General features: G+C 43.7%; 3 protein-coding genes and 3 pseudogenes across 4 annotated transcripts; 5 read left to right on the plus strand and 1 right to left on the minus strand.

The window, feature by feature from the left end:
• Nucleotides 1-6,651: 6,651 nt before the first annotated feature.
• Nucleotides 6,652-15,677, plus strand: AZGP1 (alpha-2-glycoprotein 1, zinc-binding). Its single transcript, XM_008982819.5, has 4 exons — nt 6,652-6,738; nt 10,256-10,516; nt 13,934-14,209; nt 15,121-15,677. The coding sequence occupies exons 1-4, from the start codon at nt 6,672-6,674 to the stop codon at nt 15,402-15,404; spliced, it is 888 nt and encodes a 295-aa protein (XP_008981067.1). The 5' UTR covers nt 6,652-6,671; the 3' UTR covers nt 15,405-15,677.
• A 24,046-nt stretch (nt 15,678-39,723) lies between these two features.
• LOC100403977 (gap junction gamma-3 protein) lies at nt 39,724-48,491 on the plus strand. Its single transcript, XM_008982826.5, is given in 4 exon segments — nt 39,724-39,812; nt 41,913-42,577; nt 42,580-42,690; nt 48,235-48,491. Coding segments are annotated over 3 exon segments (834 nt in total). The 5' UTR covers nt 39,724-39,812; nt 41,913; the 3' UTR covers nt 48,294-48,491.
• A 4,287-nt stretch (nt 48,492-52,778) lies between these two features.
• On the plus strand, nt 52,779-82,540 carry TRIM4 (tripartite motif containing 4). The gene is made up of 6 exons (XM_008982830.4): nt 52,779-53,318; nt 62,380-62,475; nt 63,257-63,487; nt 68,986-69,008; nt 69,269-69,366; nt 79,247-82,540. The coding sequence occupies exons 1-6, from the start codon at nt 52,926-52,928 to the stop codon at nt 79,828-79,830; spliced, it is 1,425 nt and encodes a 474-aa protein (XP_008981078.1). The 5' UTR covers nt 52,779-52,925; the 3' UTR covers nt 79,831-82,540.
• A 19,536-nt stretch (nt 82,541-102,076) lies between these two features.
• LOC144580417 (ropporin-1 pseudogene) lies at nt 102,077-103,015 on the plus strand (annotated as a pseudogene).
• Nucleotides 103,016-103,165: 150 nt separating this feature from the next.
• LOC108589137 (RNA-binding protein 12-like) lies at nt 103,166-104,580 on the plus strand (annotated as a pseudogene).
• Nucleotides 104,581-111,189: 6,609 nt separating this feature from the next.
• LOC144580393 (cell division cycle protein 16 homolog pseudogene) lies at nt 111,190-112,977 on the minus strand (annotated as a pseudogene). The gene has a single exon (XR_013529845.1). The product of XR_013529845.1 is annotated as a cell division cycle protein 16 homolog pseudogene (transcript).
• Nucleotides 112,978-115,374: the final 2,397 nt, after the last annotated feature.

The raw sequence follows: 115,374 nt of genomic DNA on the forward strand, positions 1-115,374 counted from the left end.
GAGGGAATTAAGCAGCAGACATCCAGATAGAACAGCAAAGTGGGATTATCTGGGTGTCAATAGCCTTCTGAGCTGAGGGCCTTAGGGAGCTGACAGCATTCTGGGGTAAGGGCATTGAACAGACTCTGACCCACATGTTTATTCTCTCTGAATAGGTGATTGTTAACACACAGGTGTTCTGTGTTTTCTCATAGAACAAAAATAAACTAGGTAGGCAGCTGGTACCTGCTTACCACTGATCAAAGGCAAACTAGAAAGCATTCTCCACGAGGGAGCCACGGGGGCAGGCTCATATAACCAGTGCTTAACGAACTAGTTTAACTGGTGTGTGATATACACATAATGTTTACTATTTTAGAACTCCCTGAGCAGTTTTCTGCTTGGGGGTGCTGGCTCAGTTTTCCTTGCCATCGCTCTCCTGGACAACATAGTGAAACCTTGTCTTTACTAAAAATACAAAAATTAGCCAGGCATGGTGATGTGTGCCTGTAGTCCCAGCTAACTCGGGAGGCTGAGGCAGGGGAGTTGCTTAAACCTGGGAGGTGGAGGTTGGAGTGAGCCTAGATTATGCCACTGCACTCCAGCCTGGGTTACATGGGGAGTGAGACTCCATCTCAAAACAAAACAAAAACAAACAAAAAACCCAAAACCCTTAATGCCTAATTATTTTATTTTTGTTTAAATATTTTTGTATTTTTAACAGACAGGGTTTCAGCCTGTTGGCCAGGCTGGTCTCAAACTCCTGACCTCAGGTGATCCACCCCTCTCTGCCTCCCAAAGTGTTGGGATTACAGGTGTGAGCCACCGCACCTGGCTAATAATGCCTAATTATTAAACCTAACAACAACTACAAAGACCAGCTTGGCCGTAGAGACCCTCACCCAGACGGCGCTGAAGGCATTAAGAAGCAGACACCCAGATAGAACAGCAAAATGGGACTGTCTGGGGGGCCAACAGCCTTCCAAGCTGAGAGTGGATGTCAGCTGGCTGACGGAATTCCAGGCTGAGGGCCTCGAGCAGACTCTGACCCACGTAGTCTCTCTGAACAGGTGATTATTAACAAACAGGTCTTTGGTATTTTCTCATAGGACAAAAATAAACTAGTTAGGCAGCTGGTGCCTGCTTACCAGTGACCACAGACAAATTTTAAAGTATTCTCCACGAGGGAACCATGGGGGCAGGGTCACATATCCCACACTTAAAGAATTGTTTTAACTGGTGTATGATATTCATATACTGTCTTGCCACTTGAGAATGCCCCAAGCAGTTTTCAACTTGCCAGGAGGTGGCTGGGTTTTCTTTGCCATCATTCTTCTTAGCAAACAACATGTTTTTTCATACACTCAGCATTTCTCAACAAACAACAAGAAATAGGTTTTGTAACCTAATTACCAAATCATAAATCGAATAACAAATTGGGATTCCGTTGCTACTGATGGCCGGTGTTACCAAGAGCTTTGTTGGAGAAAGAAAGACAGCCTGAAATGGCGTTGGGAAGGGCTTTGTCGGAGGAGTTGTGGATGAGCAGGACGTAGATCAGGGATAGAATTTCTGGGGGCAGATGGGGACACGTTTGATAAGGACAGGGATGGGGTTTGTCCTGGTCCTTTCTCTCTTCCTAGGGCTTAGCCCAATGCATGGTAGGAAGAAGACAATCAACAAACACTTCCAAAAAGAGATCTCTGGGTGAATGAGTAAAGATAAGAAGAAACAGCGCCAGACATATTTGAGGGTTACTGAAGCCAGTCTGGTGGAAACAGACTTCCTGAAGACAACTGAGGGGTGGGGTAGGTGAGGGCGATCAATGCAATGTAGGGAGGTTGGCATCAGCTTCTGGGAGCTTCAGTCCAAATGATGTGTCCGGTTGAGATAAGAATAGCACTGGGTGGTTGCAGGATGGAAAACCCAAACAACAGCTGAAACAAGAACTAGGCAAAGAAACCACAGGATAACAGAACATCCCAAATAATGAAGAGAAAATGGGCAACACCCTGGGCAGGGTGACATGTCCATGACTCTTCCGGGCAAAGCCAAATAAGGGAAAAAGGGGACAGTAACGGATGTGGTGGGTAGTGTCCCGGTAATCCCCTCCTTTCCCACAATACCTAATGATTATTTCTTTTTGAGGCAGGGTCTCACTCTGTCACCCAGGCTAGAGTGCAGTGTGCAATCATGGCTCACTGCAGCCTTGAACTCCTGGGTTCAAGCAATCCTCCTGCCTCAACCTCCCTAGTAGCTATGACTATAGGCAGTCTCCATGACATGTGCCTAATTGTTCATTTTTTTTATGGAGATGGGATCTCACTATGTTGCCCAGGCTGGTCTCAAACTCCTGGGCTCCAGTGATCCACCCACCTCAGCCTCCCAAAGTGCTGGGATTGCAGGTGTGAGGCACCGTGCTCAGCCAGAATACCTAGTGATTACTCCACTTCCTGACTAAAGATACACCTGTAAAATTAGAAACTCAAACTCTGCTGTGACTATCCTCACGAGTATGCCTGTGTGCCCTTCCGCTTTGCAAAAAAAGCTTCTGGCCTTTTGCTTCATTCTGATTCGTCCCTGAATTCTTTCTCCAGATGGTGTCAAGAACCTGGAAACTGGCTGCGGCCGGGGTCTCACTGGCATCCGGAGACCCTCCTGAGCCGTCCGACAATGCAATGCCATGCAATGAATGGGGCACGACCATGAGTGTGTCCTTTCTGTCACAGCCTGTGTGCTCCAACTGCCCCATTCTTCTAGGTCAGGGATTCTCCATCTTTCTGTGCCATCTGCTCTTTTGCCAATTTTTCTCAAGGTAATTTTTAATGCATACAATAAGACTCCGTGTACACAGAGGAAGCCAGTTATTTGGAAATTAGGCCTTTTCCAGCACTCTCAGGGTTGATGGGCTAGTTGCAGAGAGGCCCTCTGCATACAAAGCAACATGCTATTCTAAAGTGACTGGGGGCCCAGCTGGGTGACTCATGCCTGTAATCCCAGCACTTTGGAAGGTGGAGGCAGTTGGATCACTTGAGGTCAGGAGTTTGAGACCAGCCTGGGCAACATGGTGAAACCCTGTTTTTACCATTAGCTGGGTGTGGTGACATATGCCTGTAATCCCAGCTACTTTGAAAACTGAGGCAGGAGAATCATTTGAATCTGGGAGGCAGAGATTGTAGTGAGCTGAGATCTCACACTACACTCCAACCTGGGTGACAGAGCTAGACTTTGTCAAAATAAAATAAAATAAAATGTGACTGGGAATTTTTTTTTAATCATAGTTTCACTCTTGTTGCTCAGGCTGGAGTGCAATGGAGCTATCTCGGCCCACTGCAACCTGCACCTCCTGGGTTTAAGCAATTCTACTGCCTCAGCCTCTTGAGTAGCTGGGCTTACAGGCATGCACCACCATGCCAGGCTAATTTTGTATTTTTAGTAGAGATGGGGTTTCTCCATGTTGGTCAGACTGGTCTTGAACTCCCGACCTCAGGTGATCTGCTTGCCTCAGCCTCCCAAAGTGCTGGGATTAAAGGCATGAGCCACCGGACTAGCGTGACTGGGAAATTATTAAAGAAGAAGATAATTTGTGGCAATGAGACTCTTTAGGTTGGCGCTTCCTACGTTTGCATTTGAAGTCTGTCCTGGCTGTAGGAGAACCTGTGGGTGGTCCTCTGTTGGGGAGACAGGAAGTGACCATGGAAGGACCCACCTGTGGTTCGCTGGATGCCTTTATTGTCCCTGATGTGCCCAGCAGATGCCCCTGGCACAGCCTCAACCCCCAGGTCACCTCCCTTGTGGGGCCTTTGTGACCGTCCCCTCTCAGCTGTCCCATGCCCACCTGGTTAGGAACAGGCTTTCAGCCTCTTCTTAACAAACTGCCTTAGGCCTTCCCATCGCCTCTGAAATCTGACTCCTAGCAGGAAGTTTTCTCCAAGTGCCTTGTGGCTCTGAGCCCCTCTCCTCCTGTCCCACACCTGGCCTGGACTGGGTTTCCTCTACCTTGTCCACTCCAGTCCCGCTCTCTTGTTACAGACGAGGCCACATCCGACATTCAAATCTTTGTTAGCCTGGCTGGGCTCACAAGGATTTTGATTTCCTCGTTGATCTGGAGTATTTATCTTTTATTTCTGCAAGCTGTCATCATATTTCAAAATAATGTTTCTATACTTCCTTCTCTTGACTATTTGTTTTCTTCCCTGGGGCCCTCTGTATTCAGATAGAGATTTTTACCCCGAAAGAAGGAAATGTGAATTTCACATAGCCTAAAGGAGTCTAATTTTCAAATAGAGTTTAATTTTCAAACAGAAGCCAAAGCATCAGGAAAAAAAAAAAAAAGGTAAGTCTGGGCGAGGTGGCTCATGCCTGTAATCCCAGCCCTTTGGGAGGCCGAGGTAGGGGGTTCATTTAAGGTCAGGAGTTCGAGACCAGCTTGACTAATGTGGTGAAACCTCATTTCTACTAAAATACAAAACATTAGCCGGGTGTCGCGGTGAGCACCTGTAATCGCAGCTATTTGGGAGGCTGAGGCAGGAGAATTGCTTGAACCCAGGAGGCTCAGGTTGCAGTGGGCTGAGATCACGCCACTGCACTCCAGCCTGGATGACAGAGCAAAACTCTGGCTCAAAAAAAAAAAAAAAAAGATATAGCCTTCAAATTCGGGCTTTCAAGAAAGATGAGATGGTTGGCTCAGAATTCTGAAGAGTGAAATGATTTTCTTCAGGAACCTGGCTTGAAAGGTGGATTTTGGAGTAATATAGAATGAATGGCTGAGCTTTGGATGTAAAGGAAGTTCTTGTCCCACAGGAAGAAAAAGCAGGGGCACAGGCAGGTGGTGCTTCATGAGAAGGTCAAGGTGAGAGTTCTGCCGTGTCTTTTGGGGATGAAACCTGTGCATGGCAGTTGGTGACTCAATTGAATCTGGCTCTGGTACCTCCCAATCAGAGGGGCCAAGCCACACCTATGTACATGTACAGGGGATGCCTGAACAACTCCAAGGGACAGGGATCCAGGTCATACTTGGGATCACCCAGGTCAGAGTGTCCAGGAACCATGGCCTCCAGGGGAAACCCAGAGTTTCAGATGAATCCAGTGCTTGGGAGCAGAACAAATGAGAAAATCGAATTACATTTTAAAGCATTCAACAGTTAAAGATACCATCCTCTGCTGCGCTAGAGAAGAAGGTTACTGTTTGTTAGGCTCGGCAGTTTAGACATTAGGAATGTTTCCGAGGCGATGCAATTTTGGGGTGTGAGTCAGCTCAGAGCAGGCATTCCAGTCTTCTGTCTCGAAATCCACCACTGTCTGTCTCTGTGCACTGCTTCCCCAGCCTTTCTGATGCCATTGAGGGTAAGTTCTTTCTTTCTTGTTTAGAGGTAGGGTCTGGGTCTGTTGGCCAGGCTGGAGCATACTGGTGTAATCCAACTCATCACAGCCTTGACCTCCTGGGCTCAAGCTATCCTCCTGCCCCAGCCTCCTGCTGGGAATACAGGTATGCACGACCATCCCTGGCAGTTAAAAATTTTTTTTTTTTTTTTTTTGTAGAGACTGGGTCTCCTTTTGTGGCCCAGGCTGGTCTTGAACTTGTGGCCTCAAGTGATCATTCTTCCTTGGCCGCCCAAAGTACTGGGATTACAGGTGTGAGCCATTGCGTCCAGCTTGGTGAGAGTGATTTCTGAGGTTCATCTGTCTCATGTCAGGCAGAAAGGATGGCTTCTGGGGCTGAGACCCCATGCTGCCTCCAGTCCTTGCTTCGCTATTGGGAACCCAGGCTCAGATTCTGCAGAAGCAGACTGGTTAAAATCACACTGAGACCCAGCCCTGTAAACACACAACAGCTGCCAGCAGGGGACACCAGAGGGCCGGGGTGGACCGAAGACACCATCAGAAACTGGAACCCAGGCACTCCCACAGCTACTGCAGCCCCACTGCCCTCAGGAGCTGGAGTTGTGACCACTTCCAAGACCACCAGAAAGCACTGACCACTGTGCCTGCCTCTTTGTTTCCCAGACACATGAGCCAACGTCCAGGGCGGTAGCTTCGGCTTACTGAGCATAAACTCCGTGTACACCTGCTCCTTATATTGCCAGGGAGGCTGTAAAAGGAGGATGCGGCTATTTCTGCTTCCATCGTGGAAGGCTGGGATTCCACAGGCACAGACAGGAAGGAGGGAGAGATGTGGATGTGAACGTCCTCCAGTCAGCTCTGGCAGAGTCAGGTGTGGGACAGTGAGGGTCCCACCCCAGCTGTGGTCTACCCAGGCCCATGACCTGGACACGTTGAGGGTTTTTCAGAAGGTAGGATGAAGTGTGGTCTGAAAACACACAAATGCCCCTACTGGCCCAGGGATCATCATAATAGACGGGAAGGGTGGTGCCTCCCTGGTGTCTGCCACCTGTCACACATACCTTCCACCCACTGACATCCTTCTGCCTCAGGCACACACATAGCCTCAGTCCAGAGATCAACTGTCTCAGCTCTAAATTTGCATATCCTGTGTGTAGACTCACTCATTTCAACCTCTGTCCAGCTGGCTTGTGTATCTTTTTTTTTTTTTTTGTCTGTGTGTCAGGTGGGGAGCCCGTCCTGGCACTCCCATTGGCCTGTAGATTCACCGCCCCTGGGCAGGGCCCCAGGATCCAGGATAATAGCTGTGCCTCCTGCCCAGAACCCTCCAGGTAGAAACAATTCTAAGAATGGTGCCTGTCCTGCTGTCTTTGCTGCTCCTTCTGGGTCCTGCTGTCCCCCAGGAGACCCAAGATGGTGAGTGGGGAAAGCAAGGGATGGGTACTGGAGAGGACTGGGAGGAGGTGAGGAACAGGACATGTGGCTGGGAGAAGGGCCGGATGCAGCTGGGATTCTCTGGCATCCAGCAGGAACAGGTGCCCCGGGCTGTCATCTCACCCAGCTCACACACTTCCAGGAGCATTCAGGGAGCCTCTGCCCTCACCCTAAATAAGACCTTCAGGAATCTGAACCTAAAACCCTTAGTTTACAGTGAAAACAAAGATTCCAAAGACCAAGTGACCTGCCTGGGGTCAGACAGCCAGGACGGAGCAGGAACCACACGCCTGGAGCTGCTTCTGCTCCCGATGGCTGGGTACACCTGCCTGATGCTGAGGGAAAGAGACAGCAGCCCCAAGGGGAAAGTGGGAAGGCAGGTCAGCTGGAGGGATGGTGCTAGAAGGAAACCCGTGCCCTCACCCCACACTCAGACACGGGAGCACTGGGTGTGGAAGGTGAGTAGCCTGAAGAGAAGACGGTGGGAGCTTGGGGAGATCAAGAGTCACTGCTAGGACAGGGACAGGAGGCGGTTTGTGGCATGGGAATGTGCAGAATAAATAAATAAAAAGGAATGGCTTCTCAGCTGTGTGAGTTTAAAATTCATGATATTTACAGATTGTCAGAAAAGGTGTTACATGTTCGTTGTAGAACAATCACTTTGGAACGTTAATCCTGTTCTGTACCAAAATCTGAATTATTCAGGGTTCTCCAGAGAAAAAGAACTAAAAGGTGGTACACATATACATATATATGTCCATACACATCCATACATACACTGCATATACACGCACACACACGCACGCACACACACGCAGCACACACACACACGAAGAGATTTATATACATGTATACAAAAGAGAGAGAGTAGAGATTTGTTTCAAGGAATTGACTCACATTATTGGGAGGAGAAGCAAGTCCTAAATCTTCAGAGCAGGCCAGCAGGCTGGAGACCCAGGGAAGAGTTTGTGTCTTAGTCTTGAGTTCAAGGGCAGACTGTAGGCAGAATTCTTTTTTCTTTAGGGGACCTCTGAGGCTTTTTCTCTTAAGGACTTCAACTGCTTGGATGAGGTCCGTCACTGTGGAGAATAATCTGCTTTGCTCAAGGTCTACTGATTTTTTCGTAAATTAAAAAAAGTAGGGGCTGGGAGTGGTGGATCAGGCTTGTAATCTCAGCACTTTGGGAGACCAAGGCGGGCAGATCACAAGGTCAGGAGATCGAGACCATCCTGGCCAACATAGTGAAACCCCATCTCTACTGAAATACAGAAAAGTAGCCAGGCATGGTGGTGCACACCTGTAGTCTCAGCTACTCAGGAGGTTAAGGCAGGGGAATTGCTCAAACCCAACCTGAGATCATGCCAGTGCACTCCAGCCTGGCAACAGAGAGAGACTGTCTCAAAAAAAAAAAGTTGTGGGTGCATAGTACATGTATATATTTATGGGGTACATGAGATGTTCTGATTCAGGCATGCAATGTGAAATAATCACATCATGGAGAATGAGGTATCCATCCCCTCAAGCGTTTATCCTTTGTGTTACAGACAATCCAATTACACTCTTCTGGTTATTTAAAAGTGTACGGTCAAATTATAATTATGATTGTTATTTTTATGAGATGGAGTCTTGGTCTGTCAGCCAAGCTAGAGTGCAGTAGTGTGATCTTGGCTCACTGCAACCTCCGCCTGTCAGGTTCAAGCAATTCTCCTGCCTCACCCTTTGGAGTAGCTGGGATTACAGGTGTGCACTGCCACACCTGGCTAACTTACGTATTTTTAGTAGAGATGGGGTTTCACCATGTTAGCCAGACTGGTCTTGAACTCCTGACCCCTAGTGATCCACCCCTCTCAGCCTCCCAGAGTTCTGGAATTACAGGCGTGAGCCACGGCACCGGGCTCCAATTAAATTATTATTGACCAGAGTCAGCCCAGACTGGAGTGTGGTGGTGCAGTTTTGGCTCACTACAACCTCTGCCTGGGGTTCAAGCAATTCTCCTGCCTCAACCTTTCGAGTTGCTGGGACTACAGGTGTGCACCACCATGCCTGGCTAATTTGTGTGTTTTTAGTACAGACGAGATTTTACCATGTTGGCCAGACTAGTCTCGAACTTCTGACTTCAAGTGATCCACCTGCCTCAACCTCCCAAAGTGCTGGAATTACAGGTGTGAGCCACCACACCCGGCCCCAGTTATTATTGACTAGAGTCACCTTGTTGTGCTATCAAATAGTAGGTCTTATTCATTCTTTCTATGTCTTTGTACCCATTAACCATCTTTCCAGTTCCCCCCACCACTGCCACTGTCATTCCCAGCCTTCGGTAACCACCCTACTCTCTGTGTTCATGAATTCAGTTCTAAGGTCCATGATTTAAATGCTAATTACGTTTAGAAACTCCTGAGCCACAATAATTTTAGTAAGTGAACTAGGAATCTGCCATATGACCTCCAACATTATTAGCACCTGTGTAAATTGTATCATAAAATAATTGTGGAACTATTATGGAAAGGTCCCCATCTCTCAGCTCCCACCTCGTACCAAAATGCAAGGTACAACCCTGGGAATTCTGAGCTCCATCCTAGTCTTAACGTTGTGCTAATCCAGTCTGGGTCATTTCTTAAATTTTCTAGTAAATTTTATTTTCTATCCTTTCTAACTGTATGTATTTGTCAGGTTGAACTACAAATGTTAACTTGTGTTTTTTTTTTTTCTTGAGACAAAGTCTCACTCTGTCATTCAGGCTGGAGTGCAATGGCATAATCTTGGCTCGCTGCAACCTCTGCCTCTCTGCTTCAAGTGATTTTCCTGCCTCAGCCTCCCATGCAACTGGGATTACAGCCTTGCACCACCACACCCAGCTAATTTTTGTATTTTTAGTAAAGTGGGGTTTCACAATGTTGTCCAGGCTGGTCTCCAACTCCTGATCTCAAGTAATCCGCCTGCCTTGGCCTTCCAAAGTGCTGGGATTACAGGCATGAGCCACCGAGCCCAGCATTTCTGATGTTAATTTCTTATTTATATCAGATTCCATGCACATTGGTCAAGGTTCTTTTCCTCCAGGAGGTGACTCAGGGATCCAGGCTAAAGGCATATTGGGACTCTTTCATAGTATCCTGTGACCTTCAAAGTTGTCACCTCAAGAGATGAGAAACAGAGGGGGCAAGCCAGCTGGTAGGGTCTTGGACAAGAAGAAAGACATCATTCTGCACATTCTTCTTTGACAAAACTCAGTCACATGGTCCCAATGTATCTTTGAGGAAGCTGAGGAATATGATCTTCTTACCTGTCAAGCAGAGGAAGCAATGTAGTGAAGACACAGGGGTCTGTGAAATAACATCTCCAGCATGAAACTACAGCATGAGTCTCCAGTGGTGTGAGGTTGATGGGAGGAGAAAGAGCTGGGAAGGAAGAGGCCAGTGGGCAGGTCTTCCCTCCTGGCCTCCGCAGCCCCAAGGTGGGACCCTTGCATGGATCTTAACCATCAGAGTCTTTTCTTTTGCAGGTCGTTACTCTCTGACCTATGTCTACACGGGGCTGTCCAAGCCTGTTGGAGACATCCCCAAGTTTCAGGCCTTTGGCTTCCTCAATGACCTTTCCTTCTTTGAGTACGACAGTGAAGACAGGAGGTCTCGGCCCCTAGGACCCTGGAGACAGGTGGAAGGAATGGAGGATTGGGAGCAGGACAGCCAACTTCAGAAAGCCAGGGAGGACATCTTTATGCAGACCCTGAACGACATCACGGAGTATTACAACGACAGTAACGGTTAGTGAACAACAGACCGTGGGGGTAGAAGGTCTAACCCAAGAGGCAGCCCCCAGGTGTGAGTGGCAAGGGGTCAGCAGGATGGAAACAGTCCCAATCCCAGAGGAGGAACCGGAGGCACAGCAGAAACGCAGACATGTCCACATTCCTTCCCCACATAGCACAGGTGCTCCCTGCTTCCCCATTGATTGCCCCATCCTCATACCAGGCCTCAGCTCACACAGGAAGTGATGGCAGAGTCACTTCTTAGCCAGGCACCTCTGACCTCTCACCACCACACCCCCACCCTTCCGAGGCTGATTCCCCACCCCCTACTCCGTGAGAAGGCATCAGACTCACCCCTGACCTGGGAGGTTGCCTGGAGACTGAGCCACTCTCGAAGTCACTCAGACCTGGGCTCATCTGGTGGCTCTGCCAGTCCCACTGTTGACAGTGAGATGTTCCCAAAATATCTGGTTGAAATCTGCAAACATTGGAGCATTGAGACCTACCTCCAAACAGTTTTGTAATATTTAACTATGTCTATTCCATGAAGGATGTCACAGTCTGTCCTGATCTCCCTTGCAGCTCCATTGCCTAGGACAGGGTGCAGCCAATATTTGCTCAATTGAAATGTGTGGAATGAACAGAGAAAAGCACCCAGCACACACTGTAGCCCATGCTGGGGGCTCAGGAAGTGCTGGATTCAAAAGCGCAGGTTGTTAGAGTTCCCTGGAGCCCTAAAGTTCCTCCTCTCCATAAGATGCAGACCCGGGAAGGGCCACCTGCACTGTGGTCGGAGGAGCTGGTGGCAGAGCCCACACAGAGATGGTCTCTGTGTCCCCAGCCCAGCACTCTTTCTCCTAGACCACACTGCCGGCCCCAAGGCAGCCAGCCTCAGGCCTGGTGAACTGCTGATGTTAAATTATCATAGAGTGGGTGTCAAAAGATGGGCTTCTAAGTACAAAAATGCCCAAGATGCTACATGGGATCTGAAGGTTTCCAAAAAGAGCAAGAAAGAGACAGGCAGACGTTTGAAGGGTGTGGGATGGGAGATCTTGGGAAGGAAAATGGCCTGCGCTGTGTCAGCAATAGGAGAGGTGGGGACACAGGTGATCAGGAAAGGCACTGGGAGAAGCTTTGATGGACAGAAATAGAATTGATAGGAGGAAGAAGAGAGATGGACACAGGGTATTAGAAAATAATCGTGGCCGGGCGCGGTGGCTCACGCCTGTAATCCCAGCACTTTGGGAGGCCAAGGAGGGCAGATCACAAGGTCAAGAGATCGAGACCATCCTGGCCAACATGGTGAAACCCCATCTCCACTAAAAATATAAAAATCAGCTGGGCATGGTGGCATGAGTCTGTAGTCCCAGCTACTCAGGAGGCTGAGGCAGGAGAATTGCTTGAACCCAGGAGGCGGAGGTTGCAGTGAGCCAAGATGGTGCCACTGTGCCCCAGCCTGGTGCCTGGCGATGGAGCGAGACTCTGTCTCAAAAGAAAAGAAAAGAATCTTAGGGCACATTGTAATCCCAGAACTTTCGGAGGCTTAGGTGGGTGGATCACCTGAGGTCAAGAGTTTGAGATCAGCCCGGCCAACATGGTGAAACCCTGTCTGTACTAATAATACAAAAAATAGCCTGGTGTGGTGGCATGCATCTGCGGTCCCAGCTACTCAGGAGGCTGAGGCAGGAGAATCACTTGAACCCGGGAGGCGGAGGTTGCAGTGGGCCGAGATCCTGCCATTGTACTCCAGCCTGGACAACAAGAACAAAACTCTGTTAAAAAAAAAAAAAGGAAATTAATAGTAGCCGACATTTACTGAGTACTTATTTTGTGCCAGGCCCATCTCTGAGCATATTTAATGCTCAGAATAACCCCCTAAAACAGCGCTCTTGGCATTGCTATTTCAGAGGTGAGGGAATAGAGGCACAGAGAGGTGAGTGGCTGCAGTTCAGGTAATACACCAGCTAGGAGCGGGAGACACCTGGGACTTGAGCCCAGACAAAGATGATCTTGAGAGCTGCCAGAGTCTACGCCAACAGCACCAATTAGTGCTGGGTCAACACCTCTTTTATCATCAGGATGAAGAGGCTGTGTCCCCCGCCCTAAGGACGTCCATTTCTGAGAGTTGTGGCTAAGGGGCAGGAAGGTTGGGACTTTAGAGATTTGGGATAAAGATAACAACACCAGAAAGGAAGAAAGAAGTGATCAGATGAACTTCAATCTAGAGCTGAGAGAAAAGGCAAGCCTTCCTTTACTCATATGAAATCCCAAATCATTTCTATCCAATTCAGAAGTACACTTTGGTGTAGTTGTGACAGCTTCCTCAGGACTCAGCATAAATTCAAACAAGTACTTGTCCTTAGAAGAGATGCTGTGGAAGAGATAGAAATCTATCCATATTCTGTAGCTCTTTTTTTGTGTGTGAGACAGAGTTTTCTCTTGTCACGTAGGCTGGAGTGCAATGATGTGATCTCAGCTCACTGCAATCTCTGCCTCCTGGGTTCAAGTGATTCTCCTGCCTCAGCTTCCCGAGTAGCTGGGACTATAGGTTGCAGGCATGTATCACTACGCTGGGTTATTTATTTATTTATCTGAGACAGAGTCTTGCTCTGTCGTACAGGCTGGAGTAGAATGGCATGATCTCGTCTCACTACAACTTCTGCCCCCAGGTTCAAGCGATTCTCCTGCCTCAGCCTCCCGAGTAGCTGGGATTACCGGTGTGTGACAGCATACTGAGCTAATTTTTGTATTTTTAGTAGAGACGGGGTCTTACCATGTTGGCCAGGCTGGTCTTGAACTCCTGGCCTCAGGTGATCCTCCTGCCTCAAAGTACTGCCTCAAAAGTGCTAGGATTACAGGCGTGAGCCACTGGGTTCATCTTTTTTTTTTTTTTTCTGAGATAGGTACTCACTCTGTCACCCAGGCTGAAGTTGAAGTGCAGTGGTATGATTTTGGCTCATTGCAGTCTTGACTTCCCGGGCTGAATTGATTCTCCCACCTCAGCCTCCTGAGTAGTTGGGACTACAGGCATGCACCACCATGTTGGGCTAATTTATATATTTTTTGTAGAGATGAAATTTTGCCATGTCACCCTGGCTGGTCTGGAACCCCTGGGCTCAAGCGATCCACTTGCTTCAGCTTCTCAAAGTGCTGGGATTATAGGCATGAGCCACAGCACCCGGCTTGTAGCTATCTTAAGGAGGAACACATCTCAACTGAGACAAGCCTGAAATGCCAAACAAAACTGAGTTAGCCTCTCTCTGTCTGCTGTGTGTTGGAGTAGTAACTTATTTGCCTTGATAAAAAGATTGCATGCTTGAATTGCAAGAACCTTTATTTCTTTTGGGTTGCCAAATGTCCAGGACTAAGAGTTATTTCGATGAATTTCTCACCAGGCTGACTGTCTCTCTGTGGGGTTGGGGGATTTTTCAGGGTCCCACACTTTGCAGGGACGGTTCGGTTGTGAGATCCAGAATAACAGAAGCACTGGAGCATTCTGGGAGTATACCTATGATGAAAGGGGCTACATTAAATTTGACAAAGAAATCCCAGCCTGGATCCCCTTGGACCCAGCAGCCCACATCACCAAGCAGAAGTGGGAGGCAGAACCAGACTATGTGCTGCGGGCCAAGGCTTACCTGGAGAAGGAGTGCCCTGCGACTCTGCGGAAATACCTGAACTACAGCAAAAGTATCCTGGACCGGCAAGGTACTCCCTGCTCCCTGCTCCCCAGTACTGAGCCCAGAACAAAAGACGATCTCAGGCTAGGAGCTCAGGCAACATCTGAGTCTGGTCTCATCTCTTCCTGGATGTTCCCTCAGACCCCCAGCTTTCATCTCATGGGATTCATTCCTTCCCTGGGATGACATGATTTGTGGTCTGAAAAGAACGTCTTCAAAATTTCAGGCAGAGTGTGCCAGGAAGTCCATTCTTTGTTGGTGGGTGTCCCCAGATCGTCTCCAGTTGACAGACAAGGAGCTTGAGGTCAGAGAGGTTAGGGTAACACTGACTGTGAGAGGCAGAGCTGGGACCCAAATTCCAGACTTCAGATTCCCAATCCTGTAGTTGTTTCTCTTCACAATGACGCCTCCCATCTGGGTGGTGGAGAGAAGGGAGGTGTGTAAAATGTCAGCTCCGGAACGATGAGACCGAGCCAGTGTGAGTGGAATTGATGGCTGCAAGCTGAGACTTGGATTGGAGACGTAGTGAGACTCAGGAGTGTACAGTGCTGCAGGGAAGAAGCTGCTGGATAGAGCCATGGGCTGAATCAAGCAGCTGGGCTGAGACTGGGGGAGAGGAGAACTCAAGAGTATCCCACTGAGATATGGGAAGACATGGGAAGTGCACGGAGCATTCGCAACTTGTTGCTGTCTGAGTCAATGCATGGGTGGGGTGGGGACTGGGCAAAAGGGGAGCCAGGACATCCACGATCCAACAGAGAACGATCTGGGAAAGCGTCAGCCTTCCCTGATCTTCTGGAAAGTGTTCTGTGTGGCAGGTGCAGAGCTTAGAGCTCAGAGCTCTGCTGATAGCTGACATCCCAGGGTGGGGGTGGGAAGAGACCTGGGCCCAGAGAAGTCGACCTCAAGCCTGTACTGTCATGCTCTATCCCTCCACAGATCCTCCCTCTGTGATGGTCACCAGCCACCAGGCCCAAGGAGAAGACAAGAAACTCAAGTGCCTGGCCTACAGCTTCTACCCACGGGAAATTGATATGCACTGGACTCGGGCCGGCGAGGTGCAGGAGCCTGACTCAGGGGGAGACGTGCTTTACAGTGGAAATGGCACTTACCAGGCCTGGGTGGTGGTGCAAGTGTCCCCGAAAGACACAGCGCCCTACTCCTGCTATGTGCAGCACAGCAGCCTGGCCCAGCCCCTGGTGGTGCCCGAGGATGCCAGTTAGGAAGCAAGGGCTGGAGGCCATGTGGGGGTCTCAGCCCCGGTAGCCACCCTTCCTGCCTGACGTGGGAGCTGAACCTTAGAAATCGCCTTCAATGGAACCTCAAGGCCAGAGGAGTAATGTGGGGGGACAGGCAGGAGGTGGATTTGGAGACTGAAGACTGGGATGCCTGCCCTGAGCTGCCTCGGATCCCAAAATCATCTCACCTTGAGCCCTCCCCCACCCCATTGTGTAGTCTGTAGAAGCTAATAAATAATCATCCCTCCTTGCCTAGCATAACAGAGAATGGTATTTTTAACGGTGATATGCTGTAGACATGTGACTAGATTTTCTCATTGGTTCTGCTGTCAAGCCCTGGATTCATCTGAAACTCTTGGTTTCCCCTGGAGGCCATGGTTCCTGGGCTCCTTGACCTGGGCAATCCCAAGTGGGCCTGAACCCCCTGTCCCTTGGTGATATTTCAGGTGTTCCATGCTGACGTGCATAGGTGTGGCCATGGCCTCTCTGGCTGTGAGGTGCTAGAACTCTTAAAGCTTTCACATAAACCCAAACCTCTTCTGTGCCTCAGTTTCCCCACACTCCTTGGCTTCCTGGGAGTCCCTGCCCTCCACTCCAGCTGCTGCCCATCTCCACACTATGTTGGCTTTGGCTCAAACAGCCAGAGCTTAGTTAAGAGCCCTCACCCCTCCAGGGCACAGCTCAGGGAAGCAGGAACTGGCCCTGAGGTTCTCAGAACCCCTCCGAGTTGGGTCCCTGGGGGTGAGTTTCCTCAACTGAGTCACCAATTGTCAAGAACAGGTTTCAACCCCAAAAGACACAGCAGAGCTCTCACCTTGACCTTCTCATGAAGCCTCACCTGCCTGTGTCTGTGCTTTTCCTTCCCGTGGGACAAGATCTTCCTTTGTGTCCTCTGCTCAGCCTCCCACTCTGTATCATTCCAAAACTCATCCTCCAAGATGAGGTCCTTAATAGAGTCATTCCCGGCCTGTAGAATTCTGGCTTAATCATCTTATCTTTCACGAAAGCCCAAATTTGAAGGCTACATTTATTTTTAAACGCTTTGTTCCAAAAGCCGAAGTTTTTTTTTGTTTGTTTAAATTAAATCCATGTTCTCTTCTTGGGCAAAAAAAAAAAAAAGGCTATCCAAACAGTAGAAGGGTCCAGTTGATTTTTTTTTTGAGACTGAGTCTTGCTCTGTTGCTCAGGCTGGAGTACAGTGATGCGATCTCAGCTCACTGCAACCTTCATTTCAAGCAATTATTCTGTCTCAGCCTCCCAAGTAGCTGCGATTACAGGCACACACTCCCTGTGACAATGTTCCTAATATCCAAGTGGAGAGACAATATTACTCCCAACATTGCAGGGAGTGCGCAAACCTTCTGTGACATAGTTTGCGACATCCAGGGCAGGAGAAGATAATATTACTCTTAATATCACAGGGGGTGTACACCCCGCTGTGATATTATTCCCAATATCCAGAGAAACAGAGGATGATGTTACTCCCAATATTGCAGGGATGTACAAGCCCCAGTGCTATTGTTTCTAATATCCAGGTGGGAAGCGATGATATTGCTCTGAATATCGCAGAGGGTGTACAACCCTTCTGTTATATTGTTCCTAATATACAAGGTTAGAGAGGATGACATGACTACCAATATCACCGGTGGGGTGTTGGAGATTGCTAATCATTTCCAAAGCGGGAGATGATATTACTCCCAATAATGTAAAGGGGCTGTGTATCCAGAGGGGAGAGAGGGGGGTGATATTACTCATCATATGGTGAGGGGGGTGGCCACTCCCATGCATATGGCTTGTATCCCAGGGGGGAGAGGTTATTGCTTTCAATATTACGGAAGGTGTTCTCCCCCCGTGATATTATTTCTAATATCCATGAAGGGAGAGAATGATATTACAACACAGGTGCGGTGTACGTCCCCTGCGATATTGGGAGTAATACTATTTTCTCCTTCATAGATGTTAAAAACAATATCACAAAGGGGGTGTACACTCCCTGTGATATTGGGAGCAATATCATCCTCTCCCCTTGTTAAAATTAGGAGCAATATTACAAAGGGGGGTGTACACCCCCTGTGACATTGGGAGTAATATCACCTCTTCCCTCCTGGATATTATGAACAATATCATGGGAGGGTGTACACCATCTGTGATATTGGGACTCATATCACCGTCTCCCTTTCTGGATATAACAACCAATATCACAGAGAAGTAACATCATCGTCCTTTTTCACCCTGGATGTTCTGAACAATATCACAGGGGTTGTCCCCCATCTGCGATATAAAGAGTAATGTCATCCTCTCACCCCCGGATATTACCAACAATATCACAGGCGGAGTGATATCATCCTCTCCCCCCTGGATATTACGAACAATGTCACAGAAGGATGTACTAATATGATATTACTCCTTATATTGCACCTTTTGCCATGTAAGGAGTAATATGATATTCCTTTCCCCTGGATATTACCAACAACATCACAGACAGTGTACACACAGAGTGTTTATGATCTGAAAAATAATATCATGTCCCCCCCTGAATATTATGAACAATATTACAGGAAAGGTCCATCCCCTATGATATTGGGGCAATATCATCTTCTCCTCCCCTAAATATTTAAAAACAATATCAAAGGGAAATACACCCCCTGTGATATTGGGAATAATATCATCCTCTCTGCGATATTGGGAGTAGTATCGTCCTTTCCCTCCCTGGATATTGCAAACCATATCACGAGGGGGTGTACACCCTCTCGTGATATTGGGAGTAATATCACCCTCATCCCCCCGATATTATGAACAATAGCACAGGGGTGTGTACACCCCCTGCCATATTGGAAGTAATATCATCCTTTCCCACTCCTGGATATTATGGAAAATATCACAAGGGGGATGTGCACCCCCTGCGATAGTGGGAGTAATATCATACTTCCCCTCTCCCCGGGATATTACGAACAATATCACAAGAGGGTTTACACTTCCTGCGACATTGGGAGTAATATTCTTTTTCCCCCTGAATATTACGAACAATATCACAGGGGGGTGTACACCCTCTGCGATATTGTGAATAATATCCTTTCCCCCATGGATATTAGGAAAAATATCATAGAGGGTGTGTACACCTTCTGTGATATTTGGAAGTAGTACCATCCTCTTCCCCTTTGGATATTACAAGGAGTATCACTCTTGCAATATTTGGAGTAATATCATCCTCTCCCCTTCTGGATATTACAAACAATATCTCAGGGTGTACACACAGGGTGTTTACGACATTGGTAGTAATATTGTTATATGTAAATTTTCAGCGTCGCAAATAAATGTCAGCACTGGGACAAAGGATCTCTTAAAAAGGCAATCTTTATTTCCTGATGAAAGGGTGCCCTCGCCAGCAGTCTTGCCATGAGAGTACAATGAACAAAGGAAAAGCAGACATATTTCTCTTTTATGCATTTGGGGTCGTCTTTACTGCTATGTCTGATCTCCATTGGTTGGAGCCAGACCTCACAATCTAAACAAAACCTTGATTGGCTAACAACTTAAAACTTTTCTAAACAGGTAAAAGCAATGGAGAACAAAAGGAAAAGAGGAAGTCTAAAGAAGGAAGGGACAGGAAGTTGCTTATGAAAGCACTTAGAAAAGTAATAGCAAAAATATCTTAGTTAAAATACAAGGACATAGAATGTACTATGCGCCTGTGAGCGTGTCTAGCACGTGTATCTTGGTTAAAGTACAAGGACATAGAATGTACTACGCGCCTGTGAGCGTGTCTAGCACGTGTATCTTGGTTAAAGTATAAGGACATAGAATGTACTACGTGCCTGTGAGCGTGTCTAGCACGTGTATCTTGGTTAAAGTACAGGACATAGAATGTACTACGTGCCTGTGAGCGTGTCTAGCACGTGTACCTTGGTTAAAGTATAAGGACATAGAATGTACTACGTGCCTGTGAGTGTGTCTAACAGCTACATGGGATAGGGCTTAACAAACAGTTACTAGCAAAAAGCAAGAAGGCTTTGAAGAAAGTGTTTAAAACGAACTATTATTTCTAACACTTAGGATTATTCTTTATCAAGAAAGGAAACTTTGCAGAGGAACTTTTCTACTTTCTACAAATACTCTCCTCTCCCCTCCTTGGATATTCTGAACAGTATCACAGGGGGGGTGTATATCCCTTGAGATATTGGGAGTAATACCATTCTCTCCCCTGTTGAATATTATGAACTATATAACATGGGGTGTACAAAGTGATGCTATTCTAAGGTGACTGAGTTATTATTATTATTATTATTATATTTTGAGCTGGAGTCTTGCTCTGTCACCCAGGCTGGAGTACAGTGGCATGATCTCAGCTCATTGCAACCTCCACCTCCCGGGTTCAAGCAATTCTCCTGCCTCAGTCTCCTGAGTAGCTGGAATTACAGGTGTGCACCACCACACCCGGCTAATTTTTGTATTTTTAGTAGAGATGGGGTTTCATCATGCTGGTCAGGCTGGTCTCGAACTCCTGACCTCGTGATCTCCTCCCGGGTTCAAGCAATTCTCCTGCCTCAGTCTCCTGAGTAGCTGGAATTACAGGTGTGCACCACCACACCCGGCTAATTTTTGTATTTTTAGTAGAGATGGGGTTTCATCATGCTGGTCAGGCTGGTCTTTAACTCCTGACCTCATGATCTATCTGCCTCAGCCTTCCAAAGCGCTGGGATTAGAGGCGTGAGCCACCTCTCCTGGCTGAGAAATTATGAAAGGAGATCATTTTTGGCAATGAGACTCTTTGCGTTGGGGAGACTCTTCAAATTGCACTTGGAGTTGGTGCTGCCTGTGAGAGAACCTGTCAGTGGTCTTCTGTTGGGGGAGCAAGCAGTAACGTGGAAGAACCCACATGTGGTTCTCGGATTCCTTTATCATCTCTGATGTGCCCAGTCTATGCTCACAACCCAGCCCCATCCCCAGGTCACCTCCTTGTCAGGCTCTTGTGTTCTCCACCCCGACCAGCTGCTTTATGCTGACCTGGTTAGAAACACTCTTTTTTTTCTTTCTGAGATGGAGTCTTGCTGTGTCATCTAGACTGGAGTGCAATGGCATGATCTCAGCTCACTGGAACCTCCATCTTCCGGGTTCAAGTGATACTCCTGCCTCAGCTTCGTGAGTAGCTGAGATTATAGGTGCCTGCTAATTAATTATGCCTGGCTAATTTTTGTATTTTTTAGTAGAGATGGCCAGGCTGTTCTCGAACTCCTGACCCCAGGTGGTCACCCAGCCTTGGCCTCCCAAAGTGCTGGGATTACAGTTGTGCCTGGTAGCGACACTCTTTTGACCTCCTCTTGGCAAGCTCATAGGTCTTCACATCTCTGATACATCATTCCCTGCAGGGGTTTTTCTCTGGGCATCTCAGTGGCTCTGTGCCCCTCGCCCCCTCCCCAACACTTGTCCAGGACTTCAGTTTTCTGAGGTTTCCTCCCCCTTGTCCACCCCACTCCTCTCTCCTGTTATAGATGAGGCTAGATCCCACGTTTCAATGTTCTTTAGCCCTGACCTGCTCAGGTGAACTTTGGTTTCCTTATTGCCCTAAGCTGTGTATTCTTTTGTTAAGGGTGCCATCCTATTTTGAATTGAAAAATACGGTTGCTGTATTTTTCCCTCTTGATCGAGCTTTCTTCCCTGGGGCTCTCTATGTTCAGATAGGACTTTTTTCCGCAGAAGAGGAAATGTGGATTTCATGTAGGCTAAAGAAGTAATTTCTCAGCTTTGATTTCCAAGTTGGAGCCAAAGTATTAAGAAAATAAAGGGGAGAGGATAGCCTTCAAATTTAGGCTTTCCAAAAAGAGAAGATGTTTGACTCAGAATTCCGAAGGCTGGGAATGATTTCTTTAAGGAGCCCAGCTTGGAGGATGGACTTTGAAATAATCCAGAGTGGGAGGCTGAGCATAGGATGTAAAGAAGTTCTTGTCCCACGGGAAGGAAAAGCACAGACACAGGCAGGTGAGGCTTCATGAGAAGGTCAGGGTGAGAGCTCTGCTGTGTCTTTTGGGGTTGAAACCTGTGCATGGCAGTTGGTGACTCATTTGAGGAAACTCACTCCCAGGGACTCGGAGGGAGTCTGAGAACCCCAGGGCCAATTTCTGCATCCTTGCTCTGTGCCCTGGAGAGCTGAGGGCTCTCAAATAAGCTCTGGCTGTGTAAGCCAAGGGCAATGTGGAGATGTGGAGTGGCTGGAGTGGAGGGCTGGGTCCCCCAGGGTGCCAAGGAGTGTGGAGAAACTGAGGCACAGAAGAGATCTGGGTTTGTGTAAAAAGTTTTCAGGCTGGGCACTGTGGTTCATGCCTGTAATCCCAGCACTTTGGGAGGCTAAAGCGGGTGCATCACCTGAGGTCAGTAATTCAAGACAAGCCTGGCCAATATGGTGAAATCCTGTTCTCTATTAAACATCCAAAAATCAGCCAGGTGTGGTGGCACATGCCTGTAATCCCAGCTACTTGGGAGGCTGAGGCAAGAGAATTGCTTGAACCTGGGAGGCGGAGGTAGCAGTGAGCTGAGATGGGGCCACTGTACTCTAGCGTGGGTGACAGAGCAAGACTCCATCTCCGAAATAAATAAATATGTAAGTAAGTAAGTAAATAAATAAGATTTGCAGAATTCTGAGTAGCTCTTTGCCCCATTGCTCCCCCTCCACACCTGGCCAAGGCTTGAATCTTCTGAGGTTTCCTTCCCTTCTTCCACTCCCACCCATCTCCTGTTGTGAGGCCAGTGCTCACATTCAAATCTTCCTTTGTTCTGGCCTCCCCATGTTGCCTTTTGCTTTAAAAAAAATTTGAAGTGTTTTTCCTGTCATGTGCTATCTTTTATTTGTTCAAAGTATTAGACATTGCTGTGAAATATCACTGGCTGGGCAATTTCCTCCTGAGCGATTGGGCTAATCTTCTCTGACCAAATTGAATAAACCTGCTAACGTAGTATTTCTACATATTGCTCATCCAATATCGCATAAGAAAAATACTAACATGCGGCTAGGCACGGTCGCTTATGCTTACTGTGCCAGTATTTTGGAAGGCCGAGGTGAAAGGGTCACTTGAGTCCAGGAGTTTGAGACCAGCTGGGCAACATAGTGAGACAGCCGTCTCTACAAAACAAAAAAAAAAAGAAAATGAGCTGGGCATGGTGGTACATGCCTGTAGTCCCCACTACTCAGTAGGCTAAGGTGGAAGGATTACTTGTGCCCAGGAGTTCAAGGCTGCAGAGAGCTGTGATCACGCCACTGCACTCCAACCTGGAATGGCCTGAATTTCCTGTTCAGACCTTTTATGAACCAAATACTACACAACTGTAGTTGTGATCTCCTTGTCTGGAGAGAGGCTGGCTGTCATCCAGGGCCAGAGGGTGATTAGGTAAAATGAAAGGAGAGTCACCAACTCAAGACAGTAGCACAGTGTCCATGAGGTTTTGGCTGGTGTAGTCTAAAATCTGAATTACGCAGTGTATTTGATCTTGCGTTGCATCAGGAAAAAGCCCTTTCAGTAATCCGTTTCATCATGGGTTGTGGAAAGGTTACCGGAATTGCTTCCAGACATGGACTTTGGTTCTCCAGAGGCCAGCAAGTTAGCTTCACTGAACTTTGGGGCCCACAGTGGGAAGAGATATCACGCTGAGGCTTACTGTTGACTTCACTCTTGTGGAGCAAAGGTGTGGGAACTGAGGGCTCTATGCTAATGAAAGGATGAGGCCAGGTGTAGTGGCTCATACCTGTAATGGAGTCTTGCTATGTTGCCCAGGCTGATCTCGAACTCCTGGGTTCAAGCCAACCTCCCACCTCAGCCTCCTGAAGCACTGGGATTAAAAGTGTGAGCCACTGTGCCCAGCCCCCTTTTAAATAAAACTGATGCTTCATCCACAGCTCTTCTGTCTGCCCACAACTCTTGAATTTTGGCCTCTTTTATGTCCACTTGAATGTGAATATACTTCAAAATTCCCACCAAGAATCTCTGGGATCTAATTTTTTCAATCAATTTACTTTAGAGTCATTTTTAGGGTGAATGAATTTGCCTTGTTCTCAACACCCTCTCTAAACGTGAATGAGTTGAAATCATATTTGTTCCTAAGGAATCACATTCAAGCATAGTACAAATCTGTGGGATATGCCATTACAACTCTAGAAATCATGTTGCCAAGATAAAAGCCATCCTGATACATCATGTCAGCATGATATGCTTAGGAAAGCCATCCTGATACATCATGTCAGCATGACAATGGAATACTAAATCAACATAGCTGAGATTTTCCTCATGTCCTATGCTCTTCTGTTCTGTTTTGTTTTTATTTTTGAGATGGTGTCTTGCTCTGCCGCCCAGGCTGGACTACAGTGGCGTGATCTCTGCTCACTGCAACCTCTGCCTCCTGGGTTCAAGTGATTCCCCTACCTCATCCTCCCAATTTAGCTGGGACTACAGGCAGGTGCCACCACACCTAGCCAGTTTTATATTTTAGTAGAGATGGAGTTTCACCATGTTGGCCATGATGGTCACCATGATGGTCTTGATCTCTTGATCTTGTGATCCACCGCCTCAGCCTCCCAAAGTGCTGGGATTACAGGTGTGAGCCACTGCACCCGGCCCCATCCCTGACTGTTCTTATTCAATACAATTTGCAACCTCCTAGGAAGAAAACAAAACTCTTTTTTAAAACTTTTATGTTAGGTTTGGGGGTACATGTGAAGATTTGTTACACAGGTAAACACATGTTATGGGGGTTTGTTGTACATATTATTTTATCACCCAGGTATCAGTCCCAGTACCCAATAGTTATCTTTCCTGCTCCTCCCCCTCCTCCTGCCCTCATCCTCAAGTAGACCCCAGTGTCTGTTGTTTTCTTCTTTGTGTTCATAAGTTTTCATTATTTAGCTCCCACTGATAAGCGAGAACATGCAGTATTTGGTGTTCCGTTCTTGCATTAGTTTGCTAAGGATGATAGACTCCAGTTTCATCCATATTCCCTCAAAAGACATGATCTCATTCTTTTTTATGGCTGTATAATATTTCCTGGTGTATATGTACCACATTTTTTTTAATCCAATCTGTCATTGGTGGACATTTAAGTTGGTTCCATGTCTTCACTATTGTAAATAGTGCCGCAATAAACATTTGGGTGGATGTGTCTTTTTTTTTCCCCCATAAAGATGGGGTTTCATCATGTTGGTCAGGCTGGTCTCGAACTCCTGACCTTGTGATCTGCCTGTCTTGGCCTCCCAAAGTGCTGGGATTACAGGCATGAGCCACTGTGCCTGGCCAGGATGTGTCATTTTTTGTTTTTTGGAGATAAAGTCTAGCTCTGTCACCCAGGCACCCATGCTGGAGTACAGTGGCACAATCTTGGCTCACTGCAACCTCTGCCTCCCAGGTTTAAATGGTTCTCCTGCCTTAGCCTCCTGAGTAGCTGGGATTATAGGCCTGAGCCACCATGCCAAGCTAATTTTTATATTTTTAGTAGAGATGGGGTTTTGACATGTTGGCCAGGCTGGTCTTGAACTCCTGACCTCAGGTGATCTGCCTGCCTCAGCCTCCCAAAGTGGTAGGGTTATAGGCATGAGACACTGCACCAGGCTGGATGTGTCTTTATGATAGAATGCTTTATATTCCCCTGGGTATATACCTAGAAATGGGATTCCTGGGTAGTTCTGCTTTTAGCTCTTTGAGGAATCACCATACTGCTTTCTAGAATGATTGAAGTGATTTACACACTCCCCAACAATATGCAAATGTTTCCTTTTCTCAGCAACGTTGCCAGCATCTGTCATTTGTTGATTTTTTAGTAATAGCCATTCTGACTGGTATGAGATGATATCTCATGTGGTTTTGATTTGCATTTCCCTAGTGATCAGTGAGGTCAAGCTGTTTTAAATATGCTTCTTGGCTGCACATATGTCTTCTTTCAGGAAGTGTCTGTTCCTGTCCTTGTCCACTTTTTCATGGGGTTGTTTTTCTCTTGTAAATTTGTTTAAATTCCTTATAGATGGTAGCTATTAGACCCTTGTCAGATACATAGTTTGAGAATAAAACAAAAACTCTTAAAATCTTCACTTGCCAGACATTATTATAATGATGTCTTCACTTGCCAAAGCTGACGTTGATGTTTGAGTCTTAGGAGTGGTACCATGTTTTGCCACAAGAAACAGCCTATGAGCGGTCTGGAAGAGAAGAATCTGATTTGCATCCAGTGAAGTCAGAAAACAATCTCTTTGGATATCTTGTAAATAGTAGAAGAACCAGACGCAACAACTCATAAGTATTTCAAAACCAAGTAAAAATTATTTTAAAGCTCTATTTGTAACTTTTCTTCCCATCTAAGAGTTCATCTGGCCAGTCTAATGATTGTAGAATGATTACTTCTAATCTTTTATCTGGCTTTTAGCGAGATCCCAAATTCCTGGTGTCCCCATCTCCATCATCCATTTTTAATAATTCTCCATTGTTTTCCTCCCCTTGAATCCCACTTTCTGAGATCCCTGCAATCTTGGCTTAGGGCTTCAACCTCCTCCGTCTTATCATTTGAAAGATTAACTCCTAACAAGGATTTTACCCAGTATGCTGAGCATTATGATTAATGACCCTGACTCTACAAAAATTAATTTAAAAACAATTAGCCGGGTGCGCTGGCGCATACCTGTAGTCCCAGATACTCAGGGTGAGGTGGGAGGATTGCTTGAGTCCAGGAGGTCAAGATCATAGTTAGCTGTAATTGCACCACTGCATTCCAGCCTGGGCAACAGAATGAGACCCTGTTTCTAAAACAATTAAGACAAAATAAATGAGATAACATGTACCCGGTACACAGTACTTAATAAATCCCGTCTACTATAAATACCTAGAGCCCACCATCCCTGTAACTCATAACTTCTTTCCCAGTTCCCTGTGCATTAATCACTCCTGCTTAGGAGACAGCCCAGGCTATCTTCTTTTTTTTGTGGGGAGAACTGTGTTGGCTACCAGGCTACCTTCTTATCTGTCTTCCTGGAGCCAGATTCTGAGCACTCTGTTCTCTAATTCCACCCTTTACCCCTTATTGCATGCCTTGGTATCAACGCTTCACCTGGTCTGAGGAACCGGCATCTAGTCTTGCCCTGCATCTTGCAGTCCATATGACCCGTACATACCACTGACTCTGAGTCAGCTTCTGCATGTGTTAGCTGGATTAGTAGCTCCTTAGGGTTCCGCGTAGCTCTCACAGTCTATGGCAAGGAAAACAATTTGTGAGCATCTAGCATGGACTGCAAACCATGGACTCTATGTAACAAGCACATCCTAAATGCTGAACTATGTCTTTGGCAAAGGCGTTTCTGGGCAGATCAAGAGGCACACCTTCTCTGCCCTCAGGAAACTGAATCAGCAGACTGTCTTCCACTGATTCACTGAATTCTCACAACTCACTGATGCAAGGCAGCCTAGATAATTAAATTACTTGCTCATTGTCAAACGTAGTGACTAGAAGAGCCACCATTCTGATATGTTCTTTCTTTTTTTTAAAGAGACGGGACCTCACGCTGTAACTCAGGCTGGAGTGCAGTGGTGCCATCATAGCCCACTGCAGTCTCCTTGTGGGCTCAAGCGATCTTCCTGCCTCAGCCTCCTAAGTAGCGGGAACCACAGGTGCATGCCACCACACACAGCTAAGTTTTGAATTTTTGTAGACATGGGTCTTGCTCTGTTGCCCAAGCTGGTCTGGAACTCCTAGCCTCAACATCCTCCTGCCTTGGCTTCCCAAAGCACTGGAATTATAGGCATGAGCCACCATGCCCAGCCCTAAGTCTCATACCTTCTAAAGAGGGATCATCCTCAGATGAGTGGGGTGTGGAGGTGAGAGGTCAGGGGTGCCTGGATAAGAAGTAACACTGCTACCACTTCCTGTGTGAGCTGAGGCCTAGAGAGAAGATGAGGGAATGATGGGGAAGGAGGAAGCAGATGTGTTGTGGACTGGGGGAATGGGGAAATGTCTATGCATTTCTAATTTGCCTTTGATTTCCCCTTCAGGGCTCTGATACTTCCGCTAATCCTCCTTTTCATACCTGCTTGGGGCTGCCCCATGAGCTTGTAAAAAACAGCACGTCCTTACCTGCCAATTGTGGTCCTCAGTCCACTGGCCCTCTTTCTCCTGGGTGGAGTCTACAATGTCTTTCAAGGTCACCAGGAAGATTTCTTTCTTATTATATTTTATTTTTAAGTTTATAATAATATTATATTTATTTAATTATAATAAAATATTTTATTATATTTTATATTTTAAGGGTATGTGTGCAGGATGTAAGCGTGTGCCATGATGGCTTGCTGTACCTATCAACTCATCACCTAGGTGTTAAGCCCCACATGTATTAGCTCTTTCTCCTAATGCTCTCCCCCGACCTCCACCCTCCCCTGACAGGCCCCAGTGTGTGTTGTTCCCCTCCCTGTGTCCGTGTGTTCTCATGGTTCAGCTCCTCGTTATAAGTGAGAACATGCAGTGTTTGGGTTTTTATTCCTGCATGAGTATGCTGGGAATAATGGCTTCCAGCTTCATCCATTGTCCCTGCAAAGGACATGATCTCACTATGTTTTATAACTGCATAGTATTCCATGGTGTATACGTAGCACATTTTCTTTATCCAGCCTATCATTCATGGGCACTTGGGTTGATTCTATGTCTTTGCTACTGTGAATAGTGCTGCAATGAGCACATGTGTGCTTGTATCTTTATAACAGAATATTCATATTCCTTTGGGGTATATGCCCAATAATGGGATTGCTGGGTCAAATTGCATTTCTGGTTCTAAATCTTTGAGGAATCATGACTGTCTTCCACAATGGTTGAAGTAATTTACATTCCCACAAGATTTCTCTCCTGACTTTCTGAACTTGGCTGTTCTCCTATCCTCCATCCCCGCCACCTGGCTCCAGGATCCCAGAGACTCCGCCTTCCTGCATTCAAAACCATAATAGAAGAAGGCCTGATTGTTGGGGTGGGCAGTGGCCTGAAACCTGGGGAGGACTTCACTGGGCCTAGACATTCTGGTGTAGAGAAAGTAACTAAGTAAGGATTTGTGAAAATGTAGAGGACTCTGAGGTGGAGGTCAACTGTGGAGTCCCACTGTGCGGCAGCAAGGGGTCAAGAAAGAGGACCTGGCTGCTGGGGTCAAGAGCTGCCCACACCCTTTTTACGTCCAGCCTTTCCCTCCTGTCAGCTTTCCAGCACTGCACACTCACATGGGCAGAAAGACTTGTCTTTATATGCTAGTAAGTACAGAAAGGAGGCCAAGTGTGGTGGCTCACACCTGTAATCCCAGCACGTTGGGAGGCCAAGGCGGGTGGATCATCTGAGGTCAGGAGTTCGAGACCAGCCTGGCCAACATGATGGAACCCCATCTCTACTAAAATACAAAACTTAGCTGGGCGTGGTGGTGCACACTTGTAATCCCAGCTACTTGGGAGGCTGAGGCAGAAGAATTGCTTGACCTGGGAGGCGGAGGTTGCAGTGAGCCAAGATCATGCCACTGTAGTCCAGCCTGGGCAACAGAGCTAGATGCTGGGCGTCTTAAAAAAATAAATACTGGAAGGAGAATTTATTAGAAAATTCAGGCAGTTTGGGCAACATCGTGAGATCATGGTGCTACAAAAAATACAAAAAAAAAAATAGTGAAGCATGGTGGTGTGCACCTGCTGTCCCACCTACTCTGGAGGCTGAGGTAGGAGGACCACTTGAGCCCAGATGTCAAAGTTGCAATAATCTAAGATTGCACCACTGTACTCCGGCCTGGGTGATAGAGTGAGACCCTGTCTTACCAAGAAAAAAGAAAAAGAATATCCAGGCATGAACGTGAAGGGATGAGCGTGGACGAAAATCAGCATCCTACCTGTTCTTGGACTTCAACTTGTTGCTCAGTTCCATCATACGGTAAGAGAAAGGCATTTGCTGACTGACTGTCAGTATCACAGATTTAAAACCTGTGCACTCTTAGGAAATCACCAGTTTACAGTTTTGTTTCTTCCAAATTTCTGTGTAATCATGGGCCCAAGGCTAGCTTTGCCTCCCTGCTCTCTAGGTCACACAGTATCCCAGGCCCTATGCTGTGGTATCCGACTCTGCGGAAGATGCTTGTTTTTAATTCTGAGCCTTTTCTTCTACTGATTCCTTTTCAACCTTTGTTCCTTGTGTCGCTCACTTGACTCTAAACCAGACAGATGCACCCAGCTGTGGAAAACAGGGAGGGAGAAGAAATAGCTTGTCTGTCATTGATACAGGAGCTAGAAAAAAAATTATTTAGTCAGACAGTGAGGATAAGAGAGTCCTCGGTAAAATTTCCCTTTAATAAAAAGCAGCCAAATAATTTCTTTTCTAACAAAAACCAGCCTGATAAATCAACCTGTAAGCATAGATAAGCAAGCTAAAAGCTTGCATAGGTAAATGCCACAGCTATGCCAATAGAAAAGGGATATCCGCAAGCCAAGTATATTCAACATGGAGATTCCCTCTTCCCTTTCCTTTGTCGACACGGGTGCAGTAAAAAAGCAGGCAAAATGGCACTGGCCAAGTAGAGACCCTATCCGCATAATAAAAGATTAGGGTGGGATGGCCAGCCTCTTCAAGGGCTATGCAAGTAGAACACCCGGTCCGGCCAATCTCTCGGGCTTTATGTAAATCGGACACTGCCTCCTCAAGCGTGTCTATAAAATCCCCGTGCATTTCACCACAACACCGGAAGCAACTCTTGGGAGCTCCACTCTGGCTGCTGGAGAAAGAGCTTTTTTCTTTTCTCTTTCTTTTGCCTATTAAATCTTCACTCTTAAGCTCCTCCTTATCTGTCACCACTGCCTTGATTTCCTTGGTGTGAGGCAATGAATCTTGGGTATTACCCCTGACAAACGAATTCATCGTTGTTCTTGGGGCACAGAGATGCTGGGCTTTCACATTTGACTCCACTCCCTACCATTGGGTGATCCCTTCACCCTGGGTGCCCTGTTGCTCCAGGCCTTGGCACACGTCGTCAACATATTGCCGTGGGAGGAGGCTGGTCTTGTCTGGTGGGAAGGAGAGAGACAAGGAGGGCATTGTTGGTAGAATAAAGAAGTGGCATGAGAGCTCCCTTTACCCTTGGGGGCTTCTTTTCTGGCATTAATCCTCAGAAAATGATTGTGAAAGAGAAATTTGTCTTTGTGCTTTAGGCTGCTGTCAGAAGCTCAGAAATTATCAGGCAGAATCCCCATCCCCCCAGCCCCCATCACCAACCTTCCTCTCCCCTCCTCCCCGATACCCACATTGACCCGGGGTTAGGGACATTTTTAAATGGAGCCATTGAGGAATCAGGAGAAACTCATGCAACTGAAAAATGTCCCCTATTTCCTGGGTCCTAGGCAGCTCCCCACTTTCCACCCCCACTTCAGACATTTAGACAAGGACTTTGGTCACTCTGGCTAGACCATCTGTGTAACCCAGAATGGTGGGGTCACAACTCTTGGTTTCCAAGGATATAATCACGTGTTGTGAGCAAAAATATGCTGAACACACCTGACTCTGTGGCTCCTTCTTAAGAACTGATTTTGCAGAGGGGGAAGGGTTGACTTGGAAATGTTTCATTTGTCTGTTGGCCATTTGGATTTCTTCCGTGAAGTGCTTTTTCATGACTTTCATCTATATTCTCTTAAGTTTATCCTTGTTATTGATTTTTAGTTCTTTATAGATCCCTGATGACAAGGCTTGCTTTTTCATGCTCTTTATATATATTTTTAAAAGCAGATTTAGTGAAGTGTAACATACAAAAATCTGCACATAAAGTGTAAAATGTGATGTTTTGACATATATAGATATGGACTGAAACCATCACTATTAATTCCATTGTGATTGAAGAACATATTTTGTATGACTTAAATCCTTTTATGTGTATCAAGACTTGTTTTATGGTGTAGAATATGGTCTCTCTTGGTAGATGATCTGTGTGCTCTTGATGAGAATGTGTTGTTGAGTAGAATGTTCTATTGTCAATTTTGTCCATTAAGTCAAGTTGACTTATAGTAGTGTCCAAGCTTTCTATTTGTTTACTGATTTTCTGTCTACTTGTCCTATCATTTTTTGAGAGATGTGTGTTGGCTTCTTAACACAATTTTGTGAATTTGTCTTTTTTTCCATGTAGTTCTATTAGTTTTTGCTTTATGTATTTTGAAGTTCTGTTATTGGGTGCATAAGCATTTAGGATTTGATGAATGCATTCATTTGTAACAATCAAATATCCTCTTTATCTCCGGTAATATTTTTGCTCTGAAATCTACTTTGATATTAATATTGTCACTATAGGTTACTTTTGATTAGTGTTAGTGTGGTAAAATTTTTCATTATTTTACTTTTAACCTTGTACCTTTATAATTAAAGTAAGTTATTTTGGGGCAGCATATAGTTAGGTCTTGCTTTGTAAGTTAATATGTCAATCTCTGCCTATTAATTCAAATTAATTTACATTTAATGTGATGATTTGTATGGTTAGGTTTAAACCTCTCATGTTGATATTTGTTTTCTATTTGTACCATCTGCTTGATCTGTTCCCCCTTTCCTCTTTTTCTACTTTCTACTGAATTGAGCATATGTTTATATATAATTCTATTTTTATCTCCACATTTGCCTTATTAGCTATAACCCTTTTGGGGTTATTTTAGGGCTTATGCTTTATATCTTCAAGTTATTAGTCTACTTCAGTTGGTATTTTACCACTCTTCACACAGTATAAGAACCTTACAGTACACTCCCATTTCTTCCCTCCTGGCTTTTATAGAATTAGTACTATGTATCTTACCTCAATATGTGCTATAAACCCCGTAATATATTATCTTTTCACTTTAAGCAATCAATTATCTTTAAAAATATTTAAATAATAACAAAAATAACCCTTATATTTACCCTCATAGTTACCATTTCTGGTGTTCTTCATTCTCTAATATAGACCCAGGTTTCTATCTGATATCAAACTCTTCTAGCTCAAAGGACTTCTTTTGCCATTTATTACGGTACACATATTTTTACATTCACTCTGGAGATGAATTCTTCCAACTGTTTTATATCTTTAAAAGTTTTAATTTTGTCTCAGCTTTTGAAAAAAAGATTTTTGAGACAGGTTCTCCCTCTGACACCCAAGCTGGAGTTCAGTGGTGCGATCATAGCTCACTGCAACCTCCATCTCCCAGGCTCAATCTATCATCCCACCTCAGCCTCCCAAGCAGCTGGGACTACAGGTGTGTGCCAGCACACCTGGCTAATTTTTTTTTTTTTTTTGTAGAGACAGGGTTTCACCATGTTGCCCAGTCTGGTCTTGAATTCTTGTGTTCAAGCAATCTGCCCACCTTAGCCTCCCAAAGTGCCAAGATTACAGGTGTAAGCCCCCATGCCTGGCCTGAAAAATATTTTTTGTCGGGTATATAATTCTACATTCACAATTAATTCCTTTGATTATTTTAAAGATGTTTTTGCCACTGTCTTCTAGCTTGTATTGTTTCCAACAAGAAAACTACTGTCATTCTTATCTACTGTTGGTGCCCTGCTTAGATTTCCTTTCTTAGGCTGGCATGGCCACTCACAAGCTGTTGCTAATGTTGGCTGTTATTGGCTCATGGACTCTCCTTTTGTAAAGAGATGCCCTTGTTGTAACCGAGCGAGTTGTAGGTAAGCGCCACACGCTGAGATTGAATCTGAAGTCCCTTATTGCCGGTGGCCGAGAGATGGCTAATGCTCAAAAATTCTCTCGGCCCCAGAGAAGGGGCTTGATTCCTTTTTATACCTTGCTTAGAAAAGGGGGTGGCAAAGCGGAATTTTACAGAAGCAGAACAAGCAAGTTAGAAGACGAAAGCAGGTAGTTAAGGGGAGGGGAGTTCCCATGATTGTTAGTTACCAAGTTTCTATTGGTTGCTAGTTACCAAGGGGAGTATTCATAATAGCCAGGGTTTTTTACAATAGCCAGGGAACTTGCCAAGTAGGATGTAGTTGCAATGGTTACAAGGTTCTGGGTACAGCATGACCCAGCTGTGCACCTGAAGGGAGGAGTGGTGGGGAGGGAGAGGCTAAGATGGAGTCTGTCAGGCTCACATCTAAGATGGAGTCTGTTTGGTTTACATCAGCCTCACCTGGGAGAATATTATTTCTTCCTCTCCCTAGTGGCATCCCAATGCCAATAACTGAATGATATTGAAGTACAAAAGACCAGCCCATTTACCTCAAGTGGATGAAATCTGTGGTATGATTTATGCTTCAGGGCCCCCTGTGGATAACATCAAGTTTAAACTTTACCTGAGATCACATCTTTGCACAGATTTTTTTTTTTTTCAGATAACCTCTTCTGCTTCCTATATTTTCTTAGAGATTTTTACTGGTAGGTCTAACCTGAAAGATCACATGTATTCAAATCTCTATTAAGTTCTGATTCTAAGGAATCAAACCTAAGACAGTAGGTACCAGGAGTGGTCCTAGGAAGCACAATTCATATGAGGATGAGATTCTAGGGTTGGTTACTTGTCAGCCCTCTGGCATTGGGGGAAGCCATGTTGATGGCAGGCATTGTTTTGGACTTGCTTTAGCAGTGCAACTGTTAAGATTTTTACTCGGGCTGGGCCAGCTGCAGTGGCTCACGCCTGTAATCCCAGCACTTTCGGAGGCTGAGGCGGGCGGATCATGAGGTCAAGAAATTGAGACCATCCTGGCCAACATGGTGAAATCCTGTCTCTACTAAAAATACAAAAATTAGTTGGGTGTGGTGGTGCGCACCTGTAGTCCCAGCTACTCGGGAGGCTGAGGCAGGAGAATTGCTTGAACCCGGGAGGCAGAGGTTGTAGTGAGCCGCAATTGCGCCATTGCACTCCAGCCTGGTGACAGAGCAAGACTCCATCTCAAAAAAAGAAAAAAGAAAAAAAAAAAGATTTTTACTCGGAATGACCTGGCTAGGACACAGATGAAGTTAGATTCACTGGCTGATGCAATGTCTGGCATTTAATAGCTATAAGACAAATTGCAAGTATAAGGACTATGGAATTAGGTGGCTATTACTGAGCTTCAGTGATGCCTTAAAGAGAAAAAATGACAAGCTCAGAACAATAAGTAACCAATGGAAAGCAAAATATAAGAGTTCCAATGCCTCCTTGGCGGCATTTGAGGAGATCCTTATCTCCCATTGCCTGAAGACAGAGAGACCAGGCTGAAGATTTAGTTGTAAGAATGGCATAACTTCAGAGAAGGTTAATTTTTCAGCCTTGGGAAGCTTCCAGTACCAAAGTCAGAACCCCAGTAGGGAAGAATAAGACCCTGAGACTTGGGCTGGTGATATTAGGTAGATGCCCTACGAGGTCCTTGGATCATCAGATTATTCTGGACCATTTGGTCCTGCAGAAGTGGCTCACTCTTTTTATTGGAAGATAGAGGCCCACTCTTGCTTGAAAACCTTGCAAAAGTCTTACACTAGACAAATTCATTGTAAGAATATGCTGGCTCCCCTCAGGATATGTTGCACCTCCCACTTTGGCCACTAGACCCAAAACAAACATAAAATCTTAGCATGACCCAATTGGGGAAGTACTCGACTTACTAAGGAGCTGGATGGATTAGATACTAAAGGAGCTGCAAGACGTGGACAACATATGTCATCAGAAACAAGGAAAGTGTATCAGAGAGAAGATTCTGAAGATCCCGGATCAAAAGGAGGGCACTAAAAATAGAAAGCTGGATGTGGGAGTTTGTTAATATAGGGCGTTCTTATGGGATACAGAACTTAACACCCTAGCAAGTATATTCTTAGGAGGTTGATATGAAATGATACGGGGGTGGCTTTTGGAAAGTTGGAAAAAAGCAAGAGCTTCCATTAATAAAGTTGAGATGTCAGAACTCGTATGGAAAATTGTGAGTAAAAAGTTCACAGTTCTCAGATAAATGGATGTGGAAGAATAGATCTATAACAAAAGATCAGAAAATCTACCACCAGATTATTTTCCTTGGGAAATCCTGGATAATACTCATTTTCACCAAGGCAATGATGAATGTGCTGGTGAGGGGTAGTTTGATAGCTATAAGAGCCAGACTTGGTGGTTCACGCCTGTAATCCAGCACTTTGGGAGGCTGAGGCAGGCGGATCACCTGAGGTCAAGAGTTCAAGACCAGCCTGAGCAACATGGTGAAACGCCATCTCTACTAAAAATACAAAATTAGTTGGGCATGGTGGCGCATGCTACCCAGCTACTCGAGAGGCTGAGGCAGGAGAATCGCTTGAACCTGGAAGGTGGAGGTTGTGGTAAGCTGAGATCATGCCATGGCACTCCAGCTTGGGCAAAAAGAGCAGAATTTTGTCTCGAAAAAAAATGCTAAGGATCTCAGTAGTGTTTGTCTTCTGTAGATGGAGGCTGACAGCAGATGCTTTTATATACTGACTCCCCAATAGCAGCAGGAATCATAGGATTCTGAATCCGCAGAAGCGATTTGGCAGCACTTAATCAGCAGAGGCAAAGTGGTTATAATGATTATAATAATCAGGAAGGTTGAAATTATGGCCAAAGGGTCTTGACCTTCAGGGATCTATGGAGATGGCTAACAGAAAATAGTGTTTCCAGGGAGAAGATATGTGGTTGCAAATGCAGCACATTTGCTAAAATGATTAATCAATACATTTAAGAATATCAACAAACTCGAAGTAGGATAGACTCAGACCTCCCCACTTAGGTATACGATGACCAAACTGTCAAAAGTCAAAGACAAGATAAAAAAACCCAACAATTTAAGAGAGAATCTTGAAAGTCACAAAAGAAAAGTAACTCATTAAGGACAAAGGATCCTCAATAAGTTTAACAGCTGATATCTTGTCAGAAACCATGGAGACCAGAAGACATTGGAATGATATACTCAAAATGCAGAAAGAAAAGGTCTGTCAGTCAAAGATTCTACATCCAGCAAAAGTATCCTTCAAAAATGAAGGAGGGGGCCGGGCGTGGTGGCTCAAGCCTGTAATCCCAGCACTTTGGGAGGCCGAGGCGGGTGGATCATGAGGTCAAGAGATCGAGCCCATCCTGGTCAACATGTTGAAATCCCATCTCTACTAAAAATACAAAAAATTAGCTGGGCACGGTGGTGCGTGCCTGTAATCCCAGCTACTCTGGAGGCTGAGGCAGGAGAATTGCCTGAACCCAGGAGGCGGAGGTTGCGGTGAGCCGAGATCGCGCCATTGCACTCCAGCCTGAGTAACAAGAGCGAAACTCCGTCTCAAAAAAAAAAAAAAAAAAGGAGGAATTGAGACAATCCTAGATAATAAAAACTGAGATAATTCACTGCTAGCATAACTGCCCTACAGAAAATACTAAGAGAAGTCCTACAGACTGAAATGAGAGAACACTAGTCAGTCCACTTAAAGAAATAAACAACAGTGGCAAAGATAATGACATAGGTAAGCATAAAAGACATATACAAAACTGAAAGCTTTCCTCCTAAAATAACAAGAAAAGGAAGTGTGATCTTATCACTTACATTCAACAACACTTCTAGCTAGTACTGGAGGTTCTATTTAATTAAGGCAATTAGGCAAGAAAAAAAGACATCTAGATTAGAAAGGAAGAAATAAAATTTTGTTTGAAGGTGACATAATCTTGTGTAGAGAAAATCCTAAGGAATCCACAGTAACTTACTCTAACTAATAAATTAGTTTGCATCACAGGATACAAGATCAATATACTAAAATCAATTCTATTTCTATACACTAGCAGTAAGCAATCCAAAAAGATACTAAGAAACTACTTACTTTACAATAGCATAAAAAAGAACAAAATGCTTAGAAATAAATGTAATCAGGCCAGGCGTGGTGGCTCACGCCTATAATCCCAGCACTTTGGGAGGCCGAGGTGGGTGGATCACTAGGTCAAGAAATCGAGACCATCCTGGTCAACAAGGTGAAACCCTGTCTCTACTAAAAATACAAAAATTAGCTGGGCATGGTGGTGCGCGCCTGTAGTCCCAGCTACGTGGGAGGCTGAGGCAGGAGAATTGCTTGAACCCAGAAGGTAAAGGTTGCAGTGAGCTGAGATCATGCCATTGCACTCCAGTCTGGGTAACAACAGCAAAACTCTGTCTCAAAAAAAAAAAGAATAGCATTGCACCAGACAACCGTGGAAAGCTATTACTCCCTGCAAGCCTAAAGGGACATTCTGGGAACCACAGGAAGATTGCAAGGCTTCCCAGAGGCAGTTAGGATAGCCACCCTTCAGTCAAGAAGCTTCACTGGCTAGAAAATGTTCTCAAGATCCCCCTCCTTGAATCCATGGAGAGCACCAGAGAATTAGGACATCTCAGCTGCTGCAAGGACCACCGTCCTGCAGAGCCAATTGCTGGCAGCAGACATTTTGGACAAGAAGGTACCGAAGTCCTGGAGTGGGTCAGGGGAAAGGAAGACTTTCTGGGAATGGGATTTTGTGTGGTGGATGTCTGTCTCAGTCCTGGGTTATGAGGATGCTTTTGCACCCAGGAATTGGTTGTTCTCATGAATAGAGAGGACTGTTGTGACTCAGCCTTGTGCCTTAGCAAAGGGCGGTATCCAGAATTGAGGTGATATGGTTTGGCTGTGTTATATCGGACTGAGCACAGAAAGTCAACACCAGGACAAAAGTATGCCAAATTGCAGGGTTTATTGCTGGCGACCATGGAGGACTCATGTCTCTCCAACCTGTGGCCCCTAAAGAAGAGACAAGACCTTTTTATACCCGCAAAACCACCTTGGGAGTGGGGGTGGAGAGTGGAGATGGGGATGAAAGCTGTCAATCACCTCCTAGGCTGAATGAGGGGGGCTCCAGACATTCCAAGGGCCAGGGGACTTTTGTCATTCCGATTGCCACTTAAGTGGTTTACATAGGTCAAGATAAACATTAGTTTATACATTATTTGGGCAGGTGTGGGCTCCACAGATTTTTTAGTTGCTTGGCGCCAGGATGGAATTAGCTGGGGGTGCTTACTCTGGCCATTACCCATGATCAAAGGCCAGCAATTCTGGCAGTTACAGATAAGGGGAAGTATGCAGCTTTACCTTTTTTGCAAAGTAAATTAGCAGTTTACAGAAACCAAGGTTAGCAGTCCTTGTGAGGAGAATAGAAACAGTTTTGTCTTTTATAAAATGGCAGTGTACAAGTTCTAACTCTAGGTTAGCTATATCACAGCTGTGTCCCCACCCAAATCTCATTGTCAATTCCCACATGTTGTGGGAGGGACCTGGTGGGAGGTAATTGACTCATGGGGGCAGGTCTTTCCTGTGCTGGTTCTCATGATAGTGAATAAGTCTCATGAGATCTGATGGTTTTATAGGGTTTTTTTTTTTCCTGCACAAGTGCTCTCTTTGCCTGCTGCCATCCATGTAAGACATGACTTGCTCCTCTTTGCCTTCCCCATGATTGTGAGGCTTGCTCAGCCAGGTGGAACTGTAAGTTCATTAAATATCTTTCTTTTGTAAATTGCCCAGTCTTAGGTATGTCTTTACAAGCAGTATGAAAACGGACTAATACCTGAAGTTGCCTCTGGTGTCTCCTCTGTGAAGAGTCCAGCATTGACCCTGAGCACTGTCACTTGTAACACAGCAGACCAATCCCTCCCTGCACACACCCTCAGCCCCATGAGTTATTCTCCCTGCACTCACTTCGCTGCTTCCCATTCTTGGCAGTATCTCTGGAGGGAATCCTGGCTCTAGCAATGGGACAAGGAATGGCTGTGGAGGCAGGTGTCATAGTTCTCCCTGGGCCTGATGGAGAGGAGTGTGGGCTCTCTGGATTCCTGAGGGGATGTGGAGCAGATTCCCATCATGCTGTGGCAGGGAGCCTGTGCTAGTCTCCCAGCCAATAGGAGAGGACATCCTGAGATCACCACAAATTCTGGGATGAAGGCTGCCTGAGGATATGAAGCACACACACATGAATACACAAAGACATACAAACGCACGCGCACACACACACACACACACACACTCTTACATATACACGCATACACACATTCTTCTGTGGGTAAGCTTGTGCTTTAGGTACTTTGGGCAGGAGAGTAGGGGCTTTTATTCTATCTGCCATTGCCTGCATGCCCCAATGCTGGAAACACACTGAAGCCATTGCTCCCCTCTTCAGATGATCTGAAAATCCCTGTTTCAGTTCACTTAGAAAACACCCCGCACCCTCAACAACAGAGGGTTATTCTGCAGAACTCATTCTTTAACAGCAGGCCCGCTGCTGCTCCAGCTGCAATTCTTTTCGCTTTCATGAATACTGCCAGGAATGAAAAGGGGAGGGAAAGGAAGTGGGTGGAGGCAGGAGGGTGGGCCAGGGAAGAGCAGGACCCTGTGGGCTCCAGCCTGAGGACTCCTCTCTCTGCCTCTCCCTTGTTGTGAATCGTTCTGCTCAAAGCTGCTGGGTGAGTGCAGGGACAGAGAGCTGCTGGGCTGGCTCGGGGCCTGGTGGTGATGGAGGTTGAGGGGCTGCTCTGGGTTCTCGAGAGGCTTCTCCAACTCTGACATGCACACGATGGCCTGGAGAGATTATCAAAATTCAGACATGGCTTAGGAGGCCGGAGATATGTGTGGAGATTCTGCATGCCTGAGGATGCCAGTGCGGCTGCTCTCTGGCCACATTGGATAAAAGCATCTAGGTTTTTCAGGCCAGGTGGGGTGGGCATTCCCTCCCTTATACCTTAATTCTTCGGCATGGATTCTGCCACCAACAGAATCCTGGAAATTTTCTCCCAAGAGATGATAAGAAAAATTCATACCAAAATCGTGATAGAATTAAAAAGAAATCTGTTTGGATATTAGAAAATTTCTCCAAACCCTGGCCTTTCCTTCCTCTCCCAACTCATGAGCCCACAGGTGTTGCTTCGCTGACTAAAATCCTGACAGAACTCCGAATCTGCTACCTCCCAGACAACTTTATTTGCAAGCTGTTTCTCTACTCTTAGAAACAGGGGTGTTGGCTGGGCGCGTTGGCTCATGCCTGTAATTCCAGCACTTTGGGAGACCGAGGCAGGCGGATCACGAGGTCAAGAGCTCGAGACCATCCTGGCCATGGTGAAACCCCGTCTCTACTAAAAATACAAAAAAATTAGCTGGGTGTGGTGGCATGCGCCCGTGGTCCCAGCTACTCAGGAAGTTGAGTCAGAAAAATCGCTTGAACTCAGGAGGTGGAGGTTGCAGTGAGCCAAGGTTGCGCCACTGCATTCCAGTCTGGCGACAGAGCAAGACTCCGTCCCCAAAAAAAAGAAACAGAGGTGTCCCTTCAGCTGAGCTTTTCCAACAATGCTGAGCTGGGGGCTTTGGTACATCTCCCCCTCCTTCTCAGCCTCAGCTCTCTAGGTCCTGAAGTTTGACCTGGGGGCCCTGTCCACTGTGGGGCAAAGCTGCAGACTTGTTGGTGAGAGGAGGATGTAGGTCTTAGGGAAAGAGACAGGCAAGCTGGGGACAACTAGATCAGATTGGGGGGACCACAGGGTCCCAGAAAAGCAGGGGGCAAGGAGGTAGGAGGCTGTCATATAGGGAGATTCCTTTGGTATGCAGACTTTGGGAGAGAAAGCACAATTTTGTCTGAACCCAGGAATTCCGGAGGCCCTGAATGCATAGGACATAAACATTGTTTTGGTGATAACAGCTGCAGGTGAAGACAGGTGAATGACAAGGAAGGATGCTTAGGGTTAGATATGACAGCTCCAAATTAAGAAGCCCTAGGAAGGTCCTTTTGTCCTGCTGTTGCCCCTCTCTCCTTTCCAAACCCCTAAAGCTCTGTGGTGAGCTCTGAAGACCTCAGCTTGGTTCTGAGAGCCTCTGAGAGGATTTAGGTGTCTGTTCATGGGCCCGGGGTGAGCACGGTAGAGAAAGAAAGGGGATACTAGACAGGGCCTCTGGAAATGATTTGAACCCCTGACCCTTGAAATATGTCAGACCCACCCTGTGTTAAATTACAGGTCTGCTGGAAATGTGTTTAGAGGGTGCTGAACCTGCACTTTGAAATAAAACGAGGCTGACAGCAAGACTTGAGAATTTACCAAATGATCATCTAGTCTGATTAACTCTCAAGAGAGCCAGGACAGAAACCCTCAGAGCCCTGGGGGTGCTTTCTCTAAATCCAGGGACCCCTAGACTTACGAGGCGGGGTAGGGCTGCAGGTATCCTCCCAGATGGGGCTTTTGTGGGAGGATGCGTGACCGACCTAGATGAACTCAAGCTCTGACTCTCAGTGGCTCAAAATATAGTGTTTTGCAGTTGGAGGGTGGTGACATATTTCTCTGGTCAATTGAGACCCTTAGAATGGTTCCTGGGAAGCATCTCACCCCATCCTTCTGAGACCACAGGGGGAGTCCGAATTACAGGGAAGAGAATTTGGAGCACAAATCCTTGAAGAAGCAGGCAGGTACTTGGAGATACTTGCCTTCAGTGACCGTTGGATTAGGAGTGACAAGGTGGACTGGAGCTCCCCCTGAAGGACAGTGAACAACATTGATCCCTTGTCCTCTGCTCCAAAACAGGATGTGTGGCAGGTTCGTGCGGCAGCTGCTGGCAGAGGAGAGTCGCCACTCCACCCCTGTGGGTCGCCTCCTACTTCCCGTGCTCCTGGGATTCCGCCTTGTGCTGCTGGCTGCCAGTGGGCCCGGAGTGTATGGCGATGAGCAGAGTGAATTTGTGTGTCACACCCAGCAGCCGGGCTGCAAGGCTGCCTGCTTTGATTCCTTCCAACCCCTCTCCCCGCTGCGTTTCTGGGTCTTCCAGGTCATCTTGGTGGCTGTACCCAGTGCCCTCTACATGGGTTTCACCCTGTATCACGTGATCTGGCACTGGGAAGAATCAGGAAAGGGGAAGGGGGAGGAGGAGGCCCTGATCCAGGGAGACGAGAGCAGCAGAGATGCTTCAGGGGATGGAAACCTCAGGCTGCTCTGGGCTTATGTGGCTCAGCTGGGGGCTCGGCTTGTCCTGGAGGGGACAGCGCTGGGGTTGCAGTACCACCTGTATGGGTTCCAGACGCCCAGCTCCTTTGCATGTCGTCGAGAGCCTTGCCTTGGTAGTATAACCTGCAATCTATCCCGCCCCTCTGAGAAGACCATTTTCCTAAAGACTATGTTTGGAGTCAGTGGGTTCTGTCTCTTATTTACTCTTTTGGAGCTTGTGCTCCTGGGTTTGGAGAGATGGTGGAGGACCCGAAACACAAATCTTCCAAATGCTTCCCGACTTCAGAGAGCACCAGAAGACACAAGGGACCAACCGATAACCTCCCAGTGGTGGAAACCAAAGAGCAGTTTCAAGAAGCAGGTGAGAAGGACACTCTCTTCCTGTCACTGATGTCTGTGTCCTGATGATCTCCTTCTGGGGCAGGTCCCTCAGCTTTCTGGAAGTACAGGTAGGTAACCAGGTTCTAGGCAGATGTGTTCTGACTGCCACTCACAACTCTTTTTTTTGTTCTCTGTTGTTTTCAAAATCAATCCCAATGTCCATCCCCATCAACTTGATGGTTCCTTCCAGTGATCAAGGACAAGAGTGCTAGTCCGTTGTCCCTCCTGAACTTCCATTTAGGTCTTTCCCTACTTAGGAAAAATCTCAGCTTCTGCTTGATTCTCTACTTTGCAGAATTATAAAGACACCCACCTTGCCTGAAGGAAACCCTATGACTGAAACTTCTTCCCAACATCCAGTGAGTGGGGATTCATGTCTCTGATAAATGAGAGGCTGTTGAAGGGTCTCTAAGGTCCCTGTGAGCCATGTAGTCTAAAGCATTTCCTGATTGTGCCTTTTCACTGGAATTCTCTGGTGTCAGCATCACAGTTTTTATGGGCTTGGTTCAAGAGTCAGGCAGCAGAAGCCTCCATAAACGGTATCTCTACCCTGCCCTGCTCAATAAATATTGATGACTGCTGTTGGCATTCCTGTTGCTGAAGATAATTCCACTTCCTGTCTCTGTGACTTCACTTACCTCTTTTCTGTTTTTCTACATTCTCTGCTTTCCCTATCATCAAAGTTTTGTAAATGAATGCCCCTCAGACCTGCAGCATATGTCATGAGCCAGAAACTCTGGCCTTCAAGCATATGTCAGTGTCCTTTAATATCTAGAGATGTATTCAAATGCCCAGCCATACCCTTAAAGAAGATTACTGTGAATTCAAGGGCTTATGCCTCCTTGACCACTAATCGCTCTGATTTCTGCTCAATTCTGATTCTCCTTTTCTGCAGTTCTCATTGCAGCTGTTACATTGTCTCCAGCACAGCAGCAACTCATATGCTGGACAAAGTTCCTACTTTTTAAGTTCATAACCCTCAACACCACACAGAAAAGGCAGTAGAGGCCGGGTGTGGTGTCTCATGCCTGTAATCCCAGCACTTTGGGAAGCTGAGGTGGGCTGATCATGAGGTCAGGAGTTCAAGACCAGCTTGACCAACATGGTGAAACCCTATCTCTACTAAAAATACAAAAAAAAAAATTAAAAAATTAGCCAGGTGTGGTGGGACACATCTGTAATCCCAGCTACCCAGGAGGTTGAGGCAGGAGAATCACTTAAACCTGAGAGGCGGAGGTTGTAGTGAGCCAAGATCGTGCCACTGCACTCCAGCCTGGGCAGCAAAGCAAGACTCTGTCTCAAAAAAAAAAAAAAAAAAAAGAAAAGAAAAGAAAAGGCAGTAGAGTTCAACTGCTGATTCCGGAGTAATAGCAAGAAAGGTTGACATTACAGTGTGACTCAGCAGATAATTGCAATCTGAATATCAGCTTTCTCGAGTCTCTTAGTCATTTCTGTTAGACAGTGTTCTATCCTTTTTTTTCCCCTGCAGAACCCTGCGCCTTTTCTTCGTTTTTCTTGCCCTGAAATTCTCAACAAAGAGCAGTTCGCTTGTTTGTTTAATCTGTCTGAATCCCAAGTTATTCCCAAGTAAGTTAGGGGTTCCCAAGGGACGCTTTGGCAATAAGTAGGAAATATTTTTCTTCCTGCTGCACAAGTGCTTCATAAGAGTCCCTCCCACTGTAGCCAGAGCCCAGCCAAAGTGACCAAAGAAGAAAGCAAATGCCATCATTTGGAATTTTTCCTTATACCACCCCCTTTTAAAACAACTTCATTGAGATATAATTCAAACACCCTATAATTTATCCACTTAAAGTGAGGCAAAATAGGGTCTGGATGCAGGGAACCTGAGGCTGTTTCATCCTGGGACTTCCTAGGATGAAATTGAGAGGAAAACCCTAAGTAACAAAAGAACCAGAGGCTACTTCCTGTGCAAAACCCCCTGCCCCACCTTTTCTGCACAGCAGATGAGAAATTGTCTGTCTTCAACGAATCAGGCCGTTTGCAGACAAGTCTTTCTTTGTAACTTTGTAACTTCACCCTGGTCTCTGATTGGTTGCTTTCTGCCATCATTCGAACTGATTGTGGGCTTATTTACAAGAGGTGAGCATGAAGTGGCCAATGGGAAACTTCCAGTGGGTATGGGGCCCTTGAGCTGCTGCTTTGGCTGCTCCCACACTGTGGAGTGTACTTTCCTTTTCAATAAATCCCTGCTTTCATTCTTTTGTTGCTTTATTCTTTCTTTGCTTTGCTGGGCATTTTGTCCAATTCCTTATTCAAAACACCAAGAACCTGGACAGCTTGTAGTCACGACCCTCTACCAGTGACAGAAGTGTACAGTTAAATGGCTTTTAGTATTTTCAGAGTTGTATGTCCATCAACACTACCAATTTAATAATATTTTCATCACCTTAAAAAACCCTACCCCCTCATGTTACCCTCAATCTCTTATTCCCACCCAAAATATGCAACCATCATTCTACTATTGTAGAATGTCGCTATTGTTTTTCCTGCTCTTTCATACAAATGGAATCATGTGTAATGTGGACTCTCATGTCTGGCTTCTTTCAATGAGCATAACTTGAGGTTCATTCATGTTGTGGCATGTTTCAGTATTACATTCCTTTTTATGGTTGAATGTTATTCCACTGTTAGGATATACCACATTTTGTTTAAGGATATACCACATTTTGTTTATACATTCTTCAGTCTCTGGACATTTGGGTTGTTTCTGTTTTTTGGCTCTTATGACTACCGCTGCTATGAACATATGTGTATCCCTTTTTTGCAGGGGGAGGTGGAGTTTCAGTCTGTCACCCAGGCTGGAGTGCCGTGGTGTGATCTTGGCTCATTGCAACCTCCACCTCCAGGGTTCAAGTGATTCTCCTGCTTCAGCCTCCTGAGTAGCTGGGACTACAGGCGCGCACTACCAGACCCAGCTAATTTTTATATTTGTTGTAGAGACGGGGTTTTGCCATGTTGGCCAGGCTGATCTTGAACTCCTGACCTCAGGTGATCTGCCTGCCTTACCCTCCCAAAGAGTGGGGACAACAGGCCTGAGCCTCTACACCTGGCCCTAGTTTTAGTGTTGTGTGAACACATGTTTTTAGTTCTCTTGGGTAAATACCCAGGAATAGAATTGCTGGGTCATATGGAAACTCCATGTCTCGACTTTTGAGGAACTGCCAAACTGTTTTCCACAGCAGCAGCACTATTTTTACATTCTTATCAGCAGTGTGGGTACACTTTTTCTTTATTAAATTTTAGCCATCCTAGTGGCTGTGAAGTGGCATGTCATTGTAGTTTTGATTTGCACTTCCCTAATGGCTAATGACATTGAACGTTTTTCCATGTGCTTATTGGTCATTTGTATATCTTTTTTGGAGAAATGTCTGTTCAAATTCTTTGCCCATTTATAAATAGGGTTTTTTTTTGTATTTTTGGATTGTTGCATTGTAAGAGCTTTTTATATATTGCAGGTATTAGATACTTATTGTTTGTTTGATTTCCAAATATTTTCTCTCATTCTATGATTATCTTTCACTTTGATAGTGATGCACAAAAGTTTTAAATTTTGATGAAGTCTAACTTATCCATTTTTTTATTTTGTTGCTTTTGATTTTTTTGTACTACCTAAGAAACTACTGCCCAATTCACAGCCATGAAGATTTATACCTATGTTTCCAGCTAAGAGTTTTATAGTTTCAGCTTTTACATTTAGGTCTTTGATTGGTTTTGAGTTAATTTTTGTGTATGGTGTAAGATAAATGTCAAACTTTATCTGTTGCATGTGGATATCCAGTTGTCTCAGCACTATTTCTTTTTCAAAAAATTTTTTTACTTTAAATTGTTATGGGTACTTAGTAGGTTATATATTTATGGGGTACATGAGGTATTTTGATACAGGTATGCAATGTGTAACAATCACATCAGGGTAAATGGAATATTTATCACCTCAGCCTCTGTTATAAACAATCCAATTATACTAATTATTTCATAATGTACGATTATTTTTGACCATGGTCACCCCACTGTGCTATCACCACTAGTTCTTATTCATTCTTCCTATTTTTTGTACCCATTAACCATCTCCACTTTCACCCTACTGCCCTTCCCATCCTCTGGTAATCATCAAAGAAGATATACAGATAATAAGAAAGCATATAAAAAGATGTTTACCATAATTTATCATTCGAGAAATGCAAATGATTGACTTTAGGGTTAGGGAAGAGAAATACAAGCTAAAACTGGAGGATTCTGTAGTGGTAGAAAGAAAGTGCTACTCCCTCTTCCCTACAAAATGATGGGAGTTTGTTAAAGGGACACAGGTGTCAACTGAAAAAAAGCTCCCAATGGCCAACAAAGGAATAATCTGAGCAGTAAAATAAACAACATAGTATTGGATTATAACCCAAAGTATAAAATAAGAATCCATGAGTTCATAATATAAATAATTGAATAAATAGGAGATAATTGACAAATTTTTCATGCAGAAGAATGAGATACTCCCCTCCAAGGAGGTGAAATAAAACTACTCATTTTTTTTTTTTTTTGAGATGGAGTTTTGTTCTTGTTGCCCAGGCTGGAGTGCAATGATAGGATCTCGGCTCATTACAACCTCTGCCTCCCATGTTCAAGCAATTCTCCGGCCTCAGCCGCTCGAGTAGATGGGATCACACAAGTGCGCCACCACGCCTAGCTAATTTTTGTATTTTTAGTACAGATGGGGTTTCACCATGTTGGCCAGTTTGCTCTTGAACTCCTGACCTCAGGTGATCCACCCACCTCAGCCTCCCAAAGTGCTGGGATTACAGGTGTGAGCCATCGTGCCCGCCAGCTACTCACTGTTTAAGCATGGGCTGCACATAGTGACTTCCCACTAAAGACTAAAATGGGGAAGAGGGGAAGAATAACTTTACGGTGGAGAAACCCATCAAATACCACCTCAGCCAGGTGATCAAGATTAACATCAACAGTGACAAGCAATGTTGACAGCATGTTACCTTACCCTGGATATGATTCGATGATGTTTTTTGTATTTTCCCATTCTAAAATTTCCATGGGGCTATTCTTTATATTTTCTATTGCTTCTCTGAGACTTTTTAACTTTCCATTTGAATAGCTGCTTTATGGTCTTGATAATTCCAACATGTGTGGCAACTTATATACTGCATCTGTTACTTTTTCTCCAATGTGACTTGAGATTTTCCTGGTTCTTCACATGCCAATTAATTTTGGATTGTATCCTGGACATTTTGAATGTTATTAGGACGCTGTGGGTCTTGGTTAAATTTGGTGGAGGATGTTGATAGTTATGTTTTAACAGGTAATTAACCCACTTGGGTTCAAGTTGTAAGTTTTGACCAGCCTTCTGAGGGTTGTTTTCAAAGCCTTTGTAGTACTCTTCTGACAGGCCCCACATGGGTGCAACCTCAAGGGTAACCCAGGGTCCCTGGGGTTTTGGGTATGCAATGTGAAAAAGTTACCCACTTGTAACTGTTATATCTTGAATTTTTGTTTTGAAAAGTTCCAGGAAGAAGCTCAGCCCAGGAGAAACAAAAACCAGTTGGACCCACAGACGCCTGAGTTGGAGATGAACTTTGGCCAACCTTCCTCATCACCATACTAAAAATCCAGCCCAAGGAGAAGCTTATTCACCATTTTCTATACATGTGACATATGTAGAAGCATGATTGACAACTGGGACTGTGCTGCCTTGACTCCACTTCTACATACAATGACTCAGCTAACTAGCCTAATAAAAGCCATGTTTGCACCACTGCTCAGGGAGGCACTGCTTTGGGGTATGATTTTCAGTATCCTTCTTACTTGTTGCAAGTAATAAAATCCCCTTGAGAAATCCTCCTTGGTTGTGGCCATTGGACTGTCACCTGCCAAGCAATTTAACTTACTCATTGTGTGGGTAACAAAAGGCCAGTCTGGGACATGAGAACTGGACCCATAGTTTCCATGGGCAGTGTAGGGAAGGAGTACTTGGTGGTATGGTAGGTTTTCTGACAGAAACAAAGGATGGAGGTAAAATTTCTCTCTGAGAATACTGACTGTACCATTGACCATAACATGAAGCCAAGGGTATATCTTTCTGAAGTAAGCAATATAATAAAGGAAACTTCCAGAAATAATAGATCAACTGAAGATGTTAGGCAGTGTACCGGGTATCAATACAATAAGCTTAGTTTTTTTAAAAAAAAATTTTATCCTGAACTCCTTGGATTGGTTTGGTGTCTCACAAATTTTGGAAATTCTCAGCCATTATTTCTGGATTTGATATTGATATTTTCCCACCAGTCTTGGGTGCTCTGTTCTGTTTCTGCCACTCTTTTTTTATTTTTATAAATAGTAGACACTTCACCTGGACACTCTTTTTTTTTTTTCCTTTGTGATTCAGTAATTTCTATTTACCTACCTTCAAGTTTGATTCTTTTTCCCTCAACTGTGTTGAGTCTACTAATGGGCCCACAGAAGGCATTTTTCATCTCATTATTATTATTATTATTTGAGATGGAGTTTTGCTCTTGTTACCCAGGCTGGAGTGCAATGGCGCGATCTCGACTCACCGCAACCTCCGCCTCCTGGGTTCAGGCAATTCTCCTGCCTCAGCCTCCTGAGTAGCTGGGATTACAGGCATGCGCCACCATGCCCAGCTAATTTTTTGTATTTTTAGTAGAGATGGGGTTTCACCATGTTGACCAGGATGGTCTCGATCTTTTGACCTCGTGATCCACCCGCCTCGGCCTCCCAAAGTGCTGGGATTACAGGCGTGAGCCACCATGCCCGGCCCTATTTTGTTTTATTTTTATAGTTTCCATTTTATGCTTCCTTATAGTTAACATCTATTTGCTAAAATCACCCATGTGAGCTTGCATTTTGTTTACCTTTCCCCTTAGGGCCTTCATCACATTAGTCACAGTTATTTAAAATTCTCTGATAGTTCTAAAGTCTGTGTCTTATGAGTCTGGTTCTACTGATTGTTTTCTCTCTTTGGACTGTGTTTTTTCTTGTCTTTATGTATGCATCTTTTTTTTTCTTTCTGTTAAAAGTTGGACATGTGGGGATTTTTGGGTTTTTTTTGCTTAAATTATTTTTTTCAATTCCCTCTTCATAGTATGAAGTATTTTTTATGCTTGGAGATGAGTGTGTCTTTCCCTCTGTAGGACTTTAGTGCCCTTGAGTGCATAGTGCTGGTTCAGTTGTATCAACTAGTCAGAAATTGGGCTAGGTTTACAGTTTGTTGTCGTGGTTATCCTCAGTTCACAACAGACTTCAAATTTCTCTAATGATATCTTATGTGTAGAGTGTGGGCTTTATTTTGAAGGTATGTTTAGAGGTCTGCATGGATGTCAACTCCATACAGAGTGGACAGTGGTAATTTTGAAATATGTCAACTTTGATAAGCTAAATTATGTTTCCCAGAATTTCCTTCCCTTTTGTTTCTGGTTAGCATGGGCCAAAAAAAAAAAAGACATTGTGTAAGTCTTGAAGGGGAGAACTGAAGCAGTTCTCCAGTTTTATACGTGAAAGGGAAAGGGTGGTACAGGGACACTAGGTGCTACTGCAGCTCATGCACTTTGTCACCAATCAGCTGGTTCTCCTTGTTGGGATGGTGAAGAAGCCTTCCCCTGGGTTGCACATGTTGGGTCATCCTTCAGCTTTTTTGATTCCTGAGCTATGTGTGTGTCTAGTCCTGTGGTGAAGAGTGTCAGCTCCTCTAGCAAGGATACCCATATCTTTAAAGTTGGAGACAGGGAAAGAATGACCATGTCTTAGGTTCCAATTCATTCTTATTCTTCCCTACTTTCTGTTCATCTTCCCTTCTCAACTGCTTGCCCTGTGGACATAAAGAATCATAGTGATTCCACTTCTCTGATTGAACCTTGGCTGGTACACAGACTTACAGACATTTTATGATGGAGAAAATTGTGAATCAGGGAGCCTCAGTAAAGAAGAAAGGTCATCTTTGGTATGGCAGGAATGAAGACATAAGGATTTCAAGGGATTTACCTGAAAAGATTTAATTGATTACTGTAAAGGGAATAAATACTTTGCAGGAATGCTGAAACTTCTCATCCAATACTTAGGTAGACATATAGATGCACATATGCTATAAATACTCAGGGTTAACAGCATTCCCTTCTGCTTGGTCCATATTAATGACTCAGATTACTTCTCCATGGAGTATTCCAATTTGCAAAGAAAATGTATTGATTAGTTGACCAATTTAAATGTTTTGATAATATTCAGTGGAACTTTTATCAATAACCCCAAAACAGATATCTCAAGAACTCCTTTTTCTAATCTCTTAATCATACTACTTACTGAGAAAAATTATTATGGGAAAGGCAGTATTTGATATTGGGACATAAAAACAATGAAAATTTTGTTAAATAAGCAAAAAGCCTGAGGCTGTCTTGGTACTTGAGTTCCTATATAACAAAATACAACCAAACTTAGTATGTAAACAAACTGAAGTCTAACTTTTTTTAAAATAGCAAATAGCTGTGTTTCAGCCAATCACAGCCGACCTTCAGCCAATAACAGACAGCTGATCAGATCAAGCCCCAATAAGGCAAATTCCTCAGCATATCATGGCCAAATAAGGCAGACACCTAGCTGTTGGCCTAGGTGATTTCTCTACTTTGCTTCCAACAAAAGTTCATACTGCTGGTCAGAGCTCTCTGAACCTCTTTTGGTTCTGAGTGCTGCCTCATTCATGAATTGTTCTTGGTGCAAATAACTTCTGTTAAATTTGTTGGTCCAGAGTTTTTAACAATTCTCATTCACAACAAAAGGGAGAAAGTGGGAAGAATAAAAAGGAAAGCACCTCAGAAACACAAGATCAAAAATCCACTTAAGGGATATAGATAATTCCCTGAAACAGGCAAGCATATTACTTGTTGAAAGCCTCCATGGAAGTTTCTTGAGATAGCAAAATGGTTGCATCTCTGAATCCAAATCATCCCCATTTAAACAACTTGACTTCTTTGTCACCCACTCTCTTGGTCCTTTCAAGTCTTTTACAGTTGCCACAAGAGCTACAGCTTCAGCTAGCTCCACTGTCCAAGTATTGCTTTCACACCATGGTCTTTATCTCCTCAGGCAGAATTGTCAGGAACTACGAGCAAGGGCAGCTACAGATCTGCTACTTCCTACTGTCTTAGATGACAGCCACCCACAGCAAATCACCCAAAGTTGTCTTAGGGCTTCCTGAAGCTCCCAGACCTCCTGAGGGTTGAACCACCTAAAATACTTCTGGGAAATCTCATACCTGGGGAAGACCATCTAACCCCAAACTCTCTTTTCCTAATTTAACTATTAGAACGTCTACTGCACTGTATGTCTCAAGCTCTGAGAACAGGCTTCCTCTACCAAGCGTCTGTTTTCCATGCTTGGGAAGACAGGGAAATCAAGCACCCCAGCAGCTTGTGGGCTAAACACTGCCTTTCCTGCTCACCTCCCCAAAAGTTGGCTCTCAAGTTACCCTTGACTCCTCAAACACCAGGGGGAGTCAGTGGGCCTTCATAGGAAGTCCTGTCTTTCTAGGAACTCAACTAGACCTTGGGATCTAGGGCAAGAATGGGTTCCTCTCCCTGGAGAATGCGGCTGAATCAAAAGGGAAGACTTCAGGGGGAGCCATCCTAAAGCACACAGCACCACGTTAGCCAAACTCCAGGCCTAGCAACACAGATCCTTCAAGTCTTCCTGGCTTTCCAGGCCCCTAGGCTGCAGCTCGCCCAGAACTCCTGAGACTGTAGAACTTAAATCAGACCTGAACCCTCAAACTTGGAAAGAATAGACAAGATGAGAAGCACCTCCTCCATTGATTCCACCAGGGGCTGTAGGTCGTCTAGCTCTAATACTTTATCCAACCCCCTCTAGACTTCCACAGGGATTTCTGCGTCTCTATAGGCGTTTGGAGGAGCTGCCCACCGTCCCGTCCTGCCCCGCGCCCAGGCTTGGGCCAACCCCCGTGCGCTCCCCTCCCGGATACTCAGCAGCTTCCGGTCTTGCGCGCTTAGGCTTGGCAATGCCCGCGCGTTCGTATTGGGTCTTGAACCCGGAAGAGACGCCGCGGCGTCTCTTTCTACGTGAGGCTCCTGCTGCGGTTCGGAAGTCGTCTGGCTTCCCAGCGATATCTAGCAGCTTATTGGCTTCTCCCGCGCCTCACGTCGGACCCTGGCTCCGGGGCAGGGAAGCAGAATGGAAGTTAAGGACCTCCAGGAGGAGTTGACCTGCTCCATCTGCCTGGACTACTTCCGGGACCCGGTGTCCATCGAGTGCGGCCACAATTTCTGCCGCAGCTGCTTGCACCGCAGCCGGGTGCCGGGCAGCGGCCCGTTCCCCTGCCCCGAATGCCGGCACCCATCGGCGCCCACCGCGCTGCGACCCAACTGGGCCCTGGCCAGGCTGACGGAGAAGACGCAGCGCCGGCGCCAGGGCCCGGTGCCCCCAGGCCTTTGTGGCCGCCACTGGGAACCGCTGCGGCTCTTCTGCGAGGACGATCAGCGGCCCGTATGCTTGGTGTGCAGGGAGTCCCAGGAGCACCAGACCCACGCCATGGCACCCATCGACGAAGCCGTCGAGAGCTACCGGGTGAGCTGGCCGTAGCGGTGACCATTACGGTATTGCCTGATAAAGTTTAAATTCTTCTAAAAGAGCTACGAAGTGGCCGTCATTCCTGTTGGAAGGAAGCATGAAAGCCCCTGAAGCTCAAAGAAGTTAAGCAACACGCAAATTTCAGAGTTGGGTTAAACCAGCTCTGAATTCTCATTGTGTAGAATTTTCAAGGAATTGGCCCTTGGGGAGCGCCCAATAAAGAAAAATATACTGAGAGGGTGTGTGCCGCTGCTGTCCAATAGAAACAGTACAGAACACGTATGTAATTTAAAATGTAGAAACATAAGGAAATGAGGTGATGCTAATTTTAGTAATATATTTTATTTAATCATTACCCCAAATATTCAAAATTGAGATGAAAATTATCAATGAGTTTTTTTTTTCTTTGAGACGGAGGCTCACTTTGTTGCCCGTGCTGGAGCGCAGTGGCGCTGTCTTGGCTCACTGCAACCTCCACTTCCAGGGTTCAAGCAATTCTCCTGCCTCAGCCTCCCAAGTAGCTGGCATTACAGGCACACGCCACCAGGCCCGGCTAATTTTTGTATTTTTAATAGAGACGGGGTTTCACCATGTTGGCCAGGATGGTCTCGAACTCCTGACCTCAAGTGATCCATCCCCCTTGGCCTCCCATAGTGCTGGGATTACAGGCGTGACCACTGCGCCCGGCCTCAGTGAATATTTTATACTCCTTTTTCATAATAGGTCTGAAATCAGTGTGTATTTTACCTTTACAACACTTAGCAGTTTGGAATATCTACATTTCAGGTGTTTGTGTGGCTAAATGGATGCTGTATTGGACAGTGCCTGTCTATATCTGTAGATGTAATAGACAACTGATGGCTTGGAAAAAGCCTGGCTTCTAATGATGAGGGTGGGCTTTGTTACTAGCTTCCTTCATCAGTTGGGAAAATCACTTAACATTTGAATTTGGGGATTATCTGTCCTATCTATCTCATGGGTTAAGAAGCTTGAATTGCATAAGTCAGTTTACCTTACTCTGCTTCAGCCACACTGGCTTTCTTGCTTTTGTTTCAAGTCTGTTCTTTCTTTACCCACATCTTCTATCCTTTAGATGCTTTTAACTGTTTAGCTTGAAGACCTTCCCTGATCATCCTTTACAGAGTAGCCCCACCCCCTTCCATTCCTGATGCTGTAACTCCAGGGGTCGCCAGCAAAACTGATCTGCAGTAAGTACATAAACACACAAATGTATTTATTTATTTCATTTATTTATTTTTGAGATGGCGTCTCACACTGTCGCCCAGGCTGGAGTGCAGTGGCACAATCTCAACTCACTGAAACCTCTGCCTCCCGATTTTAAGTGATTCCCCTGCCTCAGCCTCCCAAGTAGCTGAGATTACAGGCACGTGTCACCACGCCCGGCTAATTTTTTTTTAGTAGAGACGGGGGTTTCACCATGTTGGCCAGGCTGGTCTTGAACTCCTGACCTCAGGTGATCCACCCATCTTTACCTCCTGAAGTGCTGGGATTACAGGTGTGAGCCACCTTGCCTGGCCAAACAAATTTAATGACATAGTGAAAATGTTTGGAAACTGTAAAATACTGTACAGTTCTACCAGCTATGAACAGGAAACAGACACAAAGCTGAACTAGAAAGTGTATGTTCATTCATTCACTCAGTAACCTTTATTGATGCTTACTGTATGCCAAACATCGTTTTAGAATCTGGACTTCAGTGGATGAGAAGGACATGGGCCTTGTCTTGTAAGGAACTTAAGCGTGTAGAACATTAATTTCAGTGCATGTGAGAGTTGTTGAAGTATTTGCCAAGTGTGCAGAAGGTCTGAGGTCAGAGTGATCACTGAGGAGTGAGGAAAGGCTCCATTGAGGAGTTAAACGTGTTAGCTCTTGAAGGGTGCGCAGAGGTAGGGGAGAGGGTATTTCAGGCCAGAGGAATAGCATATTCCAAATGTGGTGGAGTGGAATAGCATGTGGTGTGTGAGAGGCCTGGAGGTTGCTCAGTACTTCTGCAGCATGGAGCATGGGAGGGGGGATGGTGAGCCATGAGCTTGAAGAAAAAGTCAGGGCTTTATCATGAAGGATCTTGTTTGCCATACTAAAAAGATGGACTTCTCTTTCAGGCAATGAGGAGTTATAGGATTTTAAGGCAGGGAATGACATAAATGTTTTAGAAGGGTAATTTGGACATCCACATGGATGAATGGAAGAGAAGACCAGTTAGGCTGCTGTGGTACCATTTTAACCAGGAGGTAATAAGGCCCTGAATTAGTTCAGGGCAGGGAGAAGGAGAGATGGAGTGATTATGAGCTGGAGTTGAGTGACTTGGTGACCAGTTAGACTTGGTGGGTGAGAGAGAGAGAGAGAGAGAGAGAGAGTGTTTTGGATGGTAGTCCAGATTTCTGCTTCACATGGCTGGTAGATGACTGTCATGTTAACCGAGGTAAGGTACACAGGAGGAAGTATAGTCTTAGGACAGAAGATCCCTTACTCACTGTGGGATATATTGAGTGTGATGTAACTGACAGGAAGTCCAAGGAAGAGGGACAGGAGGTGAGGTGCCTTGGAGGCTAGAAATAGCACTTTAGAATCCTCAGCCTATTCTTAAAGTCATGGAAGAAGTAAGAAGATGAGATTCTCCTAGGGGGACCACATAGAGGGTAAAAAAAAAAAAAAGCACAAAGAGAAGCTTGGGAAATGTCAATGGTTAGTAGCCAGCAAAAGATATGGAGAGGATCCATCAGAAAAATGGAAAGGAAAATACACTTGTGGGTGGGGGCCGAGGAAAATATAAGTGGATGGGTATGAAAGGGGAACGGAGCCCTTACATCTTCCATCTTCAGCAGTAATAGCTATCAGTGGTGCATTACTTCTTATGTACCACTCAACAAGTCTAAGCATTTTTCATATTGTAATTTTTTAATCCTCATAGACATCCTGTTAAGTGGATTCTGTTATTCCCTTTTTGAAGATGAGGCAACTGTAGCACAGAGATGTGAGGTTATGTGCCACTAAGGTCACAGAGCTAGAAAGTGGCTAAGCTTGAACTGATGTCCTCTAACCCCTAAAGAAGAGGTGGGATTTCAGGATTAAACACAGTGGCCCAACAGGACAGGAACCAGTGGGTAAGGGTTACGCTGGGATGAACTGAATGTCCCAGGGTTGACTGAGTAGGTGTTCAGGATGCAGCTCACTGAGCAGAATTTTCTGATACCCACCCGTCTCTCCATCCTCCTCTGCTTAGTCATTGACCCATTCAACCACTTTTTTATTCCATCCCCACCCCAAGGTAGTTCGAAAAACATACACTGCTCCTGTATCCAAGCATCCCATTCTCATCATATACTCAGATGGATGGACTGTGTCCTTAAAAGTTAGACAGCTTCATAAATCTCCAGATGCAAATTGTTTGCATGGAAAAGACTTCCAAGCACAGCTCTTTTTTCCTTTATGCCTGACTCTAGGGGCTAATCCCTCCATTCTGTTAATTCATTCAAGATATTTATTGAGCACTGGTTTTGTGTCAGATGCTGTGGTGCGGGACCAGATGCAGTGCTGGGAATCCAGTGGTGAACAAGGCAGGTAAAGGCTTTCCATGGAGCTCCCAGTCCAGTTGGGCTGAGTGGAGGTAGACAGTAGACTGACAAATTAATGAAATCATTACAGACGGTGATGGCATACTGAGAAAGAAAAAGCAAGTTCTATCCCACGCCTGTAATCCCAGCACTTTAGGAGGCTGAGGCACAAGGATCACTTGAGGTCAGGAGTTCAAGACCAGACTGGCCAACATGTCGAAACCCTGTCTTTACTAAAAATACAAAGATTAGCTGGCCGATGGGCCTTGTAATCCCAGCTACTTGGGAGGCTGATGCAGGAGAATTGCTTGAACCCGGGGGGCAGAGGTTGTAGTGAGCCAAGATCATGCCACTGCACTCCAGCCTGGGTGACAGAGCAAGACTCCGTCTCAAAAAAAAGAAAAAGAAGGGACTTCAATTAGGTGTGCAGTCTTCTCTGAGGAGGTGACATCATTGCAGTTGAAACTTGCTGGATGATTGCTGCTCATCAACTCTTAAGAAATAGAAAAAAAAGGCCGGGCGTGGTGGCTCAAGCCTGTAATCCCAGCACTTTGGGAGGCTGAGGTGGGTGGATCACGAGGTCAAGAGATTGAGACCATCCTGGTCAACAAGGTGAAACCCCGTCTCTACTAAAAATACAAAAAATTAGCTGGGCATGGTGGCGCATGCCTGTAATCCCAGCTACTCAGGAGGCTGAGGCAGGAGAATTGCCTGATCCCAGGAGGCAGAGGTTGTGGTGAGCCGAGATCGCGCCATTGCACTCCAGCCTGGGTAACAAGAGCGAAACTCCGTCTCAAAAAAAAAAAAAAAAGAAATAGAAAAAAGAAAACCAACTTGCTGGATGAGGAGTCAGCCATCTGAGGAACCGTGGGAAGAGATCCTGAGGCTGGGGAGAACTGGATTAGTTTATGGGACAGGAAGAAGGTCTCTGTGCCTGGAGGACCAAGAGCAAAGGGAAAGGTAGCATGAGAAGTGACACGAGATGTAGGCAGTGGCCAGCTTATGTTGGGCCACAGTAAAGTGTTTGAATTTTCTTGGTGAAAAGGAAAGCCACTGAAGAATCTTGAGCAGGAGAGTGATAATATCTGATTAGTTTTTGGAAAAGTTATTCCAAGGCCAGGTGTGGTGGCTCACACCTGTAATCCCAAACTTTGGGAGGCTGAGGCGTGAGGACCACTTGAGCCCAGGAGTTCAGGACCACCTTAGTCCCAGCTACTCAGGAGGCCAAGACAAGTACTCAGGAGTTGGAGGCTGCAGTGAGTTATGATCACGCCACTGCTGCAGCTTTGTGGATATTGTATGAGAGAAGGACATGACTGTAAGTAGGGAGAGCAATCGGGAGTTATTGTAGTTGTCCAGACGAAAGATGTGGTGGCTTAAACTAGCAGTGGCAGTGGGGATGGCACATAGGCAGATTTGAGGTATATTTCAGAGGTAGACCTACCAGCTTGGATTGATTGCAGAAGTTACAATGACTGAAATTCACAGAACTTAAGAGCTGGGACGGTATTTAAGAGACATTTAGTCCAATTGTCTTCATTTTATAGGTAAGGAAGCTTTGATCAGGAAATAAGTGAGGCTGACTTGCTCACAGATGCACAGCTGGTTTGAAAGTCTAGAGTGAAACTAGGATCTTTGGAAGTTTAATGTTGTTTGAACTACATGATCACAAGTCAGTAAATGTTTTCATTCTGTAAAAGTATGCCCTTTTATTATGCTTGTGTCTTTATATATGTACAATTTTCTGGTGCTAAATGAAGAGAAAGTGATTTTTTAAATTTCCGGTATTTTTAACCCAGATTGAAATGCTTGGTGTTGCGCTCCTGCCACCTGCTGGCAGTTTCTGTTGTTGCAGGGAAGGTGTTTTCTAATTTCCCCCAAGGATTGCCAAGTTAACTCACCTCCCAGTTTAGAACCCAGCTGTGGCCGGATTCAAAAAGACTTAGGTGGAGTCTTGAATAATAGAACCATATGAGATCATTCATGCACACTGACTTGTTAAGGGTTTCTTAAAAATAGAAAATCCCTATTTAGTCGATTATTATTTTTTCATTATTAAGCAAAAGTGAGAATGTTCCAAAAAGCCTGGTCATGTTTGAAGGAGCTAATATATCTCTCATTACAAGCCTCATATACATCATATTTGACAGTGACTACAAAGTGGCAGTTATAATTGAATAAAGAAGTGAAATTACATGAGAGAGCTTACTGAGTAGCAGGGTTATATGCCTATTAAAGTTAACCACTAAAGATGATAAATAGATTATGTAATGTTGGGAAACATGGTAGAAAGAACATAGCATAGATGATACTGTGCCATGTAACAGAACTGTATACATCCTTTTTATAATTTTATTTTATTTTTTCCTACTTCATTTTGCCATGAAAATTTCAAGCATACATCAAAGTTGGAAGAATTTCATGATAACAGCAGTATGCCCACATCCGGATTCTACCATTAACATTTGACTTGTTTATTGCATAGCTGTCGTCTGTGTCTCTCTTAATGCATCAATTCGTACTTCCTTTGAAGGCTTTTAAAATTCAATTGCAAACAGAGTACTTTAGCATGTATATCATTAACCAGGTTTAACATTTGTTTACGGTACTTTTTTTTTTTTTTTTTTAAATAAGTAGAGTCTTGCCCTGTCACCCAGGCTGGAGTGCAGTGGTGCACTGCTGGCTCACTGCAACCTTCGCCTCTGTGTTGAAGTGATTCTTCTGCCTCATTCCCCTAAGTAGCTGGATTACAGGCCTGTGCCACCACACCTGGCTATTTTTTTGGATTTTAGTAGAGACAGGGTTTCACCAGGTTGGCCAGGCTGGTCTCGAACTCTTGGCCTCAGGTGACCCACCTGCCTTGGCCTCCCAAAGTGCTGGGGAGGTGAGCCACCGAGCCTGGCCTATGGTATTTTTTGAGGTAAAATTTAATACAATGAAAAACACAAGTCTTAGTTGTACATTTGCTGAGCTTTGACAAATGCCCTTCTCAAGATAAGGATATTACCATCCAGACAACTCCTTCATGCCCTTTCATGGTTGTTCCCTGCACCCTTCCTCTACCAGGATAACCACCATTCTGATTTTTTTTCAAACACAAATTAAGTTTTACCTTTTCTAGAACTTCACATAAATGTGATTCCATTGTCTGTATTCTTATATAGGATCCTTTTGCTCAGCATATTGATTTTGAGATTCATATTTTGTATAGGTGAGTGCAGATGTAATTGCGGTTTTTGCCATTTTTTAATCCACCTTCCTATCAGTGAATACCCGTTTCCAGCTTCTAGCTATTGTGAATAAAGCTGCTGTGAATATTCTTGTACACGTTTATTTACGGGTACGTGTTTTCATTTTTCCTGGGTCTAGGAGTAGAATTGCTGTACCCTAGGATTAATGTATGTTAAGTTTTACGCTGGACCTTCCAAAATGGTGGTAACATTTCACTCACCCACCGATGTTGTGTAAGAGTTCCAGTTGCCCCATATCCTTGCCAACTTCGATGTTATCAGCCGACAGTTATTTAACTTGATTTTAACCGTTGTCACTTATAAGTGATTGGATGAAAAGTTATACCTATTAGTCATTATTATTTTTCTAGGGAAGAATTTAAAAAGTTGTATAGATTATTATTTTTTTCCTTTTTCTCTCTCTCTGTTTTTTTTACAGATTATATCTTAGGTCTAATAATTTCCTTTTTTCTTTTTTTTTACATATATTCAGAGTTATAGAAAGTTGCGCCAGGCCACTGTCCAGCATTTGACACTGTTCACTAGTTTTGTAATTTAAATGGTCTCTTCCTTTGGCAAAGGAGAAACCTTTCTCTGTTGGTTTTTCACCAACTGCGCACCTTAGCTTCTTTGCAGGATTTTTATCCTCTACATACTGCTTACATGTAGCTGTTGCTAGTTCTACCTTCATCCTCTTACTCTGTAGAATCTTACTGGGTGATTTTCCACACACCCAGGGCTCTGATGCCACCTGTGCTTTAATCCCGAAGTCTGCTTCTGCAGCATAGCTCTCCTTCCTGACTCTAACTGCTAACATATCCACTAGCATGTCCCAAATTGAGGCATCTCAGACTCAACTTATTTAGGTGAAATTTATTTTCCTTCCTCCATTTACACACTACTTATCTTCCTATATTTTTTAATTTGATAAATAACCTACAGTCCATCTGGTTACTTAAACCAGAACCCAGGGGCTAAATGGACTCTCCTCCTGCAGCCATTTGGTCATCAGTTCCTATGGGTTTTTCTCTTGCGTGTTTCTCTTAACCTGTCTCTGCCTCCATCTCTGCACTTGCAGCTGACATTCTGCTATTGGGTGCTGCCTCTCAGCCCAATTTGTCAATGTTGATTGTCTTGCTTTATTTTTGAATAACTTACTCAGGTTTTTAAATTATAAAAATGGTATATGACACTTGTAGAAATTAAAGCAAAAATGTAAAAGATTTCTAGTACCCCACCTCCCAACTTGTAAGCCATTCTTACTCCTTGGAAATCGCCAGCATTAATACTTAGGTATAAATCCTTCCAGATTTCCCTTGTCTTCACATACCAGTACACACACACAGATGAACACATATGTGCATACACAAATTTAGTCTTTTCAATACAGAATTATACAATACATACTGTCTTACAGCTTGCTTTCAACTTATTGTGTATTTCATGTCAGTGTATAGACAGCTACCTGAAATTGATGCAAAGTATCAGTATACCATAATTTATTTAATAATTCCTAATTAGTGGATAATGAATAGTGCTGTAGTGACCATTTCTTTACATATTGGTTATTTTTGCTAGTGTTTTGTTGCATAGGTTATTAGAAGTAGCATTATACACATTTTAAATTTTGTTAAATCCTGTCAGTTGTCCCTCAAAAAAAAGGTACCTTTTTCATCTCCTGTGGTGCCAGAGGCCTTCTCCCTGCCAGGAGTAGATATTTGTTATTCTTCTAATGGTTTTTAGTTTTTGCCAACTTACTAGGAAAACTCAATATAGTGTTGTGATTTTTTTCAGGCCAGAATAGTTCTCATCAGAGGCCTGTGACTATCTTCAGTATTTTCTCAATCTCATTCTCTGTTTTGATTAAGTGACTTTAGCTCTTAAAAAATGAAGTTGCCAGGCGTGGTGGCTCATTCCTGTGATCCCAGCACTTTGGGAGGCTGAGGTGGGCGGATCTGTTGAGCCCAGGAGTTCAAGACCAGCCTGGGCAACATAGGGAGACTTTGTCACCACGAAACATAAAAAAATTATCCAGGCCTGGTGGAGTGTGTCTGTAGTCCCAGCTACTTGGGAGGCTGAGGTGGGAGGATCACTTGAGCTTGGGAGACTGAGGCTGCAGTGAGCCATGATCAGGCCACTGTAGTCCAGCCTGGGTGACAAATGAGACTGTCTCAAAAAAAAAAAAGAAAAGAAAAAAGAAGATGATGATGGTTGGAGACATGTTTTCTTACCTGTGCGTGTTTCTGCTGGCAGGAGAAACTTCTTCAGTCTCAGTGTAATCTTGGGGACAAGATGAAGACACTCTTGGAATTACAGGAAATAGAAGCAAAGATCGCTACACGGTGGAAGGTAATAGCAGAAGTGGTTGGACATTTCTTGCTCCTGAGGTCCTTTCAGTCTGGGACCTTTCTTCTGAGGTCCTTTTGGTCATGGTGTTTTGCAGGATGCCTCAGAACCTGTTTCCTCCATAGCATGTGATTGAAGAAGAGCTTTCTGGGTGTCATCAGTTGTCAGGCCCCTTGTAGATACAGGGATAGGAGAGGAAGTACCTGTCCCTGCTGTCAGTGGCTTTGGGTGATACGAGTTCCACATATTTCATCTCCATGTGTCTACTTTAAGGGAGCGCCCCTATCCTTCTTTCTTTTTTCTAAATATACTCCTTATGTTGGAGTCGGTTTGGGCCCATGGCATTGTGGAAGGAAACAGATGAATGGACTTTGCTTTCAGGGAGGCTAATTGTAGTTGGGAAGTATACATGGGTGCTTGTGTGCAGTGTGCACGTGTGTGCACACACATACACACACACATTCCTAAAGATTTAACACAGCTAAACCAGTGTTCTGAGGGCTAAACTAAGTGGTAGATGTGAAAGTTTGTTTTAGTTTAAAACTTGTCAGTAGTAGAGACTGAAATGTTAGGAAGAGTGAATGAATACTATAATGACTAGTATAGAGCTGTCAAGTAGGTATAAATAAAGGAGTAATTACAGAAATTTAGGGGGATGGGCAGGAGCTTTTCTAGAGGGGTTGATTAAGATGGAAAGGCCTGTGGATTACTGGGGAATTGTGTAAGGAATTTAGTAGCTGGGGTCAGACAGAAAAAGGAGTGAGCAAATCTTATGTGGCCGTAGGATAAGATAAAGAGTCAGCGAATGAGAATCAGCACGGAGTTTTCAAAGCTGCACAACTTCCTGGTTGAAGAAGAAGACCTGTTTATTCAAAGACTGAGCAAAGAAGAAGAAGAGACAAAGACGAAGCTGAATGAGAACAGGTTAAAACTCAATCAAACAATTTCTTCATTGAAGAAGCTCATCGTAGAGGTTGGGGAGAAGAGGCAAGCCCCCACCCTGGAGCTGTTGCAGGTGAGACAGTTATGGGTGGGGATGATCTTGTTTTCCTTCATAAGTGAACTTCCTCTTGTCTTAAGAGCTGAACGTCCTTCCTGGTGAGTGGGTTTCATAGACGTGTCTTATCTCTGTTGCTAGTTCTGTTACTCCTGTCACACAACTAAAAAGTCAAAGATTCACCATTCAAAGGAAATGAATGTGAAATTTAGGTATGCTGAGCTCAGGTCATAGGAGATAAGTTGATTCACATGGTCTCATAGTTCATCTAGGATCGGAGACTTAGCACGTCTAAGACTTTTTCATTCTTCTTATTTGTACATTTATAATTCGTTATTAAACAATAAAACAAAGCAAGCATAAAACTCCCAAGTACGTAATTGTATCAACAATAAGACAAACTTATCTTTCTCGCTTATTATTATTATTATTTTTTGAGACTGAGTTTCGCTCTTGTTACCCAGGCTGGAGTGCAATGGCGTGATCTTGGCTCACCGCAACCTCCACCTCCTGGGTTCAGGCAATTCTCCTGCCTCAGCCTCCCGAGTAGCTGGGATTACAGGCATGCGCCACCATGCCCAGCTAATTTTTGTATTTTTAGTAGAGACGGGGTTTCACCATGTTGACCAGGATGGTCTCGATCTCTTGACCTCATGATCCACCTGCCTCGGCCTCCCAAAGTGCTGAGATTACAGGAGTGAGCCACCGCGCCTGGCCTCTCGCTTATTTTTATTACAATCACAGCTTAATTACACTTTGTTCTTATCCCCATATTTTGAGTGGTGCTTTCATTTAAATAATTTCCAATATCTAGCAACGTTCAAAATATTACAATTGCAACTCAGCATTTAAGGTTGGGTCTTTAGGCCAGTTTGTTATAAAAAAGCCTTCCTTTGGGTTAATCTTTACCTTTATGTTCTCTTTAGGTGAAGTGTCCTTATAGCTTCTTTTAGTTAGTTTCTGGGTAGGTCCTACATTTGTGACTGTCCTTTTTTTTTTTTTTTTTTTTTTGCTGAAATAATTCATGTTGGGCCTCAGATGTCTCAGAACATCTGTTTCCTATGTATCATGTGACTGAAGGTGAAATGATCTCTGAAAGATATTCTCCAGAACATTTTCTGTGTACCATTACTATTCTTTTTCGTAAGCAAGAGACAACATTCTGTTCTCTTAAGGAAGAGAGAAACCTGGACCCACCCACTAGTTATTATCAATAAGAAATTGCTAGCTAGGTTTTATGTGATAGATACAACATTTTTCTTTTTTTTTGAGACGGAGTTTCGCTCTTGTTACCCAGGCTGGAGTGCAATGGCATGATCTCGGCTCACCGCAACCTCCACCTCCTGGGTTCAGGCAATTCTCCTGCCTCAGCCTCCTGAGTAGCTGGGATTACAGGCACGCACCACCATGCCCAGCTAAGTTTTTGTATTTTTAGTAGAGACGGGGTTTCACCATGTTGACCAGGATGGTCTCGATCTCTTGACCTCATGATCCACCTGCCTTGGCCTCCCAAAGTGCTGGGATTACAGGAGTGAGCCACTGTGCCTGGCCCTAGATAACATTTAATATTAAATGTAATGATTTCCAAGAATTACGTAAAAGTTTTACAATACTATTAAGCAATGAAGTTCCAAGTGCATACCCAAATGTGTGTCATGAAAGAATCTCTGAAATAACGCATTTAAAATACAGGCTTAACATCTAACCTCTGAGATACATGTGAACCAGCAGAATGTTTACAAACATATCAGCAAACAGAAATGCAAAATTAGGGAAATGATTAAAAAAGATGAAAGTGGGGCTGGGTGCTGTAGCTCATGCCTGTAATTGTAGCATGTTGGGAGGCTGAGGCAGGCAGATCACCTGAGGTCAGGAGTTTGAGACCACCCTGGCCAACATGGTGAAACTCCATCTCTACTAAAAATACAAAAATTAGCCATGCCTGGTGGTAGGCACCTGTAGTCCCAGCTACTTGAGAGGGTGAGGCAGGGGAATCATTTGAACCCAGGAGACGGATTGCAGTGAGCCAAGATTGTGCCACTGCACTGCAGAGTAAGACTCTGTCCCCAAAAAACAAAGTAAAACAAACAAAAAATGATACTGAAACGAAGAATCTCAGAGCCTGAGAGAACTTACTGTACTTATCTCTCCATCCATTTTTAAAATTGATTCCTTCACTTTTACCCCATGACCCACTTCTGAGTGACATGTGCATCCTTCACAGTTTACGTTTTCCTTTTTCTAGTAATTGATAAGCCTCCAACACCATCACCACTACAAATAATGCTGCAGTCAAACCATTAATATCTGCTCTTTTTTGCTTCTCTTTATTTTTATTTTATTTATGTAGGTTTTGGGACAGGCTCTCGCTTTGTCACCTGGGCTGGAGTACAGTGGTGTGTTCATAGCTCACTGCACACTAGAGCTTCTGGGCGCAAGTAATTTTCCCACCTTGACCTCCCAAAGGGTCGGGGGATTACAGATGTGAGGCACTGTCCCCAGCTGTTTTGTTTAAATTGGTCTTTGGGTTTCTTCTCTAGCTCTTTTTTCAACTTCTTGAGTTGGAATGCTTGGCTTATTTATATTTACCCTTTTGTTTGCTGGCAAATTTGTTATACTTTTACCTTTAAGTATTGCTCTGTATTCCACAGATTTTGACAAGTTGTTACATTTATTATCATAATAAAATAAACATTAAAACGCATTGTGGCTCATGCCTGTAATGCCAGCACTTTGGGAAGCTGAGGTGGGAGAATCTCTTGAGCTCAGGGATTTGCACTAGCCTGGGCAACTTAAATAAAGACCTTGTCTTTATTTTAAAAAAAGTATGACACCCGTGGAGAAAAATCATAAGCCTGACATATTATCTCAAAGGGACCACTCATGTAGCTACTACTGAAGTCACAAAGTAGAACACAAATAGCATCCTAGAAGCTTCCTCATGTCCCAGTCAGTACGCCCTTCCCTTCTCCTCTAAGGGTAGCCTCCTTCTGGACCTCTCATACTCTTGTTTCGTTTTGCATTTTTTTTTTGAGATGGAATCTTGCTGTATTGCCCAGGCTGGAGTGCAGTGTTTTGATCTCAGCTCACTGTAGCCTCTGCCTCCTGGGTTCAAGCGATTCTTCTGCCTCAGCCTCCCAAGTAGCTGGGATTACAGGCATGTGCCACCATGCATGGCTAACTTTGTATTTTTAGTAGAGACGGGATTTCGCCATGTTGGCCAGGCTTGTCTCGAACTCCTGACCTCAAGTGATGCATTTGCCTCGGCCTTGCAAAGTACTGGGATTACAGGCATGAGCCACTGCGCCTGACACTCGTTGTGCGTATTTTTGAGTGAGTATCTTACAGGATGCATTCTTTTTATTGGCTTCTTTTGCTCACATTACATTTGTGAGATGAATCCATGCAGTAGGTATTTTTTTCATTGCTATCCACCAGTGTTTTCAATCAGAGTGATTTGGCTCCCTCAGAGTGCAAAATCTGACATTTTGTGGAGACATTTGTGGTTGTCACAACTTGAGGGTGGTTACTATTAGCATCTCTTGTGTGCAGGATGCTACCAGACATTCTGTAATGTACAAGACATGCCTGCCTTCAGCCCCCAGCAAAGACTTATCCAGACCCAAACATCAGTAGTGCCTGTCGTATTCTATGATATTAATATACCAAAGCATATTATTCATTTTTCTTTAGAGGGAAATTTGGATAATTTCTGTTTTTATCGTTATTAAAAACAGAGATATTTATGAACATATCTTTTTGGCTGCACATTTATACACATTTCTATTAGTTGTATACCTGTGAGAACAATTCCGGGTCGTAGAACATACATGTGTGTTGAGTTTTAGTAGATGATTGCAAACCATGTTCAAACTGGTACAAAGTGATGGTTCTGGTTTACAGTATTGTTAGCAGTGTGTAAAGATAAGTCCCAGTTGCTCTGTATCCTCACCAATACTCGGTTTGGCAGTTGTTTAACTTGGCCATCTTGAAGGGTGCAGAATGTCGTCTTCTGCCCTTAGTCAGCACCCCTTCCCTCTTCCTAAACATATATGGATACATATAGACACCTTTCCTTGATAAAGATATTTTCTTTTTTTAAATGCAGGGTCTCACTCTGTTGCTAGGCCAGAGTGCAGTGGCACCATCTTGGCTTAATGTAACTTCTGCCCCTCAGGCTCAAGCAATTCTTATGCCTCAGCCTCCCAAGTAGCTGGGATTATAGACACCTGCCACCATGCCTGGCTAATTTTTGTATTTTTGGTAGAGATGGTGTTTCACTGTGTTGGCCAGGCTGGTCTCAAACTCCTGACCTTAAGTGATCCACCCACCTCAGCCTCCCAAAGTGCTGGGATTACAGGCATGAGCCACTACGCCTGTCCAGATGAAGCTATTTTCCTGATAACTAATGAGATTTGAGCACTTTTCATGTGGTAATTAACCATTTTTTTTTAATGAACAATTTAGATTTACAAAAGAGTTGAGAAGATGGGACAGAGTCCTTACATACCCCTTACCCAGTTTCCTGTGTTGTCAAGATCCAGTGTTAATATGGTTCATTGGTTACAATTAATGAACCAGTGGTACAGTATTATTAACTAGAGTTCATCGTTTATTTCCATTTCCTGTTTTTATCTACTGTTCATTTTATTCTCCACCTGCACCTAGGATACCAGATTATATTTGGTTGTCATTGTCTCTCCTTAGCTGCCTCTTGGCTGTGACATTTTCTCAGACCTTTCTGGTGTTTGATGATCTTGACAGTTTTGAGGAGTGATGGTCAGGTATTTTGTAGGCTTCCCCCTATTGGATTTTGTCTAATGATTTTCTCATGATTAGGCTGGGTTACAGGTTTTTGGAGGAGCCGTATTTTTTTAAATACACGTTGGCATTGGTAACCTGATTTTGTTACTTAGAATTTTTGCATCTATGTGTTTAAGTAAAATGGGTCTATATATTTTTTCTAATATTTTGTTTCATGGCTCTGAAAAATCAGTTAGGAAAATGTTCTTTCTCTTTTCTGTCACAACTTAGGGATTTTTCAGTTCCCTAAAGTTTAGTAAAATTTACCTGTAGAAAAGCTCTTTGGACTTGGGCATAATAAAATATCCTTTATGATTATAATTTAAAAGTAATCTTGTAAGGCAAAGGGAAGGAGAAGAGTGGAAGCCTAAAGCTGGAGCTTCTGAGGACTCCACCAAAAGGCAGGCATAGGAGCGGGCTCTGTGATGGAAACTAGTTGGGGAGACTGGCGGGAAGCCAGGAGCCAGTTCATGTCATGGTGCCCAAGGAGAAAGAGTAGGGGCTTAGGAAAGGGACCAGTCAGCATTGTCGAATAGTGCAGAGGAGCCACGTGAAAGAAAGGACCAGATTCTGTCACTCCATTGACTTTGGCAACAGGAAATCATATGTGACATGAGCAAAAGCAACTGTCAGAAAATACCCGCTCACGTAGTTGTGTCCCAGCTCTCCAGGAGAAGGTTCGTAACTTGCTTATTTCTTTCTTCTTTTCACAGAATCCGAAAGATGTGTTGACCAGGTATGCACTCCTGTTCTCTTATGGGGACCTGGGTGGCATGGTAAAGATACAGGCTGAGCAGAGGGGAAACAAGGCCTAGGCACCACAGGTCAGTCTGAGCACACCCTGAAGGGGATCTGAGGAAAAATCCTCCTGATCGCTTCTGCAAGGAGGAATGGGAACAAAAGCCATCTGAACTGTGGGCTGAGAACCTTTGACTGGGACTGGGCGTCTTGGTTACCCTAGTTGTCCGCTAAGATCAGTCTTCTCTACTTTCTTAGGAGTGAGATCCAGGATGTGAACTATTCCCTTGAGGCTCCAAAGGTGAAAACAGTGTGTCAGATACCATTGATGAAGGAAATGCTAAAGCGATTTCAAGGTGAGCAGAATTTCTAGGACTTGGAACTCCTTAGAAATCTTTCAAATAAGAGAATAAATAGAGAAGTCCGAAGAGGCAGGAGGAAACAGAGCCTGCAGCTAAGAGTGTCAGGAAAGTAGGAGTGCCAGGAAAGATGGTTAATAAATGGATGTATACTTCATTCAAGAAACATTTATTTCACACACTGTTAACGGGGCGCTAGTGATTCAAAAATCTGTTCACTTCTTTATGCGTTCATAAGCACGTTGGAGAGACAGACACACAGCACTCACTATTATATAGCAGGAGCCAGTGTTTGCTGGAAGTAGAAATAAAATGTTACAGAAGTTTAGGGAAGGGCTCTGTTGGGGGTGAGATGGGAAAGTTTTCACAGCAGAGGTGACAGTTTTGAGATTTGAGGGATTAGTAGGAGTTTGGCAGGTGGAAAACGGAGATGACTATTTCAAGCAGAGGCAGCAGCGTGAGTTAAGGTGTGGAGAAAATGGAGGGGCAGGTATCCAAGGAGGCTAAAGAACAAGGTGTATTTTGAGGAAAGAGAGGTTGAAGTTGAGAAGATGAATGTAGGACAGACTGAAAATAAACTCATTGGATCTCCAGGGAGGCACCAAGGCATGTACATGCTGTAGAAGCTGTGCTGGCAATTCTCACGTGCACATCCTTGATTGAGAACCATGTTGTAGGCTGGGTGCGATGGCTCAGGCCTGTAATCCCAGTACTTTGGGAGGCCGAGGCAGGCAGATCACTTGAGATCAAGAGTTTGAGACCAGCCTGGCCAACCTGGTGACACCCCGTCTCTACTAAAATAGAAAAATTAGCTGGGCATGGCAGTGTGTACCTGTAATCCCGGCTACTCAGGAGGCTTAGGCAGAAGAATTGCTTAAACCTGGGAGGCAGAGGTTGCAGTGAGTGGAGATCCCACCACTGCACTCCAGCCTGGGTAACAGAGTGAGACTGTGTCTTCAATAAAAAAAGAACCATGTTATAGATGTTTACTTCTAGCCAACATGGAGTAAATAGGAATTATTTTCTTATCTGCAGCCACTAAAATAAAAACAGAAAAACAAAACAGGCACAATATGTCAAAAACAGTTTTCAAAGCACCAGACATCAGGCAGTGAAGGACAGTGATTCTTGAGAAATGTGAAACAGACAAGGTCAACCTATGATTGCCCTAACCTCTGCCTGAGGAAGTTTCCAGGCCATCTAAGGCTGGGGTAACTGAGGTAGAGCAAGGGAGACTTGCTGAGTTGAGGAATGGAGCCAGCAGTCCATGGAGAACAAAGTAGTGAGAGTGCACAAAGTACTGGGTGGTGTCCTGGAGAGAAGAGACTCAGACAGAGAGAGAACCCTCGCCATCTATGGAGGAACTTCCTAGGTGTTCAGCAGAGTTCTGATCAGCACATGCCTATGAAAAATCTACCTATGGCTGGAGATAGAAGCTTCTAAAACGATTAGAGGGAATGGTTCCTGGTGCTCACACAGGGCCAGGAACAATGCTGGTTCATATCAGCCAGACCAGAAAACTCATGGTTCATGGGCACTGGGTAGCGTACTCAGGAAAATCTTGGCTCATCAGTAGAGAGTACTTCTCTCTGGGTACTGCTCCACACCCACCTTACAGATGATGAAAGCAAGACCCAAGAGGGTCAAACTCTTTCCAAATAACTTAACTGCATTTCAGAATAAAGCCCGAGAAAATTGATAGGAATAAACAAAAAAAGAGCACCTAACAATGTAAATTCACAATGTCTGGCATCCAGTCAAATATTGTCACACATTGAAAAAGATGGGAAAACAGTGATGCATAATGGAGGAAAATGATCAACTGAAACTGACCTAGAATTGACACAGATGTTGGAATGAGCACGGAAGGATATTAAAAAATTTATTATGAGTATACTACAAAGAGGTATATACAGACCAGATCAGAGTTATAAAGATGAAGATTGGTGATTAAGGTGAAGAATGCACAGAATGGGATTAATAGTTGATTAGATATTACAAAAGAAAAAAATGGTGAACTTGAAGACAGAGCAATGGAAACTACCCAAAATGAAATATACACAGAATAAGAGTTTTAAAAAACACAACATCAGTGACCTGCGGGACAAATTTATGCAGCCTTATCTATGGTGATTGGAGTCCCCGAAGGAGAGGAGTGGGGATGGGGATGGAATAGGAAAAATACTTGAAGAAATAGTGGCCAAAGATTTTCTGAATGTAATGGAAACTAAGTCCGCAGATCCAAGATGCTCCACAAACCGTAAGTACGAGAAATATGAAGAAAAATACACCAAGGCTCATCATAACTTGCCAGTAATAAAAAGAAAATCGTAAATGCAACCAGGAGAAAGGACATGTTACTTGAAGTGGAAAGTAATGGATGACAAAGATGACGTCACACTTCTCAGTGGAAACAGTGTAAGTGAGCAAACTCTCTAAGGTCCTGAGCCATAAACTGAACCTAGAGTTGTAGAACTGGCAAAAGATAGCCTTCAAAAACAAAGGTGAAATAAAGAAGTTTGAAGGTAAATTAAAGCTTAAAAGAAAGAGTTTACAGCAGATTGACAGTCTTTCAGGCAGAAGAAAATGCCAGATGGAAATCTCTCTACACAAAGGAATAAAAGAGCACCAGAAATGGTAATGATGTGAATAAATATATATTAGTGTCATTATTTATTCCTTTAAAAAGGAATTGTGATGGTAAGTTTATATGTCAACTACACTGGGCCACAGAGTGCCCAGATATTGGTCAAAAATTATTTTGGGTGTTTTTGTGAGGGTGATTTTGGATGAGATTAACATTTAAATTAGTAGGCCTGTGTAGATTGCCCTTCATAATGTGGGTGGGCCTCATCTAATCAATTGAGGGCCTGAATAGTTAAAAAAAAAGGTTGACCTTTCCCTTGAGCAAGATGGATTTCTACAGCATACTGCCTTGGACTTCACCTGCAGTATTCGCTCTTCCTGTCTAATGACCTTCAAAACAGAACACCAGCTCTATCTGGGTCTCGAGCCTGCCAACTCACACAGCAGATTTGGACTTGACAGTAGCAACAATCACACTAGCCAGTTCCTTACATTAAATCTCATACACTGGCTGGGTGTGGTAGCTCACATCGGTAATCCTAGCCCTTTGAGTTAGGAGGACTGCTTGAGGCCTGGCGTTCGAGACCAGCCTGTGCAACATGGTGAGACCCTGCCTCTACAAAAAATAAAATAATTAGCTGAGCATGCTGGTGTGTGCCTGTAGTCCCAGCTACTTGGGAAGCCACAGCGGGAGTATGGCTTAAGCCCAGGAGATTGAGGCTGCAGTGAGCTATGATTGCACCTCTGGACCCCAGCCTGGGCAACAGAGCAATACCCTGTCTCAAAAGAAAACCCAGAAAGCATGTGTGCACACATGCACCCACACACCACACACACATACAGCCATATGCATCCTTTTGGTTCTGTTCCTTCGGAGAACGCTGACTAATAGGCAACTATTTCAACAGACAAAAATGGTGTATTTTGTAGTTTATAACATATTTATAAATAAAATGTGTGACAACAATAGTGTGAAGATTGGGAGAGGGGAGATGAAAGTATAGTATACTGTGATACAGTTCTGTAGTATCACTTGAAGGGAGACTAATAAAAAGTGTATACTTGTGCCAGGCCCCTGCTGACTTCATTAAGGATGGCACCACGTCTGAAAGGCCAAAGAAGAGACCTGGAATCATGAAGGAGACATAGGGTTTATTGAAGACCTACATGCAGGGCAGTCCAAGAACGGCCGCTGGACAGGAAAACAACTGCTATGATTTGTGAAAAGCATGCAGGTTATAGACAGCATTTTCATTTAGCAATCTCCACCTGGCTTCCTCTATTTTACCCAGTTGAAATGGCCTCGATTTGCTGTGTAGCCTGCTTTCCAAGGAATGGACCAGGAGTTCACATGGCCTTTATAGATAAGGAATGTATTTCTGGGTTGGCCACTCCTGGATTCCTTAGCTTGGAACTCTGAACACACAGTCTTCTTAGACCATAGGGTATGCTGGAGTTAATTGCTGTCAGGTGCATCTGCCATACACTCCAGCCGAGCATACCCTTGAGTGTCCCCCCACCCCCCACCCCCATTCTTATACCATCATACCATTCTCTGCAGTTTCCCTGGGGCAAGGTATGTGCAGGAGCATTGCTGCCACATGCCGCAGCAGCAATAGAAACCACTGCAACAAAAGACAATGACAAACATAGTAGCAGTCGTGCTTTCCAGAAAGCTTTTCCAAGCACTTGAAATTGATTAAACCACATGGTTATAGGGTCATAAGACAGAGATGCTATAGCTGAAATATGGGTTTTGAGGGTTCACATAGCCCCAGTTATAATGTGAGAGTAATCAGGGATATATACACAACATTAGGTTTTAATTAATATGCAACTTCACCCTGGGCAGCAGTTAAGATGTCCAGGGCCATGAAATTTTACACAGTTGCCCAGTGAAGAGTAGTGGCATGGTGCAGATATCCTTGAAGGCTGCAGCCGTATGTTTAGCGAAGGCTCCAATTCGCAGCTCTGTATCTATTGCTGCCACTTGGGGGCAAAAATGGCCAAAGGATAAAACCAGGATGCACACTTCTGGAAGTGCCTGGCTTTTACACTCTCTCAGTTAGTAGGAATGGTGCCTAATTGGAACAGAATGTGTCTGGCAGGTAAGGGCGACCCCCGGTGCGTCTACCAGCCCAATTATAGGGTAAGTAGGGCCAGCTATGGTTGCCATCTACCCATCCCCCAAGGGGAGGGCATGGGCCCTCACACAGAGACAGTCACTGTGCCATCCTAGCCACGTACTGTTAGCTATTTGAAGGGATTGGTTGCATTGCTATGGGGGTAGCTAAACCATATTATGGGTTTAGCTTGTGACATGCTGTTACTCCTTTCTGTATGTAAGGGTGCGTGACTTACTACCTGTATCTGCACTCTTGTCACTCACCCTTGTCCATCGTGTACAGCATATGCCACAGCTGGGGTAGCATTAACCTGCACCCATACAAGGTGGAAAATATGTCATCTTGTCTGATAGATGGTGGGAAACTCACTGCATAATGTGGTGGTGGTGCTAAAGGGAAGTGCATGAGGGTCATTATGCCAAGTATAGTTGTGGCTCCAGGCACTCAGGTTAGCAGCATGGATGCACCTTCGCAGGCCCACTGTGGAGGAGAGGGGCAGCCCTCTGCAGACCCAGTAGTCTGTTGTGTTCTGGAGAGAGGTCACCATGTGCACCCAGTTGGCGAAGCAGTTCGCTGCACCCCATCTATGGGCAACAGGTGAGATGTTTAGTGGGTACAAGAAAGGTAAAGCCATTTAATTTAGTAAGACACAGGAAGTTGTGTTATCTGAGAGCACCAACCCTGGCAGTGGCCTGGTGCCTGGTTTACAATACCGAGTGGCTTGGGCTCTCTGTGATGCTTTGCAAGAAGCCAGAGTAAGCCAGTCAGGGGTGTTACAATGTTCTATAAGAGGATTATTGTTTCCTTGTACAAGGGGACTGGGATTTGTTATTTTAGAAGTACAGGGGGTGGGCGAGTAGAATGTAATAGGTGTGACCTGTATATTCTATTCTAGGCCCTTCTCCCATGGAGTACAAGAACTGACTTGAGAAATCTTTTTTTTTTTTTTAGTTACTACATAATAATTGTGCATATTTATGGAGTACAGTGTGATGTTTCAATACATGTATAAAATGCATAATGATCAAATCAGTAATTAGCATATTTACCACCTCAAACATTTATCACTATCTGCATTGGGAACATTCGAAATCCATTCTTACCAACTGGGAGAGTGTAAAATCCCAGGGAGAGTGGGATCGACTGTCTCCCACTCTGTCTGAACCTATTTCCCAGCTTCACCAATTCCACAGCATTACAATCCTGCATTGTGGTGGTCTCCCTTCTTTCAGGTGGAGGCAAGTCTTGCAGGGCTACCCCCTTGGGTGTGGTTGGTCCTCTTTCATCTTGGTGGTGACCATCAGACATGCCGAGAGGATGGGAAACTCTGTGGACTCATCCCAGTCATCATCCTTCTCCCCACTAGATCTCTCCCCAGGGTCCCAGGACATAGTCATGATAGTCCTAACCCCATGTGGCAGTCAGTGACACTTACAACAGGCTACTCAACAAACCAGTATCTCCATTTTGTCATCCTTTTCCCAGAGGTGGGACAGTGAGTTCTCCAACACTTCAGCCTGAGCTAATGTATCTCTTTCTAGTTGCAGCTCACCTTGTAACTGGTACACCCTTGCCAGTGCCACAGGCTCAGCCTTTGGGCACAGGAGTGACCAGCCAACTGCAGCTGCTACAACTTGGGTATTTGACTTTCCCTTAGTTGGATCCACCCCCTGCAGCAGTTCTTCTAGGACATTTGGCATTTTGGGGGTATCCCCATACTCACCTGGTGGGCCCCACCCATCAAGGATAGTGGCTATCGGGCCCTACATACATGTGGACAGCCAGCCCAGGATTTCCCCTGTGGATTTCCCCTCCCCTGATCCCACTGTCTTGGCATTTGTGGAATTTTCTCCAATCTCATGCTGGGCTAATTGTGCTAGATCCCTGTTGATTCCAGTAGTGATGGCACTGTGTCTGAGAGGTGGAAGAGACCTGGACCCAGGGAATGAGACATAGGGATTGAGAACTTACATGCTGGGTGATCCAGGAGCAGTTGGCTGGACACAAAAACCAATTGCTACTGTTTGTAAAAAGCATGCAGATAGCATTTTCACTTAGCAACCTCCATTTAACCTGGAAAAAGGGTCTTGATCTTCTGTACAGCCTGTATTCCAAGAATGGGCCAGAGGTTCAGATGTTCAGATGTCCATCATAGATAAGGAGGGAATCTCTGGGTTGGCCACTCCCACATTCCCTAGCTTGGAAGTCTGAGCACACATTCTCCTTAGACCATCCGGTCATTCTCAGGGTATGCTTGAGTTATTCTGTGAGGTGCGTCTGTCATATGATAGTATAAGTGTTAAACCACTAAAATAAAAGAGTTGTAGCTAATCAATAAAGGAAATAAAGTGGAGTTATAAAAAATGATTAAAAATAAGGCAGGAAAAGAATATATAGGACAAATAGAAAACAGCATAATAATAGACAGATCTAATCGTACTAATAATCACATTGACTATAAATGGTCTGAAAGCTGTAATCAAAAGGCAGAAGCTGGTTGGATTGGCTAAAAAAAAAAGCAAGACCCAACTGTATACTGGAAAAGAGTGAACACATTAAATATAAAGAACCATCCATGTTTAAAGCAGAAGAATGGAAAAAGATGTATCATGTTAATAGATCTGGAGTGGATATATTAGTATCAAAGTAGATTTCTGAGCAAAGGGTATTAGCAGAGATAAAGAATGTTATATCCTAATGATAAAGGGGTCAGTCCATCAAGAGGATGCAAGTTCTAAACATTTATGCACTCGACAGTGCTTCTATATTAAGCAAAACGAATAGAGCTGCAAGGAGAAATAGGCAAATTCACAATTACATTTGGAGTTTTCAATACCTTTTAATAATATTCGGAACAATTAGGCAGTAAATCAGCAAGGATATAGTAGACTTGAATAACTGTCAATCAACTCGATTCCGTTATTTATAGAACAGTTCACCCAGCAGTTATATGCTCCATATTTTTTCAGTGTATGTGAAACATTTTCCAAGTTAGACTAAGCTGGCTGTAAAGCAGGTGTCAAGAGGATTCAAGTCATACAGAGGACGTTCTCTGATCACAATGGAATTGATAGGAATCAGTATCAAAATATCCTTTGAAAACTCCAGATGTCAAAAAACTAAATAGACTTTTTAGTAACCCTTGAATTAAAGAAGAAATCAAAAGGCAATTTAAGAAGTAGTTTGAATGGAATCAAAAGGAGAACACAACCTACCAGAATTTGTAGGATGCAGCTAGAGCAGTACTTAAAGTAAAGTGGACAGTGCTGTATTGGAAAGAAGAAACTTCTCAAATCACTGACCTCAGCTTCCACCTTAGGACACTAGAGAAAGAGGAGCAAGTAAAGCCCAAAGTAAACAGAAGAATGGAAATAATAAAAATCAAAGCAGAAATCATTGCAATAAAATATAGAAAGCCAACAGAAACCAATGAAACCAAAAGCTGGTCCCTTTGAGAATTTCAGTACAATTGATAGATCTTTAATCAAAATGATCAGAAAAAAAGAAGACACATTACTAATGTCAGAAATGAGAAAGATGACATCATTACAGATTCTACAGATGTTAAAAGGATAATAGAATATTAGGAGCAACTTTTTGCCAATAAACTTGACAACATAGATGAAATGGACGAAGTCCTTAAAAGACACAAATTACTGGCCGGGCATGGTGGCTCACGCCTGTAATCCCAGCACTTTGGGAGGCCGAGGTGGGTGGATCACAAGGTCAAGAGATTGAGACCATCCAGGTCAACATGGTGAAACCCTGTCTCTACTAAAAATACAAAAAATTAGCTGGGCATGGTGGCGCGTGCCTGTAATCCCAGCTACTCGGGAGGCTGAGGCAGGAGAATTGCCTGAGCCCAGGAGGCGGAGGTTGCCGTGAGCCATTGCACTCCAGCCTGGGTAACGAGCGAAACTCCATCTCAAAAAAAAAAAAAAGACACAAATTACCAAAGCTGACTCATGAAGATACAGGTAACTGGAAGAATCTTCTTTCTATGAAAGAAATTAGTATTAAAACCTTTCAAATGGCTTTAGTTTTGTTTCTTTTCTTTTTTTTTTTTTGCGACAGAGTCTCACTCTGTCATCCAGGCTGGGGTACAGTGGCGCAATCAACGGTTTAAGCAATTCTCCTGCCTCAGCCTCCTGAGTAGCTGGGTCTCCAGGTGGTACCACCACGCCTGACTAATTTTTCTATTTTTTTTTTAGTCGAGATGGGGTTTCACCATATTGGTACTGACCTCGTGACCCTCCCACTTCAGCCTCCCGAAGTATTGGGATTACAGGCATGAGCCACCACACCTGTCCCCCAAATGGCTTTCTTGGTGAAACATTTTACCAGACATTTAAGAAATAAATGCCAGTTATTCACGAACTCTTACTGAAATTTGAAGAGGGAATATTTCCCAGTTCTTTCTGTGAGGTCTGTATTACCATGATGGCAAAGTCAGACAGACATTACAAGAGAGAAGAATTACAGATCAATGTCTCTCATGAACATAGATACCTAAATTCTAAGAAAACTTTAGCAAGTTGAATCCAACAATGTATTAAAAGGATACGTAATAATTATGACCAACTTACATATCCTTTGATGCACAAAAAGTATAATATATAATAATCATAATAATATGGCATTTATCCCAGAAGAGCGTGGTTGGTTTAACATTTGAAAATCGATGTAATTTTTATCATTAAAGTTTAAAAAAAAAAAGGAAAACTATCTGTCTCAGTTGAAGCAGGAAAAACATTTGTCAAACTCTTAACATACATTCCTCAAGTGATTCTCTTTTATCGGCCCCCTGAGTGCCTGGGATTATAGGTGCCCACCATCATATTGGGCTAGTGTGGGTTTTTTTTGTGTATGTGTGTGTTTTTGGTAGAGAGGTTCTCACCATGTTGCCAGGCTCGTCTGAAACTTGTGACCTCAAGTGATCTCCTTGCCTCAGCCTCCCAAAGTGCTGGGATTACAGTTGTGAGCTACTGTGCTCAGCCTAGGGCTTAGTCCTTTAGGGCAGAAGGGAAATGAGGACTTCAGGTTGCTACAGGCCATGCTGTGGGCTGCTAGGCCTGGCAGAGGATCAGTTAAAAGATGGGCATTTCTGGGGAAGGGTTGATGATCAGCTGTTGGACTACTTACCTCAGCTCTTGTTTTCTCCACAGTGGCTGTAAACCTAGCTGAAGATACAGCACATCCCAAACTTGTCTTCTCCCAGGAGGGGAGATATGTGAAAAATGTAGCATCAGCCAGTTCTTGGCCAGCGTTTTCTGCAGCGTGGAACTTTGTCGCTGGATGGAGGAATCCTCAGAAGACCGCTCATGTAGAGAAATTTCAGCACTTACCCTGTGTTCTAGGGAAAAATGTTTTCACTTCAGGGAAACATTACTGGGAAATTGAGAGAAGAGATGGTCTGGACGTTGCCGTTGGGGTGTGTCGGGAGGATGTCATGGGAATTACTGATCATTCAAAAATGTCCCCAGATGTGGGAATATGGGCAATTTATTGGAGTGTTGCTGGCTGCTGGCCCTTGACAGGCTTCCCTGGAAGTCCCATCCAGCCAGAGCCCACTGCCCACCGGGTGGGGGTTTACCTGGATCGTGGGACTGGGAATGTCTCCTTCTACAGCGCTGTGGATGGAGTGCACCTGCACACCTTTTCTTGTTCTTCTGTCTCACGCCTCCGGCCGTTTTTTTGGTTGAGTCCATTAGCATCTTTAGTCATTCCACCAGTGACTGATGGGAAATGAGGCTTTTCTTCCCCTGAGCAAAACTCCTTCTCTGTAGTCCAACTCAGGAACACACGTCCCTGGCCCTTTTCTGCCCGTCATGTCTATCCTGGGTAGTCCATCATCTGAGTCTCCCTAATTGAACCGTTTGGTATCTGCCCTTTGTGTGCTTCAGAAGAGGTAGTCCCATGGGGGGTGGTTCTGACCAATGGAGATGGGACAGAAAGTTTTCCAAAGTGCTTTTGGGGAATCTTTTTGTAGCTTTTAAAGAGATATACAGGGAAGACATATGGATGTTAGCAGCCACATTAGAACTGAGAACACAGGAATGGTGGAAAGGTAGAAGAAACAGTCTTAGTTGCCATTCTTAAATTGTTGACATTTCCTTAATCCCAACCTTCTTGCTTTATGAGATATGCCCTTATTGTATAAGGTAGTTTTAGTGGTATTGGTTATTGTAGCCTGAAGTACCCTAACTGGCAGTAAAGGCACATAATGTGAACATCCCACAGCATAGGCTTATTTCACTTCCGTGAACTTTGACAAGGGCATAGAATCCTTTTCTATCCGGTCGGGCATTGCCTCTTTTTTCTAGTAACTACTGATTCCCCCACTTTTCAGTCTTAGAAAATGGTGGGAATCTCCCTCAGGCATCAAGACCCACATTTAAGAAGGTTCTTCCGATGTAGCTACCTGAGCTCTCCAAGGACTGACCAGGGACCTTTCCAGGGCTCAAGGATTTCTGGACCTTTCTACCAGTTGCGGACCAGGAGAGGGCGGGAGGGCCCAGGGAGGGTTTTCGTACTGCTGAATGTTTTCCAGATCATATATTACAATCTTTCAAAGTGGTACACTAGACTTCATTGGTTTTTCGAGTGATAAGGCTTCAGTTGGTGGGAACAGCAGGAAAAGGCATTCCAGTCTGCCCTACTGGGTATGGCAGCCCTCCCAGGAGGGGCCCACATCCTCCTCCTGCAGTCCTTGTCCAGGGGCAAGAGGCAAACCAGCAGCTGGACTTGATCCCCCCGTGTCCCTTTGCTTCTGGCTGGTAGATAATGTCAGCTTGCTGTCTTGGTTGCCAGACCTTGTTCACTGTTTCTGTTGTGTGATCAGTTTGTGGTTTATTCTGTATTTGTCTCCCATGCCTTGCTCTTCCCCTGAAGAATCATGTCTTCTCTTTGGCCATCTCAAATTGAGAACCTCTGAACTATCCCTGCAGAACTGCCTGGCTGGCGCCCACAAGCAATACCTCTTATTCCAGCAGGACCAAGGGGCCAGCTTCTAGCGAGTGACTCCAGTAAGTGTAGCCACCTCTCCCGCGAGGGTCTGGGAGCCTGGCCCCAGCAAGAGACCCTCCAGACCTCTGGCTCTAGAGAAGCTGAATGTGCCCACTTCATGGGTCACACTCTTTGCATTTCTGTAAGGCAATCTTGGCACACTGGGGCTAAGCAGTGGCCTAGGTAATTTTTTGTTTCATGGACTATGGACTCTTTCAAAGGGATCTGATCCTTTTAAATTTTGCACAGCCCTAGTTATAATCCCTTTTGATAAAAGGGTCTTTGCTTCTGATTACAGGAGCACTGTGAACGTCTGTAAATATGTTTTTATAATCCATGTATAGCTGGTGTACACTCAAATAAAACCAGTCCCTAGCAGCCACTGTTCTCCATGTAGGGCCGTAATGGAATTCTGAAGAAATCCCGGGGAGGGAGGGGGAGTTGGAACAAATGTCTGTTCCTGGAAACCAGTCTGTGCTCAGACCTTTAGACTCATTGTAAATTGCCGCTGCCAACATGAGACCAAAGTGTGTGACTTGTCAATGCAGCGTGACAACATTAAAGACTGATGTTACACCTCAAAAGAAAAAAAAAAAAAAATTGTGGGAATCTCCCCTCACTCTGCCCATGTTGCAGTCCCTCTCTTCCCAACCATGTCTCTGCCCTCAACTATTAACTGTGCTGTGTATTTATCAACTCTGCCCTCAACTATTAACTGTGCTGTGTATTTATCAACTCTGCCCTCAACTATTGACTGTGCTGTGTATCTATCAACTCTGCCCTCAACTATTGACTGTGCTGTGTATTTATCAACTCTGCCCTCAACTATTGACTGTGCTGTGTATCTATCAACTCTGCCCTCAACTATTGACTGTGCTGTGTATTTATCAAGTACCTATATCGTATGTGCAGGGTTATTCATGTCATGAGAATGTTGGAATGCTTGTTAAATACTTTTGCTAGCCTCTTCATATACTATTGCATATGACTCTCATCACAACTCAGTGAGATGGAAAGTAAAATCCTATTTGTACAAATGAGAAAACCCAACTCTTTATAGAATAACTAGCTCATTATTGGCTTGCTGGTAAATGGCAGTGTTGGGATGAAAACCCAGATTTGTCTGAGATGAAGGCCCATGCTCCTATCTACTCTCCCTTTATTCAGAAGCATTGACTGGCTGTTGATCTTTGTTTCGGGTTTTGATTTTGTTATATATTTTTTTATCCTGTGTATGTTTTCCTCACTCTACCCTTCTGCTCTAAATTGTCTGGACTCAGGAGATTGTGGCAGTTACTGGATAGTTATTTTTAAAATAATGATTGCTTTTCTCTTCTATAAAGTCATGTACTTATTGTAGAAAGCTTATAAGATAAAAAAAAGTATAAAGTTATGTACTACTAACATTTTAATGTATTTTCTTCCGGATTTTCAATAAAGACTTTCAGGCAGCAGTTTAATGAGGATTTTTTTTTAACTTATGTTTTAGTTTCGGGGGGACACGTGCAGGTTTGTTCTACAGATGAATTGCATGTCACAGGGGTTTGGTGTACATATTATTTCATTACCTAGGTAATAAGCTTAGTACCCAGTAGGTACTTTTTCGATACTCACCTTCTTCCACCCTCTACCCTCAAGTTGGCCCTGGTGTCTATTGTTCCCTTCTTTGTGTCCATAGGTGCTCAAATTTAGCTTCCCCTTATAAGTAAGAACATGTAATGTTTGGTTTTCTGTTCCTGTGTTGATTTGCTTAGGACAGTGGCCTCCAGTTCCATCCATGTTGCTGCAAAAGACATGATCTCTTTTTATGGCTGCATAGTATTCCATGGTGTATATGTACTGCATTTTCTTTATCAAGTCTACTGTTGATGGGCATTTAGGTTGATTCCATGTCTTTGCTATTGTGAATAGTGCTGCAATGGATATATACATGCATATGCTTCTGTAGTCGAATGATGCCTTTGGATCTTGGGCATATACCCAATAATGGGATTGCTGGGTCAGTGGTAGTAGTGAGGATTCTTACACAACTTACAGCATCTTCTCTGACTTCCCTCCTCCCCTTCTTATATCTCAGCCATCTTGTCTTCCTGTTCAGCCTGAGCAGCCCCTGATTAAACAATTTCTACTGAGTTCTCAACTTCCCAGGATAATTTGCTGTTACAGGTTAAATTATGTTCCCCCAAAAAGATACGTTGAAGTGCCGCCTGTGAATATGACCTTATTTGGAATTGGGATGTTTGCAGATGTAAACAAGATAAGGTCATTTGGGTAGGCTCTAATTCAGTATGACTGGTGTCCTTATAAAAAGAAAGAAATTAGTGTACACGTTCACACACTCATGCTAACACACACAGAAAAATGCCAGATGGAAACAACATGAAAGAGGCTCTGGGAGATGGAGGCAGAGATTGGAGTTATGCTGTCTCAAGCCAAGGAGTACCTGGGGCTACCAGAAGCTGGGGGAGGCCAGGAAGAACCCTCCCTTAGAAGCATGGCTGCATCAGCATCTTGGTTTATGATTTTTAGCCGCCAAAACAGGTTTGACAATAAATTTCAATTGTTTTAAGCCGCCCAGTTTGTTATGGCCACCTTGGGAAATGAAGGACATCCGTCAGTGCCTGCCTTACTTACAGCCAATCCTTTGGAAACTCATTAGTACCTTTCCTCTCTTCCTCCTGGCTGTTGAAATGTTGATTGATTCTACCACAAATTCTTGCTTTCTGCCTTCAAGTGGGCTCTTAGAGATGCATGGTAAACCTTTTCGTCACCCAACTTGTTTTTCCATCTTTGGTAGCAATGATTCCAAACTTTTCCTCTTAAGCCTTCATGAGTCCCCCTTCATACAATTGCAAAGAACTTGCATTTTCAACTGAGAAAACAAAAATTCTTTACCCATCTTATTCTTCACAGTTCTTTGTCGCTGTGCTTGAGTCGATGTTGACTCCTCTGGTCTCATCAGGTATGGGATGGGACCTAGGTATTCATTTTTATTTAAAAAGCCAAGAACAACAAAAACCATAAACTCTTTCCATGTTTCTTGATATACAAACAGGATTGAAAATAAACTGTCAGTTTTAAACTAAAAATCCTAAGCCTCCCATCTGACTGCATGAACCCCCTCTTGGCTAAGGGGACTCCAGAGAAACCTAAAAAACAAGTATCTGGCCATGATGGGCTGAGAAGTTAGACACGCCTCAGGTGCAATTCCTCCCTTTTGGAGTTTAGACAACAACTGCCCAGCATTAATACTAAAATAAGACAACAGGATTTGGGCTCTGTGACAATAAGATACCAAATTATAAATAAGACCTAAGGCTACGAAGACCTTAAGTCACACACTCTTACAGGTCAGTCTGATGCAGTGAATTAGCTAACAGACTTCCTGTCCTTCGGGAATGTCCTAGAAAAGGGCTGTAGTGCTGCAGTTGTCCAATTTTGGGTGGTGTCTGCAGATCATGCAGACCCGTCTGAGGAGCTGAGGAGCAAGGAAACCAGTCTGAGGCCCAAAGCTGAAGAACTTGGAGTCTGATGTTCAAGGGCTGGAAGCATTTAGCATGGGAGAAGATGTAGGCTGGGAGGCTAAGCCACTCTAGCCTTTTCACATTTTCCTGCCTGCTTTATATCCTGGCTGTGCTGACAGCTGATTGGATAGTGCCCACTTAGATTAAGGGTGGGTCTGCTTTTCCCAGCCCACTGACTCAAATGCTAATCTCCTTTGGCCACACCCTCACAGACACACCCAGGATCAGTACTTTGCATCCTTCAATCCAATCAAGTTGACACTCAGTATTAACCATCACAATACCCATAGTATATGCACATTTCTAGAATTATTTCTGTATCTACCCATCTATATCTTCAGCTAAGCATGAATTAATACTGATATCTCCAACTCCAATCCGGTTCCATGAGATTCATTCTAGTCTTCCCTCCTTTCTTATCATCTGTAATTGTCTTCTTTGATAGAAACCTGGCTCTCCCCAGCCACCATCCATTTATTTATAACCCCGTCATACACACAGAGGAGATTCAGAATCGTTAACCTGTCTTCTCATGAGAAATCTATCAACTGGAGTATAGTGTTTGTGTACAATTCCTTCTGTTTTTAACCTTATGTTTTCCTATCAAAACAGCATTTTCCAAAGTCATTTCATTCGACTCCTCCCCTACCACTTCATCATCTTCAGTGAGGTTGTGTAATCGATTCGTAATATAGTTAGATTCTTCCTCAAGTCTGTATTTCATCCTGGAATTCTGTCAACATCCTGTTTAATTTTTAAAATTTTGTATATATTAAAGTTCACTCTTTATTGATGTATGGTTCTATGGGTTTTGACGAACGTATGAGTTATGTATTTATTACTCCAGTACCAAATAGAACAGTTTCGTTATCCTGTCATTACCTTGTGTGTCCCCTTTGTAGTCATCCACCTGCCCTCCCACCAGGTGGATGACTCCCAGTGTATTCTGCGTATATTGATATAATCATATGGTTTTTGTTTTTAGTTCTGTTTCTGTAATTACACCTACTGATTTGCATATGTTGAATAAACCTTGCATCCCAGGGATAAACCCTACTTGATAGTAGTGGATTACCTTTTTGCTGTGCTGCTGGATTAGGTTTGCTAGCATTTTGTTGAGAATTTTTCCATCTCTGTTTTTTAAGGATATTAACCTGAAGTTTTCCATTTTTGTTGTGTCTCTGACATGTTTTTGTATTAGGATGATCCTGATCTCACAGAATGAGGTAGGGAGGAATTCCTCCCCTTCAGTTTTTTGGATAGTTTCAGCAGAAATGACACCAGCTCTTCTTTATACACCCAGTGGAATTCAGCTGTGAATCCCTCTGATACTGGGCTTTATCTGGTTGATAGGCTTTTTACTACTGATTCAATATTGGAACTTGTTATTGGTCTGTTCAATCATGGGAAAGTGTTTCCAGGAATTTAGCCACTTTTAGTAGGTTTTCCAGCCTGTGTGCACAGAGGTGTTCGTTATACTGTCTGAGGGTTTTTAAAAAAATATATTTCTGTTGGGTCAGTGGTAATGTCCCCTTGTCATTTATGATTGTGTTTATTTGGATCTTCTCTCTTTTTTTCTTTATTAGTCTATGTAGTGGTCTATCAATTTTTTTTTTTTTTTTTGAGACAGAGTTTCGCTCTTGTTACCCAGGCTGGAGTGCAATGGCGTGATCTCGGCTCACCGCAACTTCCGCCTCCTGGGTTCAGGCAATTCTCCTGCCTCAGCCTCCTGAGTAGCTGGGATTACAGGCATGCGCCACCATGCCCAGCTAGTTTTTTTTTGTGTGTGTGTATTTTTTAGTAGAGATGGGGTTTCACCTTGTTGACCAGGATGGTCTCCATCTCTTGACCTCGTGATCCACCCGCCTCAGCCTCCCAAAGTTCTGGGATTACAGGCGTGAGCCACCACGCCCAGCCTATCAGCCTTATTCTTTCAAATATAAATTTCTGGTTTCATTGATATTTTGTATGGTTTTTCGCATTTGAATTTCATTTAGTTTAGTGCTGATTTTAATTATTTCTTGTCTCTTGCTGGCTTTAACTGGTTTGCTCTTGTTTTTCTAGTTCCTCAAGGTGCGATATTAGGTTGTTAATTTGAGATTCTAGCTTTCTAATGTGGGCATTTAGTGCTATAAACTTTCCACTTAACACTGTTTTGGCCATGTCCCAGAGATTTTGGTATATTATATCTTTGTTCTCACTAGTTTCAAATAATTTCTTGATTTCTGCCTTAATTTCATTATTTACCCAGAAGTCATTCAGTAGCAGGTTGTTTAATTTCCATGTAATTTTATAGTTTTGAGTGCTGTTATTATTTTATTTTATTTTTATTGTCTTATGATCTGAGAGTGTGGTTGGTAGGATTTTGTTTTGTTTTCTTTTTAAATTTGTGGAGGATTGTTTTATGGCCGACTGGTCGATTTTAGAGTATGGGCCACTGAAGATGATAAGAATGTGTATTATGTTGTTTTGGAGTAGAGAAAACACAAATAAATGAAAAGACATTTTATGTTAATGAATTAGAAGAATAATATTGTTAAAATGTTCATATTGCCCAAAGCAAACTACAGCTTTAATGCACTCTGTATCAAAACTGGAAATTGTGAGGAAAGCAGCTGAAGAGAGGAACAGAAACATGGGGCAGATGGTGAAAAATTTACACCCTGGAAGAGAAATATGGACACTAATAAGGAGAGAGATAGAGAAGTATACAGATACTTAAATAAAAGGGAAGTGTGTGGAGATCCCTAATGGGCTGGAGTGATCAGGAAGAGCATGGAGAAGTTGAGCTTTTAGTCCACCAGAAAGTAAGTATGAAATGCTAGTGTGAAGTGACAGCCAGAAAGATGACACTGTTGGCTGCATTAGAAGAGAGGGAGTAATATATGTGACCTCTTTCTTACTGATCAAATACTTGGGAGAATGTATTCAGTTCTGAGTTCTTTGCATTAAAAAGTAAGTGGATAATCTGCACTGCATGAAGGTCTACAAAGACATTTAGGAGAAAAAACACAAAAAAGGATAGAATGGATATTTGAGGGATCAATTAAGGTTACTGAGTTTTCTTGCTGTTGTTGTTCGTTTGTTTGTTTTCAAGATGGAGTCTCACTCTGTCACCCAGGCTGGTGTGCAGTGGCATGATCTTGGCTCACTGCAACCTCCACCTCCCAGGTTCAAGGGATTCTCATGCCTCAGCCTCCTGCGTAGCTGCAATTACAGATATATGCCACCACGCCTGGCTAATTTTTGTATTTTTAGTAGAGATGGGGTTTCACTGTGTTGGTCAGGATGGTCTCGAACTCCTGACCTCAGGTGATCTGCCCGCCTCAGCCTCCCAAAGTGCTGGGATTACAGGCGTGAGCCACTGCACCCAGCCTTATTTTTATTTTTTATTGTTTCTTTGCTTTGCAGAAGGTTTTGAGTTTGATGTAATCCCACATGATAGGATTTTTATTTTTAAACATTTATTAAGACTTGCTTTCTGGCTTAACATATAGCATAATTTAGAAAATATTCCATGCATTGATGAAAAGTATGTTTATTCTGCAGTTGTGTAGAATGTTCTATAAATATCTGTTAGGTCCCTTTGGTCTAGAGCACGATTATGTCCAGTGTTTCTTTCCTATTTTCTGTCTCAGTGATCTGTACAGTGCTGTCAACAGGGTGTTTAAGACCCCCCTCCATGAATATATTTCTCATTACATTCTTTCATAGGTCTAGTAGCATTTGTTTTTCAATATGAGTGCTCTGGTTTGATGTGTATATATTTAGGATTGTATACTTGTCAATTGATTCCTTTATCATCATATAATTGATATCTTCTTATCAAACTGATTCCTTTATCATCATATAGTGACTTTCTTTGCCTTTGTTTATTGTTGTTGATATAAAGTCTGTTTTATCTAAGTATAGGTGAGTTTTCTGTAAACAGAATATGGTTGGATTATGTTTTAATCCATTCCACCAATCTATGTATTTTAAGTGGAACATTTAATCTATTTACATTAAATGTTAATGTTGTTCCCAACTTAATAGCAGTTATCACCTAGTTGCTTTTTCGTTTCAAGTGTGTAACTGTTTTGTAATGTCTATGAGCAGTATGGTTTGGATCTGTGTTCCCACTTAAATCTCATGTGCAATTATAGTCCCCAGTGTTGGAGGTGCAGCCTGTTGGGAGGTGATTTGATCGTGGGGGTGATTTCTTATAATGTAGCACCGTCTACTTTGATGCTGTTACTGTAATAGTAAGTTCTTGTGAGATCTGGTTGTTTAAAAGTGTGTGACACCTCTGCCTTCTCTCTTTCTCCTGCTCCAGCCACGTGAAGTAGCAGCTCCTGCTTCACCTTCTACCATGATTGTAACTTGCCTGAGGCCTCCCCAGAAACAGAGCAGATGCCTGCAGCAGCTTCCTGTAAAGCTTGCAGACCTGTGAGCCAATTAAACCTCTTTTCTTTATAAATTACACAATCTCAGATTTTTTTTTTTATGGCTGTACAAGAATGGACTAATACAGTGAAATTTATATTTCTGTGTGTTTTTATGATGGTAACGATTGACCTTTCATTTCCATGTTTAGACCTTCTTTGAGCTATGCTTGGAGGGCTGGTCTAGTGGTGATAAATTTTTTTAGTGTTTGCATGTCTGGGAAAAACATTACTTCTTCATTTATTAACTCAGTTTAGTAGGATACAAATTTATTAAAAAATTTTTTTTAAGAAATCAGAAAATAGGACCTTAATCTCAATTCATTTTTTGATAATTTTTTTTCTTTAAGAAATCAGAACATAGGACCCTAATCTCTTTTGCCTTGTAAGACTTCTCCTGAGAAGCCCACTGATAGTCTCAAGGGACTTCCTTTATAGATAATTAGACATTTTTCTGTTGGTGATTTTAAGATTTTTTTCTTTATAGTGATTTCAGGTAGTCTGATGACCACATGGCTTGGTGACATTTGTCTTGCATTATATCTTCCTTGAGTTCTGTGATTCTGTTGCATCTGGATGTCTAAGTCTCTAGGAAGACTAGGGACATTTTCCCTAATTATTTCCTCAAATAGCGTTTCCAGACTTTTTACTTTCAGTTGTCTCTCAGGAACACTTATGAGTGACTGGTTTGGACATTGTACTTCTCAAAGGCTTTATTCAGTTTTAGGAAATATTTTATAGCTTTACTTTTGCCAGGCTTGATTAATTCAAAAGATCTATATTCATGCTCTGAGATCCTTTCTTCTGCTTGGTCTAGTCTATGATTAGAGCTTTCAACTATTTTGTAATTGCTTCAATTTTTTATTTCTAGAATTTTGTTTACCTTTTAAAATTTTTTATTATACTTTATGTTCTGGGATACATGTGCAGAGTGTGTAGGTTTGTACATAGGTATACATGTGTCATGGTTGTTTCCTGCACCCCTCAACCGGTCATCTACAATAGGTATTTCTCCTAATGCTATCCTTTCTCTATCCCCCAACCCCCAACAGGCCCTGTGATGCTCTCCTCCCTGTGTCCATGTGTTTTCTCATGTGTTCAACTCCAAGTTATGAGTGAGAACATGCAGTGTTTGGTTTTCTGTTCCTGTGTTAGTTTGTTGAGAATGATGGTTTCCAGCTTCATCCACATCCCTGCAAAGGACCTTAACTCATTCTTTTTTATGTATAGTATTCCATGGTGTATATGTGTCACATTTTCTTTAGCCAGTCTATAATTGATGGGCATTTGCATTGGTTCCAAGTCTTTGCTATTGTGAACAGTGCTGCAATAAACATACGTGTGCATGTGTCTTTATAACAGAATGATTTATAATCCTTTGGGTATATGTGCAGTAATGGGATTGCTGGGTCAAATGGCATATCTTGTTCTAGATCCTTGAGGAATCACCACACTGTCTTCCACAATGGTTGAACTAATTTACACTTCCACCAACAGTGTAAAAGCATTCCTATTTCTCCACATCCTCTCCAGCGTCTGTTGTTTGCTGACTTTTTAATGATCAGCATTCTAACTGGCATGAGATGGTATCTCATTGTGGTTTTGATTTGCATTTTTCTAATGACCAGTGATGATGAGCTTTTTCATATTTGTTGGCTATATAAATGTCTTATTTTGAGAAATGTCTGTTCATATGCTTCACCCACTTTTTGATGGGGTTGTTTTTTTCTTGTAAATTTGTTTAAGTTCTTTGTAGATTCTGGATATTAAACCTTTGTCAGATGGATAGAATGAAAAAATTTTCTCCCATTCTGTAGGTTTCCTGTTCACTCTGATGATACTTTCTTTTGCTGTGCAGAAGCTCTTTAGTTTAATTAGATCCTACTTGTCAATTTTGGCTTTTGTTGCTATTTGCTCTTGGTGTTTTAGTCATGAAGTCTTTGCCCATGTCTGTGTCTTGAATGGTGTTACCTAGGTTTTCTTCTAGGGTTTTTATGGTTTTAGATATTACATTTAAGTCTTTAATCCATTTTGAGTTAATTTTTGTATAAGATGTAAGGCTGGGACCCAGTTTCAGTTTTATGCGTATGACTAGCCAGTTTTCCCAACACCATTTATTAAATAGGGATTCCTTTCCCCATTGCTTGTATTTATCAGGTTTGTCAAAAATCAGATGATTTTAGATGTGTGGCATTATTTCTGAGGCCTCTGTTCTGTTCCACTGGTTTATGTATCTGTTTTGGTATTAGTACCATGCTGTTTTTGTTACTGTGGCCTTGTAGTATAGTTTGAAGTCAGGTAATGTGATGCCTCCAGCTGTTATTTTTGCTTAGGATGTCTGGGCCATACAGGCTCTTTTTTGGTCCCATATGAAATTTAAGGTAGTTTTTTCCCCAATTATATGAAGAAAGTCAATGATAGCTTGATGGGGATAGCATTGAATGTATAAATTACTTTGGGCAGTATGGCCATTTTCATGATATTAATTCTTCCTATCCATGAGCATGGAATTTTTTTCATTTGTTTGTGTTCTCTGTTCTCTTATTTCCTTGAGCAGTAGTTTGTAGTTCTCCTTGAAGAGGTCCTTCACATCCCTTGTAAGTTGTATTCCTAGGTATTTTATTCTCTGTGTAGCAATTGCAAATGGCAGTTCACTCATGATTTGGCTCTGTCTGTTATTGGTGTATAGGGCATGCTTGTGATTTTTGCATGTTGATTTTGTATCCTGAGACTTGCTGAAGTTGCTGATCAGCTTAAGGAGATTTTGGGCTGAGATGATGGGGTTTTCTAAATACACAATCATGTCATCTGCAAACAGAGACTATTTGACTTCCTCTCCTCCTATTTGAATACCCCTTATTTCTTTCTCTTGTCTGATTGCCCTGGACAGATCTTTCAATACTTGTTGAATAGGAGTGGTGAGAGAGGGCATCCTTGTCTTTCCCAGTTTTCAAAGGGAAAGCTTCCAGGTTTTGCCCATTCAATGTGATTTTGGCTGTTGATTTGTCATAACTAGCACTTTTTATTCTGAGTTTATTGAGGAATTTTTTTCATGAAAGGGTGTTGAATTTTATCAAAGGTCTTGTCTTCATCGATTGAGATAATCACGTGGTTTTTGTCATTGGTTCTGTTTATGTAATGAATTACATGTATTTATTTGCATATGTTGAACCAGCCTTGCATCCCAGGGATGAAGCTGACCTGATTGTTGTGGATACGCTTTTTAATGTGGTGCTGGATTTGGTTTGCCAGTATTCTATTGAGAATTTTTGCATTGATGTTCATCAGGGATATCGGCCTGAAATTTTCTTTTTTTGTTGTGTCTCTGCCAGGTTTTGGTATGAGGATGATGGTGGACTCATAAAATGAGGTAGAGAGGAATCCCTCTTTTTCTATTTTTTGGAATAGTTTCAGAAGAAATAGTAGCAGCTACTCTTTTTACATCTGGTAGAATTCAGCTGTGAATTTATCTGGTCCTGGGCTGTTTTTGGTTGGTAGGCTATTACTGCCTCAAATTCAGAACTTATTATTGGTGTATTCTGGGATTTGACTTTTTTTTCTGGTTTAATCATGGGTGGATGTATGTGTCCAGGTATGTATCAATTTCTTTTAAATTTTCTAGTTTATTTGCATAGAGGTGTTTATAGTATTCTCTGATAGTAGTTTGTATTTCTGTGGTATCAGTGGTGATATTCCCTTTATCAGTTTTTATTGTGTCTAATTGATTCTTCTCTTTTTGTCTTTATTAGTCTGGCTAGCAGTCCATCCGTTTTGTTAATGTTTTCAAAAAAACCACCTCCTGAATTCATTGATTTTTTGAAGGGTTTATCATGTCTCTATCTCCTTCAGTTCTCCTCTGATCTTAGTTATTTCTTGTCTTCTGATAGATTTTGAATTTGTTTGTTGTTGCTTCTCTAGTTCTTTTAATTGTGATGTTAGAATGTCAATTTTAGACACCCTTTGCTTTCTCCTGTGGGCATTTAGTGCTACAGGTTTCCCTCTAAACACTGTTTTAGCTGTGTCCCATATATTCTGGTACATTGTATCTTTGTTCTCATTAGTTTCGAGAGTTATTTATTTCTGCTTTAATTTTGGTATTTACCAAGTAGTTATTCAGGAGCAGATTGTTCAGTTTCCACGTGATTGTGTGGTTTTGAGTGAGATTCTTAATTCTGAGTTATAATTTGATTGCACTGTGGTCTGAGAGGCTGTTATGATTTCTGTTCTTTTGCATTTGCTGAGGAGTGTTTTACTTCCAATTATGTGGTCGATTTTAGAATAAGTGCAATGTGGTGCTGAGAAGAATGTATGTTCTGTTGATTTGGGGTGGAGAGGTCTGTAGATGTCTATTAGGTCCTCTTGGTCCAGAGCTGAGTTCAAGTCCTGAATATCCTTGTTAATTTTCTGTCTCATTGATCTGTCTAATACTGACAATGGGGTGTTAAAGTCTCCTGTTGAGAAACATTAAGTTAACCCTGCCCCCATGGCTCCCTTGTGGAGAATACCTTTTAGTTTGTAATCAGTGGTCAGCAGGTAACAGCTGTCTACTTGGAACACGTTTGAGTTATGAGTAAATACAGAACACCTGTTTATTAATAATGATAACCTGTTAAGAGAGAATAAATACCTGGGTCAGAATGTGCTCAGGGCCTTCAGCTTGGAATGCTGTCAGCCACGGAGGCTCTCAGCTCAGTAGGCTGCTGGCGCCCTGGATAGACCCACTCTGCCGTTCTATCTGGGTGTCTGCCTCTCATTGCCTTTACTGCTGCCTGGGTGGTGGGCTCCAGGCTCAGCTGGTACTTGGTATGTAGACCCAGATGTGAGGCTCGAACCTGGGATGAAGAGTTGCCTGAACAGTGGAGAGAGGAGAGGCTAAGCTGAAGATATCCTGAGTACTCCTGAAAAAATCTCCCAGGGTAAGTTGGGAGTTCGGAATTAGCCGGAGAACTCCTGAAAAAATCTCCCAGGGTGAGCTGGGGGAGCTTGGTAATATTGGGGTAACATGGGACAAGGGTTGAGCAAGCGAGAAGCTGGTTCTGGTTTGCTTTGTCAGCTGCTTATAAGAGGAATTAAAGGTGGTACTGACAGCTTAACACAGTTTTTTGATGTGGTTGAGGAATTTTGTCCCTGGTTGCCTGAGCAGGGAGCATTGAGCATAGAAGAATGGGGAAAACTGGGTACTGCTTTAAGGAAGGCACAAAGAGAAGGAGAAAAGGATATTTATATTCCAGTGTGGTCCCTTTGGGCTTTGGTGCCTTCTGCCCTGGAGCTGTTTCAGACAAAAGATGAGGTGAAGGATTCAGGAGAAGATTCAGGAGAGGAAAGGGAGTGTGAGGAAGTATGTAAAGAAATTATAGAGCAAAAAATGAGAAGTCAAATGAGGAAAGGGTGTGCCTGTCAGCCCCCCACTCAGTATCTTGTCGGACGGCCAGTTCCTCCCGGTATGTCTCCATTAAAGGAGTTGGAAGCTTCCTCAAGAATGAAATTGGCTGCTCCTGTTGTGGTGTGTAATACGGTAACAGGTTTCATCCAAACCAGTATTCAACAAGCGAGAAAAGAGGGAGATTTGGAGGCAAAGCAATTTTCAGTTGTTGTACACTGTCAAGATCAGCAGGGGCAAGTACGGGTTGCTTTTGAGCCCTTTCCCTTCAAATTGCTGAAGGAGTTTAAACAGGCTTTCAGCCAGTATGTGCCTGGGTCTCTGTGCTAGGATTATTAAAGAACATAGCTACTTCTTACCGGCTGATTCCAATAGACTGGGATTCTCTAACCCAAACTTGTTTGCCTTCTCAGTTTTTACAGTTTAAGACCGGGTGGACTGACGAGGCTAATATTCAAGCTAATATGGATGTTAATGTTTAGCCTGCGATTAATATTGCCATGGAAGAGCTTACAGGGACTCGTGCAGGGGCTTCTCTGCAGGCACAAGCTATTATGGCCGATTTAGTCAGAGAGCAAATTAGGAAAGTATGTTTAAGAGCTTGGGAGAAAATTACATCAGGAAGTGGGGGGGGGGGGGTAAAAAAAACCCTTCCTTTAGAGCTGTTAAGCAGGGGCCTAAAGAGCCATATGCTGACTTTATAGCTTGATTGCAAGAAGCTGTGAGAAAGGCCGTATCAGACACAGAGGCTCAGGATATTGTTTTATGCTTCCTAGCATTTGACCATGCTAATTCTGAATGCCAGGCTGTTTTGCAGCCACTTAAAGGGAAAGTTCACTTTGTAGATTACATCAAGGCATGTGATGGAATGGGGGAAATTTGCATAAAGCTGCTTTGCTGGCACAAGCTATGGCTGGACTTAAAAAGGATGTGGTTTTTCCTGGAGAGTATTACAATTGTGGGAAAAAAGGTCATACAGGAAAGGAATGTAGGAAGAGACAAAAAACAAGGCCTTTACATATTTTAAAGCGAAAGGGTACTGAGCCTGGAGTATGTCCCAGATCTAGAAAAGGAAGGCATTGGGCAAATCAATGTCATTCAAAATTTGACAAGGAATGAAATCTGATGTAGGGAAATGGGCTGAGGGGTCCATCTCAGGCCCTGATCCAAACCGGGGTCTCTACGAGCTATTTCCTCATCCCTGTACAATGCTTGTTCCCCATCACAACTGGGAGCACAGCAGATTTGCGCAGCTCTCAAAAAGTAAGCACCTTGCCAGGAGAGCAACTGCAAAAAATATCTACAGGAGTTTGTGGCCCTTTACCCCTGGAATCGTAGGTTTACTTCTAGGAAGATCTAGTCTTACTGCTCAAGGAGTTAGAATTCATACAGGAGTTATTGATGCGAACTTTATAGGGGAAATTCGAATTGGAGTGTCTTCCTCCACGCCTGGGAATGCTGAGCCTGGGGAACGCATAGCACAGCTTTTAGTTGTACCATCTGAGAAAACAGGAAAAAGTGGAACTAAACGAACAAGAGGATTTGGAGGTACAACCAGATAAGACAGCAGTATATTGGGTAAATCAAATTACTGGTAAATGTCCTACATGTGAGATTATGATTCAGAGAAAGAAATGTAAAAGATTGGAAGGTACGGGAGCAGATGTTTCTATCATTTCTTTCCAGTATTGGCCAGTTTCTTCTCCCATGGAAAATGCTCAGTTCAATGTGCTGGGAGTAGGACGGGCCTCTGAAGTACATCGAAGCAGTTGCATTTTAACCTTCGAGGGGCCTGAGGGCCAGCCTGGAACTATTCAGCCTATTGTAATGCAAATCCCTGTTAATTTATGGGGAAGAGATTTGTTATAGCAATGGGAAGCTCTGGTTTTAATACCTGAAAAATCATATAGTCCCCCAGGCCACCAAATGATGCAGGATAAGGGCTATGTGCCTCTGGGATGGGATTGGAAAAAAATTTGCAGAGTCCAAGGGAATCTTTAGAAATTAAAGGACAAAATTCTCATCAGGACTTAGGATATTCTTTTTGCTGATGGCCATTGTTAAGCCTCCACAGCCTATCGCTTTGAAATGGATGACAAATCTATATGGATAGGGCAGTGGCTGCTAACAGAAGAAACACTGGAGGCTTTGGAAAATTCAGTTACGCAACAATTAGAAAAAGGACATTGCTCCCACATTTCCACCATGGAATTCTCCTGTTTTTGTCATAAAAAGGAAATCGGGGAAATGGAGAACGTTAATAAAGCTTGAAGTAATCAATGCCGCGATACAACCCATGGGAACTTTACAGCCCGGTTTGCCTTCTCCAGTTATGATCTCAAGGACAGGCCATTGCGGAGCGAATGCACCTTTCCCTTAAGCAGCAGCTATGGAAACTACAAGGAGGGGACAAAGAATATAGAGGCCCACAAATGCAGTTAAATCTGGCATTGCTGGCTTCGAATTTTTTAAGCCTGCCAAGGGGATAAAGCAACCTGGGGAGGAGAACTTAGGGCAGTTGATCTGGTGGGGATACCCACTCACAAAAGATTGGGAAAGAGGTAAGGTAATAACCTGGGGGAGAGGATTTGCTTGGGTTTCTTCAGCTCCAAATCAACAACCAGTGTGGGTACCATCCAAGCATTTAAAGCCATACTGTGAACTAGATGCCAAAAAGACTTGCAGAGGACCCTCAGTCACAGAGATGGCGAGACTCACATCAAGGTGGAGTACTGTTCCCACAAGGAGAACATGCCAAACATCACAAGGACTCGGGGTCAAATTAAGAAGCTTTCACAAGTAGTGGAGGAAACCATGAAGCTTGCAGGAGAGCCGGTTATGGCGGTTATGATGACGGTTATCGCCATTCAGGGAGTCTTTCTGGAGCTGGGGCAGAAGTAGGAGTTTCACATACTGGGCATGCATTCTTTTTTTTTTTAATTTGTTTATTTTTATTTTTTGGGGGGCATGTATTCTTTCCTTCCTTTATTGACATATGATCTCTGGCCTTAGTATTTTCTGTAATAATCTAGGGAAAGCAATGTTTCGGCCATCAAACCCTGAATACAGATGAAGTAAAGAATGGTCCCTTAGGTTAAAAACGTTAATCTGGAGAGATTGTGTTGTGATAGAGGCTGAGGTGCTGCGCAGCAGTTCCTGTGGAATTATTATTGTTTCTTGGTCCCCTAAGGGGATACTTAGCATCGATTGCACCGGTCAGTCCTCTTGTAGTAACATGAATTCAGATGGTGGATAAAGAACTACAATTATTTAGAATTCATGCATACTGAGATTAACAACTCTATCGTCTGGAGAGATGGGGATTAATAGAACCACGACCAAAAATAGTATGGCCAATGTTAAGAGCTGAAGACAAAGAAACTTTGAAAAATACCTATGGCCCCAAAACCAATAAAAGTCTAGGAAGGAAAAAATATAATAGAGAATCAGGCGCTAATTCTTACTCATTTGTGGGAGGAAAACCCCGAAGAAGCCGAGGCAAGGGTGTGAGGCCTCAGTCTGCTCTCATATAAATATATGATTAGAAAAGAATTAGAGATATAGTTACATAGCTATTCCTATATATAATAAATAATCACATAGCTATTCACATGTAATCATAAATATGTGTGTGTGTGTGTGTGTGTGTGTGTGTGTATATATATATATAATGATATAATCTTTAATCTTACTAATAAGTCTCAGGTTAAGATGTATGGGACTGAAGTGGCATTGGAAAGAGGTGACCCTAAGGCAAGATGCTCTAAGCCCTCAGTCACGTCCACGCTGGAGGGCGCCTCGGCTGTTCGGCAGTGCCAGCGCTGTGAAAGCACCTGCTGTTTAGCCAGCTAGGGAAGGAGATATCCAAGATGGCCAAGACGTCTCCTTCCTTGGGGGAGTTAGGAGAAAACTCTGCTCTTTGAAGCTCTTGTGCGAGGCCTGGCGGCTGTCAGGGAGGCCCGCAGGCATCCGGGGGCTTAACTGTCTCTACGTGATGCTGCGCTTCAGTAGTCACGTTCCCTGTCTACTTTTGTGTTCTGTTTCTGCACCTGGTTCCTCTCTCAAAAGATAAGAATTAGTAACATAAATCTTAGTGACCTTGTTATTTCTTGACAAGTTTGAAAAAAGTGCTCATGCCTTAAGTTTTTTCCTCACCTCGGCCTCTTGAAAATCCCGAGCCACTGTCTCCATGACACGTGATTTACCTGACCCTATCACTGACCACCATTACTTCACCCTACTTACCCTTCCCCCTGTTTTGTTCTCAATAAAAGTCAGAGTGTCCAGGCACTCAGGGCCACTGCCAGACTCTGCATTTTGGTTGGCAGTGGACCCCTGGGCCCAAATTCTTTTCTCTATCTCTGTCTTGTGTTTTTATTTTCAGTTTCTTGTCTCCACACCAGCAGGGAGGGGCTTACAGGACCCTGTAGGGCTGGACCCTACATTCATTAGAAGTTTAGAAGAAATAAAAGCTCTTTAGATTCAGAAGTGTGTTAAACCTCCCATGTCTTGTGGTGGTGGGAAAGTTGCAGATAGACTTCATTAATTCTAAAGGTGTAATGAGACTGAACATAATCAGGAGAGAAAAAAAATCACCTGGAAATGTCTTTAGACAGCAAGCAAGGAGAGGGGACCCAGAAGACCCTCGATGCCCCTTTTCAGCCGGAAGTATTTACAGAAGAATGACCTTTGCCCCATTTCCCAAAAGATTTCTGGGTCCCAATTCCTTAAGGAATAAATGTAAGAGTAGGCAGTTAGTCAGACTTTGAGGTGTTTGGGAGAGCTGCTGATGGATTGCCGTGCTAAAATTGGGATGAAAACACTCGGAGGATCTGATTGCTGTTGTGATTATGTTATTGATCTGTTTTGTTTCTGTGAAGTCTGCAGGTGTAGATCCAGAATTCTCTGAGAAATGGTTCACCAGGATAGAGCAGTGCTGGCTTACCTAGCTTTGTTAAAACAAAAAAGGGGGAGGATGTTGAGAAACAGTAAGTTTACCCTGCCCCTATGGCTCCCTTGTGGAGACCATCTTCTAGTTTGTAATTAGTGGTAAGTGAGTAACAGCTGCCTACTTGGACTATTTTTGAGTTAAGTAAATACAGAACACCTGTTTATTAATAATGATCACCTGTTAAGAGAATAAATACATGGGTCAGAGTCTACTTGGGGCCTTCAGCCTGGGATGCTGTCAGCCCCTGAGAGTCTCAGCTCGATAGGCTGCTGGTACCCCGACAGACCCACTTCGTTATTCAATCTGAGTGTCTGCCTCTCGTCACTTTCAGCACCACCTGGGTGGGAGTCTCCTGGCTGAGCGGGTACTCAGTAGTCTCCCAGTATTATTGTGTGGGAGTCTAAGTTTCTTTGTAGGTCCCTAAGAACTTGCTTTGTGAATCTGTGTTCTCAGGTATTGGGTGCATGTATATTTAAGATGCTAAGGTCTTGTTGCGCTGATCCCTTTACCATTATTTAATGCCCTTCTTTGTCTTTTTTGATCTTTGCTGGTTTAAAGTCTGTTTTATCAGAAACTATGATTGCAACCCCTGCTTTTTTTTTCCATTTTCTTGTTAAATCTTCCTCCATCCCTTTATTTTAAGCCTATGTGTGTCCTTGCACATGAGATGGGTCTCCTGAATGCAGCACATGATGCGTCTTGACTCTTTATCCAATTTGCCAGTCTGTGTCTTGTAACTGGGGCATTTAGCCCATTTAAATTTAAGGTTAATATTATATGTGAATCTGAGTCTGATATCATCGTGCTAGCTGGTTATTGTGACCATTAGTTGATGCAGTTTCTTCATAGTGTCAATGGTCTTTACAATTTGGTATGTGATTGGCAGTGGCCAGTTTTTCCTTTCCATATTTAGTGCTTTCTTCAGGAGCTCCTGTAAGGCAGGTCTGATCATCACAAAATCTCAGCATTTTCTTGTCTGTAAAGGATTTTATTTCTCCTTCACTTATGAAGCTTAGTTTGGCTGGATATGAAATGCTGGGTTGAAAATTCTTCTAAGAATGTTGAATATAGGCCCCCACTCTCTTCTGACTTGTAGGGTTTCTGCAGAGAGCTCTGCTGTTAGTCTGATAGGCTTCCCTTGGTTGGTAACCTGACCTTTGTCTCTGGCTGCCCTTACATTTTTTCATTCATTTCCACCTTGGTGAATCTGACAATTATGTGTCTTGGGGTTGTTCTTCTTGAGGAGTATCTTTGTGGTGTTCTCTGTATTTTTTGAATTTGAATGTTGACCTGCCTTGCTAGGTTGGGGAAGTTCTCCTGGGTAATATCCTGAAGAGTATTTTAACTTGGTTCCATTCTCTCCATCACTTTCAGGTACACCAATCAAATGTAGGTTTGGTCTTTTCACATAGTGCCATATTTCTTAGAGGCTTTGTTTGTTTCTCTTTATTCTTTTTTCTCTAATCTTGCCTTCATGCTTTACTTTTAATCCTCAGTCTCTGATATCCTTTCTTCCACTTGACTGATTCAGCTATTGATTCGATTTTTATTGTTTTAAGATTCTTCACAGAAAGTACGTTCTCATTGACCATACCTGGGGCAGTCAAGTACACTGCATCTTCCCACCAGATGCAATGGATTAGCACAGAATTATTTTGGAGAAGAGTTGGTAGGAGATAGTAAAATATAAAACAATGTCAGTGATACAATAATTCCTTCCTGTCATTTTAGATAGTCTCATAAGGTCCCCCTTGGTACAGTATGGCTTCCCAGTGTTATACTAATTATTCAAAGGCTAATTATTCAAAGTTTTAGAAAATTTTAGATTTATAAAAGCATCCCAAAGAGTTTCCATATAGCTCACACTTTAAATCGAGCATCTTCCAATACCGCAGGAATTCATCAAAAGTAAGAAAGATCTGAGTACCTTACTGGTAACCCTGGACCTTAGTCAGATTTCACAACTTTACAGCTGTGTCTTTCTGTTACGTGATCTTCTCTGGGATTCTACATTGTTCTTTTCTTACAGTCTTCTCAGGTCAAAGCTTCCTTCCATCTCTCCCTGTGTCACGGCCTTAACTTCTGAGGAGTACCCGTCAGGTTTTCTGCAGGATGTCCACCTATTGTCAGTCTGATGCTTTTCACATGAGGATCCTGAGGTGATGGTTCCCAGGAAGAAGACCTGAGACTCCTACCTCACAGATAGTGTTGACCTTGATCACTTGGCTAAGGTGGCAGCTGCCAGATCTCTCCATCATAGAACTATTTTTCTTCTCCTCTTCTTATATAGGGAGGAAAGAAAAGAGATATTAAGCTCCACCTCCTGGACGGGGTTGCATTGACTTACTTTATTTAGATTTCTCTGTAAGGAAGATTTGTCTCGTTCCTCCCTTAATTCCTTTTGTAAAAAGAATTTCTCAACATCTACTAAATAGCTTTATCCAGGATGAATGAAGACCTGCTCCATGAGTTGGCACTTGCCTCAAAGTCTCATTTTGTTCAAGTTTAACTGAAATCACCTCAAATTCAAGCAAGATCCCATTATCTGCTGAGTTCCTTCTCCTCTCCCAGGGTCAGGCAGAGGGGGAGCTGGGTCACGTCTCAGATGTTGCTTTTCAAGCTGTGTGCAGATTGGCAGCATCAGCGTCACCTCCAAGCTGGCGGAGGCGGAGCGTTCACGGTCCTAATGCTAACGGCGGTCGTGCCCCGCCGTTGCTGTTCCCCCGGCGGCTGTTGGCCTCCCCGCCTAGCTTCTACTGGTCTCCTTCTGCCAAGGGTGGGAGGCACTGGATCTCTCCCCACATCTCTCGCCTGAGGTCAGGTGCCAGGTATCGCCTGAAGCCAGACAGCCTGTTTGGGAGCGAGCCTGAGATCACCCAATCAATGGCTCAGCCAGATGAGCAAACAACCATCCCCCCGGCGTTTTCCCACACGCGGAGGCGATTCACGATGGCTGCCATCCTGGCGCAGCCGCAGGACCTCCTCCGGTTCGCAGCTGGCTATTTTGAGGCCCTGTGCGGTGGAGAGAGTTACCCGGCAAGGGAGCAGCCTGAGCAAGTCGGTCCGTGTAACGGGGCGGGACTAAGGCCTGAGCTGTCAAAGACCCTGCATTCTCGGGTTGCGGGCAGACTGATCTTCATGCAGATGAGCTGACCCCGATGTGGAAGGCGCCGAATCTACCAAAAGATGTTTACTATTGTGATGAACGCGGGTTGCTTCACGGAGGAGATTTAGTGGCTAAAGTTCTTAGCCCTTGCTTCCAGCGCTCTGGGAGTTACCATCACCGAAACTCTCAGGACACTGTGTGAGGTCTTATGTGAGCACGATGGGGGGCCGCCCCGATACCTTTCAGCACGTTCTAATTTCTCTACCCGTGTACTGCTGAACTGGATGCGCAGACCTCAGCATCACACTTCAGCCGGATGCTAAGCTACACTCAACAGGAAGTAACTGGTCCTGATGGTATGATCACAGTCAGTGACTTTACCCAAAACCCCAGGGTTCAGCTGGAGTAAATGCACAAGTTTGGCAATTTTAAAGGAAGATACAGAGATGATCGTACGACAGTGACTGAACCCATGATACCCTCCAAAATCGACTTTCCTGTACAACTGGTACACACTAATAAACAATTAACAGACAGGAAAAAAAAAAATTGTTCCCTAACCTGTCTCTCGTAGCAAAGTCACTTTTATAACAGTTTACAAGGATTTTCGTGAAGCTGCGAAGGAGGTGGTGGCTGCGGTGGGCTCTGGGCAGCCGTTCGGGCTGGGGCTGTCGGCCGCGGGGCGGCGCGCGGGGGGTAATTCCAGGTCTGGGTTCTGGTGCCGCGCAGCTTTCCCTGTCTAAAAGTTGATTTTAATTGGTTGCCCACAGGATTGACTTGGCTTCTACTTCTTGTTAAGAAAACACATCTCTTGTTTTATCAGGCCTGTGTGGTTTCAGCGCAGCCTGGCTGTGGTCATCCGTTTGCAAGGTCGCCCAATTGTGGCGGGGACCATGGACATTCGCCACTTCTCTGGATTGACCATTCCTGATGGGGGCATGCATATTGTAGGGGATGAACTGGGTGAGGCTTTCATCGTTTTTGCCACTGATGAAGATGCAAGGCTTGGTACGATGCGTGCAGGTGGTACAATTAAAGGGTCAAAAGTAACACTATTGTTGCATAGTAAAACGGAAATGCAGAATATGATTGAACTGAGTCGTAGGCGTTTTGAAACTGCCAACTTAGATATACCACCAGCAAATGCCAGTAGATCAGGACCACCACCTAGCTCAGGAATGAGTGGCAGGGTAAACTTGCCTACGACAGTATCCAACTTTTAACAGTCCTTCGCCCAGTATAGTTACTGCCACCACTTCTGTTCATGAAAGCAACAAAAACGTACAGACATTTTCCACAGCCAGCATAGGAACAGCTCCTCCAAATATGGGGGCTTCCTTTGGGAGCCCGACGTTTAGCTCAACTGTTCCAAGCACAGCCTCTCCAATGAACACAGTCCCACTGCCACCAATTCCTCCAATTCCAGTGATGCCATCTCTGCCACCAATGCCATCCATTCTCCCAATTCCAGTTCCTCCTCCAGTACTTACATTGCCTCCTGTGCCCTCGATTCCCCCAGTTCCTTCCGTGCCACCCATGACCCCACTGCCGCCCATGTCGGGTATGCCACCCTTGAATCCGCCACCTGTGGCACCTCTACCTGCTGGAATGAATGGCTCTGGAGCACCTATGAATTTGAACAATAACCTGAACCCTATGTTTCTGGGTCCATTTAATCCTGTTAACCCTATCCAGATGAACTCTCAGAGCAGTGTGAAGCCACTTCCCATGAACCCTGATGATCTGTATGTCAGAGTGCATGGAATGCCCTTCTCTGCAATGGAAAATGATGTCAGATTTTTTTCCGTGGGCTCCGCGTTGATGCAGTGCATTTGTTGAAAGATCATGTAGGTTGAAATAATGGGAATGGACTGGTTAAGTTTCTCTCCCCTCAAGTTACATTTGAAACTTTGACACGAATCCAAATGCTGATGATTCAACACTATGTGGAAGTTAGCCCTGCCACAGAGAGACAGTAGGTAGCTGCTGGAGGCCATATCACTTTTAAGCAAAATATGGGACCTTCTGGACAAGCTCATCCCCCTGCTCAGACACTTCCCAGGTCAAAATCGCCCTGTGGGTAGAAAAGATCAAGGTCAAGATCACCACATGAAGCTGGTTTTTGTGTTTACTTGAAAGGGCTACCGTTTGAAGCAGAAAACAAACATGTAATTAATTTTTTTAAAAAGCTGGATATTGTGGAAGATGGCATTTATATAGCTTATGGACCCAGTGGGAAAGCAACTGGTAAAGCCTTTGTAGAGTTCAGAAATGAGGCTGACTATAAGGCTGCTCTGTGTCATCATAAACAGTACATGGGCAATCGCTTTACTCAAGTTCATCCAATAACTAAGAAAGGTATGCTAGAAAAGATAGCTATGATTCAAAAAAGACCGCAGAACTTCAGCTGTGACCAGAGGGAAATGATACTAAACCCAGAGGGTGATGTCAGCTCTGCCAGGGTCTGTGCCCACATAACAAATATTCCATTCAGCATTATCAAGATGGATGCTCTTCAGTGCCTAGAAGGAATCCCAGTGGATGAAAATGCTGTACAAGTTCTTGTTGATAACAATGGGCAAGGTCTGGGACAGGCCTTGGTTCAGTTTAAAAATGAAGATGATGCACGTAAGTCTGAACGCTTATGCCGTAAAAAACTTAATGGGAGAGAAGCTTTTGTTCATGTAGCTACCCTAGAAGATATGAGAGAGATTGAGAAAAATCCCCCTGCCCAAGAGAAAAAGGGATTGAAGATGTCTGTGCCAGGTAATCCTGCTGTTCCAGGAATGCCCAGTGCAGGAATACCTAGTGTCGGAGGTGAAGAGCATGCCTTCCTGACCGTAGCATCAAAGGAAGCTGACAATGGGCCTCCATTTAACTTTCCTGGTAATTTTGGTGGATCAAATGCCTTTGGGCCACCAATCCCTCCTCCAGGATTAGGAGGGGCCTTTGGTGATGCTAGGCCTGGTATGCCTTCAGTTGGAAACAGTGGTTTGCCTGGTCTAGGATTGGAGGTTCCGGGTTTTGGAGGTGGACCAAACAACTTAGGTGGGCCATCGGGATTTAGAGGGGGCCCTCAGAATTTTGGAAATGGCCCTGGTAACTTAGGCGGTCCCCCTGGCTTTGGAAGTGGCCCTCCTGGTTTTGGAAATGCCCCTGGGCATTTGAGTGGGCCACCAGCTTTTGGGCCTGGCCCTGGCCCAATCCATATTGGTGGTCCCCCTGGCTTTGGAAGTGGCCCTCCTGGTTTTGGAAATGCCCCTGGGCCTTTGAGTGGGCCACCAGCTTTTGGGCCTGGCCCTGGCCCAATCCATATTGGTGGTCCCCCTGGCTTTGGAAGTGGCCCTCCTGGTTTTGGAAATGCCCCTGGGCATTTGAGTGGGCCACCAGCTTTTGGGCCTGGCCCTGGCCCAATCCATATTGGTGGTCCCCCTGGCTTTGCATCTAGTTCTGGAAAACCAGGACCGACAGTAATTAAAGTCCAGAACATGCCCTTTGCTGTGTCTATTGATGAGATTTTAGATTTCTTTTATGGCTGTCAAGTAATCCCAGGTTCAGTGTGTTTAAAGTACAGTGAAAAGGGTATACCCACAGGTGAAGCCATGGTGGCCTTTGGGTCTCGGGATGAAGCCACAGCTGCTGTCATTGACTTGAATGACAGGCCTGTAGGTTCCAGAAAAGTGAAACTTGTATTAGGGTAGCCATTCACTTCATTCTTTATATGGTAGATCTTCATACTGCTGTGATTAATGCGTCCAGATTGTTTTCCTAGTATTTCCAGGTTAGAACCTGTGGATTGTTTCAATTGCATATAGCTTGGTTTCCATAACATACAGCATTGGTTGACTGTTTGTAGAAGACTCACTAACCAGGATAAACATTGCTGTATGTTACAGTAAAGCTATCTGGAGGGAACACATGAATGATTTTGGCATACCACAGAGAAACCATTTGTAAAACTCAAATGACCACATGCAGCTTGTCAAGGAGTCTAGATTGGTCTTGTTTTATACCATATGGGGTGATGAAAATAGAAATGTCAGCAGAACTCATTGAGGGTGCTCTTGCCAGCTGCTGAAAAATAGAAGTTGGCTACTCTCAGAATTTGGTTTAAAGCTGGACAGATTGACTGTTACAGGGTAAAGCTTTGTCTAAAGTCCTCGTTTTCTTTTAAAACTGAATACAATTTCTGTATACAGATTCGTTGTATGTACCTTTATTGCTTCTTGAGGGTCCCTGCTGTATGGACAGTCCTGCTTCAGAAGTTGCTGCTTTGTCTAATTGACTCATTTGTAAATGAGCAGAACTGTTTTGTTGTGTTTTTTCCTAAATATAAAAGTCCACACTTGGTTTGTGCTATAACCTCGAACTTTGATTTCCAATGTCATACTTAAAACTGTGTGGAGTGAGACTTTTGCCATAAAAATGAACTACAGAGTCCTTTACCTACCAGGGCCTTTCTGGTTTGACTGCCGTGTTTCAGGATAGTTTAAAAACTGTTCATGTTGCTTGGATCGAATCAAAACCAGAAGCCACTTTTAATAATGTGTTGAAGACACTGGATTTGAAGCCCTATCCATGATGGACTTAGTGTACTATCAATTTTCTCCTGTCCCAATTTATGTGAAATTTTGGCCTTTAAGTAAAAGAGGGGCCCATTCATAGGAAAGAGTGTTATATCTAGGTTTTTAAAACAGAATTTGAAATTATAATTGTTAGCAATAGTATTAGAGAAGAAAAGGTCCATATGCTGCTTCATAGATTGATATGTGTTAGTTAGGCTTTTTGTTATAGTTGTTCGATCAAGGGCCTGTTTACTAAAATCCTTCATACAGAGTAAAAGTGCAGCTGCCAGAGGGGAGAAAATGGACATTCTTGACCCTTTCATTCTCTTCTTTGGCTTACAGGACACTAAAGCAGGAGGATCACATGAGTTCTGGATGGTTAAGTGTCCTTCTCATGGAAACACTTGCCTTACAAGGCTCTAATTATGCCTACTTTCCCTAGTCAGTGCTCTAAAGATGTGTCACATTTTATTATAAACAATACAGAAGGGGAGATATGTGAGATGGTATGCAAAACACATTTTCTCACTGTCATTAAATGCTCTAATTATGGTTAGTTTCCCTGGTGAAAATGCTCTGAAGATATGTCACATTACATTATAAACAATACAGAAGGGAAGATAGGTGAGATATCATGAAAGACAATTTATCTTTAATGGCTCCTTTGCCTTGATTTGAAACATCCCCAACATTTCCTACAAGTCAGTGTACATACAAAGGGGTTAGTCTTTTAAAGTAAGTATTTCCTATTAAAATATATACATATATATACAGTGCCTTTTTGGTGCTGGGAGTCTGAACACTGACATACAGCGGTGTAATTTAGAGTTAAGAGCGGCAACAGTGTCTTTTGATAAGATTTGGAAAGGCTTTTCAATCACTGCAATCTTAGAGGATTGACAGTACAGGATTTCTGTTTGAGGGAAGGATTGTTTAGACTCAAGAAGAGGTGACTGCGTTGTGGGTCTTTGGATAATTCATGAATACAAATTGGCTTTGACAGATCACTAGATACTGCCTCCTCAGCTTAAAAAGCAACATAACGTTTGTATATGCTGTTTAAGTTTCTGTTAAATAATCATGTATCGATGCGAAAAACTTCAGCACTGCTTGAGAGTCATATTTCCACCACAGATATTTTCCCCATTGGAAAGCTATTTTCATTTTAGAAAAATGGGTTGTTAGAAGATGAAAGTCTTTTATCTTTTTCACGATTTATTTTGGCTATATGTTCATACATTCTTATTAAATATTTCATACACTTTATTGCAACTAAGATGTAGTTCATCTTAGATAAATGCCGAAAAGGGAAACTTGATTTCATTGTTCATCTAATTAGGTACATTAAGAGCAGTTTGTGTAGAAATTGGAGAGAACTCTGTTTTATATGAATCACAACAGTGCTCGTTATGGAATGTGTTAAATGCTTTGCCCTCTGGAACTTGATTTTTGTGTATCTGAGACTTATTAACAGTGCTAACTGCTAAGGACACTGTTTACCTTGTTTTGGGTGTTAGAGTTTCAGTTTTTAAAAAGTTCTTGAAAATGTATTCTGTGAAACTATTCATACCTCTCTTCCTGCGAATTTTCTCCTGAGAACTAGGTTTGGGGTAGGAATGAATTTACATTATTTTCTCATTTGCTTTGTATGGTATGAAGGATTTGTAAAGCTTTGCTCAAAGTTGTGTGCATTTGTAAACCTATCATGATATTTTCAATTTTATGTGTATATTTTATTGTCTGTTTTTGGTGATTCCGACATTAATGGAAGAGAATATTTTCCATTAGGTTTAATTTTTTTCTGATTTTTTTTTAATTGGTGTTCATTTTTCTTTTGATTTAAAGGATTAGAGAAATCTACAAATGTATGTCACAAATAAGCAAATCTGTAAACTTTTCTTTAGTGAAACATTTAATTCACAAGCATAATTTGGAGGTGTGTTCTGTGTTTACACTGTAGTTTGGATATACAATTATTAGTGGCTTTTTAAAAAATGAAACGGTGTTAAGTGAAATGTAGTTCCTAGCTTTGTACTCCAAGTGGTCAAAGCATCAACAATGAAAGTTCCATTAGGAAACTTTTTATTTAAAATTTAAGATAGTAATTAATATTCAGTATAGTTAAGGGCAGACTTAACCCACTGGATGAAAATCTAGGACTATATGGAAGTAAGCAAACAGACATTTTTAGGTGGAAAGAGTCAATCATGCATAGAAATAAGGATGCGTGAAAGCCTTAAACTCCAGCTCCCTTTTACTGGAGTCTGTGAGTGTGTACAGGTATGGGTCAAGTGTGTAAAAATAAAATCTCATCTATTTTAAGAATACTCGGGAAATGAGTAAAGAAATGTAAAATTGCTGCTAATCAAATTTTTTGGAAAGAATTTCTGGAAGTGGTCACTTTAAAAATTATTTTCCACCCTTGCAAAATTGCCACATTTCAATTGTTTTACTGGCGGTTCTATAGTAGTCCAGACTTTAGAAACCAAACACAATAAAATGGCTTGTTGCCAATATGGCCACAACGCTGCTACTGCCGTAGCATCATTCAGCAGAGGTTTTTGTTTATAAAGATGAAGTCTTGAATACTGTTCAATAAACTTGTCAAAAAATTAAAAAAAAAACAGTTTACCAATATGCCTGATTAGAATGTGAAAGACTGAATTCTGAGTGTGTTAAGATGGTATCGATCACGTTGGTGTCATGTCACTAAGTTTAATGCTGCTGTTTTTAAAAACAAGTTTTTTGTTTTTTTTTGTTTTTTTTTTTTGAGACGGAGTTTCGCTCTTGTTACCCAGGCTGGAGTGCAATGGCACGATCTCGGCTCACCGCAACCTCCTCCTCCTGGGTTCAGGCAATTCTCCTGCCTCAGCCTCCTGAGTAGCTGGGATTACAGGCACGCGCCACCATGCCCAGCTAATTTTTTGTATTTTTAGTAGAGACGGGGTTTCATCATATTGACCAGAATGGTCTCGATCTCTTGACCTCGTGATCCACCTGCCTCGGCCTCCCAAAGTTTTTTTAAAAAGCCAATCTATGTACTAAATTGCTTCCAGGTAATTTTTGATTTCCTGAAGTGCACTGAGGTTATCTGGAAGATTGGGTGTATTTTTTGGTGACTGCTGCATTCATCAGCAATGAACAGCTTCCACTGTATGGTCCTAGGGGTTAAGGGGTTGGGGGTTTTCATTTTTCCATTCCTCAACACAGAGCAGAAATGATAGATTTTGGTTGTGTGGGGTAATGTTGGTATGCCGCAAAGGAACCTAAACGTTTGGTCTTGTTTCAGAAGCCTAACAGATTGCTAGGCAAGAGAAAAACTTGAAGAAAAAAGAAGCTTGATTTCATGCTTCATAAGTAGCATTTAGATTTATAGCACCAATGTACATTTTGAAACTTTCTTTCAGCGGTGGGGGTTATGGGGAAGGGGTGGGTGTGAAGGGGTAGATGAAAGCTTTAATTTAGAAAGAAAGTTTGAGTAAAAAAAATTGTTTTCATTAAATGTATTTTATTTGATCTGGGTATTTTTGGACCACATTAAATTAATTGTTAAGCTGCAGTTGAGTGATTCAAGTGGAAGTTTTGATAAAACCACGTATGGGCCGCGTTGTGAATCACTTGCCAGTTGTGCTTTATGGAGCTTATTTTATGACTTAAAATACTGTACATAGGAGGTATGTTACCTTCCCCTTATTTGTATGTTTACCATATACTTTGATATTTGAAATGTCCGCCGGGTGCAGTGGCTCACGCCTGTAATCCCAGCACGTTGGGAGGCCGAGGTGGGTGGATCACGAGGTCAAGAGATCGATACCATCCTGGTCAACAAGGTGAAACCCTGTCTCTAGTAAAAATACAAAAATTAGCTGGGCATGGTGGTGCGTGCCTGTAGTCCCAGCTACTTGGGAGGCTGAGGGAGGAGAATTGCCTGAACCCAGGAGGCGGAGGTTGCGGTGAGCCGAGATCGTGCCATTGCACTCTAGTCTGGGTAACAATAACGAAACTCCATCTCAAAAACAAGCAAACAAACAAAAAAAGAAATGTTATGTACTGGAAAGGCCACTGATATTTCTAGAACAGATTGGATTTTATGCAACCTTTTTTCCTTGAATTAACAGCAATAAAAAAATGAAAAATAAAAAGGGCATTTTAAAAATTGTTTACCTTCTTTATTCCACTATGTTTAACAATTTTGCAGGTTCAGAAATCAGAACACATCTGTTGCAAAGGTGTGAGATCCAATCTCCTAAGGCGGGTCTCTGTTCCTACAGTGGGACAGCGGGACCAGGAGCACTGACTGGAGTCACGTGCTGTGCACTGACACAGGTGTCTCTAACATCATGTCACTTTCATTTCAATTTCAATGGTTTCTTCCAAGGGAGGTCTGGAATCAGGAGTTTTCCTCGAGGTTTCCAATGGAGTAAGCCCTGTTTCTTCTGCAGTCTGTTTTTCTACTTCCACTTCCCTGAAACCCCAGGGAGGTGAGATCATGTTTTTTAGTGTCTTCATTGTCTGCACATCAAAGTCGTAACATTTTAATTTGTCTTTAATGTCTGCTCTGATATGAGCTTCAGAATCACCAATGTTCATTTCGATGCAATGAGCAAGCGTTGTAACAGAAAACGTATCAACTCGCCTAAGACTAGGGCTGTGTGGAAGTGGTCCACAGCATTTTCAAAGCTGCCCATCAGACTGTGGATGTATCCGATAGCAGAGTAGGCGGATGCATTCTGAGGAATCACCACCGGAGCCTGACGGTGGTAGTCCAAGATCTCGGCGAACTTTTTAAGTTTTCTGCAGACATGCCCCAAGTTGTTCAACAAAGGTTCCCGTTTGTCAACTGTTACCTCATTCCCAATTGCTTTACTTTTTTCCAAAGCAGCAAGAAACCATTTTTCAGCTGTTTGCCGTTCTCCATTCTGAAATGCAACCACTCCGACCTCATGCATAACAAAAAGGTCTTTTGGTGCAATGCTTGGAGCTTGGCTGAAGAACCTTTCAGCTCATTTTGAGTTATTGGTCAAACCATATTCCAATCCAATATACCACATAGGCAAACAACACCCTTTCATCAGCTGTGCTGCTGTGAAGTAAGCGGCCATCGCTTGGTCATGCTCACTCTCCACCACAAGTGAATGTCCGCAGGCTACCCATGCAGGTCCGTAGATCATCTCAAGTGTGTGGCTTTGCCGAGATATCTTGTGGCACGTTCATTTTAATGACCAACCATGAGGTGGCAACATCCCACTGCAGACCAAGACACAGGATTACTAGGCTATAAATCCACCAGTTAGAAATATAGAAAAGTTTTATTTCTATAAAAAGGCTTTATTCAGCTTTCCAAGTGTCCCTATATGTACAGGTAAACAACTTGCATGGAAAGGATCTTTCTCCATCACTACAGAAGTAAGCTTGCAGCACATTTTAAAATACAATTATAATAATATCTCAGCTAAAGACACCTCCACATCCAGATTCTCTTGTAAGCCATTTTACAAGACTCAGGGATGACTGTTTCACTAGGCTTCTTATATATTTTTAAATTTGTTTTCAAATAGAAAATGCAGCAATTCCTATTCTTCATTACAGAGCTTGCTGAGAGGTAGCGATTCAATAAGTTCTTTTTCTTCTTGTGCTGTCAACACGTGTGATGTTAAAAGATCAAATGCTTCAAAACAGTAGACATCGAGCTTCAAAACTTCTCTGTAGCTGTAGCTAGCAAGGGTTTGGTTATCTACAGCATCATAGATTTTTCCCAGGGAGAAGACAAATCGAACTCTTTATTGAAGACTGTGACATTTCCCAGTCACTGGAGGGATCTTTGAGTCCACTTTCATCCTTCAAGGATTTTTCAAATAATCTTTTGTTGATTGGCTCGTCCACGTCAAGAATGTCATGGACCTGCTGGTGCTCTTTTGCAGCATAATGACCCCTATGCTGCCCTTGCTGAAGTTAGTAGAGTTCTGCCCCCACGCGAATTCCTGCCCCGGCACCTCTTCCCTGGCGCTGAATCAGGCACTGCTGCAGAGCTCCAGGCTTCCCAGAGTCCGGGATGCTGTGGGACCAAGGTCCACGTTGGCCCTTCCACTGGGTGCAGCAGGAGCTGGGGCCCAAGAGTCCCCCCCCCCCACTTTTTTTTGAACTTTGTATGCTTCACAAAGTTCTCGTTCTGTGTTTTTCAGCTCCACCAGGTCATTTATGTTCTTCTGTAAACTGATTATTCTTGTTAGCAATTTCTCTAACCACTTTTCAAGGTTCTCAGCTTCCTTGCATTGGGTTAGAACATGCTCCTTTAGCTCAGAGGTGTTTGTTATTACCCTCCTTCTCAAGCCTGCTTCTGTCAATTCATCAAACTAATTCTCCATCCAGGTTTGTTCCCTTGCCAGCAAAGAGTTGTGATCCTTTGGAGGAGAAGAGGTGTTCTGGTTTTTGGAATTTTTAGCCTCTTCACTGGTTTTTCCTCATCTTCATGAATTTATCTGCCTTTGATCTCTGACGTTGGTGACCTTAGGATGGGATTTCTATGTGGATGTCCTCTTTGTTGATGTTGATGCTCTTCCTTTCTGTTTGTTAGTTTTCCTTCTGTCAGGGCTCTCTGCTGCAAGTCTGCTTGAGTTTGCTAGAGGTCCACTCCAGACCCTGTTTGCACGGGTATCACCAGTGGAGGCTGCATAACAGCAAAGATTGCTGCCTGTTCCTTCCTCTGGAAGGTTCGTCTCAGATGCCAGCTGGAGCTCTCCTGTATGGGGTACCCGCCAGATGCAAGCTGGAGCTCTCCTGTATGGGGTGTCTGTCCATACCTGCTTGGAAGTGTCTCCCAGTCAGGAGGCATGGGGGTCAGGGACGCACTTGAGGAGGCAGTCTGTCCCTTAGCAGAGCTGAAGGGCTGTGCTGGGAGATTTGCTTCTGTCTTCAGAGCCAGCAGGCAGGAACATTTAAGTCTTCTGAAGCTGTGCTCACAGCAGCCCTTCCCCCAGGTGCTCTGTTTCAGGGAGATGGGCGTTTTATCTATTAGCCCCTGACTGGGGATGCTGCTTTCTTTCAGAGATGCCCTGCACAGAGAGGAGGAATCTAGAGAGGCAGTCTGGCTACAGCGGCTTTGCTAAGCTGTGGTGGGCTCTGCCCAGTTCTAACTTCCTGGTGGCTTTATTTACACTGTGAGGGAAATCTGCCTACTCAAGTTTCGGTAACAGTGGATGACCCTCCCCCCACCAAACTCCACTGCCCCAGGTTGACTTCAGACTGCTGTGCTGGCAGTGAGAATTTCAAGCTTGCTGGGCTTCATGGGGGTGAGATCCTCTAGCTAGACCACTTGGCTCACTGGCTTCAGCCCAAATGGCCAACAAGTTTTGTGCTTGAAACCCTGGTGGTGTACACACCCGAAGGAATCTCCTGGTCTGTGGGTTGTGAAGACCATGGGAAAAGCGTAGTATCTGAGCCGGAATGCACCATTCCTCATGAAACAGTCTCTTAGGGCTTCCCTTGGCTAGGGCAGGGAGTTCCCCCAGGTGAGGTGACACCCCACCCTGCTTCTACTCGCCCTCTGTGAGCTGCACCCACTGTCGAACCAGTCCCAATGAGATGAGCCAGGCACCTCAGCTGGAAATGCAGAAATCCCCCACCTTCTGCACTGATCTCACTGGGAGCTGCGGACCGGAGCTGTTTATATCTGGCTATTTTGTCCGCAACTCCTTATTTCTTTCTTAAAATATCTATCTCTGTGGTAAATTTTCCATTCATATATTCATTCATTTTTGTTGGCTTTCTGCCTTTTCTGGGATTTCACTGAGTTTCTTTAAAATCAATATTTTGAGTCGTTTATCTGATAGTTCATATATTTCATTTTGGTTAGGCTCCACTGCTGGAGAGTCCGTGTGATCTTCTAGGGCTGTCGTAATACTTTTCTCCAGAATTCCAGAGCTGTTTCTCTGGACCCTTCTCATCTGCATAAACTATTGCTTCTTCTTTTTGAATTTACTTTCATGTGGATGGGATTTTTCCCTGCTGCTGATGTGACTATAATGTTTGTTGTGTGGGTTTATTTGGTTTGGGGTCTAGGTTCTTTCAGCGGCAAAGACTCTGAGTTCCTCGGGTATAGCTACCCTTTTGTGAAGAGGCTTTCTTAAATGCTGTTTTTGGCAATGATGTGCTCTGTGTGTGCGCATCTCACTGCCTCCTGTGGGGCTGGGACCGTGAAGGGCTCGCTCAGGAAACTTACCTTGTTCCCCGGGGCACTGCACTTGTATCCGCAGGTTTTGTATTGGTTTGTGCAGTTCAACCTGTAAGCCAGAAGGGGGCACTTATGGGAAAGAGCCTGCTGTGGCAAAAGCAGATGGAT

Source organism: Callithrix jacchus, chromosome 2 (genome assembly GCF_049354715.1).
Source record: "Callithrix jacchus isolate 240 chromosome 2, calJac240_pri, whole genome shotgun sequence".
Taxonomy (NCBI): Eukaryota; Metazoa; Chordata; class Mammalia; order Primates; family Cebidae; genus Callithrix; species Callithrix jacchus.

What these genes read in the sequence shown, in the direction of transcription:
- AZGP1 (XM_008982819.5), top strand. Translation starts at nt 6,672, where the DNA reads ATGGTGCCTGTCCTGCTGTCTTTGCTGCTCCTTCTGGGTCCTGCTGTC. An exon ending in CCCCCAGGAGACCCAAGATG is followed by an intron (nt 6,739 to 10,255) that starts GTGAGTGGGGAA and finishes TTTCTTTTGCAG; the next exon opens with GTCGTTACTCTCTGACCTAT. An exon ending in AAGTATCCTGGACCGGCAAG is followed by an intron (nt 14,210 to 15,120) that starts GTACTCCCTGCT and finishes ATCCCTCCACAG; the next exon opens with ATCCTCCCTCTGTGATGGTC.
- TRIM4 (XM_008982830.4), top strand. Translation starts at nt 52,926, where the DNA reads ATGGAAGTTAAGGACCTCCAGGAGGAGTTGACCTGCTCCATCTGCCTG. An exon ending in CCACCCTGGAGCTGTTGCAG is followed by an intron (nt 63,488 to 68,985) that starts GTGAGACAGTTA and finishes TTCTTTTCACAG; the next exon opens with AATCCGAAAGATGTGTTGAC. An exon ending in AATGCTAAAGCGATTTCAAG is followed by an intron (nt 69,367 to 79,246) that starts GTGAGCAGAATT and finishes TTTTCTCCACAG; the next exon opens with TGGCTGTAAACCTAGCTGAA.